The sequence below is a fragment of the Ranitomeya imitator genome, chromosome 4, assembly GCF_032444005.1.
Source record: "Ranitomeya imitator isolate aRanImi1 chromosome 4, aRanImi1.pri, whole genome shotgun sequence".
In the NCBI taxonomy this organism is placed as follows: Eukaryota; Metazoa; Chordata; class Amphibia; order Anura; family Dendrobatidae; genus Ranitomeya; species Ranitomeya imitator.
In genome coordinates, this window is record NC_091285.1 from 669,770,045 (window position 1) to 669,914,223 (window position 144,179).

General features: G+C 47.2%; 5 protein-coding genes and 2 non-coding genes across 7 annotated transcripts; 3 read left to right on the forward strand and 4 right to left on the reverse strand.

The window, feature by feature from the left end:
• The first annotated feature begins 5,535 nt into the window (after positions 1-5,535).
• HOOK2 (hook microtubule tethering protein 2) lies at positions 5,536-40,583 on the forward strand. The gene is made up of 22 exons (XM_069767239.1): positions 5,536-5,713; positions 11,198-11,283; positions 17,456-17,528; positions 17,739-17,789; positions 24,420-24,552; positions 27,490-27,557; positions 28,201-28,263; positions 28,633-28,713; positions 32,821-32,984; positions 33,164-33,304; positions 33,445-33,646; positions 33,719-33,829; positions 33,987-34,074; positions 35,037-35,103; positions 35,185-35,322; positions 35,415-35,502; positions 35,579-35,613; positions 36,048-36,130; positions 36,306-36,409; positions 38,500-38,604; positions 38,686-38,757; positions 38,836-40,583. The coding sequence occupies exons 1-22, from the start codon at positions 5,666-5,668 to the stop codon at positions 38,995-38,997; spliced, it is 2,163 nt and encodes a 720-aa protein (XP_069623340.1). The 5' UTR covers positions 5,536-5,665; the 3' UTR covers positions 38,998-40,583.
• TRNAS-GCU (transfer RNA serine (anticodon GCU)) lies at positions 21,629-21,710 on the reverse strand. Its single transcript has one exon. It is a non-coding gene; the product is annotated as a tRNA-Ser (tRNA).
• Positions 40,584-57,578: 16,995 nt separating the features above from the next.
• BEST2 (bestrophin 2) lies at positions 57,579-67,355 on the reverse strand. Its single transcript, XM_069767240.1, has 10 exons — positions 67,302-67,355; positions 63,503-63,677; positions 63,332-63,426; positions 62,892-63,125; positions 62,451-62,605; positions 60,693-60,770; positions 60,289-60,441; positions 60,117-60,197; positions 59,483-59,637; positions 57,579-58,381 (listed from the first exon to the last, which is right to left on the reverse strand). Exons 2-10 carry the CDS (start codon positions 63,652-63,654, stop codon positions 57,994-57,996), a joined length of 1,491 nt encoding a protein of 496 aa, XP_069623341.1. The 5' UTR covers positions 63,655-63,677; positions 67,302-67,355; the 3' UTR covers positions 57,579-57,993.
• Positions 67,356-84,213: 16,858 nt separating this feature from the next.
• On the reverse strand, positions 84,214-95,503 carry GET3 (guided entry of tail-anchored proteins factor 3, ATPase). Its single transcript, XM_069767241.1, has 7 exons — positions 95,320-95,503; positions 91,207-91,354; positions 90,974-91,122; positions 90,660-90,810; positions 90,456-90,563; positions 87,957-88,154; positions 84,214-84,728 (listed from the first exon to the last, which is right to left on the reverse strand). Exons 1-7 carry the CDS (start codon positions 95,460-95,462, stop codon positions 84,597-84,599), a joined length of 1,029 nt encoding a protein of 342 aa, XP_069623342.1. The 5' UTR covers positions 95,463-95,503; the 3' UTR covers positions 84,214-84,596.
• Positions 95,504-95,912: 409 nt separating this feature from the next.
• Positions 95,913-102,015, forward strand: TRIR (telomerase RNA component interacting RNase). The gene is made up of 3 exons (XM_069767242.1): positions 95,913-96,372; positions 100,959-101,039; positions 101,518-102,015. Exons 1-3 carry the CDS (start codon positions 96,091-96,093, stop codon positions 101,623-101,625), a joined length of 471 nt encoding a protein of 156 aa, XP_069623343.1. The 5' UTR covers positions 95,913-96,090; the 3' UTR covers positions 101,626-102,015.
• LOC138677756 (small nucleolar RNA SNORD41) lies at positions 101,123-101,193 on the forward strand. The gene has a single exon (XR_011321149.1). It is a non-coding gene; the product is annotated as a small nucleolar RNA SNORD41 (small nucleolar RNA).
• A 4,434-nt stretch (positions 102,016-106,449) lies between the features above and the next one.
• Positions 106,450-114,408, reverse strand: LOC138677244 (RING finger protein 11-like). The gene is made up of 3 exons (XM_069767243.1): positions 114,214-114,408; positions 113,131-113,300; positions 106,450-108,121 (listed from the first exon to the last, which is right to left on the reverse strand). The coding sequence occupies exons 1-3, from the start codon at positions 114,310-114,312 to the stop codon at positions 107,926-107,928; spliced, it is 465 nt and encodes a 154-aa protein (XP_069623344.1). The 5' UTR covers positions 114,313-114,408; the 3' UTR covers positions 106,450-107,925.
• Positions 114,409-144,179: the final 29,771 nt, after the last annotated feature.

Genomic DNA, 144,179 nt, shown 5'->3' on the forward strand with positions numbered 1-144,179 from the left:
GGTCATTGACCTACTTTACGTTCATTCTCCGGGGTTTTGCAGACATGAGCAGCTGCATTAGCGGAGCTCGTGGCTGCAAAATATTTTAACCCCTTCAGATGGATTTACATCGTTGGACGTGACAGATCCTCGGAAGGTATGTATATTGTTGGTTTATTATTTTTTTTTTAATTTACAGATCGAGGGTCTTCAGTGAGTGGATTGAGAGTAGAATAAATTATTAAAAACAAAGGTTGTTGTATTTCATTAAAATAATTTTTAATAATGTTTGTGTATTTTTTAACCCTTTACTAGTATTGGATTAATAATGGATAGGTGTCATAATTGACGCCTCTCCATTATTAATTAGGCTTAATGTCACCTTACAATAGCAAGGTGGCATTAACCCTTCATTACCCCATATCCCACCGCTACACGGGAATGGGAAGAGAGTGGCCAAGTGCCAGAATAGGCGCATCTTCCAGATGTGCCTTTTCTGGGGTGGCTGGGGGCAGATGGTTTTAGCCAGGGGGGGGTCCAATAACCGTGGACCCTCTCCAGGCTATTAATATCTGCCCTCAGTCACTGGCTTTACAACTCTGGCGGAGAAAATTGTGCGGGAGCCCACGCCAATTTTTTCCGCCATTTAACCCTTTAATTTACTAGCTAGAACGGCCAAATTTAGCATATACACACTACTAACAGTAGTGTGGAATCTGCAAAAAAAATGGTGATATGAGATGGTTTACTGTATGTAACCATGACTCATATCATGTCGGGTTTAGGAAGGAGAAAGCAAAAGCCGGTAATTGAATTACCAGCTTTCTGCTATATCGCGGCTGTATGAAGTAATAATATATATACATATATGTGTCTACTGACATATATATATATATATACCTATTCTATGTGTCCACATTTATTCTACCTATTCTAATGTCAGCTGTCAGTGTGATTTTACTGTACACCGCAATGAATTGCCGGCTTTTCTCTCTAACACCGCTGCGTATTTCTCGCAAGTCACACTGCTGGTCCGTGTGTAATCCGTATTTTTGGGGCTTCCATAGACTTTCATTGACGTTTTATTTGCGCAATACGGTGACAAACGCAGCATGCTGCAATTTTCTATGGCCGTAGAAAGCTGTATAATACTGATCAGTTTAATACGGCAGATAGGAGCAGGGGCATAGAGAATAATTGTGCCGCTTGTTTTGCGAGTTTTACGGACGTAGTTTCTGCGCTCTTACGTCCGTAAAACTCGCTAGTGTGAGGCCGGCCTAAGACTTTACACCAAATGACAACAACTCCCAATAGCCTGGGCTGGCAGAATATACTGAGGGTTGTAGTTTCCCGGCAGCCGGCTGGTCACAGGTGTCAGATGGCGGCTCTGTACTATGACTCACGGCGTGAACTTAGCTTTCAAGGAAACTGAAGTTCTGTGTAATTTGATGATCTCACATGTCGGCCATTCGTGTGCAGAGCAAAAAGGGAGACGATGTGAAAACTGCACCGACACACTGTGACAAACATCAGCACAAGAAAGATTTTTTTTTCTCTCCATTTCAATTTTTGGGGTTTTGTTTTCATTTCCTATATACAGGGGTAAACATGACTCCGAATTGTGACTCTCGGGGTCGGTACGATGACAGCGACACCAATCTTGTATAGATTGTAATATTTTTTTTACCGCGTTCCGGCACTTACTGATGGGGTAAATTCATTTTATATTTGGATAGTTCGGACTTTGATGAATGTGGCGATACCATATATATATATATTTTTAATCTTTATTTTTAATGGGGGGATTAAACTTTTATACTTAGAAAAAATATATCTATTTTTTTTACTTTATATTTTAGTCTTTTTTAACCTGCGATTGTCCGATCGTTTCTACTATATACTGCAGTATAGTATATAGTGTAAGTCCTGGTCTCCTAGGAAGCTCCGCATATAGCCAAGCTTCAGCGGAGGACCAAGATAGCGGCACCTTCAGGAGGGCCCCGGCGGTCATAGTAAAGCCAACAGTCCACGCGCAGGCCGCAGACGAGATATGGAAGCGCAAGCAGCTGCCACTAGGGGGAGATAAGGTTCTACTGACTTAAAGGGATATTCCAGGACTCACATATATGTGGGATAGGTCATCAATGTCAGATTGGTGGTGATCTATCTGCCCCCTCACTGATCAGCTCCCACAGATTCCGGATATCATATATCATATATATATATACATATATATATCATATATATATATATACATATATATACATATATCATATATCATAATAGCATGTTTAATGTATTTGTCTATATTTGCCCCGTATTCACATGTAAAGCGCCATGGAATAAATGGCGCTATAAAAATGTATAATAATAATAATAATATCAGTGCACAGAATCGGCACAGCGCCACACAGTGTAGTGGCCATTCCCAGGTACTGCACATCAGGCTCTATTCACTGCAATAGGAGCTGAGCTGCAGTACCCAAGAACGGCCACTACACAGTGAACGGCGCTGTGCTGCAAATAGTTGATAATTGAGGTTCTGAGTGTTGAAAAATGCAACTAGACCCCCCCAAAAAATGGCCCTCAGGAAAGAAGGGGGATAATAAATTTTTCTCCGGGGCCCTGTCTACACCTCTGCTGTTCCTGGCATGGACCCTGGCTTACAAATACTGATGTAAAATACTGAGCAATTACTGACCGTGTGAATGTGGCCTTAGGCCGGCCTCACACTAGCGTGTTTTACGGACATAAGAGAGGTGCTGAAAATACGGATTGCATACGGTACAATGATTCTCTATGCCCCTGCTCCTATCAGCCGTATTATACTGATCAGTATTATACGGCTTTCTACGACAGTAGAAAAACGCAGCATGCTGCGTTTGTCACCATATTGCGCAAAAAATACGTCAATGAATGTCTATGGGGGCCAGAAAAATACAGATTACACACGGACCAGCAGTGTGACTTGCGAGAAATACGCAGCGGTGTTCTATAGAAAAGCCGGCAATTCAGTGCGGTGTACAGTAAAATCACACTGACAGGTTAGAATAGAATAGGTAGAATAAATGTGGACACATAGAATAGGGGTATATACTGTATATATGTCAGTGAGACACATATATGTATATATATTAATATATCATCCAGCGCGAGATAGCTTTAAAGCCGGTAATTCAATTGCCGGCTTTTGCTATCTCCTTCCTAAACCCGACACGATATGTACATATGTACAGTATGTACATATGTACATACCCGACACGATATGTACATATGTACATATGTACAGTAAACCATCTCATATCACCTTTTTTTTGCATATTCCACACTACTAATGTTAGTAGTTGTGTATGTGCAAAATTTGGGCGCTCTAGCTATTAATTTAAAGGGTTAAATCGCGGAAAAAATTGGCATGGGCTCCCACGCAATTTTCTCCGCCAGAGTGGGAAAGCCAGTGACTGAGGGCAGATATTAATAGCCTGGAGAGGGTCCACGGTTATTGGCCCCCCCTGGCTAAAAACATCTGCCCCCAGCCACCCCAGAACAGGCACATCTGGAAGATGCGCCTATTCTGGCACTTGGCCACTCTCTTCCCATTCCCGTGTAGCGGTGGGATATGGGGTAATGAAGGGTTAATGTCACCTTGCTATTGTAAGGTGACATTAAGCCTAATTAATAACGGAGAGGCTTCAATTATGACACTTATCCATTATTAATCCAATTGTATGAAATGGTTAAAAAACACACACACACATTATTACAAAGTCTTTTAATGAAATAAATACACAGGTTTTTGTAATATTTTATTATACTCTTAATGCACCTGAAGACCCTTGTTCTGTAAAAAAGGTAAAATAAAAAAACAACAATATCCCATACCTTCCGTCGTTCTGTCACGTCCCACGATGTAAATCCATCTGAAGGGGTTAACTAATTTTACAAGCAGAAGCTCTGCTAATGCAGCTGTGCTCCTGCCTGTAAAACCCCAGGAAATGAATAGAATGTAGGTCAATGACTTGTAGTTACCTCGAGATGCGGTGATGCGCCGTCTGCTGGATGTCCTCATATGAACTCGAGTGTGGGAAAATATTCTTAAAAGTTCCCAGGCTCACTGATTACATACGGAGGATGCCATGCGCAAAATGCGCTGACACACCCTGCCTACGGATGACATACGGACCACTATTTTAGGGTTTTTCTGCGTATTACGGCCGTAAATTACGGACCGTATTTTTATACGCTGAGTGTGAGGCCGGCCTTAGGGGCATTAAAAAATTCAGTGTGATGGAACAAAATACAAAAAAAAGCAATAAAACACAGAAATGTGATTCATCCTTCTGTTCCCCATCCAAAAATAAAATTAAAAAAATCAGTATATTTGGTATCGTCATGTTTGTAAAGTCGGATCTATGAAAATGAGAGATGAGCGACTCGATTCACCAGTGTCGGTGCAACGACTACATTGGTGACTGCTCCTGTCCGGCCACGGATTACTGACCACAGTCCTATCATCCCTTCGACCCATAGGTAAAAACCAGACAGAAAAAATAAAATAAAAAAAGCCAAAATTGTGATTTTTCTGTCAAACTTCTGCTTTACATGCAAAAAAAAATGTCTATTTTTTAGAATTTAGAATCTTTTAAACCACTAAAACAATTAAAGAAGAAAAAAAAAGTTACACGTAGTTTCCCCGTAACTGTCCTGACGCGGAGAATCCTGGCCCCAGGGCATTTTTATCCGCAATAAACCGCATAAATCCAATTTTTTCCTAGTTTTCGGGTTCATTATACGGTAAAGTGAACGGCGTCATCCATAACTACGACTCGTCCTCACACGTCTATGTGGACGGAGAACTGACGCCGTCATATATGGAGGTAAAAAAACGGTAGCGCCAAAACTAAGCGTCTGCGGTGGGGAAGGGGTTAATGGACAGCGATTAACCCCTCGGCGACCTGATGCGTTCATTTACAGGGATGGTCCAGATTCAGGAGGTAAACCGTCCGGCAGTGGTCACCCCCTCAGATGCCGCAGCCAATAGTGACCTCAGAATCTAGGCGGTCAGAAAGTTCTATCACCGGCGGGGGCCTCACAAGGCGAAGCGGGGGCCAATGGCTCCCCCAATAGTATTTCATGAGGATAACGTTCATTTTTGTGTTTTTCTTTTATTATAACTGAGGAATATGGTCCTTGGGATGTAGAATAGCAAAAACAAAAAAAACTAAGAAAAAAGTTGTGTACTTAAAGGGTTAATCCAGCGAAAGTTTCTCTTTGTTGCATCTAGTACAAAGTTGTTAGCAAAAAAAAAAGGGTAAAATCAGAGGCAGCAACACGGGGTCAGAACGCGTCCTGTGCGGGTGTGTCCCACACGTCAGGTGTTCTCATTCTAGCCGCCCCCCAATAAAAATAAAATAAAACAGGCAAAACCCAGGATAGCCCTCATTTCATTAAGGAGTCCACGAAAGCCCCCTCACTAGGAAGTGTCGCCCTTAGCAACCTGAGAAAGCAGCCTGCCGATTGGACGATGTTTTAGAAGTGGGCGTTTACTTTACGGCTGACTGAGGTGTACGGCATACGTGAACGCTACGGTGGTCGGTGAGGGACAGAAGCGGCTGATATTCGCCTGGCGAGGCCTCTGCTGGCTGTAACGTATGGTCAGAAGGGAAAAGAGCCTGAGGATAAAGCGGAGATGAGCGGCCAGAGGAGAGGGGAGCAGGGCGACCCCCTGCTGACATGGGTATGCGTCCCCGGGGATGGCGGGGAGGGGAAGACTTCAGTCAGAGCTTCTGCTGTTACTCCCGTACCCATTACTAGTGTTACTCCAGTGTCTGCCGTCCCACTGCACGGGCTGTGATCATAGGGCCCCATAGCAATGATCGTCCCTGCACATGTAGTGCTGCAGGAGCTCATCAGCATGAAGTACAAACCTGACCGCGCATGTGCAGAGAGTTCACCACCGACCACTGCAGGCTCCGCATTATTCATGAGAAGAGTCCCTCTGGCTGTTATAACCTGCTGCACACATGATGTGCAGCAGGTTATAACAATAGTCAGCCTTAGCCCAGTCCTCATGGACCATGGCCTCCAGTGTTCTATGTGGCAGAAGTCTGGATGAAACTGTGACACCACTCCCCCTCCCCCCGCGGTCGCCATTGCCGAGCCCCCGCCGCGCAACCATCCCCACCGCTGTCGTCATCTCCGAGCCCCCACTGCGCTTCCTCCTGCGGTCGTCATCGCCGAGCCCCCACTGCGCTTCCTCCTGCGGTCGTCATCGCCGAGCCACCACTGCGCTCCCTCCCGTGGTCGTCATCGCCGAGCCCCCACTGCGCTCCCTCCCGTGGTCGTCATCGCCGAGCCCCCACTGCGCTCATTGCCGAGCTCCCACTGTGCTTCCTCCCGCGGTCGTCATCGCCGAACCCCCACTGCGCTTCCTCCCGCGGTCGTCATCGCCGAGCCCCCACTGCGCTCATTGCCGAGCTCCCACTGTGCTTCCTCCCGCGGTCGTCATCGCCGAGCCCCCACTGCGCTTCCTCCTGCGGTCGTCATCGCCGAGCCCCCACTGCGCTTCCTCCTGCGGTCGTCATCGCCGAGCCCCCACTGCGCTTCCTCCCGCGGTCGTCATCGCCGAGCCCCCACTGCGCTTCCTCCCGCGGTCGTCATTGCCGAGCCCCCACTGCGCTTCCTCCTGCGGTCGTCATCGCCGAGCCCCCACTGCGCTCCCTCCCGTGGTCGTCATCGCCGAGCCCCCACTGCGCTCATTGCCGAGCTCCCACTGTGCTTCCTCCTGCGGTCGTCATCGCCGAGCCCCCACTGCCCTTCCTCCCGCGGTCGTCATCGCCGAACCCCCACTGCGCTTCCTCCCGCGGTCGTCATCGCCGAGCCCCCACTGCGCTCATTGCCGAGCTCCCACTGTGCTTCCTCCCGCAGTCGTCATCGCCGAGCCCCCACTGTGCTTCCTCCTGCGGTCGTCATCGCCGAGCCCCCACTGCCCTTCCTCCCGCGGTCGTCATCGCCGAACCCCCACTGCGCTTCCTCCCGCGGTCGTCATCGCCGAGCCCCCACTGCGCTTCCTCCCGCGGTCGTCATTGCCGAGCCCCCACTGCGCTTCCTCCCGCGGTCGTCATTGCCGAGCCCCCACTGCGCTTCCTCCCGCGGTCGTCATTGCCGAGCCCCCACTGCGCTTCCTCCCGCGGTCGTCATTGCCGAGCCCCCACTGCGCTTCCTCCCGCGGTCGTCATCGCCGAGCCCCCACTGCGCTTCCTCCCGCGGTCGTCATCGCCGAGCCCCCACTGCGCTTCCTCCCGCGGTCGTCATCGCCGAGCCCCCACTGCGCTTCCTCCCGTGGTCGTCATCGCCGAGCCCCCACTGCGCTTCCTCCCGCGGTCGTCATCGCCGAGCCCCCACTGCCCTTCCTCCCGCGGTCGTCATCGCCGAGCCCCCAGTGCGCTTCCTCCTGCGGTCGTCATCGCCGAGCCCCCACCGCGCTTCCTCCTGCGGTCGTCATCGCCGAGCCCCCACTCCGCTTCCTCCCGCGGTCGTCATCGCCGAGCCCCCACTGCGCTCATTGCCGAGCTCCCACTGCCCTTCCTCCCGCGGTCGTCATCGCCGAGCCCCCAGTGCGCTTCCTCCTGTGGTCGTCATCGCCGAGCCCCCACCGCGCTTCCTCCTGCGGTCGTCATCGCCGAGCCCCCACTGCGCTCCCTCCCGTGGTCGTCATCGCCGAGCCCCCACTGCGCTCATTGCCGAGCTCCCACTGTGCTTCCTCCCGCGGTCGTCATCGCCGAGCCCCCACTGTGCTTCCTCCTGCGGTCGTCATCGCCGAGCCCCCACTGCCCTTCCTCCCGCGGTCGTCATCGCCGAACCCCCACTGCGCTTCCTCCCGCGGTCGTCATCGCCGAGCCCCCACTGCGCTTCCTCCCGCGGTCGTCATTGCCGAGCCCCCACTGCGCTTCCTCCCGCGGTCGTCATTGCCGAGCCCCCACTGCGCTTCCTCCCGCGGTCGTCATTGCCGAGCCCCCACTGCGCTTCCTCCCGCGGTCGTCATCGCCGAGCCCCCACTGCGCTTCCTCCCGCGGTCGTCATCGCCGAGCCCCCACTGCGCTTCCTCCCGCGGTCGTCATCGCCGAGCCCCCACTGCGCTTCCTCCCGCGGTCGTCATCGCCGAGCCCCCACTGCGCTTCCTCCCGCGGTCGTCATCGCCGAGCCCCCACTGCGCTTCCTCCCGCGGTCGTCATCGCCGAGCCCCCACTGCGCTTCCTCCCGCGGTCGTCATCGCCGAGCCCCCACTGCGCTTCCTCCCGCGGTCGTCATCGCCGAGCCCCCACTGCGCTTCCTCCCGCGGTCGTCATCGCCGAGCCCCCACTGCGCTTCCTCCCGCGGTCGTCATCGCCGAGCCCCCACTGCGCTTCCTCCCGCGGTCGTCATCGCCGAGCCCCCACTGCGCTTCCTCCCGCGGTCGTCATCGCCGAGCCCCCACTGCGCTTCCTCCCGCGGTCGTCATCGCCGAGCCCCCACTGCGCTTCCTCCCGCGGTCGTCATCGCCGAGCCCCCACTGCGCTTCCTCCCGCGGTCGTCATCGCCGAGCCCCCACTGCGCTTCCTCCCGCGGTCGTCATCGCCGAGCCCCCACTGCGCTTCCTCCCGCGGTCGTCATCGCCGAGCCCCCACTGCGCTTCCTCCCGCGGTCGTCATCGCCGAGCCCCCACTGCGCTTCCTCCCGCGGTCGTCATCGCCGAGCCCCCACTGCGCTTCCTCCCGCGGTCGTCATCGCCGAGCCCCCACTGCGCTTCCTCCCGCGGTCGTCATCGCCGAGCCCCCACTGCGCTTCCTCCCGCGGTCGTCATCGCCGAGCCCCCACTGCGCTTCCTCCCGCGGTCGTCATCGCCGAGCCCCCACTGCGCTTCCTCCCGCGGTCGTCATCGCCGAGCCCCCACTGCGCTTCCTCCCGCGGTCGTCATCGCCGAGCCCCCAGTGCGCTTCCTCCTGCGGTCGTCATCGCCGAGCCCCCACTGCGCTCCCTCCCGTGGTCGTCATCGCCGAGCCCCCACTGCGCTCATTGCCGAGCTCCCACTGTGCTTCCTCCTGCGGTCGTCATCGCCGAACCCCCACTGCGCTTCCTCCCGCGGTCGTCATCGCCGAGCCCCCACTGCGCTCATTGCCGAGCTCCCACTGTGCTTCCTCCCGCGGTCGTCATCGCCGAGCCCCCACTGTGCTTCCTCCTGCGGTCGTCATCGCCGAGCCCCCACTGCCCTTCCTCCCGCGGTCGTCATCGCCGAACCCCCACTGCGCTTCCTCCCGCGGTCGTCATTGCCGAGCCCCCACTGCGCTTCCTCCCGCGGTCGTCATTGCCGAGCCCCCACTGCGCTTCCTCCCGCGGTCGTCATTGCCGAGCCCCCACTGCGCTTCCTCCCGCGGTCGTCATTGCCGAGCCCCAACTGCGCTTCCTCCCGCGGTCGTCATTGCCGAGCCCCCACTGCGCTTCCTCCCGCGGTCGTCATTGCCGAGCCCCCACTGCGCTTCCTCCCGCGGTCGTCATCGCCGAGCCCCCACTGCGCTTCCTCCCGCGGTCGTCATCGCCGAGCCCCCACTGCGCTTCCTCCCGCGGTCGTCATCGCCGAGCCCCCACTGCGCTTCCTCCCGCGGTCGTCATCGCCGAGCCCCCACTGCGCTTCCTCCCGCGGTCGTCATCGCCGAGCCCCCACTGCGCTTCCTCCCGCGGTCGTCATCGCCGAGCCCCCACTGCGCTTCCTCCCGCGGTCGTCATCGCCGAGCCCCCAGTGCGCTTCCTCCTGCGGTCGTCATCGCCGAGCCCCCACCGCGCTTCCTCCTGCGGTCGTCATCGCCGAGCCCCCACTGCGCTTCCTCCTGCGGTCGTCATCGCCGAGCCCCCACCGCGCTTCCTCCTGCGGTCGTCATCGCCGAGCCCCCACCGCGCTTCCTCCTGCGGTCGTCATCGCCGAGCCCCCACCGCGCTTCCTCCTGCGGTCGTCATCGCCGAGCCCCCACCGCGCTTCCTCCTGCGGTCGTCATCGCCGAGCCCCCACTGCGCTCATTGCCGAGCTCCCACTGCCCTTCCTCCCGCAGTCGTCATCGCCGAGCCCCCAGTGCGCTTCCTCCTGCGGTCGTCATCGCCGAGCCCCCACCGCGCTTCCTCCTGCGGTCGTCATCGCCGAGCCCCCACTGCGCTCCCTCCCGTGGTCGTCATCGCCGAGCCCCCACTGCGCTCATTGCCGAGCTCCCACTGTGCTTCCTCCTGCGGTCGTCATCGCCGAGCCCCCACTGCCCTTCCTCCCGCGGTCGTCATCGCCGAACCCCCACTGCGCTTCCTCCCGCGGTCGTCATCGCCGAGCCCCCACTGCGCTTCCTCCCGCGGTCGTCATTGCCGAGCCCCCACTGCGCTTCCTCCCGCGGTCGTCATTGCCGAGCCCCCACTGCGCTTCCTCCCGCGGTCGTCATTGCCGAGCCCCCACTGCGCTTCCTCCCGCGGTCGTCATTGCCGAGCCCCCACTGCGCTTCCTCCCGCGGTCGTCATCGCCGAGCCCCCACTGCGCTTCCTCCCGCGGTCGTCATCGCCGAGCCCCCACTGCGCTTCCTCCCGCGGTCGTCATCGCCGAGCCCCCACTGCGCTTCCTCCCGCGGTCGTCATCGCCGAGCCCCCACTGCGCTTCCTCCTGCGGTCGTCATCGCCGAGCCCCCACTGCGCTTCCTCCCGCGGTCGTCATTACTGAGCTCCCGGTTTTGTGCATGTTGGAGCCGACTTCTCGGGTAATTAGAGGCGACGTCTTGGAGGTCGGACAGGAAGACCCTCAGAGTTTAGTAGAACCTCAGACCTCGGCGCTGCAGGACATCTGCAGCCACTCGAGGGGTTTGGTGGCAGCCGGTGACGGCTCCTCTCTCTGCCACGTCCAGGTAGTGCGGCCAGTGCTCCTCCATTACTGAGTGATGCAGGCGTATTCCTATAGTAGCACCACAATACCCAGCCTGCCCTCCATGTGCCTCTGAGGAGGACGCTCAGGTCGGGAGGCCCGGTGCTCTGGCCAGGTTTTGCAATCCGAGGAGAGTTCTACACCCTTATAGTACAGTGGGGTCCCGCTCTGTGGCTGCGTGCCCCTGAAGACCACCACCACGTGCAGGGACCAGTACTGACTGCTGGTGATTCCTCCATGTTACCGCAGACTCATCTGAGCTGGAGAATTAACCCGTCATGTATCTTTCCTCCATAGATGCAAACATTTCAGGTGTCTGGTCCGTGTGTGTCCTACCAGGACCTGGCGGGAGGACTGGCCATCGCCCAGGTGCTGAATCTCATGTGAGTACATAATGGGGGTTACAATCCTAACACCCCTGTGACCCCTTGTTGGTCTCGGCAGCTGCCTGTCATGGCTGCCGCGATCAATCAGCGACGGCCACAGTCCGATTAGTCCCTCCCCTACTCCCCTGCACTCACTGCCCGGCGCCCGCTCCGTAATCCCCTCCACTCACCGCTCACACAGGGTTAATGGCAGCGGTAACGGCCCGCGGTGTAACACACTCCATTACCGCTGCTATTAACCCTGTGTGTCCCCAACTATTTACTATTGATGCTGCCTATGCAGCATCAATAGTAAAAATATGTCATGTTAAAAATAATTAAAAAAACAAAAAAAAAACCTGCTATACTCACCCTCCGCCGCCTTTCCTGCTCCTCTGGACGCTCCCGGGATCGCTCCATTGCAAGCGGCAGCTTCCGCTCCCAGGGCTGCTGTGCAACAAGGACCTGCCGTGACGTCACGGTCATGTGACCGCGACGTCATCATAGGTCCTGCTCACACCAGCCCTGGGACCGCAAGCTGCCGCTTGCAATGGAGCGATCCCGGGAGCGTCCAGAGGAGCGGAAAAGGCGGCGGAGGGTGAGTATAGCAGGACTTCCAACGGGCCTTCGGAAGGTGAGTATATGTTTATTTATTTATTTTTTAAGTCTCTATACTACGTGGCTCTGTGCTGGGCAATATACTACGTGGCTGGCCAATATACTACGTGGCTGGGAAATATACTATGTGGCTGGCCAATATACTACGTGGCTGGGCAATATACTATGTGGCTGGCCAATATACTATGTGGCTGGCCAATATACTATGTGGCTGGCCAATATACTATGTGGCTGGCCAATATACTATGTGGCTGGCCAATATACTATGTGGCTGGCCAATATACTATGTGGCTGGCCAATATACTATGTGGCTGGCCAATATACTATGTGGCTGGCCAATATACTATGTGGCTGGCCAATATACTATGTGGCTGGCCAATATACTATGTGGCTGGCCAATATACTATGTGGCTGGCCAATATACTATGTGGCTGGCCAATATACTATGTGGCTGGCCAATATACTATGTGGCTGGCCAATATACTATGTGGCTGGCCAATATACTATGTGGCTGGCCAATATACTATGTGGCTGGCCAATATACTATGTGGCTGGCCAATATACTATGTGGCTGGCCAATATACTATGTGGCTGGCCAATATACTATGTGGCTGGCCAATATACTATGTGGCTGGCCAATATACTATGTGGCTGGCCAATATACTATGTGGCTGGCCAATATACTATGTGGCTGGCCAATATACTATGTGGCTGGCCAATATACTATGTGGCTGGCCAATATACTATGTGGCTGGCCAATATACTATGTGGCTGGCCAATATACTATGTGGCTGGCCAATATACTATGTGGCTGGCCAATATACTATGTGGCTGGCCAATATACTATGTGGCTGGCCAATATACTATGTGGCTGGCCAATATACTATGTGGCTGGCCAATATACTATGTGGCTGGCCAATATACTATGTGGCTGGCCAATATACTATGTGGCTGGCCAATATACTATGTGGCTGGCCAATATACTATGTGGCTGGCCAATATACTATGTGGCTGGCCAATATACTATGTGGCTGGCCAATATACTATGTGGCTGGCCAATATACTATGTGGCTGGCCAATATACTATGTGGCTGGCCAATATACTATGTGGCTGGCCAATATACTATGTGGCTGGCCAATATACTATGTGGCTGGCCAATATACTATGTGGCTGGCCAATATACTATGTGGCTGGCCAATATACTATGTGGCTGGCCAATATACTATGTGGCTGGCCAATATACTATGTGGCTGGCCAATATACTATGTGGCTGGCCAATATACTATGTGGCTGGCCAATATACTATGTGGCTGGCCAATATACTATGTGGCTGGCCAATATACTATGTGGCTGGCCAATATACTATGTGGCTGGCCAATATACTATGTGGCTGGCCAATATACTATGTGGCTGGCCAATATACTATGTGGCTGGCCAATATACTATGTGGCTGGCCAATATACTATGTGGCTGGCCAATATACTATGTGGCTGGCCAATATACTATGTGGCTGGCCAATATACTATGTGGCTGGCCAATATACTATGTGGCTGGCCAATATACTATGTGGCTGGCCAATATACTATGTGGCTGGCCAATATACTATGTGGCTGGCCAATATACTATGTGGCTGGCCAATATACTATGTGGCTGGCCAATATACTATGTGGCTGGCCAATATACTATGTGGCTGGCCAATATACTATGTGGCTGGCCAATATACTATGTGGCTGGCCAATATACTATGTGGCTGGCCAATATACTATGTGGCTGGCCAATATACTATGTGGCTGGCCAATATACTATGTGGCTGGCCAATATACTATGTGGCTGGCCAATATACTATGTGGCTGGCCAATATACTATGTGGCTGGCCAATATACTATGTGGCTGGCCAATATACTATGTGGCTGGCCAATATACTATGTGGCTGGCCAATATACTATGTGGCTGGCCAATATACTATGTGGCTGGCCAATATACTATGTGGCTGGCCAATATACTATGTGGCTGGCCAATATACTATGTGGCTGGCCAATATACTATGTGGCTGGCCAATATACTATGTGGCTGGCCAATATACTATGTGGCTGGCCAATATACTATGTGGCTGGCCAATATACTATGTGGCTGGCCAATATACTATGTGGCTGGCCAATATACTATGTGGCTGGCCAATATACTATGTGGCTGGCCAATATACTATGTGGCTGGCCAATATACTATGTGGCTGGCCAATATACTATGTGGCTGGCCAATATACTATGTGGCTGGCCAATATACTATGTGGCTGGCCAATATACTATGTGGCTGGCCAATATACTATGTGGCTGGCCAATATACTATGTGGCTGGCCAATATACTATGTGGCTGGCCAATATACTATGTGGCTGGCCAATATACTATGTGGCTGGCCAATATACTATGTGGCTGGCCAATATACTATGTGGCTGGCCAATATACTATGTGGCTGGCCAATATACTATGTGGCTGGCCAATATACTATGTGGCTGGCCAATATACTATGTGGCTGGCCAATATACTATGTGGCTGGCCAATATACTATGTGGCTGGCCAATATACTATGTGGCTGGCCAATATACTATGTGGCTGGCCAATATACTATGTGGCTGGCCAATATACTATGTGGCTGGCCAATATACTATGTGGCTGGCCAATATACTATGTGGCTGGCCAATATACTATGTGGCTGGCCAATATACTATGTGGCTGGCCAATATACTATGTGGCTGGCCAATATACTATGTGGCTGGCCAATATACTATGTGGCTGGCCAATATACTATGTGGCTGGCCAATATACTATGTGGCTGGCCAATATACTATGTGGCTGGCCAATATACTATGTGGCTGGCCAATATACTATGTGGCTGGCCAATATACTATGTGGCTGGCCAATATACTATGTGGCTGGCCAATATACTATGTGGCTGGCCAATATACTATGTGGCTGGCCAATATACTATGTGGCTGGCCAATATACTATGTGGCTGGCCAATATACTATGTGGCTGGCCAATATACTATGTGGCTGGCCAATATACTATGTGGCTGGCCAATATACTATGTGGCTGGCCAATATACTATGTGGCTGGCCAATATACTATGTGGCTGGCCAATATACTATGTGGCTGGCCAATATACTATGTGGCTGGCCAATATACTATGTGGCTGGCCAATATACTATGTGGCTGGCCAATATACTATGTGGCTGGCCAATATACTATGTGGCTGGCCAATATACTATGTGGCTGGCCAATATACTATGTGGCTGGCCAATATACTATGTGGCTGGCCAATATACTATGTGGCTGGCCAATATACTATGTGGCTGGCCAATATACTATGTGGCTGGCCAATATACTATGTGGCTGGCCAATATACTATGTGGCTGGCCAATATACTATGTGGCTGGCCAATATACTATGTGGCTGGCCAATATACTATGTGGCTGGCCAATATACTATGTGGCTGGCCAATATACTATGTGGCTGGCCAATATACTATGTGGCTGGCCAATATACTATGTGGCTGGCCAATATACTATGTGGCTGGCCAATATACTATGTGGCTGGCCAATATACTATGTGGCTGGCCAATATACTATGTGGCTGGCCAATATACTATGTGGCTGGCCAATATACTATGTGGCTGGCCAATATACTATGTGGCTGGCCAATATACTATGTGGCTGGCCAATATACTATGTGGCTGGCCAATATACTATGTGGCTGGCCAATATACTATGTGGCTGGCCAATATACTATGTGGCTGGCCAATATACTATGTGGCTGGCCAATATACTATGTGGCTGGCCAATATACTATGTGGCTGGCCAATATACTATGTGGCTGGCCAATATACTATGTGGCTGGCCAATATACTATGTGGCTGGCCAATATACTATGTGGCTGGCCAATATACTATGTGGCTGGCCAATATACTATGTGGCTGGCCAATATACTATGTGGCTGGCCAATATACTATGTGGCTGGCCAATATACTATGTGGCTGGCCAATATACTATGTGGCTGGCCAATATACTATGTGGCTGGCCAATATACTATGTGGCTGGCCAATATACTATGTGGCTGGCCAATATACTATGTGGCTGGCCAATATACTATGTGGCTGGCCAATATACTATGTGGCTGGCCAATATACTATGTGGCTGGCCAATATACTATGTGGCTGGCCAATATACTATGTGGCTGGCCAATATACTATGTGGCTGGCCAATATACTATGTGGCTGGCCAATATACTATGTGGCTGGCCAATATACTATGTGGCTGGCCAATATACTATGTGGCTGGCCAATATACTATGTGGCTGGCCAATATACTATGTGGCTGGCCAATATACTATGTGGCTGGCCAATATACTATGTGGCTGGCCAATATACTATGTGGCTGGCCAATATACTATGTGGCTGGCCAATATACTATGTGGCTGGCCAATATACTATGTGGCTGGCCAATATACTATGTGGCTGGCCAATATACTATGTGGCTGGCCAATATACTATGTGGCTGGCCAATATACTATGTGGCTGGCCAATATACTATGTGGCTGGCCAATATACTATGTGGCTGGCCAATATACTATGTGGCTGGCCAATATACTATGTGGCTGGCCAATATACTACGTGGACATGCATATTCTAGAATACCCGATGCGTTAGAATATATATATATATATATACGCGCATCGGGTATTCTAGAATATGCATGTCCACGTAGTATATTGCCCAGCGACGGAGTATACAGACTTAAAATCAAAAATAAACATATACTCGCCCTCCGTTGAAGTCCTGGCCCTGTGTGCGGTGCACCCGGCAGCTTCCGCTCCCAGGGTTGGTATGGGAGCAGGACCTGTGATGACGTCGCGGTCACATGATTGTGACGTTATGGCAGGTCCTTGTCGCATACCATCCTTGGAACCGGAAACTGCCGCTTGTATGGAGCGGTCATCGGAGCATCGCGAGGAGCGGGAAAGGCGGCGGAAGGGGAGTATATAATGATTTTTCTTTTTTTTTTTTTTAATTATTTTTAACATTAGATCTTTTTACTATTGAGGCTGCATACACAACATCAATAGTAAAAAAAAAAAAAAAAAAGTTGGTCGCACAGGTTTAATAGCTGCGTTAATGGAGTGCGTTACACTGCGGCATAACGCGGTCCATTAACGCTGCCATTAACCCTGTGTGAGCGCTGACTGGAGGGGAGTATGGAGCGGCCATATTGTCGCTGATTGGTCGTGGCAATGGACGTGGGCGTTTTGCCACGACCAATCAGTGACTTGGATTCCATGACAGACAGAGGCCGCGACCAATGAATATCCGTGACAGACAGAAGGACAGATAGAAAGACGGAAGTACCCCTTAGACAATTATATAGTAGATATCCAGGCTGTACCTTCACTGTGCTCGGGGAGGCGCTCCGCGCCAGTCAGGTGGGCCACGTTGCAACACTTGTCACTTTACTGCATCTGTGATGACTATTAATGGCTGCCACTGCTTTGGATCCTTCATTCTGTGTCTTGTGTCTGCAGAGACTCCTCGTGGTTTAATGAAGCCTGGCTGATGAGGATAAAGCCTGACTCTAGTGATAACTGGAGGCTGAAGGTAAGTGTGAGCTATAGGAAGGGGTGCAGAGGAGACCACAAGGACCCTGCCCCTACAGGGTGAGTGTTCCCCTATTGCGACACATACGGCTCATTGTCCGGGCAGTGAGAGGGGACTATGGCTTCTCCTGCCGAGAATGAATAAATATTACATACAGATAACCGCCAGAGCATACACTACTAACCTGCGCTATATCCTCTCCTCCATCAGGTCAGCAATATGAAGAGGATCCTGCAGAGCGTCCTCGAATATTATCAGGATGTGAGTATAAAGGATGGTCTGCCCGGTTACACACCTAGGAGGCAGTATTATAGTAGTTATATTCTTGTACATAGGGAGCAGTATTATAGTAGTTATATTCTTGTACATAGGAGCAGTATTATAGTAGTTATATTCTTGTTCCTAGGAGGCAGTATTATAGTAGTTATATTCCTGTACATAGGGGCAGTATTATAGTAGTTATATTCTTGTACATAGGAGCAGTATTATAGTAGTTATATTCTTGTACATAGGAGCAGTATTATAGTAGTTATATTCTTGTACATAGGAGCAGTATTATAGTAGTTATATTCTTGTTCCTAGGAGGCAGTATTATAGTAGTTATATTCCTGTACATAGGGGCAGTATTATAGTAGTTATATTCTTGTACATAGGAGCAGTATTATAGTAGTTATATTCTTGTATATTGGGGCAGTATTATAGTAGTTATATTCTTGTACATAGGAGTATTATAGTAGTTATATTCTTGTACATAGGGGGCAGTATTATAGTAGTTATATTCTTGTACATAGGGGGCAGTATTATAGTAGTTATATTCTTGTATATTGGGGCAGTATTATAGTAGTTATATTCTTGTACATAGGAGTATTATAGTAGTTATATTCTTGTACATAGGGGCAGTATTATAGTAGTTATATTCTTGTACATAGGGGGCAGTATTATAGTAGTTATATTCTTGTACATAGGGAGCAGTATTATAGTAGTTATATTCTTGTACATAGGGAGCAGTATTATAGTAGTTATATTCTTGTACATAGGGAGCAGTATTATAGTAGTTATATTCTTGTACATAGGGGGCAGTATTATAGTAGTTATATTCTTGTACATAGGGGCAGTATTATAGTAGTTATATTCTTGTACATAGGGGGCAGTATTATAGTAGTTATATTCTTGTACATAGGGGCAGTATTATAGTAGTTATATTCTTGTACATAGGGGGCAGTATTATAGTAGTTATATTCTTGTACATAGGGGGCAGTATTATAGTAGTTATATTCTTGTACATAGGGAGCAGTATTATAGTAGTTATATTCTTGTACATAGGGGCAGTATTATAGTAGTTATATTCTTGTACATAGGAGCAGTATTATAGTAGTTATATTCTTGTACATAGGAGCAGTATTAGTAGTTATATTCTTGTACATAGGAGCAGTATTATAGTAGTTATATTCTTGTACATAGGGAGCAGTATTATAGTAGTTATATTCTTGTACATAGGGAGCAGTATTATAGTAGTTATATTCTTGTACATAGGGAGCAGTATTATAGTAGTTATATTCTTGTACATAGGGGGCAGTATTATAGTAGTTATATTCTTGTACATAGGGGCAGTATTATAGTAGTTATATTCTTGTACATAGGGAGCAGTATTATAGTAGTTATATTCTTGTACATAGGGGCAGTATTATAGTAGTTATATTCTTGTACATAGGGGCAGTATTATAGTAGTTATATTCTTATACATAGGAGCAGTATTATAGTAGTTATATTCTTGTACATAGGAGCAGTATTATAGTAGTTATATTCTTGTACATAGGAGCAGTATTATAGTAGTTATATTCTTGTACATAGGAGCAGTATTATAGTAGTTATATTCTTGTACATAGGGAGCAGTATTATAGTAGTTATATTCTTGTACATAGGGGCAGTATTATAGTAGTTATATTCTTGTACATAGGAGCAGTATTATAGTAGTTATATTCTTGTACATAGGGAGCAGTATTATAGTAGTTATATTCTTGTACATAGGGGCAGTATTATAGTAGTTATATTCTTGTACATAGGAGCAGTATTATAGTAGTTATATTCCTGTATATAGGGACATTTATTTCCTTTGTTTTGTCAGTGGAACCATCCTAAATTTTGACTTCTTCTTTTTTTTTTTTTTTTTGTCCTTGTTTTGTAACATTTTGACCATACCTTTCCCTCTGTTCTGGAATGTACAGTGTGTAGGTGATGCTTTCTCCCCTCCCTCAGCTCCAGGGCTTACCTGTGATGGTCTTCCTGTACTTCCCCTATCATTACCTTGTTCCACTGCTTTGTACACAATGATACATTTGTCAGGTTGGGTTTTCCCTATCTGGAATTTCATTGCTCTTATCTATGTAAAGTTCTGTCCTCCGCCCACACTTCCTCCTCGCCAGCTTTACTGTCCTGTCCTAAGGAAACGTGCCCTGTGATCAGGATGAATCATTATCAAACCTGGCAGCAAAAAAAAAATATATATATTTTTTTTGTCCACAACTTATGACGCTGGGGCCGCACTACGGTCCACATACAATACCGCTCCAATCTTTGGACATGCTTGTTCTTGCGATGTTTTTTGATCCATGTTTTTTTGGGGGGGAATGTTCACATTGTAGATTCAGACTGAGCAAAACCACAAAGGAAAACGTAAAGGAACATGAGTGACGCAGGCCAGAATCTGTGGTGCACCATAGATTCCTCACAGTAACCCGCTTTTACTCTGATGACAGAATTACACCCTTCACTAGGTCAACTTAGAATGGTTCTCAATGAACTGATGTCAAAAGGTGTGTTTTTTTGTTTTTTGCTTTAATCAATGGCTTTCAGAAAGTGTCTGTGACCATCAGGGCCCATATAGTGCTCAGCCCTCCTCCACAACTGTTCTAAGCCAGAATATGGCGAGAACCACTCATCTAATTTTAAAGAAAAACCACCGGCCAGCATTAAAGACAAAAAGGTCAGTCAATTCAGAAAATTGCTAGAGCCTTGAAGGTATCCTCAAGTGCAATTATGAAAATTATCCAGTCATTGCGACGAAACTGTCTCTCATGATGACTGTCCCAGGAAAGGAAGGACCTAAGAATTACCTGTGCTGCAGAGGATAAGTTCATCAAAGTGTTTCCTAGCCTCAGAAAATGCGAACTGACAGCACCTCAAATGATGTACAGAAAGTAAATGGCAGCACCATTTCAACATCAACTGTCTAGAGGAGACTTCATCGTCGAATTGCTGGAAAGAAGAAAGTACCAAGAACTGCAGACAAGAAGAAGAGACTTGTTTGAGCCAAGAACCCCAATGACTGGACGTTACATCATAGGAAATCTGTGCTGTCAAAATTTGCAATTTTTGGTACAAACCTCCATGTCTGAGACTCAAAAATGGCGAGTGGATGGTTTTTGTGTGGTGCCCACTGTGGGGGAGGGTGTCATGGCGGCTTCCCAATTGGTTCACACTTAGTAGGACCATTATTTGTTCCTAAAGGACAATGACCCAAAACACCTCCAGACTATGTAAGAAGAAGGCGTGGAGGCTGCGTCAGGGGTCATAGTCTGGATCTTCAATGTGTACATTCCAAAAGGAGCAAGGAAACCCGATGAATGAACAGGGCCAAACATCTCACTGTATACATTATCAGTGTATTGGTCTATTGAGCTGATGGTTTGCTACAGTGTGTCGGCCAGGGGTTTAGAGGTTTAGGTCTCCTAAGGCGCCTACACATGTAAGAGAACCTGGCCCGATATCCATTGCCTGCTCCTCTAATCACTATTAAAGATTTATAGCCAGTTCTAGGATTACAGTGGTTATAGGAAGTCTACACACCCCTGTTACAATTTCAAGTTTCTGCCATATAATCCTACCAAGAATCGTTTCAGAACTTTTTCAAGCTCTAATGACGCCCATAATCTGTGGAAATCCATTGACAATCAAATTACATAGTAACATAGTAACATGGTTAGTATGGCCGAAAAAAGACATTTGTCCATCCAGTTCAGCCTATAACGTGATTTGAACACGCAACCTTCTGATCTGGAGTCAGACGCGCTACCGTTGCGCCACGAGGTCAGTTAAAATGACGACGAGGATGGGATTCGAACCCACGCGTGCAGAGCACAATGGATTAGCAGTCCATCGCCTTAACCACTCGGCCACCTCGTCTCCTTATATGGTGAGACCGCTGGTGCTATTGAAATCTTTTCCGGTAGAAAAAAAGTAATATGTGATTGCATAAGTCTGCACACCCTTACACTAATACTTTGTTGTCATCCCCTGTGAATCTCTGGCAGCAGTCGGTCTTTTGGGATCGGGGTCTGTCTTTGCGGCACATCTAGAATTTGCGATCTTTGTCCTCTCCTCCTTGCAGTAGCTCCACAGATTCCGGGGGCTTCTCCTGTGTACAGCGCCCTCATCAGGTCACCCACAGATTGTCCCTTGGGTTCAGGTCTGTACTCTGACTCGGCAATTCCACAAATGTGATCTCCTTCTGGTGAAGCCATTCCATAACTCTGATCTTCTTCTGGTGAGGTCATTCCACAACTGTGATCTCCTTCTGGTGAGGCCATTCCACAACTGTGATCTTCTTCTGGTGAGGCCACTCCACAACTCTGATCTTCTTCTGGTGGGCTATTCCACAACTCTGATCTTCTTCTGGTGAGGCTGTTCTTTTGGGGATTTGGAAGGCGCTTAGGGTCATTGTTCTGAAAGGTGAAATTTGTCTTCAGGTTTTTAGAAGAGGCCTGAAGGTTTTAATGCAAAAATTGACAGATATTTGGGACTGTTAATAATTCCCTCCACCTTGACTAAAGCCCCAGTTTCAGCTGCTGAAAAACAACTCCATAGCACAACGCTGCCTCCACCATGCTTCACTGTGGGGATGGTGATCTTCTGGTGACGCACAGTGTCGGCTTTGCACCCTTAGGAATTTTTTGAGCCATAAAGTTCCCCCTTGGTCTCATCAGAACATAACAGGTTTACTGCTTTTGTCAGAGTTAACGTAGGTTTTGGTAAAACATAGTTCTTTTTTGTAAGGAAAGTCTTCCATCTTGCCACCCTCACCCACAGGCCGGACATATAAAGAATACAGCAGACTGTTGTCACGTACAGGACACAACCCGCACTGACCAGAAGCTCCTGCAGCTCCTTTAATGTTACGGTCAGCTTCTTTCTGCCTATTGGGCTAATTTTCTTTTCTTACCAATTACTGAGGGACGTCCAGTTCTAGGTAATGTCGCTGTTGTGACAAATTTGAGCCACTTCTTTATGACGTTTTCACAACTTCTTTGATATATCCAGTGTCCTGGACATGTTTTCTACCCTTCTCCTAACTGATAACTTTTGCCTATGAGATCCCTTTGCTGTGTTGTCGGCTGTTGTGACTTTTACTGTAAAATCCAACTAAGAAAATGTCAGGAATCGGAATCCGTGTAAATGATGGTGGCCGAGCACGGACTATTGTGTAACATGAGGGCAAATGTGACTGGCTATTTCTGAACACAGCCACATCCCCAATTATAACTGGGTGCTCACAATTCTGCAACCACATTTTAGCTTTATTTCCACCTCCAAAATGATTTCAGACCTTGGGCGACATTAAAGGTGGAGAAAGATCTGAAATTATTTTTCTTAATTGGGTTTTTTTTTTTTTTTTTTTTTACAAGACAAAACCTGCTATTGTATCAGGGTTGTGTAGACTTTTTATATCCATTGCATACTGGTCTATACCCCTCACTGAAAAGGCAATAATGTATTTACATAGTAACATAGTAACATAGTTAGTAAGGCCGAAAAAAGACATTTGTCCATCCAGTTCAGCCTATATTCCATCATAATAAATCCCCAGATCTACGTCCTTCTACAGAACCTAATAATTGTATGATACAATATTGTTCTGCTCCAGGAAGACATCCAGGCCTCTCTTGAACCCCTCGACTGAGTTCGCCATCACCACCTCCTCAGGCAAGCAATTCCAGATTCTCACTGCCCTAACAGTAAAGAATCCTCTTCTATGTTGGTGGAAAAACCTTCTCTCCTCCATACGCAAAGAATGCCCCCTTGTGCCCGTCACCTTCCTTGGTATAAACAGATCCTCAGCGAGATATTTGTATTGTCCCCTTATATACTTATACATGGTTATTAGATCGCCCCTCAGTCGTCTTTTTTCTAGACTAAATAATCCTAATTTCGCTAATCTATCTGGGTATTGTAGTTCTCCCATCCCCTTTATTAATTTTGTTGCCCTCCTTTGTACTCTCTCTAGTTCCATTATATCCTTCCTGAGCACCGGTGCCCAAAACTGGACACAGTACTCCATGTGCGGTCTAACTAGGGATTTGTACAGAGGCAGTATAATGCTCTCATCATGTGTATCCAGACCTCTTTTATTTGCTCAGGATTTACAGTATAATGTTTCCACAGCCAAGCGGGCAGGAGACGGATGGTTTGGGCAGTCTGGGGACGTTCTGGAGGTTTGGTCAGATGTTTGTTTCTGGCGGTGTGACGTTCTCTTGTACAGGACAACACACCCATCAGGACGTCTGACTTGCCTTGTGCTATTTCTTGCTGCCACCTGGTGGTCACTGAGTGCCACTGCACATCAATCAGGTGTCTGTTCCTTTAACTTTCTAGAGTTATAATCTGCTTAGCAAGAAGGGCATTTTAGTAAACTCCTTTCATTTGTTTTGCACTGATCCTGGAAACCGTCAGCAAGCCTGCTGGGCTTGTAGTACAGTTCATTGGAGTAGTATGTTTCAGCACTGGGTGACTGACTCCAGACTTTAAATCACCAGCGTAAGTTCTGTGCAGACAATGATGAAGGAAGATTTCAGCTCTGAAGCCAACACCATTATGAGATGGGTTTTTCATGACCAGGTTCTTGGACACCCGGTTTCGGAGGATCACGTACCAGATGTTGCGATGATCGGGGAGTTTTCCAACACCACAGAACTGAAGAAAATGGTGCAGCTGGTGCTGGGGTGCGCCATCAGCTGTGACAAGAAGGAAGGTGAGCCATAGCTGAACATAGAAGGGAAGATTTGCCCCCAATTTTACCAGTCTAATTAGCGATCCCTGCAGTTTAACTACTTAGAGGCTGTGGTCTCTGAGAAGCTTGCACGAAAACGCTCCCAGTGTCAGCCCATCGTCCTCCATGTCTGCCGTATGCCATAGTCAGGATCTAATAATCACTGCATCAAATAAGTGGCATCTACTGTGTAGAGTAGAGAAGAGTCATTACCAACACTTCTTGCAGCTGTCATGTCCCAGCAGTCAGTGTGGAGGTGTTGGTAATGACGCACATCTCTGCTGAACTCTGCACAAGAAATGCCAGCAATGAGATCATGGAGGAAAGCAGAGACTGCATGTGTCACAGGAGAAAGCCAATCTGACCTTTCTGGGGTCGTATCTTTTTTTTTTTTCTTCTGGCATGTCACGTGTTAGTCATGATTGGTCAACATAATGCAGGAGAAAAAGTACACTCCCCTAGAGACAGATCTGTGGTAGCGCCCCCTATGGTCTAATTGTAAATGAGACTCTAGACTTTACAAGTGAATATCTCCGGAATCGAGACGAGAAATAAAGAAATTCTCCAAATAATCAGGAGTTACGGAGAGGGGCGCATAGCGCATCAGAGATTCTTCTCTATCCTTGCCCTGTGTTATGCCACCTTAGGGGCCTCTACAAATGTGACATCTGCCATATGTTACAGCAAAAATTGGGCCCCAAAAGTCAGATGGCATGTCTTCCCTTCCGAGCCCGGCCGTGCGCCCAAATACTAGATTCCCACCTCGCTCAGAAGAAACTGCACAACCAGTCGTGTGCTCCATTGCAAAATTCATAAAATGTTATCGATAAAGGCAAATCTTATAGCCCTAAAGTTACCGCTAACCTAAAAGACAGCGTGTCATGGGGAAAAAAAAAACCTTTCATCAGGTAATACGTTGTGTGTGATATATATACACACATATATATATATATATATACAGTTAGGGCCAGAAATATTTGGACAGTGACACAATTTTCGCGAGTTGGGCTCTGCATGCCACCACATTGGATTTGAAATGAAACCTCTACAACAGAATTCAAGTGCAGATTGTAACGTTTAATTTGAAGGGTTGAACAAAAATATCTGATAGAAAATGTAGGAATTGTACACATTTCTTTACAGACACTCCACATTTTAGGAGGTCAAAAGTAATTGGACAAATAAACATAACCCAAACAAAATATTTTTATTTTCAATATTTTGTTGCAAATCCTTTGGAGGCAATCACTGCCTTAAGTCTGGAACCCATGGACATCACCAAACGCTGGGTTTCCTCCTTCTTAATGCTTTGCCAGGCCTTTACAGCCGCAGCCTTCAGGTCTTGCTTGTTTGTGGGTCTTTCCGTCTTAAGTCTGGATTTGAGCAAGTGAAATGCATGCTCAATTGGGTTTAGATCTGGAGATTGACTTGGCCATTGCAGAATGTTCCACTTTTTGGCACTCATGAACTCCTGGGTAGCTTTGGCTGTATGCTTGGGGTCATTGTCCATCTGTACTATGAAGCGCCGTCCAATCAACTTTGCAGCATTTGGCTGAATCTGGGCTGAAAGTATATCCCGGTACACCTCAGAATTCATCCGGCTACTCTTGTCTGCTCTTATGTCATCAATAAACACAAGTGACCCAGTGCCATTGAAAGCCATGCATGCCCATGCCATCACGTTGCCTCCACCATGTTTTACAGAGAATGTGGTGTGCCTTGGATCATGTGCCGTTCCCTTTCTTCTCCAAACTTTTTTCTTCCCATCATTCTGGTACAGGTTGATCTTTGTCTCATCTGTCCATAGAATACTTTTCCAGAACTGAGCTGGCTTCTTGAGGTGTTTTTCTGCAAATTTAACTCTGGCCTGTCTATTTTTGGTATTGATGAATGGTTTGCATCTAGATGTGAACCCTTTGTATTTACTGTCATGGAGTCTTCTCTTTACTGTTGACTTAGAGACAGATACACCTACTTCACTGAGAGTGTTCTGGACTTCAGTTGATGTTGTGAACGGGTTCTTCTTCACCAAACTAAGTATGCGGCGATCATCCACCACTGTTGTCATCCGTGGACGCCCAGGCCTTTTTGAGTTCCCAAGCTCACCAGTCAATTCCTTTTTTCTCAGAATGTACCCAACTGTTGATTTTGCTACTCCAAGCATGTCTGCTATCTCTCTGATGGATTTTTTCTTTTTTTTCAGCCTCAGGATGTTCTGCTTCACCTCAATTGAGAGTTCCTTTGACCGCATGTTGTCTGCTCACAGCAACAGCTTCCAAATGCAAAACCACACACCTGGAATCCACCCCTGACCTTTTAACTACTTCATTGATTACAGGTTAACGAGGGAGACGCCTTCAAAGTTAATTGCAGCCCTTAGAGTCCATTGTCCAATTACTTTTGGTCCCTTGAAAAAGAGGACGCTATGCATTACAGAGCTATGATTCCTAAACCCTTTCTCCGATTTGGATGTGGAAACTATCATATTGCAGCTGGGAGTGTGCACTTTCAGCCCATATTATATATATAATTGTATTTCTGAACATGTTTTTGTAAACAGCTAAAATAACAAAACTTGTGCCACTGTCCAAATATTTCTGGCCCTAACTGTATATATATATATATTTTTATTATACCTGGTTATTTATGTGTCGACCCGCAGTTAACCTGTCAGTAGTGAAAGCTTTAAAAAATATATACCGTATAGATTTCCCTCCCCATTTCTAACCGTTAAAAAAAAAAAAAAAAAAGGTTAGGTAAAAGTTTACAGATCTTGTGACAAAATCATCCTGGCATTGTAGGGTTAAATGCCCCATGGCGGTGAGGATCCCGGAAGGCGTCTGCACGTTCGCCCCGCGCCTCCGGCATGTGACCGATATCCCGATCTGTGAACTTTTATTGCATTTTGTGTTTGCTCAGAGCACATCCAGCAGATCATGACCCTGGGAGAGGCGGTGCAGCAGGCCGTCATGGAGTCCATACAGGAGGTAGGTGCCGCCGTCTGGAGGATACCACCCAAAGATGGCCGCGCCTGACGGATTATCCTTATCGCTAATGCTGGGGGGATTAGCGCTCCTGTTCAGGGGATCAAGAGGGAAGGGGCCGTGCCCCCGGGTCACGGCATTGTGGTGTTTGGGGTCACCCGTGAGGTCCTGGATAATTTGGGGGAGGGGGAATCCGCTCGTGAGGTCCGGGGGGGAGGGGGGACCCACTCGTGAGGTCCGGGGGGGAGGGGGGACCCGCTCGTGAGGTGAGGTCCGGGGGGGAGGGGGGACCTGCTCGTGAGGTGAGGTCCGGGGGGGAGGGGGGATCCGCTCGTGAGGTGAGGTCCGGGGGGGAGGGGGGATCCGCTCATGAGGTCCGGGGGGGAGGGGGGACCCGCCCGAGAGGTCTGGGGGGAGAGGGGGGACATGCCCACGAGATTCTGGGGGGAAGACTAGCTCATGAGATTGGGGGAGGTGGCGGGGGGGCCTAGACTCGCCCGTGAGGTCCTGGGGGGGAAACACGCCCGCTAGATTCTGGGGGGGGAGGACTAGCCCGTGAGAACCAGGGGGGGGGGGTCTAGACTCGCCCGTGAGGTTCTGTACCGCATGGCGGCTGTACTTGCTGACTGTGTATTAACCCCTTCAGCTCCTGAGCAAGGAACCTACGGACACTGTGACACCCGACAGCTACGTCAACTACGACAGTCAGGTAAGTGGCCCCCGTGCGGCTCTGTGGCCCCGCGCTGCTTTATATCCCCTCTTTATTGGAAGCGTCCCCTCCATAATCCTCTCTATCTCCAGTGAGACTTGTAGTTCTGTAACCCGCGACTCTCTGGCTCTTTTGGAACCACAACTCCCAGTATGCTAGGGCATTCTGGAAGTTGTATTCCACAGGTGAGGGGCACGTTGCAGACCCCCGTGTTACCAGTGCAGCCCCACAATGCTTAGTGATGATACGGAACCAGCAGGGCAGCAGGAAGCTGCAAGAAGCCTGTGTTCTTGCAGCTTTGGCTGTGACTGGAATAGACCATGTGATAGATTTCTTCATCTTCTTCCATTTTGTCTTCTTTCCTCCCAGTCCCGTAAATATTACTTCATCAGTGAGGACACGGATGAGAAGACGGGCATCCTGCACCGCTGCCACGAGCTGGAGCAGCAGGTACTGCCCTGCGGGGCGATGGCGCCTTCGCTGCTCGTTGCACATGTTTGTGGTGATGGTGGCAGCGTAGTCTGCTTTTTTTTTTTTTTTTTTTGGGGGGGGTTATTATGGACCCCTGATGCTAAATATCCCGGGGGTGTCATGGGTGACGTCACCATCTACCTCTGCATCTAGCATTTGCTGACGGTCTGCTGGGAGACTCCACGCCGGGGCCGCCATTACTGTGAAATCCATTTTACACACCTTAGGGGTTGTCAGAGCCCCGTCCCTATGACAATCCTCATTGATCATCAAATTATAGTCTTTCAATACCTGCACCCGTCATGAACTCATGATATTTTAAAGGGGAAGTTCCCATTTTTTTCCTATCGTCTGATGTGGCCCGTCCCCCGGCGTGGTCCCTGACCTGCAGACTTGGGGGGTGGTGGTGGTGGGCCGGGCATCTTCTAAACGTGGCTCTTCACTGAGTGATTTCACCCTCTAAAAAGGTTTTAAGCTGAGTTTGGTTTGTGATCCGGAGATGTTGGGTGAGTGTACTGCCTGCCTCGTACCCGCCGCCTCTAATCCTGACCCTTTATTTTATTGCATGCCAGCAATGCCTAACCCGGGGCAATGCCCAGCGATCAGTGCCAGGGATCGGCCCTGTCCCTGATACGCTCTGCCTGGTCTCCGCGCGCTTGTCTGCTGCCTGTGCCCCGTGTCGTCTGTGCGTCACTTGTGTATGTAAGGTGGGAGGGCGTCAGCGGTTACTAGAGATTGTGCCCACCTGCACACAAACATGGGCACTGACCTCCAGTCTCAAAATGGCCGCACATATCCCCCCCATCCTTACTGTCCGTGCAGGGTGGCCGCACATATCCCTATGTCCTTACTGTCCGTGCAGGGTGGCCGCACATATCCCTCCCGTCCTTACTGTCCGAGCAGGGTGGCCGCACATATCCCTCCCGTCCTTACTGTCCGAGCAGGGTGACCGCATATATCCCTCCCGTCCTTACTGTCCGAGCAGGGTGGCCGCACATATCCCTCCCGTCCTTACTGTCCGTGCAGGGTGGCCGCACATATCCCTCCCGTCCCTACTGTCCGTGCAGGTTGGCCGCACATATCCCTCCCGTCCTTACTGTCCGTGCAGGGTGGCCGCACATATCCCTCCCGTCCCTACTGTCCGTGCAGGTTGGCCGCACATATCCCTCCCGTCCTTACTGTCCGTGCAGGGTGGCCGCACATATCCCTCCCGTCCCTACTGTCCGTGCAGGGTGGCCGCACATATCCCCCCCGTCCTTACTGTCTGTGCAGGGTGGCCGCACATATCCCTCCCGTCCTTACTGTCCGAGCAGGGTGGCCGCACATATCCCCTCCCCGTCCTTACTGTCCGTGCAGGGTGGCCGCACATATCCCCCCTGTCCTTACTGTCCGTGCAGGGTGGCCGCACATATCCCCCCTGTCCTTACTGTCCGTGCAGGGTGGCCGCACATATCCCCCCCGTCCTTACTGTCCGTGCAGGGTGGCCGCACATATCCCCCCCATCCTTACTGTCCGTGCAGGGTGGCCGCACATATCCCTCCTGTCCTTACTGTCTGTGCAGGGTGGCCGCACATATCCCCCCTGTCCTTACTGTCCGTGCAGGTTGGCCGCACATATCCCCCCTGTCCTTGCTGTCCGTGCAGGGTGGCCGCACATATCCCCTCCCCCGTCCTTGCTGTCCGTGCAGGGTGGCCGCACATATCCCCCCTGTCCTTACTGTCCGTGCAGGTTGGCCGCACATATCCCCTCCCCCGTCCTTGCTGTCCGTGCAGGTTGGCCGCACATATCCCCTCCCCCGTCCTTGCTGTCCGTGCAGGTTGGCCGCACATATCCCTCCTGTCCTTACTGTCCGTGCAGGGTGGCCGCACATATCCCCTCCCCCGTCCTTGCTGTCGGTGCAGGGTGGCCGCACATATCCCCCCTGTCCTTACTGTCCGTGCAGGTTGGCCGCACATATCCCTCCTGTCCTTGCTGTCCGTGCAGGTTGGCCGCACATATCCCTCCTGTCCTTACTGTCCGTGCAGGGTGGCCGCACATATCCCCTCCCCCGTCCTTGCTGTCCGTGCAGGTTGGCCGCACATATCCCCTCCCCCGTCCTTGCTGTCCGTGCAGGTTGGCCGCACATATCCCTCCTGTCCTTACTGTCCGTGCAGGGTGGCCGCACATATCCCCTCCCCCGTCCTTGCTGTCGGTGCAGGGTGGCCGCACATATCCCCCCTGTCCTTACTGTCCGTGCAGGTTGGCCGCACATATCCCTCCTGTCCTTGCTGTCCGTGCAGGTTGGCCGCACATATCCCCCCTGTCCTTGCTGTCCGTGCAGGGTGGCCGCACATATCCCCCCTGTCCTTACTGTCCGTGCAGGGTGGCCGCACATATCCCCCCTGTCCTTACTGTCCGTGCAGGGTGGCCGCACATATCCCCCCCGTCCTTACTGTCCGTGCAGGGTGGCCGCACATATCCCCCCCATCCTTACTGTCCGTGCAGGGTGGCCGCACATATCCCCCCCATCCTTACTGTCCGTGCAGGGTGGCCGCACATATCCCTCCCGTCCTTACTGTCTGTGCAGGGTGGCCGCACATATCCCCCCTGTCCTTACTGTCCGTGCAGGGTGGCCGCACATATCCCCCTGTCCTTACTGTCCGTGCAGGGTGGCCGCACATATCCCCCTGTCCTTACTGTCCGTGCAGGGTGGCCGCACATATCCCCCTGTCCTTACTGTCTGTGCAGGGTGGCCGCACATATCCATCCCGTCCTTACTGTCCGAGCAGGGTGGCCGCACATATCCCCCCTGTCCTTACTGTCCGTGCAGGTTGGCCGCACATATCCCCCCTGTCCTTGCTGTCCGTGCAGGGTGGCCGCACATATCCCCTCCCCTGTCCTTGCTGTCCGTGCAGGGTGGCCGCACATATCCCCCCTGTCCTTACTGTCCGTGCAGGTTGGCCGCACATATCCCCTCCCCCGTCCTTGCTGTCCGTGCAGGTTGGCCGCACATATCCCCTCCCCCGTCCTTGCTGTCCGTGCAGGTTGGCCGCACATATCCCTCCTGTCCTTACTGTCCGTGCAGGGTGGCCGCACATATCCCCTCCCCCGTCCTTGCTGTCGGTGCAGGGTGGCCGCACATATCCCCTCCCCCGTCCTTGCTGTCCGTGCAGGGTGGCCGCACATATCCCCCCTGTCCTTACTGTCCGTGCAGGTTGGCCGCACATATCCCTCCTGTCCTTGCTGTCCGTGCAGGTTGGCCGCACATATCCCCCCTGTCCTTGCTGTCCGTGCAGGTTGGCCGCACATATCCCCCCTGTCCTTACTGTCCGTGCAGGTTGGCCGCACATATCCCCCCTGTCCTTGCTGTCCGTGCAGGGTGGCCGCACATATCCCCTCCCCCGTCCTTGCTGTCGGTGCAGGGTGGCCGCACATATCCCCCCTGTCCTTACTGTCCGTGCAGGTTGGCCGCACATATCCCCCCAGTCCTTACTGTCCGTGCAGGGTGGAGAGAGGGAAGCATGGAGCAGCTGTCGCCCGTCAGCTGTCCCGCTTTCTTATTTCCCGGTTGTGCTATATATATGTCTGCCGGCAGCCTGTGTGGGCACAGACCAGAAGCCACGGTCTCCTCTGCCATAGGTGCCACACAAGACCACATCTCCCCACCCCAGGACGTACGGTGGGTCGCCAAGGGTGAGGGGGTTTGCAGAATGTTGCATGCGATCTCCATAATTTGCCCCCCGCCCCCTATGCATGGGATTGCCTGACAAACATTTTTACAAGTCATGAAAGGGTTGGGCTGGCGCCATCTGGGAGTTCTCAGCTGTGATGGCATGCTAGGTGTTGTAGTTCCACTGCGGCCTGCTCCTTAAGTCACTTTTGCCAATAGCTGTTGATCCTCACACAGTAACCTGCTGTGAATCTAAAACTCCCAAGTGCATGCTGAGAGTTGTAGTTGCACAGCAGGCGGTGCGCCGCTGACCCCCGTTCCCCTTAACTTGCCCTCCTCTTCCTCTTAACCCTTCTCACGCCGTGTTTGTGCACCTTGCTCCTTTCCTTCCCGTGTCGTGCCACCCTCCCCTCCCCCGACCTTTTACGCCTTTTAAGATCTCGTTGCTGATGGAAGAGAAGCGTAATCTGATGTCCGAGAACCGAGCCCTCCGAGAGCGGCAGGATTCACCCCACGGAGAAACTGGGACCCCCCAGATGTTCGGCAAGAAGATGCTCCTGCTGCAGAGTCAGATCGAGCAACTGCAGGAAGAGAACTACAGGTACAAGCCGAGCCGAGAGTAGAATGACAGCTCTGCAGTGTAGACTGACACCGTGATGATAGGGGAGGGACCTCTGCATAAATATGCTAATTACCGGGCTGTCTAATGCTTGGTAATGATCCCCATGGTCAAAGATGGCCGATCTTACCTGCCTTGGTGACCACATCTCCTTCTTCCAGGCTGGAGAGTGCGCGTGATGACTACCGGCAGCGGTGTGAGGAACTGGATCGGGAGGTGCAGGACCTACATCAGCGTAACCAGGACCTAACAGGTCTGGCCCACGAAGCCCAGTCTCTGCGGGACGAGATGGACATACTCCGGTAAGGGTGGGGACCCGATCATAAGGGGAGTGTTCTGGATTTCTGGGCAGGTATCCGGTGCCGCTCACTTTCACACACCTGCTGGAGCCCCTCGGGACAGATTTGACCGTGGCCCCTCGTTTCTGCCTTTCTCCCATCAGGCACTCTTCAGACCGTGTGGGGAAGTTGGAGTCTCTGGTTGAATCTTATAAGAAGAAGCTGGAAGATCTGGGCGATCTGCGCCGCCAGGTGAAGCTCCTAGAGGAGCGAAACACTCTGTACATGCAGCGCACGTGTCAGCTGGAGGATGAGCTGCACAAGGCGCACGCGTCCCGGGGACAGGTGGAGAGTCTGAGCCGACAGGTAGGGCGGACTACAACAACACGGAAGTGTGTGATGGGTGCAGCGTTACCTTGCCCTCTGTCACCATGGCAGGTCCAGGAGATGAACAGGAAACACTCCGCCGAGTCTCTGCGGGCCGAGAAGTGGCAATTCGAGTTCCAGACCTTAAAGGAAAAGTTTGAGGCTTTACAGAAGGAGCGAGAGGTGAGGATGCGTCCTACATTTATGGGGTCGTATCCAGAGATCGGGGGGGGGGGGCGCCTGCTGCTTATCCCAGGAGCGTCTGTCCACTGGCACGGCTGCTTCTTCACCAGCAGGGGGCACAGTCACCGACCAACCGCTGTCATGTGTTTCCTCTTAGCGGCTGCTGGCAGAGCGAGACTCTCTGCGCGAGACGAATGAAGAGCTGCGGTGCTCGCACCTCCAGCAGACGTGCCTGGTACAAGCAGGTGAGAGGACGCTGCCTCCATATTACATACATTAGTTGCTACTTAAAGGAACACTTTGGATCATTGTGATGGGGGTGGTGCATTGCGACATACAGCATGCAGCCGGCTAGCCAGAGTCTGTTCCTCCATATTATAGATAGTGTTTCACCCATGTGTGCTAATGGTACTTGAAAGGATGTGCTTTGCCCATGGCTGCTGATCATACATACAATAGGAGGTGTTTCACCCATGGATGTTGATGGTATGTGAGGAGTTTTACCCTTGAATGCTGATGGCACATATAGTAAGAGACCTTTCACCCATGGGTGTTGATGGTGAATATAATAGGAAGCATCCAACCCATGGGTGCTGATGGTATATATGATAGGAGGCATTTCACCCATGGGTGCTGATGATGGTATATAGGAGGCATTTCACCTATGGGTGCTGATGGTGTATATAATAGGACGTATTTCACCCATGGGTGCTAATGGTACATAGGATAGTCATTTCACCTATGGGTGCTGATGGTGCATGGGATAGCAGGCATTTCAGCCATGGGTGCTGATGGTGCATAGGAAGCATTTCACCTATGGGTCCTGATGGTACATATGGTATATAGGAGGCATTTCACCTCTAGGTTCTAATGGTGCATATAATAGGAGGCATTTCAGCCATGGGTCCTGATGGTACATATAATGGGTGTTTCATCCATGGGTGCTGATGGTGGATAGGAGGGATTTCACCCATGGGTGCTGATGGTATATAGGATAGGGGGCATTTCAGCCATGGGTCCTGATGGTACATATAATGGGTGTTTCACCCATGGGTGCTGATGGTGGATAGGAGGGATTTCACCCATGGGTGCTGATGGTGGATAGGAAGCACTTCACCCATGGGTGCTGATAGTACATACAATAGGAGGCATTTTGCCCATGGATACCGATGTTGGCCATACACTGTAGATATTCCTCTATTCCCAGATGCCCTCTCTGGACTGTCTTCTACGGTGGACAACCTCGCTGCAGAGATCCTTCCTGCAGAGCTGAAGTAAGCGTCCCCTGCCTGTATACAGCGCTGGGTAGGGGGCTGTATACAGCGGCTCTGTACTGACCCCTGTGCTTCCCGTAGGGAGACCGTGCTCCGTCTGCAGCAGGAGAATAAGATGCTTTGTGTGCAGGAGGCCTCGTACCAGGAGCGTCTGTCCGAGCTGCAGAATCTGCTGGAAGAATCGAACCGCGGCCGCAACAGACAGGAGAGCGAGAACCGGTGAGGAGGTGGCGGGGGTCCGAGTGCATCTGACCCCTCCAAGTGCGGCCCCTGTACAGACCTCCAGCGATGCTGACTGTTCCTCATTTTAGGCTGAATCAGCAGCAAATCCAGGAGCTGAGAGCTCAGATTGAGGATCTGCAGAGACAACTGAAGGAGCAGGGCAGCCGGGCAGAAGACGTGAGTGCCCCCTTATGTGTGACCATCGGTCTGCACTGTCCGAACAGGACCCTAATGTGTCGCTCCTCTGTTACAGTCTTCACAGCTGAAGAGGAAACTGGATGAACATCTGTAAGTACAGAGCTGGCACTCTAATGCCACAAAGCGGACAGTCCGAGCTAGAGAGCAGCCGAGGAGCCCTCTAATAGACAGACAGACGGAGCCGTGCCGATTACAGTGCCGTGCACGGATGGTGGATACATTGGAGAGCTTGATCGCTGGAAGTCCGACCACTGGGAACACCACCCATCCGGAGATCGGGGCTCCATTCATTGACTATGGGACTTCCAGAAATAGTGGAGGGCTGGTCTCTGCTTTGTCCAGCAGTCCCATAGACAATGAGAGGAGGCTGAGCGCATGTGCATCACTGCTTCAATCAAGGCAGATTTCAGCGCTCTGACCTCCAGCGATGTCCCTAATGGATAGGAGATTACTGGTGATTTTAGGAAATGTAATAAACATTGGTCGTAATATCCGGTGCACTGACCTCTCTGCTTTGTGTTTAGGGAGTTGCTGCACGATGCTCACTCAGAATTGCAGAAGAAGCGAGAATATATCGAAACCCTGCAACCCAAAGCTGACCTGAACAGTAACCTTTTTTTTTTTTTCCTATTTTTATATAATTTTAATATTTTTATTGATTACTACATACCTGCAGTCACCACTAGAGGGAGCTCCCTGTACATTAAAATTGGGGACAACTGTGGGATTCTCTCCTTCCTGTGTTAATCGCGGATTCCTTATCTGATAATGCTTCTCTTCAGTGTCTCGGAAAGTGGATGAGTTGCAGCAGATCTTGCACCAGAAAGACGAGGACATGCGAGCCATGGAGGAGAGATACAAGCGTTACGTGGAGAAAGCCCGAACGGTGAGTAACTAATAGCTGTGGGGGTCTCGGATCTTACACTTTATACATTTATGTCAGAGAATAGTTGGATCAGTCGGGCAGCAGAGTTTAGAATAGATTGGAGGGGTGCGAGAGTGTTAGAGGGGAGGCCACAGAGCAGGAGGTTGCAGTAGTTGAGGCGGGAGATGATGAGGGCATGCATGGTTTTTACAGATTCTTAAGGAATATGTGGATCCAGGAGATGTTTTTGAGTTGGAGTCGGTAGGCGGTGGAAAGGGATTGTATATGTGGTTTGAAGGAGAGATCAGCGTCAAGGATTACCCCGAGGCAGCGAGCTTGTGGGACTGGGGAGAGTGGGCAGCCATTTACTGTAATGGATAGGTTCGTTGGGGGGGTCGCGTGAGATGGGGGAAAGATTATGGATTCTGTTTTGTCCATGTTAAGTTTGAGAAATCTAGCGGAGAAGAAGGATGAAATAGTGGATAGACATTGAGGGATTCTGGCTAGTAGGGAGGTGATATCTGGTCCAGAGATGTAGATCTGTGTGTCGTCAGCATAGAGGTGATACTGAAAGCCATGAGATTCTATGAGCTGTCCCAGGCCAAAGGTGTAGATGGAGAAGAGCAGGGGCCCAAGGACTGAACCTTGCGGGACTCCGACAGATAGGGGGCGAGGTGAGGAGGTGGTGTGTGAGTGGGAGACGCTGAATGTCCGGTCTGTTAGGTATGATGAGATCCAGGATAGGGCCAAGTCTGTGATGCCAAGGGATGAGAGGGTCTGTAGTAATAGGGAATGGTCCACTGTGTCAAAGGCAGCCGACAGCTCGAGGAGGAGGAGGACAGAGTAGTGTCGCTTGCTCTTGGCGGTTAAGAGGTCATTGGTGACCTTAGGGCAGTTTCAGTGGAATGGTGTGACCGGAAGCCTGATTGTAAGCGGTCGAAGAGGGAGCAAGAAGATAGATGGGAGGACAATTCAAGGTAGACGTGATGTTCCAGTAGTTTGGAGGCATAGGGGAGAAGTGATATAGGGTGATAGCTAGATACAGAGGATGGGTCAAGAGAGGGCTTTTTGAGGATAGGTGTGATGGAGGCATGTTTAAAGCTTGAGGGGAAAACACCAGTTAGTGATGGGTTGAAGAGATGGGTTAGGGCTGGGATGAAGACTGTGGTGAGGTTTGGGATGAGGTGGGACGGGATTGGGTCGAGTTCACAAGTGATGAGTAATGATCTGGAGAGTAGAGAGGAGAGTTCATCTTCTGTAATGGTGGAGAAGTTGGTTTTAGAGGAGGAGGGCTGAGTAGTTATGAGGAAGGGCTCTGGGGACTGGAGGCCAAAGCTTTCTGTGACATCGATCGTCTGCTTGAAGAATGAGGCAAAGTCTTCAGCTGAGAGGAGAGGGAGGAGGTGCTGGGTTACGGAGGAGAGAATTGACGGTGTTGCATGGCTGTTTAGGGTTGTGAGACAGGAGATGACAGATGAGACGTATATTTGTTTAGCTGCAATGAATGTCTACTTGTAAGTAGTGAGGGACTGTATGAATGCGGTAAGTGCTCGTTGGAGTGGGATCTCTTCCATCTCTGCCCAGCAACCCTGAAAGCCTGCCTCAGTTCTTTGGTCAGGCTGGTGTGCCAGGGCTGTCTGTTGATTGTGTGAGGGGAGGCAACAGTTTGAGGGCTGTAGCTGTTGTGGTGTTATATAGTACGGCAGCATGTGCATTGTGTAGGGAACGTAGGTCTGTAAGATGAAGAGGAGGGATTCAGTGCGTGAGTGTAGATCGAGGTGTGTTGAGATGTATGGGAGGGTGTGCGAGTTTGTGGAGTGGAGATTGTGCACCTGGAGAGGGAAGAGGATGTAATAGGTTGTGGTCAGAGGGAGAGGTTAGATAGGTAACCGAGGTGGTTGAAGGTGAGGTCCGGTGTGTGGCCATCTTTGTGAGCGGCTGTTGAGGAGCATTGAGTGATGCCGAAGGAGGCAGTGAGAGAAGCTTAGAGACAGCGGAGGTGGAAGTATCAGTGGGGGTGTAGAAGTCACCCATGATGATAGATGTCCGCTGTGGGCGAGTCTCATCCCACGGATTTTGGATTTCCCTTGATCACTTTGAACCTTTCTCAGGTTATTAAGACCCTGGATCCCAAGCAGCAGAATTATAATCCTCCGGAGATCCAGGCCTTAAAGAACCAACTGCAGGAGAAGGACACCAGGATCCGGCACTTAGAGGTGAGGAGGACGAACACGATGGGGTCCTTATACTTATTATGGGGGGATGTAATAATCACCCACTTTCTCCTTATTCTCTAGAATGACTTTGAGAAGACCAAGACTCAGAGAGACCAGGAGGAGAAGCTGATAATAAGCGCCTGGTATAACATGGTGGGTGACGGTTCGGAGGGGCCGGGTATGGAGGGGTAGACTGTCAGACTATATGTATTGTCCACTCTCTTTTCCCAGGGAATGGCGCTGCAACAGAAGGTCACAGACGAGAGGACACAGGTCCCTAGCGGAGCGCAGTCCTTCCTGGCCCAGCAGAGGCTGGCTACCAATGCCCGACGTGGGCAACACTCCCGCTCATTGCTGCCCAGATACAGCGACAAGCGCCAGAGCATGGCATGACGTGTGACCGACGGAGCCGGGGATTGCTAGAAGGGGGTCAGGGTTATCTTCTGCTAGGGACTAACCCGTCACTGACAGTCACACTCCTATAGGGGGCGCTGATTGTCCTCTTTTAGAAAACCATTCCCCTTCTTTTGGGGGGTCCTGCCTGTTTTTTTTTTTTTTTTTTTTGTTTGTTTTTTAACTTTTGCTGCCTCCATTTACCCTGCGTATTACACTCCCTTGCTATCTCTTAGCAATCCTAATGAGTGGAGCACTCGCAGTGCCCCCTACAGGTGACCTGGGGGACTTCTAGGCCTGGATGAGCTATCGTTATAGAAGACCCCTTCCCTGCAAATCTGCTTATTAAGTATCGACTCCCTCCTATAGAAACATGGCTTTATTAGAGTCAGTGTGTCTTTAAATCCCCTCCATACACAAGTTCACACAGTAATTATCATCACATTAAAGGGGAGATGGAAACCCCTCCACGTCCTGCGGCCACCGCTACGGCCACCGCTGCAGCACCACCTAGTGGCTGCCTTTAGTTACTGCAGTGCAGATAAAATAAAAAACATTTTTTTCTTTTTAAAGTTTCCACGTATTGTCCCCGGGTTAATAACTTTTTTGCAATATTTCCCTTCCTGTCTTTTTGACAGGCGCACTTTAATTATATCGTAGCTGAGCACAAACCAAAGAACCTCCCCGTAGGCTGCACATTCACCTTTATCAATTCCCGGCACATAGGAATATGACAGCTTTTATAATGTCCCCCTTGTAGTGGAGCGGGGGGATGCAAGATCCTGCTAGATTGTACATGTTCCATTGCAAGGGGGGCTTACAGCACCATTTTTTTTCTTAATTTTTAAGTCTAACACTAATATTCTGGATACATCGACGTCAATGATATCACTACATATATTATACGTGTGCAATAGAGGGTCCTTACAGGTACGGACGTGGCCTCCTTACACCCAGAATGGTTGCCTTATTATCCCTTGTGAGAAGCACGGACCCCTTCTTAGGGGGGTATATATATAAATTAGTATTACACAAGCCCCTTTAACTCTCGCTGCTGCCATTTTTTCCTTTGGGTCGTCTTATTTTTTTTTAGGTGTTTTAGTCTCTTGTTTCCTGCCTGTATTTATATTCGTTCTAAGCTGTGAATCGCTTCCGTTTTCTGAATTTGTACATGGTTGTTTATTTTTTTTGTGTCTGGTTTGTGTCATTCTCCCTTTTCCCCAACTCTTTCAATTTCAGTAATATTTAGGGTGCTCTAAGGTAGAAACTTTTAAAAACTTCATAGGAAATGAGCTGCTTTTTAGAAAAGTTTTTTTGTTTGACGTTGGAAACAGAAAGTAACATCCATTTCGGACCATCTTGATGGGGGTGCAGTACGTCCCCGCGGGCTGTAGATGGCGCTGTGTACGGCTAATGTCTGTATGATTGGTACGAACACCTGATGACCTCCGGCTTTTCAGGAGGGCGAGGTTTATCTTGGGGAGGCCCCCAAATCACAGATGTCTGTTCTATCTGCTGTTAGTTACCATTCTTTATAAAGTTATCTAATTTTATACACTCCAAATAAACTTTTATCTCTTTTTACCAAAAAAAAAAAGTGTTTTTTTGTTTTTATATATCTGGTTCTATGTGCCGCCTGCACATTGTTATGGCGGTCCGAGCAGCAGTGAGTACTCCAGAGCTGCTCATCCAACTGGAAGCTGTGACTGGGACCAGTAGTAGGACTGTGCACTCTCCAAGGCCAGTCTCTTATATGGTGCCAGCTTTACTATAGACCAGGGGTGTCAAACTGCATTCCTCGAGGGCTGCAAACAGGTCATGTTTTCAGGATTTCCTTGTACTGCACAGGTGAGTTGGTGATTAAATTATCACCTGTGCAGTACAAGGAAATCCTGAAAACATGACCTGTTTGCAGCCCTCGAGGAATGCAGTTTGACACCCCTGCTATAGACGACAGAAGAAATGGACTCACTGCATCTAAACCTTTCCCACAACTCCTGGGACCAAACCCAATGCCATTGCTATCCACTAGTCCCTCAAGAATCTGCCATCTAATCAAAAACATCTGTCTCTCCCCCTGTCCTTCCAACGTACAAGAATATAACTACTATAATACTGCCCCTATGTACAAGAATATAACTACTATAATACTGCCCCCTATGTACAAGAATATAACTACTATAATACTACTCCTATGTACAAGAATATAACTACTATAATACTGCTCCTATGTACAAGAATATAACTACTATAATACTACTCCTATGTACAAGAATATAACTACTATAATACTGCTCCTATGTACAAGAATATAACTACTATAATACTGCTCCTATGTACAAGAATATAACTACTATAATACTGCCCCTATGTACAAGAATATAACTACTATAATACTACTCCTATGTACAAGAATATAACTACTATAATACTGCTCCTATGTACAAGAATAGAACTACTATAATACTGCTCCTATGTACAAGAATATAACTACTATAATACTGCTCCTATGTACAAGAATATAACTACTATAATACTGCCCCCTATGTACAAGAATATAACTACTATAATACTACTCCTATGTACAAGAATATAACTACTATAATACTGCTCCTATGTACAAGAATAGAACTACTATAATACTGCTCCTATGTACAAGAATATAACTACTATAATACTGCCACTATGTACAAGAATATAGCTACTATAATACTGCTCCTATGTACAAGAATATAACTACTATAATACTGCTCCTATGTACAAGAATACAACTACTATAATACTGCCACTATGTACAAGAATATAGCTACTATAATACTGCTCCTATGTACAAGAATATAACTACTATAATACTACTCCTATGTACAAGAATATAACTACTATAATACTGCTCCTATGTACAAGAATATAACTACTATAATACTACTCCTATGTACAAGAATATAACTACTATAATACTGCCCCTTGTACAAGAATATAACTACTATAATACTGCCCCTTGTACAAGAATATAGCTACTATAATACTGCTCCTATGTACAAGAATATAACTACTATAATACTGCCCCTTGTACAAGAATATAACTACTATAATACTGCCCCTTGTACAAGAATATAGCTACTATAATACTGCCCCTATGTACAAGAATATAACTACTATAATACTGCCCCTATGTACAAGAATATAACTACTATAATACTGCCCCTATGTACAAGAATATAACTACTATAATACTGCCCCTATGTACAAGAATATAACTACTATAATACTGCTCCCTATGTACAAGAATATAACTACTATAATACTGCTCCTATGTACAAGAATATAACTACTATAATACTGCTCCCTATGTACAAGAATATAACTACTATAATACTGCTCATATGTACAAGAATATAACTACTATAATACTGCTCATATGTACAAGAATATAACTACTATAATACTGCTTCTATGTACAAGAATATAACTACTATAATACTGCCCCTATGTACAAGAATATAACTACTATAATACTGCTCCCTATGTACAAGAATATAACTACTATAATACTGCTCCTATGTACAAGAATATAACTACTATAATACTGCCCCTTGTACAAGAATATAGCTACTATAATACTGCCCCCTATGTACAAGAATATAACTACTATAATACTGCTCCTATGTACAAGAATATAACTACTATAATACTGCCCCTTGTACAAGAATATAACTACTATAATACTGCTCCCTATGTACAAGAATATAACTACTATAATACTGCTCCCTATGTACAAGAATATAACTACTATAATACTGCCCCTATGTACAAGAATATAACTACTATAATACTGCTCCCTATGTACAAGAATATAACTACTATAATACTGCTCCTATGTACAAGAATATAACTACTATAATACTGCCCCCTATGTACAAGAATATAACTACTATAATACTGCTCCTATGTACAAGAATATAACTACTATAATACTGCTTCTATGTACAAGAATATAACTACTATAATACTGCCCCTATGTACAAGAATATAACTACTATAATACTGCTCCTATGTACAAGAATATAACTACTATAATACTGCCCCCTATGTACAAGAATATAACTACTATAATACTGCCCCCATGTACAAGAATATAACTACTATAATACTGCCCCCATGTACAAGAATATAACTACTATAATACTGCCCCCATGTACAAGAATATAACTACTATAATACTGCCCCCATGTACAAGAATATAACTACTATAATACTGCCCCCATGTACAAGAATATAACTACTATAATACTGCCCCCATGTACAAGAATATAACTACTATAATACTGCCCCTATGTACAGGAATATAACTACTATAATACTGCCCCTATGTACAAGAATATAACTACTATAATACTGCTCCCTATGTACAAGAATATAACTACTATAATACTGCTCCCTATGTACAAGAATATAACTACTATAATACTGCCCCTATGTACAAGAATATAACTACTATAATACTGCTCCTATGTACAAGAATATAACTACTATAATACTGCTCCCTATGTGCAAGAATATAACTACACAAATTTAACTAGTGGAACACAGCTCCATATGTCCAGTGTCTCCTTGCCCACATGATTACTTCTGTATATTCAGACTTATTGGGAATACCCCGATATTCATCATACTGAAGTTATGTATTGAATCTTTCTCTATATGTGTCCTGGGCTGCTATTTGTTTGATCCAGAGAGCAGGAACTAAGTAACAAAAGTCTCGGCCTCCAGTTTTTATCTGGCTCCTGGGTATACAGTCATGGCCAAAATTCTTGAGAATGACACCAAAATTATATTTTCACATGATCTGCTGCCCTCTGGTTTTTATTAGTGTTTGTCTGATGTTTATATCACATACAGAAATATAATTGCAATCATATTATGAGTACCAATCGGTTATATTGACAGTTAGAATGAGTTAATGCAGCAAGTCAATATTTGCAGTGTTGACCCTTCTTCTTCAGGACCTCTGCAATTCTCCCCGGCATGCTCTCAATCAACTTCTGGACCAAATCCTGACTGATAGCAGTCCATTCTTGCATAATCAATGCTTGCATTTTGCCAGAATTTGTTGGTTTTTGTTTGTCCACCCGTCTCTTGATGATTGACCACAAGTTCTCAATGGGATTAAGATCTGGGGAGTTTCCAGGCCATGGACCCAAAATCTCTATGTTTTGTTCCATGAGCCATTTAGTTATCACCTTTGCTTTATGGCAAGGTGCTCCATCATGCTGGAAAAGGCATTGTTGGGCGCCAAACTGCTCTTGGACTGTTGGGAGAAGTTGCTCTTGGAGGACATTCTGGTACCATTCTTTATTCATGGCTGTGTTTTTAGGCAAGACTGTGAGTGACCCGATTCCCTTGGCTGAGAAGCAACCCCACACATGAATGGTTTCAGGATGCTTTACAGTTGGCATGAGACAAGACTGGTGGTAGCGCTCACCTCTTCTTCTCCGAATAAGCTGTTTTCCAGATGTCCCAAACAATCGAAAAGGGGATTCATCAGAGAAAATGACTTTGCCCCAGTCCTCAGCAGTCCACTCCCTGTACCTTTTGCAGAATATCAGTCGGTCCCTGATGTTTTTTCTGGAGAGAAGTGGCTTCTTTGCTGCCCTCCTTGAAACCAGGCCTTGCTCAAAGAGTCTCGGCCTCACAGTGCGTGCAGAAGCACTCACACCAGCCTGCTGCCATTCCTGAGCAAGCTCGGCACTGCTGGTAGTCCGATCCCGCAGCTGAAACAGTTTTAAGATACGGTCCTGGCGCTTGCTGGTCTTTCTTGGGCGCCCTGGAGCCTTTTTGACAACAGTGGAAGCTCTCTCCTTGAAGTTCTTGATGATGCGATAGATTGTTGACTGAGGTGCAATCTTTGTAGCTGCGATACTCTTCCCTGTTAGGCCATTTTTGTGCAGTGCAATGATGGCTGCACGTGTTTCTTTAGAGATAACCATGGTTAACTGAAGAGAAACAATGATACCAAGCACCAGCCTCCTTTTACAGTGTCCAGTGATGTCATTCTTACTTAATCATGACTGATTGATCGCCAGCCCTGTCCTCATCAACACCCACACCTGTGTTAATGGATCAATCACTAAAACGATGTTAGCTGCTCCTTTTAAGGCAGGACTGCAATGATGTTGAAATGTGTTTTGGGGGTTAAAGTTCATTTTCTGGGCAAATATTGACTTTGCAAGTACAGTAATTGCTGTTAAGCTGATCACTCTGACATTCAGTAGTATATGCAAATTGCCATTAGAAAAAATGAAGCAGTAGACTTTGGAAAAATTAATATGTCTCATTCTCAAAATGTTTGTCCATGACTGTAGATGAGTTGCTCAGATTTGTTGATCTGAGGATTCAGAAAAGAGTGCGGGGATTCAGTAGATTCTTCTAGGAGCTGGGACTATTTTTTTTTTTTTTTTTTGTAATAGTTGGGAAAATGACATGAATAATGTATGTACCCAATTTCTGACCGCAACATTTAATACACACCAACAGGGAGCACATCATTCCATGCGCCCGTGTTGTGATCGTGGGGCGCCAATGGGTTGTCTTGACAGCCGGAGATCTGCTGATGTCCCCTGGTGCTTGTCACAAAGATTCTTCTGTGAAAGTCAATCTGTAGTTGGTGTTCATAGGAGACCATGATTTATGCTATACATAGCGGTGCACAAGCGATCAGACAATTGCAGCTTCAAGTGCCCTAAGGGAATTAAATGCTATAAGCAGTAAAAGAAAAAAAAAAGTTCAAATTACGCCAGTGAGAGAGAGCTGACACTTCCATCTCCATTGAAGTTGGGGCCTCCTGCAGTGTCCAGTTACTTACATCTGACATCGGACGTAATGTACCTTCCATGTGTTCTTGGCCTATTTGACCATGGGCGGAATATTACTTGTTGTTGCTTCATCTCCATGCTGCAGAAGCGATCAGCATGCAAAAGATAACTGTCCAATAGTGGGACAAAGTAAAAAAAAAAAAAGTTAACTTTTTTTAAATTGCAAAAATATATTTTAAAAAATCAACAATAATAAAAAAATAATCAAGATATTGTATCTCCAAATAAATATTTGAATTAAAAAAACAATAAAAGTACACATTTGGTATCACTGAGTCGCCAACGACCCGACCTTTAAAACTGTCCCACTAGTTAACCCCTTTAGTGAACACCATTAAAAAAGAAAAAAAACAATGTTTTATCATCGTATCGCCAAACAAAAAGTGGAATATAGCGTTATCAAAAAGATGGATATAAATAAACATGGTACCGCTGAAAACGTCATTGTGGCCCGCAAAAAAAAAACAAGCCACCATACAGCTCCATCAGTGGAAAAATAAAAGTTATAGCTGTAATTGTACTGACCCGAAAAAAATAAAACTGCCTTATAAATTTTACCACACGCGGAATGGCATAAACCCCCACCCCACCCCTAAAAAAGTAAATTCCTGAATTGGCGGGGTTTTTGTTCATTCTGTCTCACAAAAATCAGAATGGAAAGTGATAAAAAAAATGTCATGTGCCCCAAAATGGTACCAATAAAAATGTCAACTTGTCCCGCAAAAAACAAGACCTCACATGACTCTGTGGGCCAAAATATGAAATTATAGCTCTCAAAATATGGTGATGCAAAAATTATGTTTTGTAATAAAAAGCGTCTTTCAGTGTGTGACAGCAGCCAAACATAAAAACCCGATATAAATCTGGTATCTCTGTAATCGCACCGACCTGAAGAATAAAGTCGCCTAATCACTTTTACCGTGTGAAGGAACGGCAACAAAAAAATAAATCCAATTCTTCACAGGCTGTTGATTTGTCATTCTGCCTCCCAAAGATCGCAGTAAGGCTCGGCGCACATTTATCCTGCGCTCTGCACTGAGCGCTTACCCCGAGGTTTCCCTGTAAATCTCTGAAATACGTGATTCAGAAGGAACCTCTGGCAGAAAATTCCCTATAATGAGGCACTGTGGATGCTGTCTAACCTGTGATCCGGCAGTGTCCGTCTTTTTAGAATTGCATAAAAGTGCCGTCGGCCGCAGTTTTGGGCACTTCTGGAAAGGACACTGCTGAACAAGGCCAGACGGAGTCTGGAGTAACTCTGCTGCCTCATTATTGTGAATGGATTCCTCAGGGGTTTCATCTGTCACGTCACTCAGAGATATAGATAGAAACCCCAAAGTAAGTGCTCAACGTAGAGCGCCGGATAAATGTGATCCCAAACGTTATGTAAAATGTTCCCAATAAAAGCTTCAACTCAATCCACAAAAAGAGCAAGTCTTCACTCAGGTCCGTCATCTGGTAACTGAAATATAGGGGCTTCCACGTTACTGGTAGCACAAAGGCTCTGGAAAAGCGAAATGGCGCCTCACCCGGCAAAAGAAATTCAGCAAATTCTGTGCTCCGAAATCCAAATGCCCCCCTCCCTTCTGAGCCCCACAGTGAACCTAAACCACAGATGGCGACCACGTTTGGCATTTCTGTAACTGAGAGCCCGCCTAACTTACAGGTGCGTGTCTCCAGAAGCGTGGGCTGGGCATAATATACTGGTGATTACAACGTACTGCTCACTACAACGTACTGATCACTACAACGGCAGTTTGCAATTTTCACTTGGCAACATCCACTGCTGCTTGTTTCCGGAAAACACCATGGAGTCAAAATCGTCTCTACACCTGTAGATAAATTTCCCAAGGTGTATAGTTTCCCAAATGGGGTCACTTGAGGGGGGGTTCTTCACTTCTAGCAATTAGGGGCTCTGTATATGGAGTCCGCAAACTGTTCTAGGAATATCTGCGATCCAGGAGGCAAATAGCGCTCCGTCCCTCCCGAGTCTCGCCCTGTGGCTAAGCAGTACTGTACAGCCACATATGGGGTATTGCCACGTTCAGTAGAAATTGTGGGACAAATTTTTGTGCCATTTTTACCCACTTCTTGTTTGAAAATGTAAAATCTGGGGCTAAAACTAAATCTTGGTGGTAAAAATGTAGTTATTTTGTCGTCACTGCCCAATGGTATAAATTTCTGTGACACAGCCGTGGTGTCAGTATGATCACTGCCCCCTAGATGAATTCATTGAGAGGTGTAGTTTGTAAAATGGAGTCACTTATGGGGGTTCTGCTGTTCTGGCAGCTCAGGGGCTCTCCAAACGCGACATTACGTCCGCCAATTGTTCCAGCAAATTTTGCACTCAAAAAGTCAAATTGCGCTCCTTCCCTTAAGAGCTCGCTGTGCGACCAAACAGTGGTTTTCGCCCTCATATGGGGTACCCGTGTGCTCAGGAGAAACTACACAACAAATTTTGGGGTCTTTTTTTCCTGTTGCCCATGTAAAAATTTAAAAAAAAATGGATCTGAATTCAATTTTTTGTGAAAAAAAATATTAAAAAAAAAAATTCCTGTGAAGCACCTGAAGGGTTAATAAACTTCTCAAATGTGGTTTTAAGCACCATGAGGGGTGCAGTTTTAGAATGGTGTCAATTTGGGGCATCTTCTTTCATATAGACCCCTCAAATGTGATGTGGTCCCTACACAAAAAAAATAGTTTTGTGCATTTTGTTGGAAAAAATGAGAAATCGCTCGTTAACTTTTATCCCTTATAAATTCCTAACAAAGAAAATTTTGGTTCCAAAATTCTGTTTTCCTAAGGCATGCCATCCCCCGCTAAGTTTTGAGCCATTTCCGTTACATCAGGTAACGTAATTCTCCATTATTTGTTTTTATGTTATGTAATTGTATATACTATATTATTTGTTAACATTTTGTATGATCTTTGTATATTTTTATAAACACTGCCTACCTTTTCGGATGAAATATCTAAATGCAATATCTTTGTTCCTCTTGTTCTGTAAACCGCACCCCTGAAGCTATGTGTTATCTGTAACGGGTGTCCAATCGGCCTGTATAAATGACTGGTGGTGGTAGCTAGTGTCCTAGTAATGGAAGCAGCTGCAGTGTCGTCCATCTCTCGTCAGTCAATTGTGTAATTGCACTGATCATTGGAGGCAGCGGAGTTGCATTCCCTGAAAAACTGGTGGCAGCGGTGAGATTTGTATGATTCCCCACCAGTATCTTCTGTGATATATTGGTGGCAGCGGTGGGATCTATGTGACTCCTGCCCCCACTGTTATCCTAGACAACGCTCCTGTTGCCCTACTAAAAATAATTTTTTTAAAAATACACATTTGGTATCATTGAATTAGTAAAAGTGCGATCTATCAAAATATAGAGTAAGTTAATCCGATCAGTAAATGACATAAGGAGAAAAAAAAACACAACTCCAAATATAAGGTGTTTTGGTCTCCACAACATTGCAATAAAATGTAGTATGAGGTGATCAAAACAACGTACCTACTCCAAAATGGTATCCATAAAAACATCAGCTCCATATCCAGAAAAATAAAAGGGTTAAATATCTTGGAAAATGGCGACACAAGCAAAGGTTGTTTTTTTTTTTAAATTTAAATAAACAAAAGTTATGGCTCTTGGAAGAAGAGAAGAAAGAAAAAGCTGAAAATTGCCTGTGCTTGAAGGGGTTAAATTTGGCTTATTACCAAATAAACACATGGTGGCAAGGGTGGGATCAAAGTAAAAGACACATACAGGAAGACATAGATCGAAAAGACATCCCTGATGCGAGAGGCAAAATAAAACCAAAACCCTACCTTTGCTTTTTGGTACTAATCCCATACAAATAAATCATAAGAAAGTCCTGAATAAACATGCAAACAGTGAATGATACATATACCTTGAGACATAGTTTACCAGTGAAAGACCAAAGAGAGGAGCAGGAGGGAGCACACAGGCACCATGACGCACGTTTCGCCAACACTGGGCTTCATCAGGAGGATGTTTATATGAAATATTCAACTTTAGATAGCACGTCGACGTTCACGTCCCTCTGGCGGCCACCTCAGCATGATGCCCGACTCCCCATGACCATGCAACAGACATACGCCGAGCATGATGGGAGGGATGGCAAATCTCATCAGCCCGTAATGCGCAAATAAACATGATCAATTCCACGTGCAGAAAAACCTTTAGGCCATGTTCACACAGTGCGTTTTTTACTGTGGAACCGCAGCGGTTTTGCCGCTGCGGTTCCGCAGCTATTTTCCATGCAGGGTACATAACAATGTAACCCTATGGAAAACAGTCACTGCTGTGCACATGATCCGGAATTTCGTTTAAAAAGCCGCGCAGAATAGCTGCGGCAAAAAAGAAGGAGCATGTCACTTCTTTTTCCTGAACCGCAGCGGTTCTGCACCCATAGACCTCCATTGTGAGGTTAAAACCGCAGTAAAACCCGCAGATCAAAAATATATCTGCGGGTTTTACTGCGATTTGATGTGCAGAACCGCTGCAGCAGGAAGTGCGGGGGAGCGGGCGGAAGTGCGTGGGCGGAGTGTGGCTGCCCCCCCGTGCTCCGATCCCGCCCCCCGTGCTCCGATGCCCCCCCCCCCCCCCGTGCTCCGATGCCCCCCCCGTGCTCCGATGCCCCCCCCCAGTCCTAATCTCCCCCCCTTATACTTACCCGGTGTCCGTCCGGCCGTCTTCTCCCTGGGCGCCGCCATCTTGCAAAATGGCGGGCACATGCGCAGTGCGCCCGCCGAATCTGCCGGCCGGCAGATTCGCTCCAAAGTGCATTTTGATCACTGAGATATAACCTATCTCAGTGATCAAAATAAAAAAATAGTAAATGACACCCCCCCCCCACTTTGTCACCCCCATTGGTAGGGACAATAAAAAAATTAAGAATTTTTTTTTTTTTTTTTTCACTAAGGTTAGAATAGGGGTAGGGTTAGGGTTAGAAAACTGCATTAAAAAAAAAGGATCAAAAAACGACAAAAAAGGACCAAAAAAAGGACCTGCATTTTCTGCCAAGAGCTGCAGTTTTTTAAAAAAACAGTCCTGAAAAAAAAAGGATGGAAATCCTGAACGTGTGAACATACCCTTAGGCTATGTGCACACGTAGGAAATGTGGTGCAGAATTTTCTGCACTAAATCTGCATCTGCAGATTTGATGCAGTTTCTGTGCAGTTTCTATGCAGTTTCTGGGCAGTTTCTGGGCAGTTTCTGGGCAGTTTCTGGGCAGTTTCTATGCAGTTTCTGTGCAGTACAATGTAAGTCAATGTGAAAAAAAAGCTGTGCAGAAAAATCTGTGCAGAAACGCTGCAGAACTGCACAAAAGAAGCGACATGCACTTCTTTGAAATCTGCAGCTTTTCTGCGCAGATTTTTCTGCACCATGTGCACAGCTTTTTTTCCCACATTGATTTACATTGTACTGTAAATCACAGTGCAGTTCTGCAGCGTTTCTGCACTAAATCTGCATCGTGTGCACAGGCCCTAAGGATTCCAGTTTTGAAAATATTTAATGTTTTAGGAATAGTTTTTAACATTTTCATAGTTTTGACTGTTTGCTCCATTTTTAGTATCCCTCACGGGTTCCTGAACACGCACCCTAAGGGATCTGGTATTCAGGTCTATGCAAATTAAGCTGCACGTGGCGCAGTATACAAAAGCCTCTGCATCAGATATAATGTGGGGAACAATCTGAAATGTCACCTCCTGAATTAGAAACTTCAGTGGTCTGTAAAAATTACACCCACAGCAGGAGAAGGGACCCTTTACTAAAAGAAGATGTACAGTCATGGCCAAAAGTATTGACACCCCTGCAATTCTGTCAGATAATACTCAGTTTCTTCCTGAAAATGATTGCAATCACAAATTCTTTGTTATTATTATCTTCATTTAATTTGTCTTAAATGAAAAAACACAAAAGAGAATGAAGCAAAAACCAAAACATTGATCATTTCACACAAAACTCCAAAAATGGGCCAGACAAAAGTATTGGCACCCTCAGCCTAATACTTGGTTGCACAACCTTTAGCCAAAATAACTGCAACCAACCGCTTCCGGTAACCATCAATGAGTTTCTACAATGCTCTGCTGGAATTTTAGACCATTCTTCTTTTGCAAACTGCTCCAGGTCCCGGATATTTGAAGGGCGCCTTCTCCAAACTGCCATTTTTAGATCTCTGCACAGGTGTTCTATGGGATTCAGGTCTGGACTCATTGCTGGCCACCTTAGAAGTCTCCAGTGCTTTCTCTCAAACCATTTTCTGGTGCTTTTTGAAGTGTGTTTTGGGACATTGTCCAGCTGGAAGACCCATGACCTCTGAGGGAGACCCAGCTTTCTCACACTGGGCCCTACATTATGCTGCAAAATTTGTTGGTAGTCTTCAGACTTCATAATGCCATGCACACGGTCAAGCAGTCCAGTGCCAGAGGCAGCAAAGCAACCCCAAAACATCAGGGAACCTCCACCATGTTTGACTGTAGGGACCGTGTTTTTTTCTTTGAATGCCTCTTTTTTTCTCCTGTAAACTCTATGTTGATGCCTTTGCCCAAAAAGCTCTACTTTTGTCTCATCTGACCAGAGAACATTCTTCCAAAGCGATTTAGGCTTTTTCAGGTAAGTTTTTTGGCAAACTCCAGCCTGGCTTTTTTATGTCTCGGGGTAAGAAGTGGGGTCTTCCTGGGTCTCCTACCATACAGTCCCTTTTCATTCAGACGCCGACGGATAGTACGGGTTGACACTGTTGTACCCTCGGACTCCAGGGCAGCTTGAACTTGTTTGGATGTTAGTCGAGGTTCATTATCCAACATCCGCACAATCTTGCGTTGAAATCTCTTGTCAATTTTTCTTTTCCGTCCACATCTAGGGAAGTTAGCCACAGTGCCATGGGCTTTACACTTCTTGATGACACCGCGCACGGTAGACACAGGAACATTCAGGTCTTTGGAGATGGACTTGTAGCCTTGAGATTGCTCATGCTTCCTCACAATTTGGTTTCTCAAGTCCTCAGACAGTTCTTTGGTCTTCTTTCTTTTCTCCATGCTCAATGTGGTACACAAGGACGCAGGACAGAGGTTGAGTCAACTTTAATCCATGTCAACTGGCTGCAAGTGTGATTTAGTTATTGCCAACACCTGTTAGGTGCCACAGGTAAGTTACAGGTGCTGTTAATTACACTAATTAGAGAAGCATCACATGATTTTTCGAACAGTGCCAATACTTTTGTCCACCCCCTTTTTTATGTTTGGTGTGGAATTATATCCAATTTGGCTTTAGGACAATTCTTTTTGTGTTTTTTTCATTTAAGACAAATTAAATGAAGATAATAATAACAAAGAATTTGTGTTTGCAATCATTTTCAGGAAGAAAATGAGTTATCTGACAGAATTGCAGGGGTGTCAATACTTTTGGCCATGACTGTAAGTCAACATGTCACTAAGGTTTGATGACCTCTTCCAGGTGACGCATAGTCAATAGTTTTTTTTTTAGATTGGGCCAGGGTTTGGAGAGGATTTTTTTTCTTCGATATCCAATTTGAATTAAAACTAGTATTAAATCTAGATTGTATATCGATTTTAACCCTCCTATTAATCTGTCGGTTGGCCAAAGGGGCATGTCTATCAGATCTTTTAGCTGTAATAAAACCTCTCGATGTCTACATGGTTATATCCACTATTTTGAAATCTTCGTCTAAGGTCCTCGGCTTGTTTCATAAAGGTCCAATCATCAAAAATTTGGCTATGGAGATAGTTCATAATTCAAACAATTTATGTAGTGTGTTACAAGGCATTCATGGCCATCGCTTTCCAGAACACATCAGTGGTGAGAGCACCATCATCTGTCCTGATCATCAGCAGATCGAGGAAATCAACATGTGGCCGATTATATTTCCAGGTTAGTTTAATGTTAAAATGACCAAGAAAATCATCCGGCTGCAATGGGGAGTTCTGCTATATGAACAGCACATAGTCTATATACCACAAGGCAACAGAATCATGACCCTGTGTATTAAGGACCCTCCCACAGACCCAGGAAAAGGTTGACAAGGCGCGCAGGTTGCCCCCATAGCTGTAGCTGTTGGAGGATTGTCCTAAAAAATATATATATATATGGGTTAGAGCAAAATGCAACAAAGACAAAATAAAATCAATCTTAAATTAGTCATTAATATATATAAAAACATTTTTTGTATCCACATGTATCTCAGGGTCATGGCATATAGAGGTGTTCCTTGACTCCACATTGTAAGTAACATGCCACGTCCTCTAATTGTATACCACCCAATCTCCTCAGATCATCTGTGATGTCCCTAACAAATGAAGGCAAGATATCAACGCATCTCTGCAGATAAAACTCAACAAACCTATATATAAGTTCAAAACGGACCTCCACTACCCGAGATAGGTCTGCATGGGAGGTGGAGGGGATCCTTGTGAATAGATCAGGACCACCGGATGCTCCAAAATCAAGGATTCCTACTTCTTGATGATAATGATGGATGACTTCGCCCTCTGTTGATTATTCCAAAAGTTCCATTTTAAAAGTCTGTAATGGATTATTGGCCAACCACCTACGACACAAAGAAACCCCAAACTGTTGTAATGCCTCAGCCTTATACATCTGTATCGGCCATAAAACCACATTTCCACACCTGTCCTCCGGTTTAATCATCCATATCCTTAAAATCTTGATTGGCCTGTCTTTGTAGCCAGGTTAGGTTACCATGAACAATCCCACCATTAAGGCGAGAGAATTTATCCTTGACCAATCCAACCAAAGATCTCAACCTGTGGGGAGGTGGTCAAGGGCGGAAAATGCTGGGAATGCAGATGCACGGGTTGGAAGATGCAGTTGATCCTTCACGCTCAATAAGCATGGATTCCAAATCCATAAGGGCCGGTAATTCCACCCCAGTAGTAAATGGAGTGGAATTAAGACGAAAATGTTTCACGAAAAGGAATTTACAAGCAAAAAGTTAAGTCTTTAACTGCAGTGAAGTAATCAAATCCCCCAACGAGGGAGGGCAAGCCTCTAGATGAGACCTCCCTTTGTGAAATAGGGAGAACTTGATGAGATCAGTCCTTTAGAATTTCTTTAATCTCTTGTCCCCGACGTTGGACATGGGGGTTCTGGAATGCTGTGTCAATCTTCTCCTGCGCCTAACCCTAGAAGTACCGTATGTTTGCCTAAAAAACGTCCTCCATGTTCTTCCTTGGACACTGTAGATGTGATAAAGATGGAGGACAATTCCTGAAGTTCTCAGTTTTACAACGCCAACAGAATATGGGATTAGATTGATCATCACCTAAATCTCACTGGAACTTTTCCCTCTTAATATTTTGGACACCAGCCTCCTACTTGGTACGATTATCTCCTGTGCACTCATCCACAATGAGAGAATGCTGGATTTTCTCATGTATAATCTCAATATCTGAGGTTCTTTTGTCAGAACCCATAAGAAACTGCAATAAAGTGAGCGGATAGTCCATGTTCATTATATAGCGCTTCTTTCACATTTTTCCTATTTCCTATGGCAGCAATGCAGTTTCAATGTTCTAGAGTAATCCTCCTTTGTATATTATGGTGCAACCTCACTATTTGTTGCTTATATGATTGGTGAATGTCATGCAGGGGAAGAAGAACACACCCCAAAAAAAAGAATCTCTGGTAACGCCCCCTTGGGCTCAGCACAAATTATACATTAAACTCTACAAGGGAATCTCTTCACAGTCTGGATTACTGTAGCCCAGCCGGGAGGTCATGAGGGCATAGACAGGGGTGAAAGGTCTCCTGCTGGAATAAGATCTTATCATTGTGGCAAAATTAAGGCTTCATGACAGTTTGTAAAGTAAAGACCAGTTGTAATGGTGCAGCTATCCAGACTACATTGATCAACATTTGAAGTTTTTTGCCAATTACATTTCGGTGCACAGGGGCCGGACTCTACCCTGGGGGGTCTATGTATATCTAGTGATGAGCGAACGTGCTCCGATCAGGTTTTATCCGAGCATGCTCGGGTGCTGAGTGTCTTCGGCGTGCTCAAAAAATATGTTCAAGTCCCCAGCTGTTTGACAGCAGCAACACATTCATGGATTGCCAAACAAACAGGAAATCCCGGCATGCGTTACGGCTATCGAACAGCCATGAGATATGCAGCCGTGCGGACTCAACATATTCAAGCACACCAAAGACATTCGGTTAGCATCAGAGCATGCTCAGATAACACCTAATCCCAGCACGCTCGCTCATCACTATCTATAACTACTATAATACTGCCCCTATGTACAAGAATATAACCACTATAATACTGCTCCTATGTACAAGAATATAACTACTATAATACTACTCCTATGTACAAGAATATAACTACTATAATACTGCCCCATGTACAAGAATATAACTACTATAATACTGCCCCTGTGTACAAGAATATAACTACTATAATACTGCTCCTATGTACAAGAATATAACTACTATAATACTGCCCCTTTGTACAAGAATATAACCACTATAATACTGCTCCTATGTACAAGAATATAACTACTATAATACTGCCTCTATGTACAAGAATACAACTACTATAATACTGCCCCTTATGTACAAGAATATAACTACTATAATACTGCTCCTATGTACAAGAATATAACTACTATAATACTGCTCCTATGTACAAGAATATAACTACTATAATACTGCCTTTATGTACAAGAATATAACTACTATAATACTGCCCCCTGTGTACAAGAATATAACTACTATAATACTGCTCCTATGTACAAGAATATAACTACTATAATACTGCCCCCTGTGTACAAGAATATAACTACTATAATACTGCCCCTATGTACAAGAATATAACTACTATAATACTGCTCCTATGTACAAGAATATAACTACTATAATACTGCCCCTATGTACAAGAATATAACTACTATATGCTGCCCCTATGTACAAGAATATAACTACTATAATACTGCCTCTATGTATAAGAATATAACTACTATAATACTGCTCCTATGTACAAGAATATAACCACTATAATACTGCTCCTATGTACAAGAATATAACCACTATAATACTGCTCCTATGTACAAGAATATAACCACTATAATACTGCTCCTATGTACAAGAATATAACCACTATAATACTGCCCCTTATGTACAAGAATATAACCACTATAATACTGCCCCTGTGTACAAGACTATAACTACTATAATACTGCCCCTTTGTACAAGAATATAACCACTATAATACTGCCCCTATGTACAAGAATATAACCACTATAATACTGCTCCTATGTACAAGAATATAACTACTATAATACTGCCCCTTATGTACAAGAATATAACCACTATAATACTGCTCCTATGTACAAGAATATAACTACTATAATACTGCCCCTATGTACAAGAATATAACTACTATAATACTGCTCCTATGTACAAGAATATAACTACTATAATACTGCCCCTTTGTACAAGAATATAACCACTATAATACTGCTCCTATGTACAAGAATATAACTACTATAATACTGCCTCTATGTACAAGAATACAACTACTATAATACTGCCCCTTATGTACAAGAATATAACTACTATAATACTGCTCCTAGTATTCTAGTAGTTATTTGTGGTGTGTTATTAATGTTCAGGCACTAAGCTGAGTAATAACTTTATAGTGATAATTTATAATGGTAATAAAACCGTTTTATTAGTAAAAGGGATGCATCATCTGAAAATTATGGTACATTGTTTAGATCGGGTTTTTGTGTTATTAGCATTTTTTACGACGTACAATAAAATAATAAAGACGATATTGTTAATACTGTGTTTAGCCAACAAACCCGGTGTAAATACTTTTATGCCACAAACAGACAGAGGTATTCTAGGAATTATTTTACCACAAAATCCGATTTAAACAATTAGTCGTTTTCTGAGGAGCGTGGAGAATAGAGAAGCCGCTCATCTACAATCGCTGGTCTATGGCAGCAGATAAGAATGCAGCACGTGGACGACGTATTTGGCGCAGGGGAGCGATAATCTGCAGTGATGAAGCGCGTTCTCTTCTGCATTGTCCATGGACATCACAGTCCACCTCTCGGGGCCTATTGGGCAGAAGCAATGGTGTCCGCTATGGGGGCACCCCGCTCACTGCAGGGCGGGGGGGATTCAGCCTGGAATATGGACTGGACTGGGACATCAGGAGGTCGCGTCTCGGGATGAGGGAGGGTCTCTGCTTGTGCGGGGTCTTCAGGACCCTCCTGATACAGACTGTCAGAAGACCTGAAGGAAGAGCTGGTCGATCTTCTTAGTAAAGTCATTTGGCTCTCGGGGGCCACTAATGGGGCAGTGAGAGCAGCAGATGATGATATCGGAGAGGATCCCACTCCCGTGAAGAGACGGCTGAAGAGCGGGACCGGCCCAGTGTAGGTCTCCTCATTCATCTCCTCAATGTCAGAGAGGGGCTTGAACAGCATGTCCTCCTTGGTCAGACTGAGTGGAAAAGAAACAGTTTATTCCTCTCAAAACCTGAAACGACTTCATGGAGCTGCAATTATCCCCTTGCCCCATGTCACACCCATGGCGGTCCCACAAGCCGAGATATGAGGAGCTGTAGGACAGGGTTCCCACACTGTAGAATTAATTACCCAAAAAATCTAAACCGAAAAATGAACAGGTTTTATTTCTCCTATGTAAGGGTCCCATCAGACAGCTCCTCAGATCTCAGCTCCCTGGACCTTTCTAGGGGTGACCCAGAGACAGTCACAGCCTGAATTTTGGAGTCGTTAAGTAAAGTTGACTGTAAATACCAATACCATCCTCACATCTCGCCCCAAAATATCTAGGAAGCTGAGATATAAGGAGCTGTTTGATGGGGTCCTCACACTATAGAGTTAAAGGGGTATTCCCAGCTCCAAGATCTTATCGCAATAGGTAGCAAAGGTAATAATAATAGAAAATAATAACAAATAACTCCAATAAGAAATGTAGTATAGTTTTTCTGATTATCCATGTCTCTTTCTTCAGGTGTAGGGCATTGCAGGACCTTAGGTATCCATGGTTACAACCACTGATATAGTGACAGTTAGCTAGTTGCTATTGGTCATAACCATAGATACCAAAGGTTACCTGCATACCCAAGGTCCTGCACATGAGTTAAGAGACATAGTGAATCAGAAGGACTATACTGCATTTCTAATTGGAGGTATTTGCTGATATTGGGATGGGAATACCAATTTAAATATTAAGAAGCCCATCAAACAGCTGCTTCTATCTCAGTTTCCTGGACATTTGTGGGTGTGCCATGAACACAAATTCAGGGGTTGACTATCCACAGGTCACACCCAGAAGAGTCCAGGCAGCTGAGATATGAGGTGAGTAATGTTAAAAGTCCCCAGAACTGACCACTGGAGGTCCAGGAAGCTGAGCTTTGAGGAGCTGTTTGATGAGATCCTTAAACATGTAAGGAGCACGGTAGTCTTATTGTTGCAGCGCTACCCCCATCTCTCCCAGAACAGTGGTGTAAAGACCCTCCAACAAACAGCCCCTATAATATCTCCGCTTCCTGCAAGTAAGAAAGTTCTTAATACTTACGCCATGTCAAATGTGGATCCTTGGAAGGAAGGCTGATGCTTCTGGAACAAAGTGGCAGCAGTGTATGGAGGCCGAGGGTCCGAGTCGTTCCAGTATCTATCCTTCACCAGATGGGGAACATCCCCGTACATCTCATCGACAGCCAGCATGGACACCTACACATGGAGCGAGGATAGTACAGCGTAATGCAGGAGATTGGGTAGGTATAAAGTGGGTAAACTACATTCCCCTATTCCAGGGGTACAGTTAAGATGGTGGTTGGGGGTCTTAGTATCTGGAAATGTCATTTTGACCATTTGGTCAGAAGCAGAATTGAATGATGAAACCTTTTGCTGCCACCAGGGGGAGCTCACCACATAGGATTTTCTTGTATCCATCCCCATGTAGTGAGCTCCCCCTAGTGGCGGCAGCAGGTACAGAATGTGATCATAAATCTATAGCTTTGTAAGGGAAAATGGGGTCTTAGGAGCCAATGAAGGGGGCTGGTATCCTTCATATTACCCACTAATCCTCCAATAAGATCAGAAATGACCATAAATAATATAACTAACCTTTAAGTTTGGTTTATTAAAAAAAAATTGTGTAGAGCATCAACAATGAACAGCAGAGAAGTCGCTAGTGAAACTTTCATTACCTGGAAATTCCTGTCAATCAAAAAGTTGGTTTCAAAGTCATCGTCGTCCTCCCCGAAAGGGTTGATGAGCTGCTCCGCCACCTAGAAAGTGCGGGGGAGGGGGTACCATATGATCCATACAGACACAGTGCAATGCTATGTAGATACCCGCCACTAGGACTAATGGCAATACCTTCAGCCAGCCGGCATAGAAGAAGAACTGCAAGAGGGTGAAGACAGGGACGTAGAGATCCAAGTCATGGCCGCTGTATCCCTGGGAGGGTTCCAAGAACTGCCGTCCTATCAGACACGTCAGAAAGTAGCTGTATACAGCGATGGTCACCACCTAACACCACGAAACGTTTGTCCGGAATTTAAAAAGGTTTTAAAACGTTTATTTCAGAAACAGCGCCACTCTCGTCCGTAGTCTGACTGTGGTATTGCAGCTCTCCACATTCTCCTACATAAAAATTAGCTGCAATACTACAAACAGCCAAGCGTGGCGCTATTCCTGGGGAAATTTATTTTATGTGGTCCAGCATAATAGCGTTAAAGGGCCGGTGTCGCTGTTAGGAAAACTAAACGGCTCGTCCTCACCTGAGTGTACACGAGAGGAACGCTGATCCAGTCGTAGTGAAAGAGCATGCTGCAATTCCCACGGAAAGCGTTTAGTTCCTGCAAATGTAGAAGGGTGGAGAAAAGAAGAACATAGGATCGTGTCCTAATTCTATCGCAAGGGTATGGAACTGGTGCAGCAGAGATGGACTTTCAAGAGCTGCTATTCTCCCATCAGCCACAAGAGGCACCCTAGACCCATTTAGGGGCAAATGATGATAACTGCGCCACCTGGCGTCTGCTCCATTACAACCGCGCCACCTGGCGTCCGCTCCATTACAACCGCGCCACCTGGCGTCCGCTCCATTACAACCGCGCCACCTGGCGTCCGCTCCATTACAACCGCGCCACCTGGCGTCCGCTCCATTACAACCGCGCCACCTGGCGTCCGCTCCATTACAACCGCGCCACCTGGCGTCCGCTCCATTACAACCGCGCCACCTGGCGTCCGCTCCATTACAACCGCGCCACCTGGCGTCCGCTCCATTACAACCGCGCCACCTGGCGTCCGCTCCATTACAACCGCGCCACCTGGCGTCCGCTCCATTACAACCGCGCCACCTGGCGTCCGCTCCATTACAACTGCGCCACCTGGCGTCCGCTCCACTACAACCGCGCCACCTGGCATCCGCTCCACTACAACCGCGCCACCTGGCGTCCGCTACATTATAACTGCGCTACCTAGCGTTTACTATGAAAAAAATATGTATAGGATCAGGCCAGCACACCGATAGTATCAAATTAATGCACAGCTGCAAGTGGCTGACAGATATATAAAAAAAAATCTGAGGTTCCTTGTGTTCTTCACAGTGTAACAGCGCCACCTAGTGTTCATCACAGTAACAATGCCACCTAGTATACATCACATGCTAACAGCGCCACCTAGTGTTCTTCACAGTGTAACAGCGCCACCTAGTGTTCTTCACAGTGTAACAGCGCCACCTAGTGTTCTTCACAGTGTAACAGCGCCACCTAGTGTTCTTCACAGTGTAACAGCGCCACCTAGTGTTCTTCACAGTAACAATGCCACCTAGTATACATCACATGCTAACAGCGCCACCTAGTGTTCTTCACAGTGTAACAGCGCCACCTAGTGTTCTTCACAGTGTAACAGCGCCACCTAGTGTTCTTCACAGTGTAACAGCGCCACCTAGTATTCTTCACATGCTAACAGCGCCATCTAGTGTCCAGAACGTGACAGCTGTGCCACTTAGTGTTCGGCATACGCCAACACTGCCACACTAGTGTTAAGCACAAACTAAAAGCCATCTAGTGATCAGAACATGTAACAGCACTACCTAGCGTTCACTTCATGATAGTGTGACCCGTTGAAGCACCCTAGCGCGAACACCTAGTGTTCACCACATGGCAGCATCACCACCTAACATTCAGTACATCATTGCTCCACCACCTAGTGGTCACAGCATGATAGTGGCGCCACCTTGTGGTGGACACTTGATTGCATCACCATCTACAGTAGATAAACTGCATGGCCTACACCTACCACTAGGGGGAGCTCACATAATATGGATTTCTGCAGCTTCTTGTGCTCTCTATAGTAAATAGTATGCAGTGAGCTCCCCCTAGTGGTCTTGAAAAGAATTTAAAAAAAAAATATAAAGGAATATTCTCCCTTATATAGTGTATAACATTCTGGATAATTCTGGAGATGATGGGGGTCCATTACTGTAATAAGATCCTGCAGAGCATCACCCCTTAATACCAGACCCCCGTGCCCACCTCTATCAGCATTTTATATGCGTGGTCATCCCGGATTCTGCCCTCGCTCCGCGCCTGGGCGGCCAGACTACAGAACCAGACGCACGGGACCCAGTACTTATTATAGGAGGAGTGCAGATTCTCAAACTTCTTCCTCTCGTGACGAGTCATAAACCCTGCGGGAAAATAAAGTTGTTACCGGACTCGCACAATCACCCTCATCCTCCCAGTATAATGTACAGACCCCGCCCATTACTAGATAATTAATGGACTCTATGCAAATTAGGGCAAATTACAACTTCACGAGAAGTTGTGCAATTTTCCGATGTACATTTTGTTCCAGTATTTCTGCTTGCAGTCAGTGAGCATCCAATAGCTGACTGCCTGCTCTGGCCCAATACTTCTCACAGCTGGGCTTCTGTTACAATTACATGCAGAGCAGCGCAGGGGATAAAGCCTCACCTGCTTCCACCACATGATCTACGGTTGGGAACCTCTTGAACGCGGCCGTGCTGACGGAGCGCAGGATGAGGAGACCGGACATGCTGCAGTAACGCATCAGTGTCCGGCGGTACATTCTCCCCCGCTCATCTGAGCCATGGACAGTGGCAGAGATGGCACACATCACCCTGTCCGGCATTGGCATGCAGAGGTACTGGTTCCACCAGCGGTTCACTACCAGCGTGACATAGAAACCTGAGAGAAGGAAACGTGGCAAGTGTCAAGAGCGCCCCCTAGGAATGATTTTTCACAAAATGCAATCGATCATTACACTGAAAACTATGGTTCTAATGGAGGCACGGTGTGTCCCACGCCTCGGTCACATCCACGCTCTGTGGCTAAATGTTACTCGACCGTCTATCAGTGACGCGTGGGGTCAGCGGTGGTCTCGGGGTCCTCACCGAGCACGAAGGACACGGGGATGAGATTGGCGTAGTTATTGCAGTAAAGTGACACTTTCTCGAAGCAGCGTCTCTGATGGTCAGTGAGGAAAAACCTGAGGAAACAGAAAAAAAGTAACTAAAAACCAAGAGATTCCAGTCAGTGAATGACGCCCACAGCGGCCATCTTACCTGTATGTGACACTGAGGCCCGCGTACATCACGAAGAACACCAGGAACTCCTTGTACAGCAGCTTGTATATACTGCCCCGCCACAGCAGCAGCAGCTTATAGAAGCCCCCGAACCGGGCATTAGCCACACGGGCCGTGTACGTCACCGTCATAATGCCCAGCTGGGCTTGGGTACCTGCAACATAGCAAGAAATGGCGGCCATTACATGTCAGTATACTGCTGAGCCCGGTGTATCTCATCCCATCGTGTGTGTGCGATACTGTCTGCTGAGCCGAGTGTATCTCATCCCATTGTATGCGATACTGTCTGCTGAGCCCGGTGTATCTCATCCCATCATGTGTGCGATACTGTCTGCTGAGCCCGGTGTATCTCATCCCATCGTGTGTGTGCGATACTGTCTGCTGAGCCCGGTGTATCTCATCCCATCGTGTGTGTGCGATACTGTCTGCTGAGCCCGGTGTATCTCATCCCATCGTGTGTGTGCGATACTGTCTGCTGAGCCCGGTATATCTCATCCCATCGTGTGTGTGCGATACTGTCTGCTGAGCCCGGTGTATCTCATCCCATCATGTGTGCGATACTGTCTGCTGAGCCTAGTGTATCTCATCCCATCATGTGTGCGATACTGTCTGCTGAGCCCGGTGTATCTAATCTCATCATGTGTGCGATACTGTCTGCTGAGCCCGGTGTATCTAATCTCATCATGTGTTCGATACTGTCTGCTGAGCCCGGTGTATCTAATCTCATCATGTGTGCGATACTGTCTGCTGAGCCCGGTGTATCTAATCTCATCATGTGTGCGATACTGTCGGCTGAGCCCGGTGTATCTAATCTCATCATGTGTGCGATACTGTCTGCTGAGCCCGGTGTATCTAATCTCATCATGTGTGCGATACTGTCTGCTGAGTCCGGTGTATCTAATCTCAGGTGTTCGATACTCTGCTGAGCCCGGTGTATCAGGTTATAACAGCCGGAAGGGCAGTATGGAGATTAGGATACAGCCATTTATGGCCTTCTATGCAATGTGAATGGGAACACGGCAAGTTGAGAATAGATCATAAGTCTGGTATTTATTTGAATGGGGATGTGCCGCAATACCAGACAAGACCTGTGCACTGGGGGGCGCCATTTCTGGTGGAAGCAGCCATGTTCTTCTCATCTCACGGCCTATAGGTGACAGATGACATCCTGTAGTGATTGTGTCGGTAATGGCGGCCTATAGGTGACAGATGACATCCTGTAGTGATTGTGTCGGTAATGGCGGCACACAGTCCCTCGCTGTACATTTCCTGTGGTTGGAGACTTTTCTGAGAACAATGGACGAGTACAAACTCCTGTCACCTCAGTGTCAAGGACAATATGTCTAAGGAACCGACATGACAGGATGGCGGGAGCTTCCAATAAAACGTGGCTCACGCCTTATGGCCGTGGTGAGGGGTGACGATCGGAAGAGCGGCCATCTTAACAACGCACCACTACAGGCCCTCGTAACTGACATGTTTGCACAATGTGTTCTCACCCAGCTTTACCAGAGTCCTGATCTGCAGTGAAACAGGAGCAAGGACCATAGCAACTAAAGTAGGCCGGACCCGCACTAACCCCAGGAGCCATGATTAGGACGTTACCTATTGATTTTTATATGTGCGATTTACTAAACAAAAAGCCCCTAAAGTCATCGGTCAATTGGGGAATTGGAAGAGTAGGAACCCAATCTCTGGGGGAGGCAGAATGGCGGCCATTAATGTGGTGGTCACCGAGCGACCCTAGATACAGGCACAACCACGATAATCCAGAATCGAGGAGACGGCCATCATGGCTGCCAGGGCCGGACCCTTATGGCCACTGAGCCCCACAGTATTAGGCTAGCGCCCCTTTCTGGCCATTTTTATAACTCCTTTTAAAATCAATGGAAAAAGCAGCGTATGTGCCGCCACTTCTCCATTCTGGACAGAACCGCCAGATTCCCTTAGTGGAGACGTCCCCCTATACTGCATAATGCGTATGGGGCTGGGGGTCTCCACTTTACTCCTATGGAAGAAATGGATTTCATCACCCCCAATTATCTGTCTGTTCACAGAGGAGATAAGCGGCTGCCAGGGGGTCCGAGGGACGAGTTGTCTGGCAAAAGCGGTCTACGGCCATGTTCCACCATGCGTTTTTTGCGCTATGTATTATTTTTTTTTTTAAATGCACGTAACCTATAACGGGTGCAGAATATCTGACGCATCAAGAGCTCATTGTGGGAACGTAGTCTAAGACGGCGTTCACATGTAGCATTTTTGCAGCCAAAATCTGGCAGTAAAAACGCTGCATTCAAAACGCCCGTTTTGCAGCTTTTTTGGGTGCGGATTACATCACTTTGTCTACAATACATTTTTATTTGCCAAAACATTTGCTGCATTTTCTTGTAAACTCATATTGCTTTCTATATGTGAAAAAAAACAAACAGCTAAATAATAAGAATCAGCAGAATTTAAAAAAAAAAAAAAAAAGCACAAAAAAAAACACAGCCGTGTGTACGATAGTCTATATGTAATACAATGTAAGGCTATGTGCACACGTTGCAGATTCTCTGCGGATCCGCAGCGTTTTTTGAGGTGCAGAAACGCTGCAGATCTGCATTTACAGTACACTGTAAATCAATGAGAAAATAAAATGCTGTGCACACTTTGCGGAAAATCCACTGCGGAAACGCTGCAGTTTAAAAGAAGTAGCATGTCCCTTCTTTTTTGTGAATCTGCAGCGTTTTTGTACCAATTCCATTATAGAAAACCGCAGGGGTAAAAAAAACGCAGCAAATCAGCAAGAAAACCGCAGCAAAAACGCACAAAAAATGCGACAAATCCGCAGGTGCGTTTTCTGCCAGGAGAGGCAGAATCCGCACCAGAAATTCCTAAGCCTAATCCGCAACGTGTGCACATGGCCTGAGGTTATGTGCACACGTATTCTGGAGGACTGCGGACTTTCCGCAGCGGATTTGGAAAAACTGCAGTGCAAAACCGCTGCGGTTTTCCTGCGGATTTATCACGGTTTCTACTACGGATTCCGCTGCGGCTTTACACCTTCAGTTTTCTATTGGAGCAGGTGTAAAACCGTAGCGGAATCCACACAAAGAATTGACATGCTGCGGAAAATAAACCGCTGCGTTTCCGTGCGTTTTTTTCCGCAGCATGTGCACTGCGGATTTCGTTTCCCATAGGTTAACGTGGTACTGTAAACTCATGGGAAACCGCTGCGGATCCGCAGCTGCGGAAATGCTGCAGATCCGCAGCGTGTGCACATACCTTAAGGCTGCGTTCCCACAATGAGTTTTTTGTACATTTTTGATGTTGCAGGTTTTGATTAAGTAAAATAGGTGACTTGCATTTTTTGAACATAAGCAGCGTTAAAAAAAAAACTCATGATGGGAACGTAGCCTAAAAAGCAGCTTTTAATCTGCATTAAAAAAAAAAAAAAAAAAACACTGCAAAAAAAAAAAAAAACAGCAACGTGTGAACACAGCCTTAGATGTACACCCATGGTGGTCAAAAAATGCCATACAGTTCCACAATATCACACCGTGCTCATATAATACCATACAGTACTAAGAAAAGTACCGCCATACAGCGATCTCTAAGATGTGTGGTTTCTGGCATAGCCCCTTTCAGCATGGCAGCGGATTAGTCCTGGGTGACTGCACAGATTGCCCTACAATGCCAGGGCCACTATTGTGCTCAGGGCTCATGCACATCACCCCCTGTCCTGGGTCACATGACAGTAAATTATAAGGGCCCCCCTATAATATAAGGTAACACTCACCAGCCCAGGTCCCCTCCTCTCTCTCTGCCTCTTGCACAGAAGGAAAACTTTCTCCCAACTAACCCAGCATGTCCTGTCTCTCCCCTAAACCTCACCCCTCCCCACCCAGACACCTCTGCCCTCCTCCTCCCACCCCAGCTTGTAATTGTCCAGGTGTGGGGGGAAGGGTGAATCAATGGACCCCACAGTCATACACTTGGTCTCAGCTGCACCTGCCCTGCACACTCCTCCTGACATTGTCCTGTGGGTCTCTGTTCCAATATTATCTCCCTTTGGATCAGGGGGTCCCCAAAAGTTCGGCGATAGTTTAGGACCCTGTTGGATATTTTGCATTGGGTCCAAAGAGCTTCATTTTATGCCTCTGTTTAGGATTAAATTCTTGCCACATAATACATGATGCGAACTATAAGTCCCAGCATGCTTACTGATTGCAAGCACTGAAGAAAAAAAAAACAGCCTGAGGTCCCGTAGATCTTCTACAAAGTCCTCATCCAGCCCGAGTAAACCTGAACCGACCTTCACGTGCAGCTCCCACAGCCACACGGGTGCAGAAATATGTCATACCGTATAGCATAAAAAATACCGCACAGGTGCACTAATATATCTATATATCAGTAGAGGTCAACACCACGAGTAATATAAAAAATACCCCACAGGTGCACTAATATATATCAGACACGCTCAACACCACCCGTATAGCATAAAAAATACCGCACAGGTGCACTAATATATCTATATATCAGTAGAGGTCAACACCACGAGTAATATAAAAAATACCGCACAGGTGCACTAATATATCTATATATCAGTAGAGGTCAACACGACGAGTAATATAAAAAATACCGCAGAGGTGCACTAATATATTATATCTATATATCAGTAGAGGTCAATACGACGAGTAATATAAAAAATACCGCACAGGTGCACTATATTATATCTATATATCAGTAGAGGTCAACACCACGAGTAATATAACAAATACCGCAGAAGTGCACTAATATATATCAGACATGCTCAACAGCACCTGTGTAGTATAAAAAATACCGCACAGGTGCACTATATTATATCTATTTATCAGTAGAGGTCAACACCACGAGTAATATAAAAAATACCGCACAGGTGCAATAATATATATCACACACGCTCAACACCACCCAAGTAGCATAAAAATACCGCACAGGTGCACTAATATATCTATATATCAGTAGAGGTCAACACCACGAGTAATATAAAAAATACCCCACAGGTGCACTAATATATATCAGACACGCTCAACACCACCCGTATAGCATAAAAAATACCGCACAGGTGCACTAATATATTATATCTATATATCAGTAGAGGTCAACACCACGAGTAATATAAAAAATACCGCACAGGTGCACTAATATATCTATATATCAGTAGAGGTCAACACGACGAGTAATATAAAAAATACCGCAGAGGTGCACTAATATATTATATCTATATATCAGTAGAGGTCAATACGACGAGTAATATAAAAAATACCGCACAGGTGCACTATATTATATCTATATATCAGTAGAGGTCAACACCACGAGTAATATAACAAATACCGCAGAAGTGCACTAATATATATCAGACATGCTCAACAGCACCTGTGTAGTATAAAAAATACCGCACAGGTGCACTATATTATATCTATTTATCAGTAGAGGTCAACACCACGAGTAATATAAAAAATACCGCACAGGTGCAATAATATATATCACACACGCTCAACACCACCCAAGTAGCATAAAAATACCGCACAGGTGCACTAATATATCTATATATCAGTAGAGGTCAACACCACGAGTAATATAAAAAAATACCGTACAGGTGCACTAATATGTATCAGACATGCTCAACACCACCAGTGTAGCATAAAAAATACCGCACAGGTGCACGAATATATTATATCTATATATCAGAAGAGGTCAACACGACGAGTAATATAACAAATACCGTAGAGGTGCACTAATATATATCAGACACGCTCAACACCACCCGTGTAGCATACAAAATACCGCACAGGTGCACTAATATATCCTTATAGAAAACAAGGTCAACACCATCTGTGTAACATAAAAAATACCGCACAGGTGCACGAATATAGTATTTCCATGTAGCAGATAAGGTCAACACCGCCGGTGTGTAACATACAAAATACAACACAGACTCACTAATATATTATATCCATATATAAAAAGAGGTCAACGCCATCTATAACATAAAAAATACCGCAGAGGTGCACTGATATTACAGCTACAGTGGTATGTAAAAGTTTGGGCACCCCTGGTCAAACGTACTGTGATTGTGAACAGTTAAGCAAGTTGAAGATGACACGATCTCTATAGGGCCTACAGTTACAGATGACATTTTCATTCGTATTTTAGGCAAAAAAAAAATACATATATATTTTCATCTTTTACATTTTAAAAATTACAAAAAGGAATTTTGCATCACCCGTCCTTTCCTAACAATGATATTGAACCGACCAGTACCCTAACAGGCTAATTAAGGTCTGAACCTTGGTCAAAGTTATCTGAGCACACAAATCTCCAAGGGTGCCCAAACTTTTGCAACAGTCCATTTTTCTTTTTGCAATTCTTAAAATGTAAAAGATGAAGATATATACATATGTTTGCCTAAAATGCAAATGTGTCATCTGTAACTTTAGGCCTTTTACAGATCATTTCATCTTCTACTTGCTGAACTGTTCACAATGACAGTAAGTTTGACCAGGGGTGTCCAAACTTTTACACGCCACTATATATCAGACACAGTCAACGCCACCTGTGGGGCATAAAAACCACCGCTACAAGAAGGCCGCGTTACTCTGCTCTACCAGGAGGGCAGAATTGTTTATAGTTGTAATTGCTATGCAGGAGTCTGGGAAAGCTGGGTGGCAAGCGTTCCGGAGCCATATTGTTTCCCACCCATCTGCCAGCCGGTGGTCTCACGGACTTCTTCATTTTCCCATACATTTTTTCTACGGGGCGGGCTGCTTCCATCAGGGCCACAGAGTTGTAGTGGGACCCCCATTTCCAGTTATTAGTGGTGGTCCCAACCTTCAGGTCACCGCATGTCCATATAGAGGCGGCTCTACCAGTATTAGCCTAAAACAGACTCATTAAGTGAGCTGCAAAATTTACCTGCAGCTTCCAGGACTTCTTTATTGGTGTGAGTCGGGCAGAGCATTCCTCCAGCACTACTAGTACCGGGACATGATTATATCGTTAGTATAGTGCCATATATAATACTAATGCCAGTGACCACACTCCGGTACCAGGACCAGGTGCTACACTCCAGTGCAGTAATCATAGTGGTAAAAATGGTGACTCCGTTCCCTTACGAGGGAGGTCAAGCTCGGTAATCCACTGAGTAAATATTATATAAACCCGCCACCTCCTAATAGTCTGGGATATTCTGTAAGTAAGAACATGGAGATCATCAGGTAAAGAACTTTGGACCTGGAGCAGAAGGAAAATACACATTTACCAATGTGAAGCCGGTGTCTCCAAGACTGTAAGGTGTTATACAAAGCATGGAAATCACTAGGTAGTGTCTGTGCAAGCAGAGAATGCTGGGAAATATCAGCTCTGAAGGATGCAGAATTGTGAGTGCAGCTCTGGAGTATAATACAGGATGTAACTCAGGATCAGTAATGTAATGTATGTACACAGTGACTGCACCAGCAGAATAGTGAGTGCAGCTCTGGGGTATAATACAGGATGTAACTCAGGATCAGTAATGTAATGTATGTACACGGTGACTGCACCAGCAGAATAGTGAGTGCAGCTCTGGAGTATAATACAGGATGTAACTCGGGATCAGTAATGTAATGTATGTACACAGTGACTGCACCAGCAGAATAGTGAGTGCGGCTCTGGGGTATAATACAAAATGTAACTCAGGATCAGTAATGTAATGTATGTACACAGTGACTGCACCAGCAGAATAGTGAGTGCAGCTCTGGGGTATAATACAAGATGTAACTCAGGATCAGTAATGTAATGTATGTACACAGTGACTGCACCAGCAGAATAGTGAGTGCAGCTCTGGGGTATAATACAGGATGTAACTCAGGATCAGTAATGTAATGTATGTACACAGTGACTGCACCAGCAGAATAGTGAGTGCCGCTCTGGGGTATAATACAGGATGTAACTCAGGATCAGTAATGTAATGTATGTACACAGTAACTGCACCAGCAGAATAGTGAGTGCAGTTCTGGGGTATAATACAGGATGTAACTCAGTTTCAGTAATGTAATGTATGTACACAGTGACTGCACCAGCAGAATAGTGAGTGCTGCTCTGGGGTATAATACAGGATGTAACTCAGGATCAGTAATGCATGTACACAGTGACTGCACCAGCAGAATAGTGAGTGCAGCTCTGGGGTATAATACAGGATGTAACTCAGGATCAGTAATGTAATGTATGTACACAGTGACTGCACCAGCAGAATAGTGAGTGCGGCTCTGGGGTATAATACAGGATGTAACTCAGGATCAGTAATGTATGTACACAGTGACTGCACCAGCAGAATAGTGAATGCAGCTCTGGAGTATAATACAGGAGGTAACTCAGGATCAGTAATGTAATGTATGTACACAGTGACTGCACCAGCAGAATAGTGAGTGCAGCTCTGGAGTATAATACAGGAGGTAACTCAGGATCAGTAATGTAATGTATGTACACAGTGACTGCACCAGCAGAATAGTGAGTGCAGCTCTGGAGTATAATACAGGAGGTAACTCAGGATCAGTAATGTAATGTATGTACACAGTGACTGCACCAGCAGAATAGTGAGTGCAGTTCTGGAGTATAATACAGGATGTAACTCAGGATCAGTAATGTAATGTATCTACACTGTGACTGCACCAGCAGAATAGTGAGTGCAGCTCTGGAGTATAATACAGGATGTAACTCAGGATCAGTAATGTAATGTATGTACACTGTGACTGCACCAGCAGAATAGTGAGTGCAGCTCTGGAGTATAATACAGGATGTAACTCAGGATCAGTAATGTAATGTATGTACACTGTGACTGCACCAGCAGAATAGTGAGTGCAGCTCTGGAGTATAATACAGGATGTAACTCAGGATCAGTAATGTAATGTATGTACACAGTGACTGCACCAGCAGAATAGTGAGTGCAGCTCTGGGGTATAATACAGGATGTAACTCAGGATCAGTAATGTAATGTATGTACACAGTGACTGCACCAGCAGAATAGTGAGTGCAGCTCTGGGGTATAATACAGGATGTAACTCAGGATCAGTAATGTAATGTATGTACACAGTGACTGCACCAGCAGAATAGTGAGTGCAGCTCTGGGGTATAATACAGGATGTAACTCAGGATCAGTAATGTAATGTATGTACACAGTGACTGCACCAGCAGAATAGTGAGTGCAGCTCTGGGGTATAATACAGGATGTAACTCAGGATCAGTAATGTAATGTATGTACACCGTGACTGAACCAGCAGAATAGTGAGTGCAGCTCTGGGGTATAATACAGGATGTAACTCAGGATCAGTAATGTAATGTATGTACACAGTGACTGCACCAGCAGAATAGTGAGTGCAGCTCTGGGGTATAATACAGGATGTAACTCAGGATCAGTAATGTAATGTATGTACACAGTGACTGCAACAGCAGAATAGTGAGTGCAGCTCTGGAGTATAATACAGGATGTAACTCAGGATCAGTAATGTAATGTATGTGCACAGTGACTGCACCAGCAGAATAGTGAGTGCAGCTCTGGGGTATAATACAGGATGTAACTCAGAATCAGTAATGTAATGTATGTACACAGTGACTGCACCAGCAGAATAGTGAGTGCAGCTCTGGGGTATAATACAGGATGTAACTCAGGATCAGTAATGTAATGTATGTACACAGTGACTGCACCAGCAGAATAGTGAGTGCAGCTCTGGAGTATAATACAGGATGTAACTCAGGATCAGTAATGTAATGTATGTGCACAGTGACTGCACCAGCAGAATAGTGAGTGCAGCTCTGGAGTATAATACAGGATGTAACTCAGGATCAGTAATGTAATGTATGTGCACAGTGACTGCACCAGCAGAATAGTGAGTGCAGCTCTGGGGTATAATACAGGATGTAACTCAGGATCAGTAATGTAATGTATGTACACTGTGACTGCACCAGCAGAATAGTGAGTGCAGCTCTGGAGTATAATACAGGATGTAACTCAGGATCAGTAATGTAATGTATGTACACAGTGACTGCACCAGCAGAATAGTGAGTGCAGCTCTGGAGTATAATACAGGATGTAACTCAGGATCAGTAATGTAATGTATGTGCACAGTGACTGCACCAGCAGAATAGTGAGTGCAGCTCTGGGGTATAATACAGGATGTAACTCAGGATCAGTAATGTAATGTATGTACACAGTGACTGCACCAGCAGAATAGTGAGTGCGGCTCTGGGGTATAATACAGGATGTAACTCAGGATCAGTAATGTATGTACACAGTGACTGCACCAGCAGAATAGTGAATGCAGCTCTGGAGTATAATACAGGAGGTAACTCAGGATCAGTAATGTAATGTATGTACACAGTGACTGCACCAGCAGAATAGTGAGTGCAGCTCTGGAGTATAATACAGGAGGTAACTCAGGATCAGTAATGTAATGTATGTACACAGTGACTGCACCAGCAGAATAGTGAGTGCAGCTCTGGAGTATAATACAGGAGGTAACTCAGGATCAGTAATGTAATGTATGTACACAGTGACTGCACCAGCAGAATAGTGAGTGCAGTTCTGGAGTATAATACAGGATGTAACTCAGGATCAGTAATGTAATGTATGTACACAGTGACTGCACCAGCAGAATAGTGAGTGCAGTTCTGGAGTATAATACAGGATGTAACTCAGGATCAGTAATGTAATGTATCTACACTGTGACTGCACCAGCAGAATAGTGAGTGCAGCTCTGGAGTATAATACAGGATGTAACTCAGGATCAGTAATGTAATGTATGTACACTGTGACTGCACCAGCAGAATAGTGAGTGCAGCTCTGGAGTATAATACAGGATGTAACTCAGGATCAGTAATGTAATGTATGTACACTGTGACTGCACCAGCAGAATAGTGAGTGCAGCTCTGGAGTATAATACAGGATGTAACTCAGGATCAGTAATGTAATGTATGTACACTGTGACTGCACCAGCAGAATAGTGAGTGCAGCTCTGGAGTATAATACAGGATGTAACTCAGGATCAGTAATGTAATGTATGTACACAGTGACTGCACCAGCAGAATAGTGAGTGCAGCTCTGGGGTATAATACAGGATGTAACTCAGGATCAGTGTTGTGAATTCTGTGGCTGAGTTCACTTCTGTGGTCACAAGTGGTATTGCAGTCTCTGGGCTTCCTCCCTCAGGTGTTTTGGTGAGCTCGTTGGCTGCCTTGCTATTTAGCTCCACCTGAGTCTGTCTTCCTTGCTCCTTGTCAATGTTCCAGTGTTGGATCTGAGCTACTGCATCTTTCCTTGGGCCTGCTGCTCTGCTAGATAAGTGCTTCTAGTTTGTTTTCTGTTTTTTCTGTCCAGCTTGCTATTAACTTTTGCTGGAAGCTCTGAGAAGCAAAGGGGTGCACCGCCGTGCTGTTAGTTCGGCACGGTGGGTCTTTTTGCCCCTTTGCGTGGTTTTCGTTTTAGGGTTTTTTGTAGACTGCATAGTTCTCTTTGCTATCCTCGCTCTGTCTAGAATATCGGGCCTCACTTTGCTGAATCTATTTCATTCCTACGTTTGTCTTTTCATCTTGCTAACAGTTATTATATGTGGGGGCTGCCTATTCCTTTGGGGTATTTCTCTGAGGTAAGTCAGGCTTGTATTTCTATCTTCAGGCTAGTCAGCTCCTCAGGCAGTGTCGAGTTGCATAGGTAGTTATAGGCGCAATCCACTGCTGCTTATAGTTGTGTGAGGATAGATCAGGTACTGCAGTCTACAGAGATTCCACGTCTCAGAGCTCGTCCTATTGTTTTTGGTTATTGCCAGATCTCTGTATGTGCGCTGATTACTGCACGCTGTGTTGCCTGATTGCCAGCCATAACAGTACAAGGAGCCACACCAATGATTCCCAATAGAGGGAAAAAAGAAGTCCTGACATCATTTTTTTTTCTTAGCTCTGTCTTCAGTCTTTTTTTTCCCCTAGACATTAGAGTGCTTCAGGACACAGCTGTGGACATGGATATTCAGGCTCTGTGCTCCTCAATGGATAATCTCGTTGTAAATGTACAAAAGATTCAAGATACTATTGATCAGAAATCGATGCTAGAACCAAGAATTCCGATTCCTGATTTGTTTTTTGGTGACAGAACTAAGTTCCTGAGCTTCAGAAATAATTGTAAGCTATTTTTGGCCTTGAAACCTCATTCTTCTGGTAATCCTATTCAACAGGTTTTGATTATTATTTCTTTTTTGCGCGGCGACCCACAGGACTGGGCGTTTTCTCTTGCACCAGGAGATTCTGCATTGAGTAATGTTGATGCATTTTTCCAGGCGCTGGGATTGCTTTACGATGAGCCTAATTCAGTGGATCAGGCTGAAAAAAATCTGCTGGCTTTATGCCAGGGTCAGGATGATGTAGAAGTATATTGTCAGAAATTTAGGAGGTGGTCAGTACTCACTCTGTGGAATGAATCTGCACTAGCGGCCTTGTTCAGAAAGGGTCTCTCTGAAGCTCTTAAGGATGTCATGGTGGGATTTCCTATGCCTGCTGGTTTGAATGAGTCTATGTCCTTGGCCATTCAGATCGGTCGTCGCTTGCGCGAGCGTAAATCTGTGCACCATCTGGCGGTATTGTCTGAGAGTAAACCTGAGCCTATGCAGTGCGACAGGACTATGACTAAAGTAGAACGGCAAGAACACAGACGTCTGAACAGACTGTGTTTCTATTGTGGTGATTCTACTCATGCTATTTCTAATTGTCCTAAACGCACTAGGCGGTTCGATAGCTCTGCCGTTATTGGTACTGTACAGTCCAAATTCCTTTTGTCCATTACCTTAATGTGCTCTTTGTCATCGTATTCTGTCATGGCGTTTGTGGATTCAGGCGCTGCCCTGAATCTGATGGATTTGGATTATGCTAAACGTTGTGGATTTTTCTTGGAGCCTTTGCGGTGTCCTATTCCGTTGAGAGGAATTGATGCTACACCTTTGGCCAAGAATAAGCCTCAGTACTGGGCCCAGCTGACCATGTGCATGGCTCCTGCACATCAGGAAGTTATTCGCTTTCTGGTACTGCATAATTTGCATGATGTGGTCGTGTTGGGGTTGCCATGGCTACAAACCCATAATCCAGTATTGGATTGGAACTCTATGTCGGTAACCAGCTGGGGTTGTCAGGGAGTACATGGTGATGTTCCATTTTTGTCAATTTCGTCATCCATTCCTTCTGACATCCCATAGTTCTTGTCGGACTTTCAGGATGTATTTGAAGAGTCCAAGTCTGATGCCCTACCTCCGCATAGGAATTGTGATTGTGCTATCGATTTGATTCCTGGTAGTAAATTCCCTAAGGGTCGTTTATTTAATTTGTCCGTACCTGAACACACCGCTATGCGCAGTTATGTGAAGGAGTCCCTGGAGAAGGGACATATTCGCCCATCGTCGTCACCATTGGGAGCAGGGTTCTTTTTTTGTAGCCAAGAAGGATGGTTCGCTAAGACCGTGTATTGATTACCGCCTTCTTAATAAGATCACTGTTAAGTTTCAGTATCCCTTGCCATTGATTTCTGACTTGTTTGCTCGGATTAAGGGGGCTAGTTGGTTTACTAAGATTGATCTTCGTGGTGCGTATAATCTGGTGAGAATCAGGCAGGGAGATGAATGGAAAACGGCATTTAATACGCCCGAGGGTCATTTTGAGTATCTGGTGATGCCGTTCGGACTTGCCAATGCTCCATCTGTTTTTCAGTCTTTTATGCATGACATTTTCCGTGAGTATCTGGATAAATTCTTGATTGTTTACTTGGATGACATTTTGATCTTCTCAGATGATTGGGAGTCTCATGTGAAGCAGGTCAGAATGGTTTTCCAGATACTGCGTGCTAATTCCTTGTTCGTGAAGGGATCAAAGTGTCTCTTCGGTGTGCAGAAAGTTTCATTTTTGGGGTTCATCTTTTCCCCTTCTACTATCGAGATGGATCCGGTTAAGGTTCAGGCCATCCAGGATTGGACTCAGCCGACATCTCTAAAAAGTCTGCAGAAATTCCTGGGCTTTGCTAATTTTTATCGTCGCTTCATCTGTAATTTTTCTAGCATTGCCAGACCATTGACCGATTTGACCAAGAAGGGTGCTGATTTGGTTAATTGGTCTTCTGCTGCCGTGGAAGCTTTTCAGGAGTTGAAGCGTCGTTTTTGCTGTGCCCCTGTGTTGTGTCAACCTGATGTTTCTCTTCCGTTCCAGGTCGAGGTTGATGCTTCTGAGATTGGTGCAGGGGCGGTTTTGTCACAGAGAGGTTCTGGTTGCTCAGTGTTCAAACCATGTGCTTTCTTTTCCAGGAAATTTTCTGCTGCTGAGCGTAATTATGATGTGGGCAACCGAGAGTTGCTGGCCATGAAGTGGGCATTCGAGGAGTGGCGTCATTGGCTTGAGGGTGCTAAGCATCGCGTGGTGGTTTTGACTGATCATAAGAACCTTACTTATCTTGAGTCTGCCAAGCGCTTGAATCCTAGACAGGCCCGTTGGTCGTTATTTTTTGCTCGTTTTGATTTTGTGATTTCATACCTTCCGGGCTCTAAAAATGTGAAGGCGGATGCTCTGTCTAGGAGTTTTGTGCCCGACTCTCCGGGGTTATCTGAGCCGGCGAGTATCCTCAAGGAAGGAGTCATTGTGTCTGCCATCTCCCCTGATTTGCGGAGAGTGTTGCAGAAATTTCAGGCTAATAAACCTGATCGTTGTCCGGCCGAGAAACTGTTCGTCCCTGATAGGTGGACTAGTAAAGTGATCTCTGAACTTCATTGTTCGGTGCTGGCCGGTCATCCAGGAATCTTTGGTACCAGGGAGTTGGTTGCTAGATCCTTCTGGTGGCCATCTCTGTCACGGGATGTGCGTGCTTTTGTGCAGTCCTGTGGAATTTGTGCTAGGGCTAAGCCCTGCTGTTCACGTGCCAGTGGGTTGCTTTTGCCCTTGCCGGTCCCGAAGAGGCCTTGGACACATATTTCGATGGATTTCATTTCTGACCTTCCCGTTTCTCAAAAAATGTCGGTCATTTGGGTGGTCTGTGATCGCTTTTCTAAAATGGTCTATCTGGTGCCCTTGGTTAAATTGCCTTCCTCCTCTGATTTGGTGCCTTTGTTCTTCCAGCATGTGGTTCGTTTACATGGCATTCCTGAGAATATTGTTTCTGACAGAGGTTCCCAGTTTGTCTCGAGGTACTGGCGAGCCTTTTGTGGTAGGATGGGCATTGACCTATCTTTCTCCTCGGCCTTCCATCCTCAGACTAATGGCCAGACCGAACGAACCAATCAGACCTTGGAAACATATCTGAGATGTTTTGTTTCCGCTGACCAGGATGATTGGGTGTCATTTTTGCCGTTGGCTGAGTTCGCCCTTAATAATCGGGCCAGCTCGGCTACCTTGGTCTCTCCATTTTTCTGCAATTCTGGGTTCCATCCTCGTTTCTCTTCAGGACAGGTTGAGTCTTCGGACTGTCCTGGTGTGGATTCTGTGGTGGACAGGTTGCAGCAGATCTGGACTCAGGTAGTGGACAATTTGACCTTGTCCCAGGAGAAGGCTCAGCTTTTCGCTAATCGCAGACGCCGTGTGGGACCCCGACTTCGTGTTGGGGATCTGGTTTGGTTATCTTCTCGTCATATTCCTATGAAGGTTTCCTCTCCTAAATTTAAACCTCGTTTTATTGGTCCGTATAGGATTTCTGAGATTCTCAATCCGGTGTCTTTTCGTCTGACCCTCCCAGACTCCTTTTCCATACATAATGTATTCCATAGGTCGTTGTTGAGGAGATACGTGGCACCTATGGTTCCATCTGTGGAGCCTCCTGCCCCTGTTTTGGTGGAGGGGGAATTGGAGTATATTGTGGAGAAGATTTTGGATTCTCGTGTCTCTAGACGGAAACTCCAGTATCTGGTCAAATGGAAGGGTTATGCTCAGGAAGATAATTCCTGGGTTTTTGCCTCTGATGTCCATGCCCCAGATCTTGTTCGTGCCTTTCATGTGGCTCATCCTGGTCGGCCTGGGGGTTCTGGTGAGGGTTCGGTGACCCCTCCTCAAGGGGGGGGTACTGTTGTGAATTCTGTGGCTGAGTTCACTTCTGTGGTCACAAGTGGTATTGCAGTCTCTGGGCTTCCTCCCTCAGGTGTTTTGGTGAGCTCGTTGGCTGCCTTGCTATTTAGCTCCACCTGAGTCTGTCTTCCTTGCTCCTTGTCAATGTTCCAGTGTTGGATCTGAGCTACTGCATCTTTCCTTGGGCCTGCTGCTCTGCTAGATAAGTGCTTCTAGTTTGTTTTCTGTTTTTTCTGTCCAGCTTGCTATTAACTTTTGCTGAAAGCTCTGAGAAGCAAAGGGGTGCACCGCCGTGCTGTTAGTTCGGCACGGTGGGTCTTTTTGCCCCTTTGCGTGGTTTTCGTTTTAGGGTTTTTTGTAGACTGCATAGTTCTCTTTGCTATCCTCGCTCTGTCTAGAATATCGGGCCTCACTTTGCTGAATCTATTTCATTCCTACGTTTGTCTTTTCATCTTGCTAACAGTTATTATATGTGGGGGCTGCCTATTCCTTTGGGGTATTTCTCTGAGGTAAGTCAGGCTTGTATTTCTATCTTCAGGCTAGTCAGCTCCTCAGGCAGTGTCGAGTTGCATAGGTAGTTATAGGCGCAATCCACTGCTGCTTATAGTTGTGTGAGGATAGATCAGGTACTGCAGTCTACAGAGATTCCACATCTCAGAGCTCGTCCTATTGTTTTTGGTTATTGCCAGATCTCTGTATGTGCGCTGATTACTGCACGCTGTGTTGCCTGATTGCCAGCCATAACAGATCAGTAATGTATGTACACAGTGACTGCACCAGCAGAATAGTGAGTGCAGCTCTGGGGTATAATACAGGATGTAACTCAGGATCAGTAATGTAATGTATGTACACAGTGACTGCACCAGCAGAATAGTGAGTGCAGCTCTGGGGTATAATACAGGATGTAACTCAGGATCAGTAATGTAATGTATGTACACAGTGACTGCACCAGCAGAATAGTGAGTGCAGCTCTGGGGTATAATACAGGATGTAACTCAGGATCAGTAATGTAATGTATGTACACCGTGACTGAACCAGCAGAATAGTGAGTGCAGCTCTGGGGTATAATACAGGATGTAACTCAGGATCAGTAATGTAATGTATGTACACAGTGACTGCACCAGCAGAATAGTGAGTGCAGCTCTGGGGTATAATACAGGATGTAACTCAGGATCAGTAATGTAATGTATGTGCACAGTGACTGCACCAGCAGAATAGTGAGTGCAGCTCTGGGGTATAATACAGGATGTAACTCAGAATCAGTAATGTAATGTATGTACACAGTGACTGCACCAGCAGAATAGTGAGTGCAGCTCTGGGGTATAATACAGGATGTAACTCAGGATCAGTAATGTAATGTATGTACACAGTGACTGCACCAGCAGAATAGTGAGTGCAGCTCTGGAGTATAATACAGGATGTAACTCAGGATCAGTAATGTAATGTATGTGCACAGTGACTGCACCAGCAGAATAGTGAGTGCAGCTCTGGAGTATAATACAGGATGTAACTCAGGATCAGTAATGTAATGTATGTGCACAGTGACTGCACCAGCAGAATAGTGAGTGCAGCTCTGGGGTATAATACAGGATGTAACTCAGGATCAGTAATGTAATGTATGTACACTGTGACTGCACCAGCAGAATAGTGAGTGCAGCTCTGGAGTATAATACAGGATGTAACTCAGGATCAGTAATGTAATGTATGTACACAGTGACTGCACCAGCAGAATAGTGAGTGCAGCTCTGGAGTATAATACAGGATGTAACTCAGGATCAGTAATGTAATGTATGTGCACAGTGACTGCACCAGCAGAATAGTGAGTGCAGCTCTGGGGTATAATACAGGATGTAACTCAGAATCAGTAATGTAATGTATGTGCACAGTGACTGCACCAGCAGAATAGTGAGTGCAGCTCTGGGGTATAATACAGGATGTAATGCACAGCCTCCTTATTGCGTCTTCCTTTCTACAGGTGTTGGAATGTTACTAATGTGGGTACACTGTTCCATTCCATCTTGGCAGCGGTCTCCGGGGTCCTCATCTCTCTATATACACGGAATCCACATCCTATTCTACATATAATGAGGAACTGAACAATGACTGTAACAGGCGCTGACCCCATTACTTCTCCGGAGGGTTTTGCCCCTGGGCCATTGTCTTCTCGTCTGGTTTCTCGGTTATTAGCATAGAATAGTAGGAGATGCAGAGCGCAGAGCTCGGGGGTAATGACAGCACTTCATGTGCACAGCCATAATATCACCAGCAATAATGACTAAGGCTATGTGCACACATTGCGGATTCTCTGCAGAGCCGCAGCGTTTTTTGAGGTGCAGAAAAGCTGCAGATCCGCAATTGATTTACAGTACAATGTAAATCACTGAGAAAAAAAAATGCTATGCTCACGTTGCGGAAAATCTGCTGCGGAAACGCTGCGGTTTAAAAGAAGTAGCATGTCACTTCTTTTTTGTAAATCTGCAGCATTTTTGTACCCATTCCATTATAGAAAACCGCAGGGGTAAAAAATGCAGCAAATCCGCAAGAAAACCGCAGAAAAAACGCTGCGGAACCGCACAAAAACCGCGACAAAACTGCAGGTGCGTTTTCTGCCAGGAGAGGCAGAATCCGCACCAGAAATTCCTAAGCCTAATCCGCAACATGTGCACATAGCCTTATAGCTGACAATTAATGTGTGATCGGGGAGGTTCCTCTTCTAGGCCGTGGCGCTGAGACAGTGACATACATCCCAGTGTGGCTGTGTGTGGTACTGCAGCTCGAATGCAAACAATAGATTGGCCTGCTGGACGGACAGTGTCCGCTGTCTGCATTATGGACGCCTGCCATATATGATGGGAATAGTCGTGCTGCTGTATCTAAGCATCAGGACTAGGATTTCGGCCTAATGATATACTCAAACCTGCCATGTGTGATACCATGTGCCTGGAGCATCCCAGCCTGTCCCGCTGATCGTTTCTGCCAAGTTGATCGATTTAGGTCCTAGTTGAGCTCAATTAGATCATCACATAGGTCTGCTGAGCTGCCGTATCTAAGCCTGCCTTGTGTGATACTGTCAGACACAGTGCATCTATGTCTATCATATATGATGACATCTGAGCTGCTGGGTGATCCTGTCATGTGTGATACAATCTAATGAGCCTCTGTGTCTCAGCTTATGATGTATTATTACCAAGCTTGTGTAGCTAAGTCTATCATATGATACTGTCTGCACGCCCCGTGCATCTCAGCCTCTGCAGTGTGATACTGTCTGCACGCCCCGTGCATCTCAGCCTCTGCAGTGTGATACCGTCTGCACGCCCCGTGCATCTCAGCCTCTGCAGTGTGATACCGTCTGCACGCCCCGTGCATCTCAGCCTCTGCAGTGTGATACCGTCTGCACGCCCAGTGTATCTCAGCCTCTGCAGTGTGATACCGTCTGCACGCCCCGTGCATCTCAGCCTCTGCAGTGTGATACCGTCTGCACGCCCAGTGCATCTCAGCCTCTGCAGTGTGATACCGTCTGCACGCCCCGTGCATCTCAGCCTCTGCAGTGTGATACCGTCTGCACACCCCGTGTATCTCAGCCTCTGCAGTGTGATACTGTCTGCACGCCCCGTGTATCTCAGCCTCTGCAGTGTGATACCGTCTGCACGCCCCGTGCATCTCAGCCTCTGCAGTGTGATACTGTCTGCGCACCCCAGGTATCTCAGCCTCTCATGCTGGCTGCATGCCCAGGTCCGTCTGTTGCAGTGATTGGAGCCCTGGTAATGAGCTGAGGCTCTGCAGTGGGGGTCCGGGGCTCTGCAGTGAGGGTCCAAGGCTCTGCAATGAGGGTTGGAGGCTCGGGAGTGAGGGTTGGGGGGCTCTGCAGTGAGCGTTGGGGGGCTCTGCAGTGAGCGTTGGGGGGCTCTGCAGTGAGGGTTGGGGGCTCTGGAGTGAGGGTTGGGGGGCTCTGCAGTGAGGGTTGGGGGGCTCTGCAGTGTGGGTTGGGGGGCTCTGCAGTGAGGGTTGGGGGGCTCTGCAGTGAGGGTCCGGGGCTCTGCAGTGGGGGTCCGGGGCTCTGCAGTGAGGGTTGGGGGCTCTGGAGTGAGGGTTGGGGGGCTCTGCAGTGAGGGTTGGGGGGCTCTGCAGTGAGGGTTGGGGGGCTCTGCAGTGGGGGTCCGGGGCTCTGCAGTGGGGGTCCGGGGCTCTGCAGTGAGGGTTGGGGGCTCTGGAGTGAGGGTCCAGGTCTCTGCAGTGAGGGGCGGCACTGGTTATGTAAGGGGCTCAGATGCTGGCGGACTCTGCCCGCTCGGTCTCCTCGGCGCCCCCCACTGCTGCTTTGTTTAACTCAAATTAAGCAGAAAAATGAAAACACAGGAGGGGCGGAGGCCGGAGACGCCGGGTGCTGGCAGTACACAGCGCACAGAGGGGGCACCCGGACCATGGGGGAGGGGAAGCAGAGCCGGAGCAGTCACACTCATATGTAGGGGTAAGACCCCCTAACCTCCGCCGGCTCGTCTGGAGATGACGGGCAGCCATTACCTATCACCAATACAGAGGGGCACTGAGCCACTGGACAGGAGCAGGGGGCCGTGCCCACCGCTGATCTCTACCCCCGTAATCACGACACAACGCTGGAGTATTATATATAAACCGAGTTTATTTCTCCTCCTGCCCCCGGGCTCTACAGGGTGATATTTAGGGGAGAGACAGGGGCCCGGGTGGTCCCGGCTCCGTCACTACAGGCAGGCGGCAGCCATGCTCCATACGGACCATCGGGGCAGCTGTCTTATGGTGATGGGAGATGAAGAGACGGAGGGGGGCACGATGATCAAACGCACGGGGCCCCAAAATCTGAAAATAAATATATACCCCTCCCAAAATAATAAAAAAAGTGACGGGGTGGGAGAAGGGACAAAAGACAGGAGGATCTGGGAAGGATGGACCCTGATCTGTCAGTCACAGGGGTGTAATGTGTCTTGTGCCTCAAGGAGGATTGTAACCCAGCATCACCCCCCAAATCTCATTTCCCGCTGGGGGGCTTGTACGGCTCGAGGAGAAGGTTAGAGAAGGTGTTGACGTTTTCCACCCCTCGGACCTCGTGAGGGAGAAGAGGAAGCTTCACAATATGGAAATCTTCATACAGATCCTCCATCTATGGGAAAAGAGACAGCGGTCAGTAACGGGAGAGTCAGATATAGAGTGACGCCCAGTGGCAGAGAGCGGTATTACACAAATTAACCCCAGATATGAGGCTACACCTCATATAGGAAGTCAGCACCCCAGATAAGAAGGCTGCACCCAGGATAGGAGGCCGCACCCAGGATAGGAAGGCTGAACCCCAGATAGGAGACTGAACCCCGGATAAGAAGGCTGCACCCCGGATAGGAGGCTGCACCCCGGATAGGAAGGCCGCACCCAGGATAGGAAGGCTGGACCCCGGATAGGAGGCTGCACCCCGGATAGGAAAGCTGCACCCCGGATAGGAGGCTGCACCCCGGATAGGAGGCTGCACCCAGGATAGGAGGCTGAACCCAGGATAGGAGGCTGAACCCCGGATAGGAGGCTGAACCCCGGATAGGAGGCTGAACCCCAGATAGGAGACTGCACCCCTGATAGGAGACTGCACCCCGGATAGAGGACTGAACCCCAGATAAGAAGGCTGCACCCCGGATAGGAGGCTGCACCCAGGATAGGAGGCTGCACCCAGGATAGGAGGCTGAACCCAGGATAGGAGGCTGAACCCAGGATAGGAGGCTGAACCCCGGATAGGAGGCTGAACCTCAGATAGGAGACTGCACCCCGGATAGAAGACTGCACCCTGGATAGAAGACTGAACCCCAGATAAGAAGGTTGAACCCCGGATAGGAAGGCTGAACCCAGGATAGGAAGGCTGCACCCAGGATAGGAGACTGCACCCCGGATAGGAGACTGCACCCCGGATAGGAAGGCTGAACCTCGGATAGGAAGGCTGAACCTCGGATAGGAAGGCTGCACCCCGGATAGGAGGCTGCACCCCGGATAGGAAGGCTGCACCCCGGATAGGAGGCTGCACCCCGGATAGGAAGGCTGTACCCCGGATAGGAAGGCTGCACCCCGGATAGGAAGGCTGCACCCAGGATAGGAGACTGCACCCCGGATAGGAGACTGCACCCAGGATAGGAGACTGCACCCCGGATAGGAGGCTGCACCCAGGATAGGAGACTGCACCCCGGATAGGAGACTGCACCCAGGATAGGAGACTGCACCCCGGATAGGAGACTGCACCCAGGATAGGAGGCTGCACCCAGGATAGGAAAGGTGCACCCCGGATAGGAAGGCTGCACCCCGGATAGGAAAGGTGCACCCCGGATAGGAAGGCTGCACCCCGGATAGGAAGGCTGCACCCCGGATAGGAAGGCTGCACCCCAGATAGGAGACTGCACCCTGGATAGGAGACTGCACCCAGGATAGGAGGCTGCACCCAGGATAGGAGACTGCACCCAGGATAGGAGGCCGCACCCAGGATAAGAGACTGCACCCCGGATAGGAGGCTGCACCCAGGATAGGAGACTGAACCCCGGATAGGAAGGCTGCACCCCAGATAGGAAAGCTGCACCCAGGATAGGAGACTGCACCCAGTATAGGAGGCCGCACCCAGGATAAGAGACTGCACCCAGGATAGTAGGCCGCACCCAGGATAAGAGACCGCACCCCGGATAGGAAGGCTGCACCCCGGATAGGAGGCTGCACCCCGGATAGGAGGCTGCACCCCGGATAAGAGGCTGCACCCAGGATAGGAGACTGCACCCAGGATAGGAGGCCGCACCCAGGATAAGAGGCTGCACCCAGGATAGGAGGCCGCACCCAGGATAAGAGACTGCACCCCGGATAGGAAGGCTGCACCCCGGATAGGAGGCTGCACCCCGGATAGGAAGGCTGCACCCCGGATAAGAGACTGCACCCCGGATAGGAAGGCTGCACCCCGGATAGGAGGCTGCACCCCGGATAGGAAGGCTGCACCCCGGATAGGAAGGCTGCACCCCGGATAGGAGGCTGCACCCAGGATAGGAGGCTGCACCCAGGATAGGAGACTGCACCCTGGATAGGAAGGCTGCACCCAGGATAGGAGGCTGCACCCAGGATAGGAGACTGCACCCCGGATAGGAGGATGCACCCAGGATAGGAGGCCGCACCCAGGATAGGAGACTGCACCCAGGATAGGAGGCTGCACCCAGGATAGGAAGGCTGCACCCCGGATAGGAAGGCTGCACCCCGGATAGGAGACTGCACCCAGGATAGGAAGGCTGCACCCCGGATAGGAAGGCTGCACCCCGGATAGGAGGCCGCACCCAGGATACGAGGCCGCACCCAGGATACGAGGCCGCACCCAGGATAGGAGGCCGCACCCAGGATAGGAGGCCGCACCCAGGATAGGAGGCCGCACCCAGGATAGGAGGCCGCACCCAGGATAGGAGGCCGCACCCAGGATAGGAGGCCGCACCCAGGATAGGAGGCCGCACCCTGGATAGGAGGCTGCACCCAGGATAGGAGGCTGCACCCAGGATAGGAGGCTGCACCCAGGATAGGAGACTGCACCCAGGATAGGAGACTGCACCCAGGATAGGAGACTGCACCCAGGATAGGAGACTGCACCCAGGATAGGAGGCCGCACCCAGGATAGGAGGCCGCACCCAGGATAGGAGACTGCACCCAGGATAGGAGGCTGCACCCAGGATAGGAGACTGCACCCAGGATAGGAGGCAGCACCCAGGATAGGAGGCTGCACCCAGGATAGGAGACTGCACCCAGGATAGGAGGCAGCACCCAGGATAGGAGGCTGCACCCAGGATAGGAGACTGCACCCAGGATAGGAGGCTGCACCCAGGATAGGAGGCTGCACCCAGGATAGGAGACTGCACCCAGGATAGGAGGCTGCACCCAGGATAGGAGACTGCACCCAGGATAGGAGGCAGCACCCAGGATAGGAGGCTGCACCCAGGATAGGAGACTGCACCCAGGATAGGAGACTGCACCCAGGATAGGAGGCAGCACCCAGGATAGGAGGCTGCACCCAGGATAGGAGACTGCACCCAGGATAGGAGGCTGCACCCAGGATAGGAGGCTGCACCCAGGATAGGAGACTGCACCCAGGATAGGAGGCTGCACCCAGGATAGGAGGCTGCACCCAGGATAGGAGACTGCACCCAGGATAGGAGGCTGCACCCAGGATAGGAGGCTGCACCCAGGATAGGAGACTGCACCCAGGATAGGAGGCTGCACCCAGGATAGGAGGCTGCACCCACACATTTTCCAGGTCTTCATATTTCCAGGAAAAACAAAATTTAACTGCTTGAACTGAAAACAAAAAATGGAGATCGTCCACTCCTCATGTGTCACCTACCTGGTCCAAGTATTTGGACTGAATCTTGTGCCGGGCCTCACACATACGACAGGGCTTCTCGGGGTCGGGAAACACCAACTGGTTAACGATGATATTGTGTGTGTCTATTTTACACTTGGCCAATTCCTGGATCAGCCGCTCAGTCTCATAGAGAGACAGGAACTCCGCAATACACACACAGATGAAGGTGGTCTGCTCCTGTGTACGAGAAAGCGGCATCAGCAAGCACCAACCCGCTCTGTAGGGGGCAGTATTATAGTAGTTATATTCTTGTACATAGTGGACGGTATTATAGTAGTTATATTCTTGTACATAGGGGGCAGTATTATAGTAGTTATATTCTTGTACATAGGGGCAGTATTATAGTAGTTATATTCCTGTACATAGGGGGCAGTATTATAGTAGTTATATTCCTGTACATAGGAGCAGTATTATAGTAGTTATATTGTTGTACATAGGAGCAGTATTATAGTAGTTATATTCTTGTACATAGGGGGCAGTATTATAGTAGTTATATTCCTGTACATAGGGGCAGTATTATAGTAGTTATATTGTTGTGCATAGGAGCAGTATTATAGTAGTTATATTCTTGTACATAGGGGGCAGTATTATAGTAGTTATATTCTTGTATATAGGGGCAGTATTATAGTAGTTATATTGTTGTGCATAGGAGCAGTATTATAGTAGTTATATTCCTGTACATTGGGGCAGTATTATAGTAGTTATATTCTTGTACATAGGAGCAGTATTATAGTAGTTATATTCTTGTACATAGGGGCAGTATTATAGTAGTTATATTCTTGTACATAGGGGCAGTATTATAGTAGTTATATTCTTGTACATAGGGGCAGTATTATAGTAGTTATATTCTTGTACATAGGGGCAGTATTATAGTAGTTATATTGTTGTGCATAGGAGCAGTATTATAGTAGTTATATTCTTGTACATAGGGGGCAGTATTATAGTAGTTATATTCTTGTATATAGGGGACAGTATTATAGTAGTTATATTCTTGTACATAGGAGCAGTATTATAGTAGTTATATTCTTGTACATAGGGGCAGTATTATAGTAGTTATATTCTTGTACATAGGAGCAGTATTATAGTAGTTATATTCTTGTACATAGGGGCAGTATTATAGTAGTTATATTCTTGTACATAGGAGCAGTATTATAGTAGTTATATTCTTGTACATAGGGGCAGTATTATAGTAGTTATATTCTTGTGCATAGGGGGCAGTATTATAGTAGTTATATTCTTGTACATGGGGCAGTATTATAGTAGTTATATTCTTGTACATAGGGGCAGTATTATAGTAGTTATATTCTTGTACATAGGGGGCAGTATTATAGTAGTTATATTCTTGTACATAGGGGCAGTATTATAGTAGTTATATTCTTGTACATAGGGGGCAGTATTATAGTAGTTATATTCTTGTACATAGGGGCAGTATTATAGTAGTTATATTCTTGTACATAGGGGCAGTATTATAGTAGTTATATTCTTGTACATAGGGGCAGTATTATAGTAGTTATATTCTTGTACATAGGAGCAGTATTATAGTAGTTATATTCTTGTACATAGGGGCAGTATTATAGTAGTTATACTCTTGTACATAGGGGGCAGTATTATAGTAGTTATATCCCTGTACATAGGAGCAGTATTATAGTAGTTATATTCTTGTACATAGGGGCAGTATTATGGTAGTTATATTCTTGTACATAGGAGCAGTATTATAGTAGTTATATTCTTGTACATAGGAGCAGTATTATAGTAGTTATATTCCTGTACATAGGGGGCAATATTATAGTAGTTATATTCTTGTACATAGGGGCAGTATTATAGTAGTTATATTCTTGTACATAGGGGGCAGTATTATAGTAGTTATATTCTTGTACATAGGGAGCAGTATTATAGTAGTTATATTCTTGTACACAGGGGCAGTATTATAGTAGTTATATCCCTGTACATAGGAGCAGTAGTATAGTAGTTATATTCTTGTACATAGGGGCAGTATTATAGTAGTTATATTCTTGTACATAGGGGCAGTATTATAGTAGTTACATTCTTGTACATAGGAGCAGTATTATAGTAGTTATATTCTTGCACATAGGAGCAGTATTATAGTAGTTATATTCTTGTACATAGGGGGAAGTATTATAGTAGTTATAGGGGGCAGTATTATAGTAGTTATATTCTTGTACATAGGGGCAGTATTATAGTAGTTATATTCCTGTACATATGAGCAGTATTATAGTAGTTATATTCTTGTATGTAGGGGGCAGTATTATAGTAGGTATATTCTTGTATGTAGGGGGCAGTATTATAGTAGGTATATTCTTGTATGTAGGGGGCAGTATTATAGTAGTTATATTCTTGTATGTAGGGGGCAGTATTATAGTAGTTATATTCTTGTACGTAGGGGGCAGTATTAGAGTAGTTATATTCTTAGGATTAGATTTCAGGCTGATATTCTGTCCCATGAGTTGCACATCTCACCGGATCCTTGAATTGCTCGCTGACTGATCGGATGACCGGCAGAGTCTCTTCTAGCTTGGAAGCCAGTTGATCGGCATTCATGTCCCCAAGTCCCAACATGTTGCACATCTGAGGGCAGGAGAAGTAACATCAGGGTGTGACTATTCTTAGTTCTCACAGCAGGTACCAGACTGACACCAGCTGATGGATGAGGAGCGGCTTTACCTGGGATATGAACGGGCTGATCTGATTCTTGATCTGCATGAGTCTTCCCAGGCCACGTTCCACAATAGTCGGGAAATTGAGGAGTCGCAGTGTGTGGCCAGTAGGGGCCGTATCAAAGACCACCACTGAGAAATTCATCCCTTTTACCAACCTGAAAGAGAGAGGCATAATCAGCTATGGTATGTTTCCATGTTAAATGGAAGACACAAGGTTAAAGACATGGAAAATGTCCAGGGAGGAAACCGCCCAGATCACTTTATCACTTTCTGCTTCGGAACGGCCGGTGTGTGTGGACACGTGTGCCGACGCCTCACCTCATCACCTCCGCATAGCTCATGGCTTCGTCTATCCCGGGGAAGGCGCTCATGGCTTCCTGCATCATCTTCTTGCCCATACTCAGCATATTGTCCTCCTCAAAGATCTCGTCAGGTAGCTCGGCCACCCCCAGACTGGGGTCTATCTCCTGCACATGAGACGCGGGGAGGGGGAATTATCAGGATAGATATTAGACCGCTCGATAAACACTGGACGAAGAGAGACCACTCACCATGGCAAAGAGGTTGTCATAGCCGCGCACTTTGGTGGGGACCTTGGAGAACTTCTGGTCGAAGGCGTCTGAGATGTTATGAGCGGGGTCCGTGGAAATTATCAATACGCTCTCCCGAATCCGAGACAGCTGGACGGCCAGACTGCAACTGTGGAGACAGACACTGCTCAGCCGCCACAAAGGGAGCGCAGACCACCGGATGTCTAACTATGGCTCCTGCCGGGGGATAGGCAGCAATGTGGAAAAATGAGCCAGAGTAAGGATGTGGGCGACAAGGGTCAAACTATCGTCCTAGGAGTCACAGCATCTACAAAACAAGTCTTGTGGGCCCTTCCAGGCATGTGGCCGGTCTCGCGGGGCCGTTCCCGGCAGGGTGGTTAAAAATCAATGTTTTTTATTAAAAAAAAAAAAATCGAATTTTTTTTATTTAAATCGGATTTTTTTCAATAAACTGCTTTTTGAGGAAAATATTTTACCATCCAAAGGTTCTTCCATCATGAGATAAAGCGGAGTTGTTTAACTCAGTAGAATAAAGGCTGTATATGTGTAACATTCACAATGCCATGCTCTTCCTGAGGTTTCTGTAGGATTAGTGGGCAGTTTCTCTCCTATATTATCACAGACGCTCGCTTTACTTACGCAGTTCTCAAAACTGAATTTGACTCCACAGAGGTCCCAGCCTCTTCTTCACGGCAAAAATGTTACAACATGAACAGAGTTGAGAAAAAGACCTTAGGGTATGTTCACACTATGCGGTTTTTACCGCGGAACCGCCGCGATTTTGCCGCTGCGGGTCCGCAGCAGTTTTCCATGCAAGGTACAGTACAATGTTACCCTATGGAAAAAAAAACTGATGTGCCCACATTACGGAAAATCACGGAAAAAAACGCGCGGAATTGCTGCGGAAAAAAAGGAGCATGTCACTTCTTTGTGCAGAATCGCAGCGATTCTGCACCCATAGAAATGCATTGATCCGCTTACTTCCCGCATGGGGCTGTGCCCACCATGCGGTAAGTAAGCGGATAATGTGCGGGTTATACCCGGGGTGCAGGAGAGGAGACTCTCCTCCAGGCCCCGGGAACCATATTTGAGTAAAAAAAAAAAGAATTAAAATAAAAAATCATGATATACTCACCTCTGAAGTCTCAGCGCTGCACGCGGCCGTCCGGTCTCAGGTTTGCTATGCGACCAGGACCTGCGGGGACGTCGCGGTCACATGACCGTGACATCACGAAGGTCCTGGTCGCACAGCATCTTTGGAACCGGACCGCCGCCTGCAGTGCCGAGGAGATCGGGACGTCAGAGGGTGAGTATATCATCATGATTTTATTATTTTTAACATTACTATTGATGCTGCATATTGCTGCATATGCAGCATCAATAGTAGGGGTAAAATCCCGCAGCGGAACCCGCAGGACAAACTGCGATAAACCTGCAGGGATAACTGCAGCGGGTTTGCCCTGCAGATTTATCAAATCCACTGCGGGAGAACCCGCAGGGACAGAACGCAACGTGTGAATGTGGCCTTAATCCTATTGTTCTACAAACCTATGAATACAGAATCAACCCCTTCAGTGCCAAGTCCAAGAAGTTAGACAATATGTTTCTGATTGTTTGGAGTGGAATAGATCTGCACAACACAAGAAGAATGTGAATCTAAGTGTGAGGAGGAGGAAGGGCAAGCAGACAAGAAAATGAAAGTGAAACTTTGAGCACAATACTGCAGCATAGCCACAGACAGACAAGTCTGGATCTGTTTGTGTGTACGATCTGAGGTTTATTACATTCTTTCCTTATAATGGCAGCAGGCTGTAAAAGAGACCCAGTTTGGGAATATTTTAATGAAGCTCCTTCGCCTATCGGTAAGGCAGGCATGCGTACTAGGCTGACAGTCTAAGTTTCTTATAATATATATATATATATTTTGTTTAGCCAAATTAGTTAACAAACATGGATGTTTGTTTAAGCAAATAACTTATGCTGTAATGTTATTATTTCAGTTGAATAAATCTATTTAAATTGTTATTAAGGTCAGGATTATTTTTCTCCTTCCTAAGTAGAACAGAACAGTGGTGTCCAAATATGAATGATTAACCCATTAAACTGGGGAGAAAAAGTAATATAAAAAGTGATTCTAAAAATCTTCATCTACTTGCATGTTAAAGTAGCAAGAACTAGTTTAGGTAGAAACTTTGATTTAAATCACTGATTTAAATCAAGCCTTACTGACTAGTGATTTAAATCGTGATTTAAATCGTGATTTAAATCAGTTAGATTTAAATCAAATCCACCCTGGTTCCCGGTATGCGGCTGGTCTTACTGGCCGTTCCCGGGAAGCGGCAGGCCATGAGTGGTGTTCCTGGGAAGCGACGGGCCTTGAGAGGCATTCCCGGGAAGCGGCAGGCCTTGTGGGGCGTTCCTGAGAAGCGGCGTGCCTTGTGGGGCGTTCCTTGGAAGCGGCGGGCCTTGAGGGGCATTCCTGAGAAGCGGCGGGCCTTGTAGGGCATTACTTGAAAGCGGCGGGCCTTGAGGGGCATTCCTGAGAAGCGGCGGGCCCTGAGTGGCGTTCCTTGGAAGCGGCGGGCCTTGTGGGGCGTTCCTTGGAAGCGGCGGGCCTTGAGGGGCATTTCCGAGAAGCGGCGGGCCTTGCGGGGCATTCCCGGGAAGCGGCGGGCTTTGTGAGGCATTCCTGGGAAGCAGGAGGCCTTGAGGGGCGTTCCTGGGAAGTGGCGGGCCTTGAGGAGCGTTCCCGGGAAGCGGCGTTCCTATCACGAGTCGGGACTTGAGGATCGTTCCTGGTTTGCAGCTGGGTTTGGGGTAAGCGATGGGCCTGCGGGGTGCTCTTCATATATGGGGGGTCTTGTCGGGTGCTCTTCATATATAAAGGGACTTGTCGGGTGCTCTTCATATATGGGGGGTCTTGTCGGGTGCTCTTCATATATGGGGGGGTCTTGTCGGGTGCTCTTCATATATAAAGGGACTTGTCGGGTGCTCTTCATATATGGGGGGTCTTGTCGGGTGCTCTTCATATATGGGGGATCTTGTCGGGTGCTCTTCATATATAAAGGGACTTGTCGGGTGCTCTTCATATATGGGGGGTCTTGTCGGGTGCTCTTCATATATAGAGGGACTTGTCGGGTGCTCTTCATATATGGGGGTCTTGTCGGGTGTTCTTCATATATGGGGGTCTTGTCGGGTGCTCTTTATATATGGGGGGTCTTGTCGGGTGCTCTTCATATATAGGGGGCCTTGCTGGGTGTTGTTCATATATGGGGGGGGGGGGGGGTCTTGTCGGGTGCTCTTCATATATGGGGGTCTTGTCGGGTGTTCTTCATATATGGGGGTCTTGTCGGGTGCTCTTCATATATGGGGGGTCTTGTCGGGTGCTCTTCATATATGGGGGGGGTCTTGTCGGATGCTCTTCATATATGGGGGTCTTGTCGGGTGCTCTTCATATATGGGGGTCTTGTCGGGTGTTCTTCATATATGGGGGTCTTGTCGGGTGCTCTTCATATATGGGGGGTCTTATTGGGTGCTATTCATATATAGGGGGTCTTGCCGAATGCTCTAAGCATGCTGTAATGACAAACCAGTGCCCGGTGATGGCGCCTCAGGCTCATGGATATATCTGGAGAATAAAGGTGTCAGGTCTGATCCCACACACTAGCCCCCTACAGTCGCCCCCATACTTTACACTGCCATGCAGTTCTGTGTGGGAGGGCCCACCAATCAGCAATGGCTGGTGTGGGTGTGTCTCATAAATGGGCGGGGCCAGATCCAACACACCGCAGCCACCCATGGCGGACCCTCAAATAACGGGACCCCTCGGGGTTACAGCGGGAGGATAAGAGCTGCCCCCCTCCTGGGGTGATCGGCGGGAATGTGTCGTCATTAGGGCGCTATCTGACCTGCTTATTCACTGAAAGGGTGCATATACTTTTGCAATCATGTTTCACAGCACCAAAGCGACTGACTCATTACCATGGAAACAGACTACAGAACGTGTAGTCAGATCCTGCTGTCACGTGACAGTGAGCGTCCAATAGGCTCCCGTTCTCCAAAACACCCCCCATCTCCACCCCACACTTGGTTCAGTCCACCCCTAGTCCCTACCTGCAGGTGGTCTTGCCGACTCCGCCCTTTCCTCCTACAAAGATCCACCTGAGTGAGCGCTGCTCTATCACATTGAGTAAGGTGGGCTCTAGCGGCTCCACATCTGGCGCATCTTCAAACTCATCATCCACCGGCGCAGCCATCTTCTCCAGGTATCACGTGACGGCGACAGTTCCTCCCTCCGCGCATGACCCTACACAATTACGCAGCTATCTGCTCTGACCAATCCGAGCGAGCCTTGTGGGCAGATCGCTTCCGCTATTGGTTAGCTGACATGTCAATCAATGACGACCAGAAACATCTTTGTTTATGATTGGTTCCTTCTAATGCCTATCACTGTCAAACTACTGACGCTAAACTATGATTGGATAACCCCTTTCACTCCAAGCGTTGATTGGTTGATTTTTACGTCAATCTCAAACAGGAAAGCGTAGAGCAAGAGACAGCCAATAGCCTTCAAGTTCATCCCAGCAGCCGAGTCATTGGATAATCGAACTGTCTATCCCGATGAGATCATCTCTGATTGGACAACGTCACATCTCTTGTGTCATATTATTGGCTTTCGTGTTTCTAAGCAATTTTTTTTCTATTCCCGCCTCCAGGAGCGCCGAGTTATTTTACCTTAAGTAAAAGCGCGCCGCCATTTTTATTTTCGTTCTCCCGGTTCCGCCTTGTTTTTTTTTAAGGGGGGGGGCGGGATACGGGATAACGGGAGGCTTTATGCTGCCGCTCCGCGCTCTCTGACGGGGCCACGCCACTCATCGTGTGAAAATGGCGGAAAGAAGTCCGCGGCCTGGTTCGGAGGAAGACGCCGCGGGAGAAGCGGAGGTAGAACAGGAAGAAGAGGCCGCGGACTCTCCTCCTCCCCCGCCGCCCGGGGCCGAGGCCCCCTCCTCCGCCGGCCTCCCCTCAGGCTCCGGGTTGAACCTCTTCGCTAATGACGGCAGCTTCCTGGAGCTTTTCAAGAAGAAGATGGAGGCGTCCGGGAGCCAGGAGGAAGGCCGGGAGCCGGAGGAGAGGAAGAAGCCGGACAAGCGGACGCCCACCAGCTTTGTAAGACCCCAAACACGGCGCAGAACTACAGGTCCCAGCATGTCCTGCAGGAGCGCTGCCCTGGGGATGCTGGAACTTGTGGTCCTTCTCTGCAGGAAGGCTGGGTGACCAGAGCGGCCATGGTGGGCGGCCGCGTACCCTGCTGGATACTGACCCTAATGATCCTGCGGCTGCCGGCCCCGGTACACATTGTGCGGAGGGCTGCGGACATGTAGGGGCACGGACCCGGGGGGCTGCGGACATGTAGGGGCACGGACCCGGGGGGCTGCGGACATGTAGGGGCACGGACCCGGGGGGCTGCAGACATGTAGGGGCACGGACCCGGGGGGCTGCAGACATGTAGGGGCACGGACCCGGGGGGCTGCGGACATGTAGGGGCACGGACCCGGGGGGCTGCGGACATGTAGGGGCACGGACCCGGGGGGCTGCAGACATGTAGGGGCACGGACCCGGGGGGCTGCAGACATGTAGGGGCACGGACCCGGGGGGCTGCAGACATGTAGGGGCACGGAGCCGGCACCTGGGGGGCTGCGGACATGTAGGGGCACGGAGCCGGGGGGCTGCGGACATGTAGGGGCACGGACCCGGGGGGCTGCGGACATGTAGGGGCACGGAGCCGGGGGGCTGCAGACATGTAGGGGGCACGGAGCCGGGGGGCTGCGGACATGTAGGGGCACGGACCCGGGGGGCTGCAGACATGTAGGGGCACGGAGCCGGGGGGCTGCGGACATGTAGGGGCACGGACCCGGGGGGCTGCAGACATGTAGGGGCACGGAGCCGGGGGGCTGCGGACATGTAGGGGCACGGACCCGGGGGGCTGCAGACATGTAGGGGCACGGAGCCGGGGGGCTGCGGACATGTAGGGGCACGGACCCGGGGGGCTGCGGACATGTATGGGCACGGAGCCGGGGGGCTGCGGACATGTAGGGGCACGGACCCGGGGGGCTGCGGACACGTATGGGCACGGAGCCGGGGGGCTGCGGACATGTAGGGGCACGGACCCGGAGGGCTGCGGACATGTAGGGGCACGGACCCGGAGGGCTGCGGACATGTATGGGGCACGGACCCGGGGGGCTACGGACATGTAGGGGCACGGACCCGGGGGGCTGCGGACATGTATGGGGCACGGACCCGGGGGGCTGCGGACATGTATGGGGCACGGACCCGGGGGGCTGCGGACATGTATGGGGCACGGACCCGGGGGGCTGCGGACATGTATGGGGCACGGAGCCGGGGGGCTGCGGACATGTAGGGGCACGGAGCCGGGGGGCTGCGGACATGTAGGGGCGCGGAGCCGGCACCCGGGGGGCTGCGGACATGTAGGGGCGCGGACCTGGCACCCGGGGGGCTGCGGACATGTAGGGGCACGGAGCCGGCACCCGGGGGGCTGCGGACATGTAGGGGCACGGAGCCGGCACCCGGGGGGCTGCGGACATGTAGGGGCGCGGAGCCGGCACCCGGGGGGCTGCTGACATGTAGGGGCGTGGAGCCGGCACCCAGGGGAGCTGCTCACCGCTGGGTCTGCACTTTTCAAGCAGCCCCACAGACAATGAATTATTAATTAGGCTTAATGTCACCTTACAATAGCAAGGTGGCATTAACCCTTCATTACCCCATATCCCACCGCTACACGGGAATGGGAAGAGAGTGGCCAAGTGCCAGAATAGGCGGATCTTCCAGATGTGCCTTTTCTGGGGTGGCTGGGGGCAGATATTTTTAGCCAGGGGGGGGCCAATAACCGTGGACCCTCTCCAGGCTATTAATATCTGCCCTCAGTCACTGGCTTTACTACTCTGGTGGAGAAAATTGCGCGGGAGCCCACGCCAATTTTTTCCGCCATTTAACCCTTTATTTTAAGAGCTAGAACGGCCAAATTTTGCAGATACACACTACTGACATTAGTAGTGTGGAATCTGCAAAAAAAATGGAGAGAAGACATGGTTTACTGTATGTAAACCATGTCTCAAATCATGTCGGGTTTTAGGAAGGAGAAGGAAAAAGCCGGTAATTGAATTACCGGCTTTCAAGCTGTATAGCGCTGGAATAAATATTAATATATATACATATATGTGTCTCACTGACATATATATATATATACATACCTATTCTATGTGTACACATTTATTCTACCTATTGGACTGTAAGCTGTCAGTGTGATTTTACTGTACACCGCACTGAATTACCGGCTTTTCTCTCTAACAGCGCTGCGTATTTCTCGCAAGTCACACTGCTTGTCCGTGTGTAATCCGTATTTTTCACGCTTCCATAGACTTTCATTGGCGTATTTCTTGCGCAGTACGGTGACAAACGCAGCATGCTGCGATTTTGTACGGCCGTAGAAAGCCGTATAATACTGATCAGTAAAATACGGCAAATAGGAGCAGGGGCATAGAGAATAATTGTGCCGTATTTTTTGCGAGTTTTACGGACGTAGATTCTGCGCTCTTACGTCCGTAAAACTCGCAAGTGTGACGCCGGCCTTACAGATGCTGATGAAATGCTGACTGTGGCCTAACAATGGATGGTTTATACTCCGGTCATCAGGCGGAATATTTACACCAGTAGATCATTAGCACGAATGGCTCACTCACCAATTATGTGCTGATGTAGATGCACCACCTCTGATGGGACGGTGTCGGTGTGCAGGGACCATCGCAGTCTATAGAGATGAGCAGATCAGCTCCGGCAGCCACATCAGTATTTGGGGAACCCCTACTTGCTGGAATCCCTGGCATGTGTTCTGATCAGTGAGTGCATCACTCCAGATCTACAAATCAGGAGGGGTCTGGGATTCCGGTAGGTAGAGGGGGATTTACTGGGCTTCCACTGACTTGGCTGCTGGACCAGGATCCTGCATATGGATTAGCTCATCCCTACAACGATCGGGTTGGTAAATCACCTCTAAGTTTCCAGGAATAACAGAGGAACAGATCCCAACAATAAGTGATCACTGGGTCAGTGATAAGATTGTGATCAGTACAGGGTCCAACTACTGGGACGGTCACCCCCCTGTTGGGATGTAGCAGAGGTGATCTTGTGGCCCCTGTCTGTTCATTAGCTGCCTAAGAAGATGTCAGTGTAAACGCAGCAGCTCCATAAATAATCGAGCATTTCCAAGCCCAGATATCAGTAGGGGTCTCGGCGTCCCTGGGGGTAGACGATAGCCGCTAATGGCAGGAATACATTTGCATCTCCTGATTAAAGCAATGGCAGCCCCGTGTAGTGGAGCATTGAATATGGAAATGTAAGGGTATGTTCCCACGGTCAGGAACCGGCAGCACATGTCCGCTCCATCCAAAGCGTTGCCAGCTTTTGAACGCAGGTGATTCCGCATGTGTTCATTGAACCGTGCAGAGTCGCCGCATCCTATACATTGGATGGGAAATTTATCTTGTGGAGACTGAGCTTTTCCGCAAGATAAATTGACGTGCTGCGGTCTCGAAAGACGCGCCACATGTCCGTCTCCACAGGGAAGCCGGAGGCGTCCCTGCACGCATAGTGGGGATGAGATTTCTTCAGATCCCATCCACTATGCTGTAACATCTGGACGCTGCGGATGTACGCAGAGTCCAACCCGCAGCGTTTCCTGACCGTGGGAACATACCCTAACTGGTTGGTAGGGATCTAAGACAGAACCTTTACCTAATATGCAACTATCATGTCGAGTGCTCAGTCGCTAGTCAGTAACTCCTCCCCCTTGTCTTGATTGACAGCTGAATGTCCTACATTAGTGTTCTGCTGAGATTTCACGCTGTACCGGGACCAAGCATATGCAGCGCTCAGCCACGTCGTCTGTGACCTGTGTACGTGAGAAGATGATAGTGATATAAAGCAATGTTTGAGTTGTCAATCAAGACCTAATGGGAGGCACAGGACAATTGAGACCTCATTTGCATTTTTGCTGTATTTTTCAATTGAGACAAGTCAGGATTGAAGATAGGCGGGGGAGGGGATTGTAGCTCCTGACAAAGACTGGACTGGTCCTTTTCTCCAGGTTTAGTGTTCCTACTAGTGATGAGCGCGCGTGTTCGAATATTGTTATCTCAGTATCTTCAGCCTGCGCGAATAATATGTCTGAGTCCCCGCGGCTGCTTGTATCGCGGCTGTAACACATGCAGAAATTGCCTGAGAGCCGCGGGGACTCTGACACATTATTCGAGCAGGAGGAAGATACTGGGATAACACCACATCGGAGCTCGCTCATCACTAGTTCCAACTTACTGCTTGTGTAACTTCTGGTGTCAGGAGTTTATTGGGGGCTACTCTCCGGCTCTGGTGCCCCCTGGGCAGGCGGCTGGGGACCATCACAGCAATGCGGTTAGTTTAGTGTCAGCCATTTCCCTACGTTCTGCGCTCCTTCTGAATGTTTCTCATGAGTACGTGTCTGGATCTGTACATAGTGTGGAGGATGCCACCATAATCCTGCGGATTTCCCCGTGTGGAGGAAGGGTGGCGTTGTCTTGAGGTAGGGACTGTCTTGTGCCTGTCTAACCCAGGCCTCCCTTATATTCTGTCATATAGAGGGACTCAGAGAGGCTGCCAGGGCTCGTATAACGGTTGCAGTCTTCTGTCCCTTCCACCCCCAGGTGGGCAAGCGTAGAGGAGGGGCAAAGCTGGCTCTGAAGACGGGCATGGTCACCAAGAAGCCAAAGATGGAGGAAGAGGAGGTGAGAAACGTTAGGAATGGAATGCTAAGATGTAAAGATGGAGTGACGAGCCGTGCGGTGTATGTGGGTCATGTCTGAGCCTCCTGGAAGTGATGCACAAAGCCGTGGCCTGACGTCTCCTGGAGGTGTATGGTATTCATACTGTCTGATCCAGCGAGGCTCGGACCTACAATGTGTATACATAATGGACTCTGACTATAGCCATCTACTGCGGTGGGCTAGGACGGGTCTACCAGTGGCTAGTGCAAGTAGCCATCTGGAGCACCATAGAAAGGAAAACCAGTCCTGCCTCGCTCCTTTATGTGTTCTATCCCTGGGGGGCTTCTTTCCATTTCTTACAGTAAAGCAGTGCACCCCCACTGGTACTCGCCACCCACCTGTGTCCTTATAGTCGGGGGCCCTCATCTAGTAAAGAATGAGTATTCCTTGTGTTGGGGGTTGTAGCCTTCGCATGGTAACCTTTTTCTTCATCTTCCAGATCCTGACACATAAGGGTGGCGCGTGGGCACAGTACATGGCAGAGGTGAAGAAATACAAAGCTCATCAGTGCAGTGATGACGACAAAACACGGCCGCTGGTGAAATAACACGGAGCCCCATGGACTTGTGCTGGCTGCAGCCTCTGGGAGCGGCTCAGCCTCGAAGAATATATATTACCAGACCCTACACCTTACTACAAGCTCATGTCCTATGGACCATGGAATGCTAAGCCCTGTATGGACTCCTTATAAAGAGAAAAGACTTTCCTTATGGAGAGTGAACCTGCCCTCTGAGGCTAAAGGGGGCAGCGCTGACCCCCAACATGTCTGCTGCTGCCACCGCAAGAAGGAATTCACTTTGTCATATGTATGCTTTTTTTGTTTTGTTTTTTTCCCCTGTGCGGGGCACCGTTCAGTTTCCACATCAGTTTTGTAAGAATCTTTGTGTTATATCCTTGCATAGATTATTGTTTTATTAAACTAAACGTTGGCTCCGAACACATCCCCCTGCTAAAGTCTGCAGAGGTCCCGACACGCTGCCAAACTGGTATGGTCTGTACCCTGCCTACCACATATTATACATTATCTGTATGGCCTACCACATATTAACAGGGTCTGTATCTGTAAGGCCCGGCACTGATTATACGGGGTCTGTATCTGTATGGTCGGGCACTGATTATACGGGGTCTGTATCTGTATGGCCGGGCACTGATTATACAGGGTCTGTATCTGTATGGCCGGGCACTGATTATACAGGGTCTGTATCTGTATAGCCGGGCACTGATTATACAGGGTCTGTATCTGTATGGCCGGGCACTGATTATACAGGGTCTGTGTGTGTATGGCCGGGCACTGATTATACAGGGTCTGTGTCTGTATGGTCGGGCACTGATTATACAGGGTCTGTATCTGTATGGCCGGGCACTGATTATACAGGGTCTGTATCTGTATGGCCGGGCACTGATTATACAGGGTCTGTATCTGTATGGCCTACCACATATTAACAGGGTCTGTATCTGTAAGGCCCGGCACTGATTATACGGGATCTGTATGGTCGGGCACTGATTATACAGGGTCTGTGTCTGTATGGCCGGGCACTGATTATACAGGGTCTGTATCTGTATGGCCGGGCACTGATTATACAGGGTCTGTATGGCCGGGCACTGATTATACAGGGTCTGTGTTTGTATGGCCGGGCACTGATTATACAGGGTCTGTATCTGTATGGCCGGGCACTGATTATACGGGGTCTGTATCTGTATGGTCGGGCACTGATTATACGGGGTCTGTGTCTGTATGGCCGGGCACTGATTATACAGGGTCTGTATGGCCGGGCACTGATTATACAGGGTCTGTGTCTGTATGGCCGGGCACTGATTATACAGGGTCTGTATCTGTATGGCCGGGCACTGATTATACAGGGTCTGTATGGCCGGGCACTGATTATACAGGGTCTGTATCTGTATGGCCGGGCACTGATTATACAGGGTCTGTGTCTGTATGGCCGGGCACTGATTATACAGGGTCTGTGTCTGTATGGCCGGGCACTGATTATACAGGGTCTGTGTCTGTATGGCCGGGCACTGATTATACAGGGTCTGTGTCTGTATGGCCGGGCACTGATTATACAGGGTCTGTATCTGTATGGCCCGGCACTGATTATACAGGGTCTGTATCTGTATGGCCGGGCACTGATTATACAGGGTCTGTATCTGTATGGCCGGGCACTGATTATACAGGGTCTGTATCTGTATGGTCGGGCACTGATTATACAGGGTCTGTGTCTGTAGGGCCGGGCACTGATTATACAGGGTCTGTGTCTGTATGGCCGGGCACTGATTATACAGGGTCTGTGTCTGTATGGCCGGGCACTGATTATACAGGGTCTGTGTCTGTAGGGCCGGGCACTGATTATACAGGGTCTGTATGGCCGGGCACTGATTATACAGGGTCTGTGTCTGTATGGCCGGGCACTGATTATACAGGGTCTGTATGGCCGGGCACTGATTATACAGGGTCTGTGTCTGTATGGCCGGGCACTGATTATACAGGGTCTGTGTCTGTATGGCCGGGCACTGATTATACAGGGTCTGTATCTGTATGGTCGGGCACTGATTATACAGGGTCTGTATCTGTATAGCCGGGCACTGATTATACAGGGTCTGTATCTGTATGGCCGGGCACTGATTATACAGGGTCTGTGTCTGTATGGCCGGGCACTGATTATACAGGGTCTGTGTCTGTATGGCCGGGCACTGATTATACAGGGTCTGTGTCTGTATGGCCGGGCACTGATTATACAGGGTCTGTATCTGTATGGCCGGGCACTGATTATACAGGGTCTGTATCTGTATGGCCGGGCACTGATTATACAGGGTCTGTATCTGTATGGCCGGGCACTGATTATACAGGGTCTGTGTCTGTATGGCCGGGCACTGATTATACAGGGTCTGTGTCTGTATGGCCGGGCACTGATTATACAGGGTCTGTGTCTGTATGGCCGGGCACTGATTATACAGGGTCTGTATCTGTATGGCCGGGCACTGATTATACAGGGTCTGTATCTGTATGGCCGGGCACTGATTATACAGGGTCTGTATGGCCGGGCACTGATTATACAGGGTCTGTATCTGTATGGCCGGGCACTGATTATACAGGGTCTGTTTCTGTATGGTCGGGCACTGATTATACAGGGTCTGTATCTGTATGGCCCGGCACTGATTATACAGGGTCTGTGTCTGTATGGCCGGGCACTGATTATACAGGGTCTGTATCTGTATGGCCGGGCACTGATTATACAGGGTCTGTATCTGTATGGCCGGGCACTGATTATACAGGGTCTGTATGGCCGGGCACTGATTATACAGGGTCCGTATCTGTATGGCCCGGCACTGATTATACAGGGTCTGTGTCTGTATAGCCGGGCACTGATTATACAGGGTCTGTATCTGTATGGCCGGGCACTGATTATACAGGGTCCGTATCTGTATGGCCGGGCACTGATTATACAGGGTCTGTATCTGTGTGTGTGCCCGGCACTGATTATACAGGGTCTGTATCTGTATGGCCCGGCACTGATTATACAGGGTCTGTGTCTGTATAGCCGGGCACTGATTATACAGGGTCTGTATCTGTATGGCCGGGCACTGATTATACAGGGTCCGTATCTGTATGGCCGGGCACTGATTATACAGGGTCTGTATCTGTGTGTGTGCCCGGCACTGATTATACAGGGTCTGTATCTGTATGGCCGGGCACTGATTATACAGGGTCTGTGTCTGTATGGCCGGGCACTGATTATACAGGGTCTGTGTCTGTATGGCCGGGCACTGATTATACAGGGTCTGTATCTGTATGGCCGGGCACTGATTATACAGGGTCTGTGTCTGTATGGCCCGGCACTGATTATACAGGGTCTGTATCTGTATAGCCGGGCACTGATTATACAGGGTCTGTATCTGTGTGTGTGCCCGGCACTGATTATACAGGGTCTGTATCTGTATGGCCGGGCACTGATTATACAGGGTCTGTGTCTGTATGGCCGGGCACTGATTATACAGGGTCTGTATCTGTATGGCCCGGCACTGATTATACAGGGTCTGTGTCTGTATGGCCCGGCACTGATTATACAGGGTCTGTGTCTGTATGGCCGGGCACTGATTATACAGGGTCTGTATGGCCGGGCACTGATTATACAGGGTCTGTGTCTGTATGGCCGGGCACTGATTATACAGGGTCTGTATGGCCGGGCACTGATTATACAGGGTCTGTATCTGTATGGCCGGGCACTGATTATACAGGGTCTGTATCTGTATGGCCGGGCACTGATTATGCATGGTCTGTATCTGTATAGCCGGGCACTGATTATACAGGGTCTGTATCTGTATGGCCGGGCACTGATTATACAGGGTCTGTATGGCCGGGCACTGATTATACAGGGTCCGTATCTGTATGGCCCGGCACTGATTATACAGGGTCTGTGTCTGTATAGCCGGGCACTGATTATACAGGGTCTGTATCTGTATGGCCGGGCACTGATTATACAGGGTCCGTATCTGTATGGCCGGGCACTGATTATACAGGGTCTGTGTCTGTATAGCCGGGCACTGATTATACAGGGTCTGTATCTGTATGGCCGGGCACTGATTATACAGGGTCCGTATCTGTATGGCCGGGCACTGATTATACAGGGTCTGTATCTGTATAGCCGGGCACTGATTATACAGGGTCTGTGTGTGTGCCCGGCACTGATTATGCAGGGTCTGTGTCTGTATGGCCGGGCACTGATTACACAGGATGGATGTCATCGCTACAGATCTACTTGCGTGGTCTTTTCGCCCCTTTACTCGCAGCTTGGTGGGCCAGTTGGATATGGGCAGCTTTGCTTTACTGTAAAATGCGATGATGTTTCAGGAAAAGCCTAACGGTGTGAGCAGTGATGGGCGAGTCCTCTCCTGGTCTTCAGGTCCTTATGACCCCTGGATGTCGGTGTATATAGCGCTCAGCAGGCCATGCAGTGTGCCCACTAACACCGGTAGTAACCTGGAGATGGAGGGGCACATGCAGGGCAGACATTTGCTTCTAGGTTTCTTGCGCTGTTGATTGTGGGGTGTGATCTCCTCTACTCGGCCTACACCCCATGTCCGGACGCCCGTGGGAAGTCTGTTGCTGGCCCATGGCCTCACGTGTGTAGTGATAGTGAAGGTGTTTTGATTGTCGGCCTCCATCACTGACAGGTGATGGATGGGTTTTGGGGACTCACATTTGCAGCAAGGGGCTTTGGACCGTCGGCCACTCATTATGGGACCCCTCTATAGCAGTCTAATCATAGAACGGCCGCAGCGGCCCCGCACAGTGACACGTGGAAACGCACCGCTGGATTGTGCGTGACCGGAACCAGCGCTCGCCGTGTGCAGCACTGAGCACCACCTCTGCTCTTTATAGAAGCTTTATTTAGTAAGACACGTCCACCCGTCATGGTACATTCATGTATGGGGCGGTCACAGAAATAAAGGAGCTTGTGTGCACGGACTGCATACTTCCAGGGAGCACCAGCTGCCCATACGGTCACATTCATCTTTGGTGAAACCGGCTACAATCCAGCCCCTCCGGCCACTGCAGGATGTTACTGATCCGGAGATACCGCCAGTATTAAGGGGAAGATCACACAGGGCGGCGTTTCTTTTTTTTTTTTGCAGCAAAACCTGATCATCTTGGCAGGAAAGAAGCTGCACCAAAACCGCAGGTTTAGGTGCGTTTTTTTTTTTGCCTCATTTTTGGTGTTTTTTTTTTTCTCTTTGTGCATACCAATAAAGTTGAGTGCACACAGAGGAAAAAAAAAAAAACAACTTCCTGTAGATAGAATGACTAGATCGCGCAGGTAATGTATCTCTTCCCACAGGCTGTGAGCGGGTGCAGGTGAAATCCATGTAAGGCTACTTTCACACATCAGGTGTTAGCCGTCAGGCTCAATCCGGCTAAATTTAAAAAAAAACGGATCAGGCAAATGCTGCTGCCGGATCCAGTTGTTTTCCCATAGACTTGTATTAGTGCCGGATGACATTGCGTTTCGTCCGATTTTCGCTGGATCCGGCAAATCTGCCTTTTCCAATTTCTGGAAAAAAACAGCCATAGCAACGTTTTTTTTTCCTCCGGCGAAAAAGCCGGATTCGGCGCTTCCGGCTGTTTGCTAGAATGGGAGCCGGATCCGGAAAATGACAGATCCTGGCACTGGATTCCTTTTTTTTTTTTTTTTTAAACTTAGAATGCTACAATTTTTTTTTTATTTTTTATCAAATAATCTAGATATGCTAGCCGGATCCGTCGCATCAGTTTTTCACAATCTGCGCCGGATCCGGTTTTTCCAACTTTCGCCGGATTGTGCCTGATGTGTGAAAGTAGCATTAGTCTCCATCCATACTTTGGGAATATTGAATATTCTTGTAGGGGTAAATGCTTTAGAAGGGGCTTACTTGGTGACAGGCACCCCTATAAATCGCTGACTATACGCCTCGCGTCACTCCAGCTCACACACCACCCCTGCAGGCACACAGACACTCACACAAGTGCATTTGGTAGCATGAGAAACACAATTTCCCTCTGCGATTGGCAGAAGATTTGATCACCTGAGATGCAGCCATGATCCCCAACGCTGTGAGATGAAGCGGCTCCAACCAGATACACAGCCACTCCCCACCGGAGGGCTATATAGAGAGGCTCCATTAAAAAAGGGGGCTGGCTCCTCTGCTCAGTCCTATGTAATACAGACCAGTCACACATGCGGGAAACTCCGAATCCATGATCCTGGATGCATCAAGCAGAGGGTCAGTCATCTCATGACTCAGGAAGAAGCCTAGTCACGAGACAGACTTTATGCCAGAGCGCTAAACGTTACCGGCTGCCATGATATCACCGATCTGTGACACCGTCCGTCCGGCTTGTCTCATAAGAGGAGAGCAGAGCAGCGTCCACCGGCTCCATGCAGGACGGACACGTGAACGATCGCATGAGCCAGGTATCTATACACTCCATGTGGTAGACGTGCATACAAGGCAGGAAGCGGAGCGGATCCCCACCGACGAAATCCAGCATACAGATCACACACCTGCGGAGAAACAGCACCGACCTGGTGACCACATGTACGACGCAAACGGCACGGCCCTGCACTGCTGTATTATAGTAGCTATATTCTTATACATAGGAGCAGTATTATAGTAGTTATATTCTTGTACATAGGGGCAGTATTATAGTAGTTATATTCTTGTACATAGGGGGCAGTATTATAGTAGTTATATTCTTGTACATAGGAGCAGTATTATAGTAGCTATATTCTTATACATAGGAGCAGTATTATAGTAGTTATATTCTTGTACATAGGGGCAGTATTATAGTAGCTATATTCTTATACATAGGTGCAGTATTATAGTAGTTATATTCTTATACATAGGAGCAGTATTATAGTAGCTATATTCTTATACATAGGAGCAGTATTATAGTAGTTATATTCTTGTACATAGGGGCAGTATTATAGTAGCTATATTCTTATACATAGGTGCAGTATTATAGTAGTTATATTCTTGTACATAGGGGGCAGTATTATAGTAGTTATATTCTTGTACATAGGGGCAGTATTATAGTAGTTATATTCTTATACATAGGGGGCAGTATTATAGTAGTTATATTCTTGTACATAGGGAGCAGTATTATAGTAGTTATATTCTTGTACATAGGGAGCAGTATTATAGTAGTTATATTCTTGTACATAGGAGGCAGTATTATAGTAGCTATATTGTACATAGGGGCAGTATTATAGTAGTTATATTCTTGTACATAGGGGCAGTATTATAGTAGTTATATTCTTGTACATAGGGGCAGTATTATAGTAGTTATATTCTTGTACATAGGGGCAGTATTATAGTAGTTATATTCTTGTACATAGGGGCAGTATTATAGGAGTTATATTCTTGTACATAGGAGCAGTATTATAGTAGTTATATTCTTGTACATAGGAGCAGTATTATAGTAGCTATATTCTTATACATAGGAGCAGTATTATAGTAGTTATATTCTTGTACATAGGGGCAGTATTATAGTAGCTATATTCTTATACATAGGTGCAGTATTATAGTAGTTATATTCTTGTACATAGGGAGCAGTATTATAGTAGTTATATTCTTGTACATAGGAGGCAGTATTATAGTAGCTATATTCTTATACATAGGAGCAGTATTATAGTAGTTATATTCTTGTACATAGGAGCAGTATTATAGTAGCTATATTCTTATACATAGGAGCAGTATTATAGTAGTTATATTCTTGTACATAGGGGCAGTATTATAGTAGCTATATTCTTATACATAGGAGCAGTATTATAGTAGTTATATTCTTGTACATAGGAGGCAGTATTATAGTAGCTATATTCTTGTATATAGGGGCAGTATTATAGTAGCTATATTCTTATACATAGGGGCAGTATTATAGTAGTTATATTCTTATACATAGGGGCAGTATTATAGTAGTTATATTCTTGTACATAGGGGACAGTATTATAGTAGGTATATTCTTGTACATAGGGGAAGTATTATAGTAGTTATATTCTTGTATATAGGAGCAGTATTATAGTAGTTATATTCTTGTACATAGAGGCAGTATTATAGTAGCTATATTCTTGTACATAGGAGCAGTATTATAGTAGTTATATTCTTGTACATAGGGGCAGTATTATAGTAGTTATATTCTTGTACATAGGGGCAGTATTATAGTAGTTATATTCTTGTACATAGGGGCAGTATTATAGTAGTTATATTCTTGTACATAGGGGCAGTATTATAGTAGTTATATTCTTGTACATAGGGGGCAGTATTATAGTAGTTATATTCTTGTACATAGGGAAAGTATTATAGTAGTTATATTCCTGTACATAGGAGCAGTATTATAGTAGTTATATTCTTGTACATAGGGGAAGTATTCTAGTAGGTATATTCCTATACATAGGAGCAGTATTATAGTAGTTATATTCTTATACATAGGGGCAGTATTATAGTAGTTATATTCTTATACATAGGCGCAGTATTATAGTAGTTATATTCTTGTACATAGGGAACAGTATTATAGTAGGTATATTCTTGTACATAGCGGAAGTATTATAGTAGGTATATTCCTATACATAGGAGCAGTATTATAGTAGTATATTCTTGTACATAGGAGCAGTATTATAGTAGTTATATTCTTGTATATAGGAGCAGTATTATAGTAGTTATATTCTTGTACATAGAGGCAGTATTATAGTAGCTATATTCTTGTACATAGGAGCAGTATTATAGTAGTTATATTCTTGTACATAGGGGCAGTATTATAGTAGTTATATTCTTGTACATAGGGGCAGTATTATAGTAGTTATATTCTTGTACATAGGGGCAGTATTATAGTAGTTATATTCTTATACATAGGAGCAGTATTATAGTAGTTATATTCTTGTACATAGGGGCAGTATTATAGTAGTTATATTCTTGTACATAGGGGCAGTATTATAGTAGTTATATTCTTGTACATAGGAGCAGCATTATAGTAGTTATATTCCGGTACATAGGGGCAGTATTATAGTAGTTATATTCTTATATATAGGGGGCAGTATTATAGTAGTTATATTCTTGTACATAGGAGCAGTATTATAGTAGTTATATTCTTGTACATAGGGGGCAGTATTATAGTAGTTATATTCTTATATATAGGGGGCAGTATTATAGTAGTTATATTCTTGTACATAGGGGCAGTATTATAGTAGTTATATTCTTGTACATAGGGACAGTATTATAGTAGTTATATTCTTGTACATGGGGCAGTATTATAGTAGATATATTCTTGTACATAGGGGCAGTATTATAGTAGTTATATTCTTGTACATAGGAGCAGCATTATAGTAGTTATATTCCTGTACATAGGGGCAGTATTATAGTAGTTATATTCTTATATATAGGGGGCAGTATTATAGTAGTTATATTCTTGTACATAGGGGGCAGTATTATAGTAGTTATATTCTTATACATGGGGGCAGTATTATAGTAGTTATATTCTTGTACATAGGGGGCAGTATTATAGTAGTTATATTCTTGTACATAGGGGGCAGTATTATAGTAGTTATATTCTTGTACATAGGGGGCAGTATTATAGTAGTTATATTCTTGTACATAGGAGCAGTATTATAGTAGTTATATTCTTGTACATAGGAGCAGTATTATAGTAGTTATATTCTTGTACATAGGAGCAGTATTATAGTAGTTATATTCTTGTACATAGGAGCAGTATTATAGTAGTTATATTCTTGTACATAGGGGCAGTATTATAGTAGTTATATTCTTGTACATAGGAGCAGTATTATAGTAGTTATATTCTTGTACATAGGGGGCAGTATTATAGTAGTTATATTCTTATATATAGGGGGCAGTATTATAGTAGTTATATTCTTGTACATAGGGGCAGTATTATAGTAGTTATATTCTTGTACATAGGGACAGTATTATAGTAGTTATATTCTTGTACATAGGGGCAGTATTATAGTAGATATATTCTTGTACATAGGGGCAGTATTATAGTAGTTATATTCTTGTACATAGGGGCAGTATTATAGTAGTTATATTCCTGTACATAGGGGCAGTATTATAGTAGTTATATTCTTATATATAGGGGGCAGTATTATAGTAGTTATATTCTTGTACATAGGGGGCAGTATTATAGTAGTTATATTCTTATACATAGGGGGCAGTATTATAGTAGTTATATTCTTGTACATAGGGGGCAGTATTATAGTAGTTATATTCTTGTACATAGGGGGCAGTATTATAGTAGTTATATTCTTGTACATAGGGGGCAGTATTATAGTAGTTATATTCTTGTACATAGGGGGCAGTATTATAGTAGTTATATTCTTATACATAGGGGGCAGTATTATAGTAGTTATATTCTTGTACATAGGGGGCAGTATTATAGTAGTTATATTCTTGTACATAGGGGGCAGTATTATAGTAGTTATATTCTTATACATAGGAGCAGTATTATAGTAGTTATATTCTTGTACATAGGAGCAGTATTATAGTAGTTATATTCTTGTACATAGAGGCAGTATTATAGTAGTTATATTCTTGTACATAGGAGCAGTATTATAGTAGTTATATTCTTGTACATATGAGCAGTATTATAGTAGTTATATTCTTATACATAGGGGGCAGTATTATAGTAGTTATATTCTTGTACATAGGAGCAGTATTATAGTAGTTATATTCTTATACATAGGAGCAGTATTATAGTAGTTATATTCTTGTACATAGGGGGCAGTATTATAGTAGTTATAGTCTTGTACATAGGCGCAGCATTATAGTAGTTATATTCCTGTACATAGGGGCAGTATTATAGTAGTTATATTCTTATACATAGGAGCAGTATTATAGTAGTTATATTCTTGTACATAGGGGCAGTATTATAGTAGTTATAGTCTTGTACATAGGCGCAGCATTATAGTAGTTATATTCCTGTACATAGGGGCAGTATTATAGTAGTTATATTCTTGTACATAGGAGCAGTATTATAGTAGTTATATTCTTGTACATAGGGGGCAGTATTATAGTAGTTATATTCTTGTACATAGGAGCAGTATTATAGTAGTTATATTCTTGTACATAGGGGCAGTATTATAGTAGTTATATTCTTGTACATAGGGGCAGTATTATAGTAGTTATATTCTTGTATATAGGGGGCAGTATTATAGTAGTTATATTCTTGTACATAGGAGCAGCATTATAGTAATTATATTCCTGTACATAGGGGCAGTATTATAGTAGTTATATTCTTATATATAGGGGGCAGTATTATAGTAGTTATATTCTTGTACATAGGGGGCAGTATTATAGTAGTTATATTCTTATACATAGGAGCAGTATTATAGTAGTTATATTCTTGTACATAGGGGCAGTATTATAGTAGTTATATTCTTGTACATAGGAGCAGTATTATAGTAGTTATATTCCTGTACATAGGGGCAGTATTATACTAGTTATATTCTTGCACATAGAGCGGCATTATACATCACATTGTCATGACATTTGCCATAACATCACTCACTCTTTTGGTTTCTTCTCGGGTGGTCCGGACCCGGGGTCATATCTGCCTTTAGGCAAGTGCTGTATAAGGCCGAGTCTTTGAGCAATCCGCACCTGTTCTTCTTCGGTCAGCTGAGTAGCGAGCCGGGTCTGGCTGGGTGTGGGGTGATAGACGGGGACCGGCTCTCGGTCCTAAAATAAAGTAAAAAATGTAAAGGTAACAACCCAAAATGTAATAGGGTATTACATCTGATAAGTGCTGGGGGGGGTTCTGGAAACTGGGATTATTGTGCGACACCCTCGGACCAGTCAAGGTTAATTTTACCTGAAATCTCCACTTCATATCTCAAGATGTAATACACGGGGAGGATGCTGAGGCTATATATGATGTGTCTCCATACTGCCCACATATGCACAGCTTACAAGTTAGCAAATGTCTTTAGGGGCCCCTACGTATCACATACCATTTAAACCACTGATGTGGCAGAGTTTCCTCGATTCCCCCTTTAACGGCTTCACACGTCCATCACATATCTGTTATCCGTCCATCACATATCTGTTCTCTAGCCTCTAACAGCAGCGATCAGAGTTACCGCCAATCACTGCTGTTTACACACACTGTGGATAGGCAGAAAGCAGCCAGCGGTGTGGGTGGACTATACAGAGATCAGCATTTGAGCACTGCTAGATCTGTGGCAGAAAAATCACTTTTTTTTAGTTGAATGACACCGCTGTAATCAGGGTCTCTGCCCCTACATTAAATAGAGTAGCAAAAACTTGCGGACAGATTCTCCTCATATGATGCTGTAACTCTCAGATTGGCGCAGCAGCCAGGCGTGTAATGAAAGGCCCCATCTTATTATATTGTAGTTTTATTCTCCCAAGGGACCAAAAAAGTAAAAAATTAATAAATATATATTTTAAAGGGGTTGTCACATGAATTAAAGTGCTGCTTGTACTGACCCCGTAGAAGGAGGGAGGGCAATAAGTGACAACACTGCATTTTCTATGATCTGTTGCATTTTTGATCCAGGGACGACCCCTTTAAATGCCCCCCGGACACTTCTATCCATATTATGATGATGGTGGTGGAGGGGGCGATCACCTGGTATGGCGGCGGCGGATCCCCGGGCAGGCTCACACCGTCGGAATCGTTGAGCAGGGACTGATCATCAGCAGTCTGCGAGGACAGACAGTTCCCCATCCCCCGGTCCCGGGGCTCCGGCTGTTTACACCGGAGTCAGGGAAGTCTGTGAGACAGCGGAAAGGAGAAACTACAACTCCCGACAGGCTCCTGGGCCGAGCACTCTGTTACGTCATCACTGTGCGCCGCACTGAGCACGTGATCGGGACGGTCAATGTACATAGATTTCTCCTAGATTCACATACCTGGCGCCGATCTGCGTCGGTATTTGCCCTCTGATCTGTGGCAACTCCAACGGTTGTGGAACTACAACTCCCAGCATGCCTTAAGAGCCATAGGGTGTCAGAGCATGCCGGGACTTGTAGTTCTCGCTGCTGATTTGCCATTTCATTTTTTTTCTAATTAAAGGAATAAAACTGATTCTTTATTACATTTCTGTCCTTTTTTTTGTGGTTTCGGTGTTTTACATTTGCACTTTAGTCTTTAATTTGCCCCTTTTTTTTTTTCGAAATCTATTTTTTATGTTTTCGTCTGGTTCCCGTTGGGGTCTTCAGACGTTTTCGGCTGATTCATCAATATAAACTTTTTAATAAGTCACAATCTAATCTTTCCCACTTTTTCCTCTTCCCGGGGTTATTTTCTGCGCGCCATTTTGGAGAATTTGATGCCAATATATATAAAAACGTCAGAAGACAAAATAATAGCGACGTTAAATCAATAAATGCTGAATCCGTCCCATCGGGTGTATTGGGATTGGTCCACTGGGCTTCATAGGTGTACAAACATGGCAGCGCCCTGCGGCCCGGCTCCGAATGTCGGAGGGGATGCCTTCTCTCAGGTCCAACCTCATAAAACTCTGGTGCCGGCTGTATAACGCGGCCTCTGGATCCATATAGACATACGGCCGGTGTCGCCCGCTGACACCGCCATGTTCTGTGGGTCCCCAGTACTTGCCCTGGTTCACTGGGTGCTGGTACCGGCCTGACAGCAGAGCTAGGATCAGGGGGCGCCCCCGGGACTTCTCATAGACCCTAAATATCAGGCCTCTCCGACCAATGACGGGCACATGTAGCGGAAGTAGAGTGCCCACTAGATGTGGCAAGGAGACTGGTACCTCTGTATTTAGGAACTGTGACGCTGTAACTAAGAAGGGTAGACTGTGGGCAAAGTGCCAGACGAGCTAGTGCCGCATAGTGCTGTGAATGCCACAGAGATGGAAGTGCTGCTGAGGAAAATGCAAGCAAATTGTCAATATGTTGGCTCATACCATCTCCTTGTTGCCTCGCCGGCAGCTTCCTCTTCCCTCTTTGCTGGTAGATGGACACTACAGCCTAATTAAGTGTAAACGGGCACACTATCCCGCATCCCAAAGTGTTCATGTCCCAGCACTATATGGCGGTACTTGCCTGATTGGCATTGATACTTAGTGTACTGTACAATATATTATTTTGTAGTGTAAGGTGCAGCACCCCATTGCCATACACCACATGGTCAGGGGTCCCCCACAGGAGGGATCACACAGGGTATCGTCCAATATAAGCCTCCCCTTAGAACAGATCATCTGAGAGCACCAGGCACTGGGCCTGGATTGTCAGGAGTGAAGCTAAAAGCCGAGAGTCACTGGGCAGGACCACCGAAACCTGGAGACAGTCCTGGTGAATGGTCACTGCGTCCTTTTGAACAAACTTTGTATGAATCAAAAGTACAAGCGAATATAAGAAACTTATCATTCTCACGAACGCTTCAATCATTCTGAAAAACTGCTAATATCCATCATGGTCTCAACCAGATTACAGCTGCCCATTGAAGTCTATGGATGGGGGCGGCACCGAGACAGTAGTGGGAGACACACTATTATGGCTCACCTGGTGAGGTGAGTCCTCGAAGCCCCCCGTCTGGAAAATCAGCTCTTAAAGGGAATCTGTCAATCCATACTGTATTGTCACGTATCCAGGGGCAAAATGGTCGCGGTCCACCATCCTGGTATATATCTTCCCCATACTGGTATATATGTTTCCCATCCTGGTATACATGTCCCCCTTCCTGGTATACATGTCCCCTATCCTGGTATGCATGTCCCCCATCCTGGTATACATGTCCCCTATCCTGGTATGCATGTCCCCTATCCTGGTATACATGTCCCTTATCCTGGTATGCATGTCCCCTATCCTGGTATACATGTCCCCTATCCTGGTATGCATGTCCCCCATCCTGGTATACATGTCCCCTATCCTGGTATACATGTCCCCTATCCTGGTATACATGTCCCCTATCCTGGTATGCATGTCCCCCATCCTGGTATACATTTCCCCCACCCTGGTATACATGTCCCCTATCCTGGTATGCATGTCCCCCATCCTGGTATATATGTTCACTATCCTGTTAGTCATGTCCCCTATCCTGGTATGCATGTCCCCCATCCTGGTATACATGTCCCCACCCTGGTATGCATGTCCCCCACCCTGGTATACATGTCCCCCATCCTGGTATATATGTTCACTATCCTGGTATTCATGTCCCCTTTCCTGGTATACATATTCCTCATCATGGTATATATGTTCCCTATCTTGCTATATATGTTCTCCACCCTAATATGCATGTTCCCAGTTCTGCATATTAATAAAAAAATACATTCTTCTTCCTCCGCTCCCTCGACGTATGACAACCTGTTAAGGGCTCGTGCAGGGAGAGGTGGGGTGGGCCGGCCCCAGCGTTTACTTTAGCTGGATATGCGTCCTTGGACCAGGATGGGGGGCATATATACCAGGAAGGGCCCTAGGATAAGGGACATAAATACCAGGAAGGGCCCTAGGATAAGGGATATACCAGGATGGGGGACATATATATCAAGAAGGGAACATGTATATCAGGAAGAGGACCAGGATGGGAGACATATATACCAGGAAGGGGCCAGGATAAGGGACATATATACCAGGATGGGGGACATACCCTGCTCAAAAAAATAAAGGGAACACTTAAACAACAGAATATAACTCCAAGTAAATCAAACTTCTGTGAAATCAAACTGTCCACTTAGGAAGCAACACTGATTGACAATCAATTTCACATACTGTTGTGCAAATGGAATAGACAACAGATGGAAATTATTGGCAATTATCAAATTCCCTCAATAAAGGAGTGGTTCTGCAGGTGGGGACCACAGACCACATCTCAGTACCAATGCTTTCTGGCTGATGTGTTGGTCACTTTGGAATGTTGGTTGTGCTTTCACACTCGTGGTAGAATGAGACGGACTCTACAACCCACACAAGTGGGTTGATGGCACATCAATGCAGGATGTGGCAAGAAGGTTTGCTGTCTGTCAGCCTAGTGTCCAGAGGCTGGAGGCGCTACCAGGAGACAGGACAGTTTACCAGGAGATGTGGAGGGGGCCGTAGGAGGGCAACAACCCAGCCGCAGGACCGCTACCTCAGGCTTTTGCAAGGAGGAACAGGAGGAGCACTGCCAGAGCCCTGCAAAATGACCTCCAGTAGGCCACAAATGTGCATGTGTCTGCACAAACGGTTAGAAACCGACTCCATGAGGATAGACTGAGGGAAAGTGGGAGAAAGTTCCAGACCAGAGACTGAGGAGGACAGAAGGTTAACGGAGCTATGCATGCCCTCAGAGCTGCAGCTCCCAGAAAGAGACATTGAAAGGCAGAATTGTATTGCAGCGAGCGTGAAGGAAGTCAAAGCAAGGAGAGGATACCAGAAGGGGACCAGCCCTGAACAGGCTGCCTCCTTCTGTGGTGCCGACTCCCGGTAGCCGGAACACAGAGGGAGTAAGGACCTCCACGCCTTATTTCAGAGACCGGCAGGACAGCTAATTGCAGGTTACCTGTCCGCACCTACACCCAGGAGGCACGGTGACACCCACAGAGCTGGGTTATCTAGGAGACCCTATAAACAGGCTCAAGTCACCAGCCATATGGGTATTGTCCTATCCTATACGGGGGACAGAGAGCGCGAAACACCGCATCTGTGAGACCCTTATGTGAATCCATAGGAAGTAAGGGAATACACCACTGCAGCGCAAGGGAAGGCTACTGATTTCTACCTGGACAAGGGGACTCTGGACTTGCCTCCAAACCGGCCGGACTCTGCCTGCCCTGTGATCTGGTGCTCTGGACTGTGGATGCTGAAGTCTTCAGTAAAGGTAAAGAGACTGCAACCTTGTGTCCTCGTTCTTCATTGCGCCATTCACCATCTACACACTGGGAAACCCTAGGGATATACTTCACTTGTGGGAAGGTATACCATCTAGCTGCCCTAATATCATCCCAGCGGACCCCTTAAAGCAGCGTCGGTCACCCTGACCGAATACCATAGGTGGTGTCACGAACATAAACTTTATCCCTTTAAAGACCTTTCCCCTTTAATACGGACGTCCCAGGGCCATGGACCGGGTCAGCCACCGTGACATCCCCCTTTGAGCCGACCGGACCCAGTACCGAGTACCCCACGGCCCCTGGGGGCGCTCCAAACTTTGGCGTCACGAACAGGATCTACTAAATCCTGTAAATCGGGTCATGTGAGCCTAAAGACTGTGCCAGAACTGTGCCTGAACCGTACTTTACTGTGGGACTGTTCACTGTAAAAGACTGCCAAAATTGCCGCCAAAACCGCCGCCATTACAGCGCCATGTGGCGTGCAGGAGGAGTGGGGCATGTCATCGTGGGAGTAGCCTGGAAAAATGGCGCGAAAATGGAAGCCGTTCCTCACAGATACTACTATGTGTAAGAGGGTGGTGCTGCTATGGACAGTAAGGAACACGCTGTCACTTTAAGAGGCTGCACCCCCTTGTCTGGCGTGATGGAATGTTCTGCTTCTCCCCTGCAATAATCGTTGTAATGAACTAGTCTGTGCAGAGTGCAGGTGTGGAGCTGGAGCAGCGTGTGTGAGCTGAGGCTGCTGCAGAGAGGACTTTTTGTGCTGATAGCTGAAAGAGAGAAGAACTGTGTCCTGTTATAGCTGCAAGAGAGCCACGAAGATACAGAGAAAGGGATTTACAGTTTCCAGGAGCATCCGTAGGATCCAGAAGCAAGGAGAAGACCACGTTTCACAGAGCTGACAGAAAGCCGTGCGCACCACCGTATTGGACTGCTGGGGTCCCCCTGGGACTGGACCTGATTCTCCAACATCACCGTGAGTCTGTTCCTGTTTGGTGCACCTGTTAGGGCCTAGTGTAGGCTTCAATATCAGTACACGGGAGCCGTGTGGCCTGCTTAGTAAAGGCCAGGGAGGTTATACGCAGAGTAGCATCATCACTTGTTTGTTGTTTACATTTGCTTGTTAGACATATTTTGAGTCTGAAATAGCTGGATCACCGTGCAATTTTACGGAAAAGATAAAGTTTATTACTCTTGTAAATTGTCTTTTGCCATTGTATACCCCTGTTTGCATCTTCCTCATTCCCTTCCTTCCTTGCCTTCCAATAAATATACCCTTTGTTGTTTGCACCTCATCTTGTGTACAGTAGTCTTCCTGCACCGTGGTGATCCCCCGGCCATCGCTTCATATGTATGAAAGATATGCCCATCAACAAAAGGGATCCGCCACCTAGTCTGGGATGGTGGAGGGAGAAGAAGGAACCGCTCTCCAGGAGAGGAGGAGCAGGAACAACAGGAAGACGCCGACACAGACCTGGTTGGCAAGATGGCGAGCGGAAGTCACCCGGAAGAGGGGGAGAAAGTCTGAGGCGCTCGGCACCAATCGGAGGAAGAGAAGGCCCCGTCGTTACTCTTGAACCCGGAGGTTCTTGGTGCGGAAGTCGAGGAGCTGTGTCGTCAGCTCCGGAGCTCTTGGTACTGTGCGGCTGCCAGCATCCAGGAACGGCAGCGCAACCAGCCATCGGAGCCTCAGCCTGCAGCGGAAGAGACCGGCGCCGGAGACGCCGTGGAAGCGGGTAAGCCTACTGACCCTGCCCCGGTAGCCGAAGACACCACTCTGCTAGTGCCCGTCGACTCACCACCACCACCCAGACGGGTGTGTAGCCGCTTGGAGTGGGAACGGCCCTGGAAGACCCTAAAGACCTCAGATGCCACGCTGCAGCCCACCAAAAAGACTGCGGACATCCAAGGGGAGTGGGTGACTTTCTGGTGGACTCACACGAACAACAACCTGATCCAGTTCCCTGGGGAGGCCCAGCGAGAAGGGGAGCGAATCGAGGTCATCAGCCAAGAGGAGTACCACCAACAGCAGGCACTCCGGCGTGAGCAGAAAGAAAGGGAAGAGGAGCTCAAGTGCCAGGCTGCGCATGAAAAAGATCTGCAGGCCAAAGCTCGGGCCCGGAAGGTGGGCCATGGAGACTGAGGCCCGTGGAGGTGCGAGACTGTTGTGATGTTCCACCTCAATGCTGGCTGGGGTTTCATCAAGGAACCAGACCTTTACCCCGAGGTCTTCATGAATAGATGGGATGTGGAGGCACACTTGATGGAGGGACACCCTGGCAGGGACCTCTACCCTGGTGACCGCGTCACCTACACCAGACAGAGTGAAGGGAGATCACCATCTTGTGGCCTGGAGCCCTTACCATCAGCAGTACCATGTTGCCCCGCATCACCTCCACCTGAACAGGTGACCCCTGCACCGGTCACCATGTGTTCAAAGTGCAAGTGGCGTATCTAGGGGGGGCAGCCGGGGCATGTGCCCAGGGCGCAGCCAGCAGGGGGTGCAGTCGGGCCGCCTAATGTGGCAGTCCGCAGTGTCTCCCCCAGCGGCTGCATTCTGCCGCCCCCCGTCTGGGAGTCAGCTGTTCTCTGTTCCGACTATCAAGCTGACAGCCGGCACAGAGAAGCTGCAGAGCGCCGGCTCCCAACATGTGCGGAGCTGGAGGGGGCCCCTGCAGGGTAGCTCCCTGCAGCTCCACTGTGCTGCCTACAAGAGAAAATAGCAGCGGAGCTGCAGCGATCTGTCTTCCTGCTTCCTGCCCGCGCTTCCTTTCACACAGATGTGCCGCTGGATGATGTCATCATTCAGCGGCCGGCTGTGTCAGAGGAAGGCTATGGAGATGCTGCGACAGAGCGCGAGGAGAGGTGAGAGGGGTGTGTGTGCGCGTGTGTGTGTGTGCATGTGTGTGGCGCGCTGCAGGGTATGTGCAGAGAAGTAAATGGTGTGTGTGTAAGGGAGGGAGGGCTAACAGGGAGAGGGCAATGATGGAGATGGTGAGGGAGGAGAGGGCAATGATGGGGCTGACAGGGAGAAGGCAATGATGGGGATGGTGGTGGAGGAGAGGGCAATGATGGGGATGGTGGGGGAGAGCAATAATGGGGCTGACGGGGAGAGGGCAATGATGGGGATGGTGGGGGAGGAGAGGGCAATGATGGGGCTGACAGGGAGAGGGCAATGATGGGGATGGTGGTGGAGGATGAAATGATGGAAGTGGTGAAATGGGCAAGGATGGGGATGGTGGGGGAGGAGGAAATTATGGAAGTGGTGGAATGGGCAAGGATGAGGATGGTGGGGAGAAGGAAATGATGGATGTGGTGGAATGGGCAAGGATGGGGATGGTGGGAGAGGAGAGGGCAATGATGGGGCTGACGGGGAAAGGGCAATGATGGGGATGGTGGGGAAGGAGAGGGCAATGATGGGGATGGTGGGGGAGGAGAGGGCAATGATGGGGAGAGGGTAATGATGGGGATGGTGGTGGAGGAGGAAATGATGAAAGTGGTGGAATGAGCAAGGATGGGGATGTGGGGGAGGAGGAAATGATGGAAGTGGTGGAATGGGCAAGGATGGGGATGGTGGGGGAGGAAACGATGGATGTGGTGGAATGGGCAAGGATGGGGATGGTGGGGGAGGAGGAAATGATGGAAGTGGTGGAATGGACAAGGATGGGGATGGTGGGGGAGGAGGAAACAATGGATGTGGTGGAAAGAGCAATGATGGGATTGGGGGGAGGAAATGCTGGAGGTAGTTAAATGGGCAATGATGGGCGTGACGGAGAAGGCAATGATGGAGGTGGTGACGAGAGCAATGATGGGGTGGGGTACAGGACAATAATATGTGTGTGGACAATTTGAGTGGGGATAGGGGGATTTATTATGTGTGGGGAGAATTTGGGGATGGGGGAATTTATTATGTGTGGAGTGAGATCTGGAGTGGGGATGGGGGATTTAATGTGTGGGGGAGATTGGAGGACACAAAATGAAGAGGGCATGTACGAGGAAACAGTATTGGGGAATGGGGGGCATGTATGAGGAAACAGTATGGGAGAATGGGGGGCATGTATGAGGAAACAGTATGGGGGAATTGTGGGCATGTATGAGGAAACAGTATGGGGGAATGAGGGGCATGTATGAAGAAACAGTATGGTGGAATGGGGGGCATGTATGAGGAAACAATATGGGAGAATTGGGGGCATGTTTGAGGAAACAGTATGGGGGAATTGGGGACATGTATGAGGAAACAGTTTGAGGGAATGGGGGGCGTGTATGAGGAAACAATATGGGAGAATGAGGGCACAGTATGAGGAACGATGTGAAAAATGTATGTGGACAGAGTACGGGGAATGAGGGTGATGGGATGTGTGTAGACAGTATGGGGAGATAGGTGAGCAGGTAGTATAGAAAGTGGGGGTAAATATATGAGGAGACAGTATGGTGAACAGGGGGATGTGAGAGGAGACAGTATGAGGAGGGAGGGGAATATTGTGAGGAGACAGTATGGGGGACAAAAGTGAGTGGGCACAGAATAGAAACTGAATAGTGGGGGTGTAGCATGGAGGGACAGTGTGAGGGCACAGCCAGGAGAGGATAGTATACCAAGGAGGGGGAGTGTGATGATAGAGTACAGTATAAATACTGGGCCCTATAGGGGGACACAGTGTGAGAGGACAGTGTGAAGAGGGGGCCGATATGGCAGCACGGTGGCGCAGTGGATAGCACAGCAGCCTTGCAGCGCTGGAGTCCTGGGTTCAAGCCCCACTAAGGACATCTGCAAAGAGTTTGTATGTTCTCTCCGTGTTTGCGTGGGTTTCCTCCGGGTACTCCGGTTTCCTCCCACATTCCAAAGACATACTGATAGGGAATTTAGATTGTGAGCCCCAACGGGGACAGCAACGATAATGTATGCAAACTGTATAGCGCTGCGGAATATGTTAGCGCTATATAAAAATAAAGATTATTATAAGGAGAGGTCAGTTTGAAGAGCAGTGCTGCCACTAGGAATTTCGGGGCCCCATACTAGTACATTTTTCAGGGCCCCTTGACACTCCGCCCAGGCTCCACCCTAGCTCCGCCTCCACCTCTTGAACCATCCACAGTCCCACTGCCCACTCTTGGAAAGACACCACGTCCTCACCAATCACACATTAACAGTTCCCATCACCAGATCACACACATATACAGCAGCTTTTGTTTTGGACAAAAGATTTTTTAACCCACCACCACCAAGGAAGACTCGTGTGTCCGGGCCCTATTCTACTGTAACTTATTATTAATTTAGTAAAATATCCAATACTCTTTAGGTATATTTTTATTCATTTTTCAATTTTTAAAATGAACAATAATATCACACACAATGAACAAATACCGCAGCACCATGACCAAACCACATATTACCACCACATAGTGGCCAAATAATAGCACATACAAGGGACAAATACCACCACACCATGACCAGACCACATATTACCACCATATAGTGAACGAATAATACCACATACAGGGAACAAATACCGCCATACCATGGCCAGACCACATTATACCACCATAGTGACCAAATACTACAATACTGATCATTAATAGAAAAACACAATACTTATATCACCGTAAGTGACATTATACACAGGAGATCTGCACCTTCTGCATAGTTCCAGTGTACAGGTAATACAGAGATCACCAGTCACATTATACACACGAGCGCTGTATATAGTGTACAGGTAATACAGTGATCACCAGTGGCATTATACACAAGAACTCTGTACACAATGTACAGGTAATACAGCGATCACCGATGACATTATACATAGGAGCTCTGTATATAGTGTATAGTGTCAGTGTACAGGTAATACAGTGATTATCAGTGACATTATACACAGGATCTCTGTTTATAGTGTCAGTGTACTTGTAATGCAGTAATCACCAGTAACACTATACACAGGAGCTCTGTATATGGTGCACAGGTAATACAGTGATCACCAGTGACACTATACAGAAGAGCTCTGTATATAGTATATAGCTAATACAGCGATCACCAGTGACATGCACAGGAGCTCTGTATATAGTGTCAGTGTACAGGTAATACAGTGATCACCAGTGACATTATACACAGGAGCTCTGTATGTAATATACAGTGTATAGTGTGCGTGTACATGTAATACACTGACTCACCAGTGATGTCTCTAGGTGAAGTCCTTCATCTTCACTTTTTATCTTGATCCTGCACAGATCATCATTTCTTTCAGCCAGGACTCCTCTCTGCAGGAAATAACACAGTTATCTAGAGCACACTACTTAATATTTTCCGAACTTCTACACTACACCATATGAAGAAAAAAAGGCGACATATTGTTGCTCTGCACAATATCAGAACCCCCCCATTGAAAACGGTATCCTTAAAAAATAAAATACATCACTGCAGTAATAATATCCCTCACTTAGCCCCTACAGTAATAATATCGTCCATCCTAGCCCCCTTGTGTCTCATTCCTGGCTCCAGCCATATGTTCTCCCAACCTGGCTCCATAGGTTCTTCCATGCTGCCCTCATGAATATCCATTCTGCCTCAATGTGATGTCCCATCCTGCCCCGTATGATCTACCCATGCTGCACCATCTATCTCAATGCTGCCCCGTCTCCATGCTGCCCCATCTATCTCCATCCTGCCCATCTGTCCCATGATCTTGTCCCATCTATCTGCATCTTGTCCCATCAGTCTCCATCCCGTCTCTATTGTGCCCCATGATCCTGCACCATGTGTCTCCATCCCGCCCCGCCAGTCTCCATCCCGCCCCGTCAGTCTTCATCCCGCCCCGTCAGTCTTCATCCTGCCCCGTCAGTCTCCATCCCGCCCCGTCTGTCTCCATCCTGCCCCATCTGTCTCCATCCCGCCCCATCTGTCTCCATCCTGCACCATGTGTCTCCATCCTGCACCATCTGTCTCCATCGTGCCCATGATCTTGCCCCATCTGTCGCTAGCCTGCACCATGATCCTGCACCACATGTCTAAATCCTGCCCGCCCCATGTTACTGATCCATGATCCTGCACCATGTGTCTCCATCATGCCCCATGTTACTGATCCATGATCCTGCAGCATCAGTCTCCATCCTGTCCCATCTGTCTCCATTGTGCCCCATGATCCTGCACCATGTGTATCCATTCTGCTCCATCTGTCTCCATCCTGCCCCATGTGTCTCGATCCTGCCCCATGTTCCTGCCTCATCTGGTCGTCAAAACATATTGGGGTTTTCAGCTTTCAATAAAAAAAACAAACACTTTCTCCTAACCTGGCCGTGGTCCAGCGGCGACGTCCCCGCCAGTCACGTCAAGCGCAGACTCGCCGGCTAATGACAAATGACAATGACGTCATACGCCGGCAACGTGCGTGCTGACGTCAGCTGCTAGTCTCTGATTGGCTGGCGCTTTTAACTATTGTCGTGCGGGCCCGCATGGCAGTACAGTTTAACTGAACCTGCGTCTCGGACTTCTGGCTACCGGTATCTACGCTTTGTCAGGGATGTAGCCCAATCGCAGCTATTCCCCCTTGTTGTCACTCTCCTGTGCTTCGCTCTCCGGCACGTTCGCTAAAAGCTGTTCATCCTTCTGTATATCGCTATCCAGGAGCTACAGCACTTCAGGCTGTACGGTCCCTCACTCGTCCTTCTGCATCAGACTGCTCCGGTCTGCTGTCTGGCACCAACTCTCTAACTCTTCCTAACTGCCCAGCAACTGCCTAACAACTAACTCCTCCTCCCGACCAGAGAGCAACTCCCCTAAAGTCGGGTGTAGAGCTCCCCCTTCTGGCCTGGAGTCAGAACGGTGTTGCATGTGCTAATTACCTGTTAAGAGGAATCCTCCATCGCTTCCAAGCATGACATCACTCTCCCAGTGAGGAAAGCAATGCTACTGTGACAACCAGGTCCCTGGGGCGTCACACTTGTGACAGATGTGAGAGTCTGGAGACGCCGTGGAGAGAGATCTGCTGCCTGCAGCATCCTTCAACATGCCCGGTTTGGCAGTGGGTCAGTAATGGTGTGGGGTGGCATTTCTTTGGAGGGCAGCACAGACCTCCATATGCTCGCCAGAGGAAGCCTGACTGCCATTAGGTACCGAGATGAGATCCTCAGATCCCTTGTGAGACCATATGCTGGTGCGGTTGGCCCTGGGTTCCTCCTAATGCAGGACAATGCCATGTGGCTGGAGTGTGTCAGCAGTTCCTGCAAGATGAAGGCATTGAAGCTATGGACTGGCCCGCCTGTTCCCCAGACCTGAATCCGATTGAACACATCTGGGACATCATGTCTCGCTCCATCCACCAACACCACAGTGTGTCCAGGAGTTGACGGATGCTTTAGTCCAGGTCTGGGAGGAGATCCCTCTGGAGACCATCCGACGCCTCATCAGAAGCATGCCCAGTCATTGTAGGGAGGTCATACAGGTACGTGGAGGCCATACACACTACTGAGCATCATTTCCTTGTCTTGAGGCATTTCCACTGAAGTTGGATCAGCCTGTAACTTCATTTTCCACTTTGATTTTGAGCATCATTCCAACTCCAGACCTCCGTGGGATGTTAGTTGTGATTTACATTGATTATTTTTAGGTTTTATTGTTATCAACACATTCCACTATGTAATGAATAATGATTTACAACTGGAATATTTCATTCAGTGATATCTAGGATGTGGGATTTTAGTGTTCCGTTTATATTTTAGAGCAGTGTATGTACCAAGAAGGGGCAAGGATCGGGGACATATATAATACCAGGATGGGGGACATACAGTATATACTAGGAAGTGGCCCAGGATGGAGGACATATACCAGGAAGGACCCTAGGATGGGGGACATATATACCAGGAAGGGCCCCAGGATGGGGGACATATATACCAGGATGGGGGACATATATATACTAGGAAGGGCCCCAGGATGGGGGACATATATACCAGGATGGGGGACATATATATACTAGGAAGGGCCCCAGGATGGGGAACATATATACCAGGATGGGGCCTTGTATGGGGGACATATATACCAGGATGGAGCCTAGGATGGGGGACATATATACCAGGATGGGGCCTAGGATGGGGGACACATATACCAGAAAGAAACCCAGGATGGCGGACATATAAATCAGGATGGCGGACTTTATATACCAGGATGGGAGACATGATCGGGGACATATATACTATACTATACATCCCCACAGGATGGGGGACATTAGTACAGGATGGGGGACATTGCTACATAATGAAAGAGGGGCATGGGGGAAACACGTATGTCTTTATAGGATTTAGAATGCTACAAGGGCCCATACATCTGACCACCTACATGCAGGGGTGCCCAGGTCCAAAGTTTGCACCAGGGCCCATCGGACAGACTAGTTACACCACTGTATGCAGCTAAATGAAAGATAAGCAAGGATGTAGCAGAGTTATAAAAGCGGACACTGATTGCAGTATTGGAACAAGGATGTAGCAGAGTTATAACAGCGGAGGCTGATAGCAGTGCTGGAACAAGGATGTGGCATAGTTATAACAGTGGAGGCTGATAGCAGTGCTGGAACAAGGATGTAGCAGAGTTATAACAGCGGAGGCTGATAGCAGTGCTGGCGTAAGGATGTAGCAGAGTTATAACAGCGGAGGCTGATAGCAGTGCTGGAGTAAGGATGTAGCAGAGTTATAACAGCGGAGGCTGATAGCAGTGCTGGAGTAAGGATGTAGCAGAGTTATAACAGTGTAGGCTGATAGCCATGCTGGAATTAGGATGTAGCAAAGTTACAACAGCGGAGGCTGATAGCAGTGCTGGAACAGGGATGTAGCAGAGTTATAACAGTGGAGGTTGATAGCAGTGCTGGAATAAAGATGTAGCAGAGTTATAACAGCGGAGGCTGATAGCAGTGCTGGAATAAGAATGTAGCAGAGTGAAAACAGCGGAGGCTGAGTGCAGTGCTGGAACGAGGATGTAGCAGAGTTATAACAGGGGAGGCTGATAGCAGTGCTGGAACAAGGATGTAGCAGAGTTATAACAGGGGAGGCAGATAGCAGTGCTAGAACAAGGATGTAGCAGAGTTATAATAGCGGAGGCTGATAGCAGTGCTGGAACAGGGATATAGCAGAGTTATAACAGTGGAGGCTGATAGCCATGCTGGAATAAGGATGTAGCAGAGTTACAACAGCGGAGGCTGATAGCAGTGCTGGAACAGGGATGTAGAAGAGTTATAACAGTGGAGGCTGATAGCAGTGCTGGAATAAGAATGTAGCAGAGCTATAATAGCGGAGGCTGATAGCAGTGCTGGAACAAGGATGTAGCAGAGTTATAACGGGATGCTGATAGCACTGCTGGAACAAGGATGTAGCAGAGTTATAATAGCGGAGGCTGATAGCAGTGCTGGAACAGGGATATAGCAGAGTTATAACAGTGGAGGCTGATAGCCATGCTGGAATAAGGATGTAGCAGAGTTACAACAGCGGAGGCTGATAGCAGTGCTGGAACAGGGATGTAGAAGAGTTATAACAGTGGAGGCTGATAGCAGTGCTGGAATAAGAATGTAGCAGAGCTATAATAGCGGAGGCTGATAGCAGTGCTGGAACAAGGATGTAGCAGAGTTATAACGGGATGCTGATAGCACTGCTGGAACAAGGATGTAGCAGAGTTATAACAGCGGAGGCTGATAGCAGTGCTGGAGTAAGGATGTAGCAGAGTTATAACAGCGGAGGCTGATAGCAGTGCTGGAGTAAGGATGTAGCAGAGTTATAACAGCGGAGGCTGATAGCAGTGCTGGAGTAAGGATGTAGCAGAGTTATAACAGCGGACGCTGATAGCAGTGCTGGAGTAAGGATGTAGCAGAGTTATAACAGTGGAGGCTGATAGCAGTGCTGGAATAAGGATGTAGCAGAGTTATAACAGTGTAGGCTGATAGCCATGCTGGAATTAGGATGTAGCAGAGTTACAACAGCGGAGGCTGATAGCAGTGCTGGAACAGGGATGTAGCAGAGTTATAACAGTGGAGGTTGATAGCAGTGCTGGAATAAAGATGTAGCAGAGTTATAACAGCGGAGGCTGATAGCAGTGCTGGAATAAGGGTGTAGCAGAGTTATAACAGTGGAGGCTGATAGCAGTGCTGGAATAAGAATGTAGCAGAGTGAAAACAGCGGAGGCTGAGTGCAGTGCTGGAACGAGGATGTAGCAGAGTTATAACAGGGGAGGCTGATAGCAGTGCTGGAACAAGGATGTAGCAGAGTTATAACAGGGGAGGCAGATAGCAGTGCTAGAACAAGGATGTAGCAGAGTTATAATAGCGGAGGCTGATAGCAGTGCTGGAACAGGGATATAGCAGAGTTATAACAGTGGAGGCTGATAGCCATGCTGGAATAAGGATGTAGCAGAGTTACAACAGCGGAGGCTGATAGCAGTGCTGGAACAGGGATGTAGAAGAGTTATAACAGTGGAGGCTGATAGCAGTGCTGGAATAAGAATGTAGCAGAGCTATAATAGCGGAGGCTGATAGCAGTGCTGGAACAAGGATGTAGCAGAGTTATAACGGGATGCTGATAGCACTGCTGGAACAAGGATGTAGCAGAGTTATAATAGCGGAGGCTGATAGCAGTGCTGGAACAGGGATATAGCAGAGTTATAACAGTGGAGGCTGATAGCCATGCTGGAATAAGGATGTAGCAGAGTTACAACAGCGGAGGCTGATAGCAGTGCTGGAACAGGGATGTAGAAGAGTTATAACAGTGGAGGCTGATAGCAGTGCTGGAATAAGAATGTAGCAGAGCTATAATAGCGGAGGCTGATAGCAGTGCTGGAACAAGGATGTAGCAGAGTTATAACAGTGGAGGCTGATAGCAGTGCTGGAATAAGAATGTAGCAGAGTTATAATAGCGGAGGCTGATAGCTGTGCTGGAACAAGGATGTAGCAGAGTTATAACGGGATGCTGATAGCACTGCTGGAACAAGGATGTAGCAGAGTTATAATAGCAGAGGCTGATAGCACTGCTGGAACAAGGATGTAGAAAACATAACAGGGGACGCTGATAGCAGTGCTGGTGTCAGGACCCCACAGGGGACGGTCAGCAGATGGCACACGACACACTCAACAGGATGGTAAAGGGGAGAAGAAGCCCTAAAAATAGGGAATGAGGGATGGGACACCTCCTTAGCTCCAACCTGAGCCTGTCCATGCACTCCTCTAATGCCCTAAGCGGGTCCTTTCCCCCACAGCTGTCAGTAATCCTGTACCTCGCTGTCACCTCACACTGCCCTGGCTAGTGCACTGTCTGGCAAGGGCGCAAGCCTCCCCACTGCAGATGGTGCAAACACGGGGTAGTGACAAGCACAAGACAGACAAGGTAAAAACACAAAACTTAGCTCCAGGCACCACTGCCAAGCTCCACACCCCAGAGGACGGAAACAGGACCCTGAACTCCAGAAGTAGCTGATACAGCGCTGACGCCAGAGAGCTGCACACTCCAGGGCTGGTCTGCATAGAAATACTCTATCACCAACAGTCAGCTGATGCATCAGGTGACCATTTAAAGGATGGTGGGAGTGGTCACCACCCACATCAGCTGACCTAGCAACTCAGCAGCTGCCAGCAAGGAAAACTGACATTAACCTCTGCTGGCCTGAAAGGGAAAAATATACATTTAAATTATAGTGGACCCAGAGCTGCTACGAATCCAAAAATGGATGGTGACAGCTGGGACTATGATGTAGCAAAGTTGTACTAATTTAGTCTAAGAGGATGAGGAATTCCAGCACTATGTAGTGGCAGAACTCCAACTACCAAAATATTCCTCAAGCAGTCTCCTGCCGCCTGATCCGAGTTGTGTGGCCTGACTAGAGGCATCACAGGAGTGTGTCAGGTTGCCACAGCAAATCGACTCACAGAAGCAAACAAAACAGGATGATGTAGAAAAGCAACAAGGATCTCACCACTGGCACCAGGAAAAGGTGAGTAACATGCACAATAACACTGTAGGTTTATAGTGAGTGTTTATCTCGCCCCAGGGCTGGATGCACAGCTACATTGCCCAGTACTGATGTATAATATCCTGCATAGAATCAGGAGAGCAGAAATTCCTCAGGTCTGGGTGTGCCGTATATGGGAGACATCATAATACCTAGTCTCCACCCAGTAGCTTAAAGACTAATGAAAACCGATGAAAAGGCAGTGCTGACTGGTTTAGGTGCTAATTACAAAAATATGAGACTACGTAGCTTGTAGTGTGAATTACAGCATACCGACAGATCTATAACAGTATCTATGCTGTATATGAAGTGTCCTGCCAGTCTCGGCGGTGGCCCAGTTTCGGCACCAGCGGCCCGTCCCGTTGGGTCATGGTGGAGCAGCCTCTCCCACGTACATTTGGGTGATGTTTCCGCTTGAACCGCATTTAATTAGAGAAATGTCTCATCGTTAGACAAAGAAGCCTGTAACCCCTTGTGTCCATCTGTCAGATCTGTCACACAGCATTAGGATGAGGCATAAGCAGATGGCGCAGGGGGACGACACCTCCTGTTTCATCGGGGATTTGGAAAGCTTAAGTGCTGCCATCCAGCACCGAGACACGACGTTACCCCGCCGAAGCCTCTTCTCTCATTTTATAGGATTTTGGGGCTCACAAAACAATATTCACACCCAGACACAATTCAACCTCAGCAAATAAATGTTATTTTAGTATACACTCAGGATAAATGAGTACACCCTCTTTGAAAAGTACAATTTTAATCAATTTCGCGCTTCAACACGATAAAAATCTCCAAATTGTTGACAACTCTGAGTTTCATAGAACATTTTTTACCTGATAACTTGAGAGTAAGGTGAATAATATAACTTTCATTATGGAATCTTCCGCAGAGGCTTCCCTCGTAGACGCTCCCATGCTGCCGTTCCTCTGCAGTGTACGCCGGACCCTGTCACCCCGGTTTGGCTTTCTGCTTCTTTATCTAACAGCAGTGATCTTACAGGTCGATTTTCTTCATCCCTTCTCATGAGACGCTCCTGTCTAGGTGGTGACTTCCATGCTCGGCCCGGACGTCTCTGTGAGATGGTCGCAGTTTCATCTTCCATTGCTCCAGTATCTGACCCATAAGTAAAACTTTGTTGATCTTCTTGTAGCTTTCACCTTTCTTGTGTAAAGAAATGATTTTCTTTCTCAGGTCTGGTGACATTTCTCTTCCATGTGGTGCCATTGCCGTCAACATGAAATGTGATGTAATAACCTGGACTCTTGTCAATTAGAGTTTTTTAGTCTAAACTTCAGCTTTGCTACTAATACTTTCATTAGGGTGTACTTCTTTTTGCAACATGGACTTGAATGAATTTGCTAGCAAAATTCCTTTTTTGGGTGTGCAAAGTAACAAATCTGATTACATTTGTAGGAGTATTTTGTAGTATCGTGTCCCACAAAAAATGCTGAATCTGAAAGGAAGTTAAAGGTTTTCTGACGTATCTGTTGGGGTGTGCTCATTTATGCAGAACACTGTATATATATTCTGTATCATTCCCAACAGTTTTCAAGATCTCTGATTGATTACATAGGAATTCCATAATATTCAATTTGCAGGGGCTACAAAGCAGTGGTGGTCACAAGTTATTGCTCTGATAACTCTGGCCGGCTGGGACGTCATGGTCCATAATGTCAGAAGTACAACCCCTGGCAAAAATTATGGAATCACCGGCCTTGGAGGATGTTCATTCAATTGTTTAATTTTGTAGAAAAAAGCAGATCACAGACATGGAACAAAACTAAAGTAATTTCAAATGACAACTTTCTGGCTTTAAGAAACACTAAAAGAAATCAAGAACAAAAAATGTGGTAGTCAGTAATGGTTACTTTTTTTAACCAAGCATAGGGGAAAAATTATGGAATCACTCAATTCTGAGGAAAAAAATATGGAATCACCCTGTAAATTTTCATACCCAAAATAACACCTACATCAAATTAGATCTGCTCGTTAGTCTGCATCTAAAAGGGAGTGATCACACTTTGGAGAGATGTTGCACCAAGTGGACTGACATGAATCATGGCTCCAACAGGAGAGATGTCAATTGAAACAAAGGAGAGGATTATCAAACTCTTAAAAGAGGGTAAATCATCACGCAATGTTACAAAAGATGTTGGTTGTTCACAGTCAGCTGTGTCTAAAATCTGGGCCAAATACAAACAACATGGGAAGGTTGTTAAAGGCAAACATACTGGTAGACCAAGGAAAACATCAAAGCGTCAAGACCGGAAACTTAAAGCAATATGTCTCCAAAACAGGAAATGCACAACAAAACAAATGAGGAACAAATGGGTGGAAACTGGAGTCAATGTCTGTGACCGAACTGTAAGAAACCGCCTAAAGGAAAAGGGATTTACATACAGAAAAGCTAAACGACAGCCATCATTAACACCTAAACAGAAAAAAACAAGGTTACAATGGGCTAAGGAAAAGCAATCGTTGACTGTGGATGACTGGATGAAAGTCATATTCAGTGATGAATCGCGAATCTGCATTGGGCAAGGTGATGATGCTGGAACTTTTGTTTGGTGCCGTTCCAATTAGATTTATAAAGATGACTGCCTGAAGAGAACATGCAAATTTCCACAGTCATAGATAATATGGGGCTGCATGTCAGGTAAAGGCACTGGGGAGATGGCTGTCATTACATCTTCAATAAATGCGCAAGTTTATGTTGATATTTTGGACACTTTTCTTATCCCATCAAATGAAAGGGCGCATGGGAACCGCGGCTGCACTTTCCCTCCTGCACTAGATACCTTCGCATTTAATTACAGGTAATGTACTCCCTGGCTACTTTACCCTATTTTGGCAGGTTTTCATTGTTGCACCCTATTAAGGTAGTATTCGCCTTTACATTAGCAGGTCCTTTCTTGCCTTGTATTTGGGATAGATTGATACTTACCTGTTACCTGGTGCCTGGTTATTTCTATCCATTTATAGGATATTTCTATGCCTTAGGGGGTTGCACCTTGTACTACATCCAGATAACTTTGCATGAGGTCATCTAGTTTGCTCTAATTTTCATACTTTATTACCATCCTATAGTATTGTTAGTGATCTAAACATTTGTCTAGTCCCCTTTGGGTCAGTGCAGTCTCGTTCTCTCTAGTCTGGTGGTTTAAACCCCCTCCTTCCCTTTGCGTTTTCTCCCCATGTCTAATGTTTTATATTACTGTTTAAATTGTGTTTCAATAAAATTACTACTTTTTTTAAAAATATCATCCCCTTTCATTTCACTTCGGTTTCTGTTGTGGTATTACACGATAGAATATGTGATTTACTTTTCTTATCCCATCAAATGAAAGGATGTTTGGGGATGATGAAATCATTTTTCAGGATGAGAATGCATCCAGCCATAGAGCAAAAACTGTGCAAACATTCCCTGAAAAAAGACACATAAGGTCAATGTCATGGCCGGCAAATAGTCCGGATCTCAATCCAATTGGAAATCTTTGGTGGAAGTTGCAGAAAATGGTCCATGACAAGAATCCAACCTGCAAAGCTGATCTGGCAACAGCAATCAGAGAAAGTTGGAGCCAGATTGATGAAGAGTCCTGTGTGACCCTCATTAGTCCAGGCCTCAGAGACCGCAAACTGTAATAAACGCCAGAGGTGGAGCAACAAAATACTAGTGATGTTTTTTTGTCTGTTTGGTTTTCATGATTCCATAATTTTGTCCTCAGAATTGAGTGATTCCATAATTTTTCCCCTATGCTTGGTTACAAAAAGTAACCGTTACTGACTACCACATTGTTTGTTCTTGATTTCTTTCTTAAAGCCAGAAAGTTGCCATTTGAAATGACTTTAGTTTTGTCCCATGTCTGTGAGCTGCTTTTTTTTCTACAAAATTAAACAACTGAATGAACATCCTCCAAGGCCGGTGATTCCATCATTTTTGCCAGGGGTTGTATGAAACTGGCCTTACTGTATGAACCATGCAGCTGTGTGCAATGAGGTCCAGAAAATGAGCCGTAAGGAAGCTCATGGAGCCTAATCAGGGATGCAGGCCATGTTTGGTAGCATCTGTGGATTTAACATGTGTCTCCTTGTACCCCTAATCAAACCACTGCCAAATTTATGTCAAAAGACATGCCCATTCGGAAATGACTGATGGCTTCCACTTTATTTGGGCTCCGTAACGCGACAATCGGGCGACTCCAGACGAAGTTACCTTCATATCTTATTTACTCTTCCTAAGACTTTCGAAGCGGATAATATCCAGCCTCCCATTGCTTTTCTCCTCCCTCTATCACCCGCCTTATTTTCCTTTCCCACATCCCTTGGTTAATTATTACCTCTATTCTTATGCTGATACCATTCTGATTTAGAGGTAATGCCAATTTGTCAGCTCTAAGCTGAACTTCCACAGTCAGACTCCTCCCAAGACTCTCCACTTAGCAGGGTTCAGAGGTGCTGTGGTTCTTACCCTTTAACGCCTATATATCGGAATCTGCAGGGGTCCCCATGTTGTATCTGAGGAGTATCTGCCGACCGGGAACAGAACCAGAAAGACAGGGACAAGGACAAACATGTACCCAAATGTGAGCTCAGGGAAAGTCGAGTCAGGGTCCAAGAAGTCAATCAGAATAAATAGGAAGAAAGGAGTCAGGGAGTCCAAAAGCGAAACCAGTTAGGGCATGCAAAGGTTAATAATGAGAGCGCAGCAATTAAAAAACACCATGGTGTTATTCAAAAGGTATCTACGCTGGTGACAGGACATAGGGGAGAGGCTACTGGTCACCAAACCCTTGAGCAAGCTGCTGTGAACACAGGTCACCAACTAATTGGCCTTTAAAAGTTTCTATCATTCTGGAATGATCAGTGCTAGAACAGAGGCAGGTAAAGTTGTGGCCAATGGTTTTTCACCAGGACCCCTCATAACACTTTTAGTCAACTTTTTACTGTGGAATTACCTTTAACCACAAGCTGAAAACCTGAAGACACCCTCTCAGAGTACACTAGGTTTATAACACCTGAGAACACCCCCTGTAAGTACATTAGGGTTATAACACCTGAGGACACCCCTGTAAGTACATTAGGGTTATAACACCTGAGGACGCCCTCTCAGAGTACACTAGGTTTATAACACCTGAGGACACCCCCTGTAAGTACATTAGGGTTATAACACCTGAGGACACCCCCTGTAAGTACATTAGGGTTATAACACCTGAGGACGCCCTCTCAGAGTACACTAGGTTTATAACACCTGAGAACACCCCCTGTAAGTACATTAGGGTTATAACACCTGAGAACACGCCTGTAAGTACATTAGGGTTATAACACCTGAGGACACCCCCTGTAAGTACATTAGGGTTATAACACCTGAGGACACCCCCTGTAAGTACATTAGGGTTATAACACCTGAGGACACCCCCTGTAAGTACATTAGGGTTATAACACCTGAGGACACCCCCTGTAAGTACATTAGGGTTATAACACCTGAGGACACCCCCTGTAAGTACATTAGGGTTATAACACCTGAGAACACGCCTGTAAGTACATTAGGGTTATAACACCTGAGGACACCCCCTGTAAGTACATTAGGGTTATAACTCCTGAGGACAGCCCCTGTAAGTACATTAGGGTTATAACTCCTGAGGACACCCCCTGTAAGTACATTAAGGTTATAACACCTGAAGACACCCTCTCAGAGTACACTAGGTTTATAACACCTGAGAACACCCCCTGTAAGTACATTAGGGTTATAACACCTGAGGACACCCCCTGTAAGTACATTAGGGTTATAACTCCTGAGGACACCCCCTGTAAGTATATTAGGGTTATAACACCTGAGGACGCCTCCTGTAAGTACATTAGGGTTATAACACCTGAGAACACCCCTGTAAGTACATTAGGGTTATAACACCTGAGGACACCCCCTGTAAGTACATTAGGGTTATAACACCTGAGGACACCCCTGTAAGTACATTAGGGTTATAACACCTGAGAACACCCCTGTAAGTACATTAGGGTTATAACACCTGAGAACACCCCCTGTAAGTACATTAGGGTTATAACTCCTGAGGACAGCCCCTGTAAGTACATTAGGGTTATAACTCCTGAGGACACCCCCTGTAAGTACATTAAGGTTATAACACCTGAAGACACCCTCTCAGAGTACACTAGGTTTATAACACCTGAGAACACCCCCTGTAAGTACATTAGGGTTATAACACCTGAGAACACCCCTGTAAGTACATTAGGGTTATAACTCCTGAGGACACCCCCTGTAAGTACATTAAGGTTATAACACCTGAAGACACCCTCTCAGAGTACACTAGGTCTAAAACACCTGAGAACACCCCCTGTAAGTACATTAGGGTTATAACACCTGAGGACACCCCCTGTAAGTACATTAGGGTTATAACTCCTGAGGACACCCTCTGTAAGTATATTAGGGTTATAACACCTGAGGACGCCTCCTGTAAGTACATTAGCGTTATAACACCTGAGAACACGCCTGTAAGTGCATTAGGGTTATAACACCTGAGGACACCCCCTGTAAGTACATTAGGGTTATAACACCTGAGAACACCCCTGTAAGTACATTAGGGTTATAACACCTGAGGACACCCCCTGTAAGTACATTAGGGTTATAACACCTGAGGACACCCCCTGTAATTACATTAGGGTTATAACACCTGAGGATACCCCCTGTAAGTACATTAGGGTTATAAAACCTGAGAACACCCCTGTAAGTACATTAGGGTTATAACACTTGAGGACACCCCCTGTAAGTACATTAGGGTTATAACTCCTGAGGACGCCTCCTGTAAGTACATTAGGGTTATAACACCTGAGGACACCCCCTGTAAGTACATTAGGGTTATAACACCTGAGAACACCCCTGTGAGTACATTAGGGTTATAACACCTGAGAACACCCCTGTAAGTACATTAGGGTTATAACTCCTGAGGACGCCTCCTGTAAGTACATTAGGGTTATAACACCTGAGGACACCCCCTGTATGTACATTAGGGTTATAACACCTGAGAACACCCCCTGTATGTACATTAGGGTTATAACGCCTGAGAACACCCCCTGTATGTACATTAGGGTTATAACACCTGAGAACACCCCCTGTAAGTACATTAGGGTTATAACGCCTGAGAACACCCCCTGTATGTACATTAGGGTTATAACTCCTGAGGACACCCCCTGTAAGTACATTAGGGTTATAACACCTGAGAACACCCCCTGTAAGTACATTAGGGTTATAACACCTGAGGACACCCCCTGTAAGTACATTAGGGTTATAACACCTGAGAACACCCCCTGTAGGTACATTAGGGTTATAACACCTGAGGACACCCCCTGTAAGTACATTAGGGTTATAACACCTGAGGACGCCTCCTGTAAGTACACTAGCCTTATTATAACCCCAGTGTACTTAGATGGGTGTCTTCAGGTGACATAACCCTAGTGTACTTAGCTGGGGTGTCCTCAAGTGTTATAAGCCTTACTCTTTGCTGGTAGACCTGGAGAAACTTTCAATATGAGGAATCTGCTGCTGCTACCCCAGAGGAAGCATACATAGAAGAGGGCAATTGATGACGCTGAGTGTATCCAACAAAAAATGGAGATACTCCGGAATACTCCCCAATGTGGTTGTTGTAGGAAAACTCTGCCCAACATACTGACTGGCAGATACAAAGTGGCGTAGGTAGTTCTTAAGAACCTTGTTGACCTGTTCCACTCGCACTTTTGTCTGAACGTGGTACATGGAGTGCAAATCCAGCTGAATATTCAGCACCTTGAAAAAAGCTCTAGAAAACATAGAGCTTTAATGTCTATTGTCTGTACAAGTCCTCTTTAAAATGTACAGTGCTGCGGAATATATCGGCGTTATAGAAATAAAATTATTATTATTAGATGTAAACTGAACTCGATCAGAGGCAATATGGAGATGAAGATCATGGAGACGAAACACATGCTAAACGAACTGCGTGTCGAGCGTAGGAAAGACCAACCAGAAGAATGAAGTAAACCATCTTGGAGAACTTGTCTACTACAACTCAGGTGGGGTTGTAACCCTCAGAGAGTGGCAGGTTCGTGATGAAATCCATGGCTATGATTTTCCAGGGGGCGGAAGGAGCCAGCGTAGGCTGAAGGAGACCAGCAGGCTTCTTCCTGGGAGACTAGTTTTTGGAGCATAGTGGACAAGCGATTACAAAATCCCAAACATCCTCTTGTTCGGTGAAGGCCACCAGAAGCAGCAAGCAATCAGCTTAGTGGACTTTCATATGCCCACATGTCCGTCCAGCTTGGATTTGTTTCCCCAGGAGAGAATTCTGCTCTTCCTAACAGTAGGCACAAATGTATTAAATGGAGGGATGTCTTTTAACTGACCAGGAGCTGCTTCAACTATCCTAGCTGGGTTAATGATGTGCTGTGCTTCCTCTTCTGAATCAGATACATCAAAGCATCAAGATAAGGCATCCGTTTTAATATTTTTCTCAACAGGAAAGAAGTGCAATTCAAAGTCAAAGCGGGGGTGGGGGTAAGAAGAGAGCTCACCATGTCTGACAGGAATTTAACCATTGTGTGGTCTGCAGAAAAGTTATAATCTTATGGTGCATGTATATTATTACACAGATTCTGTCAAATAGTTCAGAAAACATAGGCAGGGGTTACTTGGTCTGTATCGTGATCTTGTTAAGACCACAATAGTCAATACAGGGATGTAGGAAACCATCCTGCTTTGTCACAAAGAAGAAGCCAGCACAGGCAGGAGAAGAGGACTCACGGATGAATCCCTTGGCTAAGTTCTCTTGGATGTACTCTGACATGGCCTGAGTATCTGATATAGATAAAGGATACACCCGACCCAAGGGTGGAGAGATGCCATACTGAATATCAATGGGACAATCGTAAGGACTATGAGATGGTAAGGCCTCTACCTTCTCACAAAAGACATCTGCAAAGGCTCGATTATTGGTGCACAGAGAAGAAAGGTTCAAAGGCACAGAAGGCAGAGACTTGGTCAAGACCTTGACAAGGCAGTTGGAATCACACAACGATCCCCACTGAAGCACTTGACCAGTGGACCAGTCAACAACTGGCATGTGTAAATAAAATCCTTTCAGAATGCAGAACTCCAATCTTCAACTGGCAGGGTGGTAGGTTCCACCAAGAGTTGTCCATCAACTGGAGCAATAGAGAGGGGATGATCTAGCTGTTGTGTAGGAAGCTGAAGTTGATGAACCAGATCCTGATGGATGAAGTTGGCAGCGGAACCGGAGTCCAAATGAGCTGCCGCAGAGAGAAGCCTCTTTCACCAGACCATGGTTACCTTGGTCAATAGTTTTGGAGAGCAAAAGTTCTCACCTAGGGTCATCTCTCTAGCCAATCCTAGGTGCTGGAGTTTCCCAGCCTCATTAATGCCCTTTGTCTCCACAGTAGATGCACTTGCTATCTCAATGTTATCTCAATCTCAATCTGCATCGGTTCTATAGCAGGAGGTGTGGCTTGCAGCTACAAAGGATACTGGAAGGTTGGTGCCAGCCTGGTTGGTCTTTTGATACCATGGATAATTGAACTTGTTAGGCTAGTTTCACACTTTTGCTGAGTTGCGGAGGGCTGCGGACTTCCTCCGTGAAGCCCCACCCACGGCCGCACCTCCGCCGCACAGCTCCGCCTACATCCGCATGCGGCCTGCGTACCTATCTTTAACATTAGGTATGCAGGTCGTGGGGATCTATGCGGAAGCCTCCACATGCATCGTTTTGACGATGCGGCGACCCGCGTCGAACACAGCTGGTTGTAATTTCTTTTTTTCTCTGCATCATCAAAACGACGCATGCGGAGACATCCGCATACATCCGTACGAACTGCGTACCTAATGTTAAAGATAGGTACGCAGGCCGCATGCGGAGCTGAGCGGTGGAGGTGCGGCTGTGGGCGGAGCTTCACGGAGGAAGTCCGCAGCCCTCTGCAGCTCAGCAAAACGCTAGTGTGAAACTAGCCTAAGATATACATCTCATGGAAACGGATATCATACTTTTTAGCTAGGTGTATAAGGGCATCCAGATAACATGGTAGATTTCTTCCAACCAATTCATCCTCAATATGATGAGCCAGAGCCAGCTAGTGGTTCGCTACTAGGGTTTCTTCATTCCAAGCCATCTCTGCAGACAGGGTCCAGAAGCATAAAGCAAACTGAGCCATGATGTCCGTGCCCTGTATCAGAGTCAAAAGGGACGAGGCGGCTGAGGAGGTGCGGCCTGGTACATCAAATATCTCCAGGAACTTTCCTAAATCGCGGGTCTCAGGACGTCAATGTTCCCAAATGGGGTTTGCTTGTCCAGATCTTGTATAGGCCAAAGAGAAAAGATGGGCATGGGGCGTGACGTGGCACAGGTTTATAAAATCAGGGCTCTTCATGGGGTCTCCATAGTAGCGGGACGGTAGTGAAAGCTGGAGCTTAGCTGCACCACCTGAAACTGGATTATTTGACTGTTTCCCTGGAGAGGCTGCCAATCCTGAGGAAGGATGGCCAGACATGGTGAGGAGCAGAGTGAAAACTGAGGTGGACAAATCCTGCAGCTGGGTTGCAAACACATTAATTGCCTCCATCAGCTGGTCTTGAAGCACACATTGATCACGAACTTCTGCATACAGTACTTGAACATGAGTCTTGGGGTCTCTGGGACACAATTTGTCAATGGGGTTCATGGCCTGAACTTACTGTGGCAAAGGTGGATGTGGAGCCACTGCGCCACTGGTCGGGCTTACCCGGGAAGGGCATGAACAAGTGGCTACCTGGTCTTCATTAAAGAATCTGATGGTGAGGACAGGCTTGGGCCATGAGGGTAGACACCAGGTGTCACTCCAGAACAGTGCCTGGACTGGTCAAAGCAGGGTTACGAGGCACCGAGGGCATAAGCAGAGACGTGGTAAGGAAGTTTGAGGTGGGGAAGGCAGCACAGGTTCAGAATACAAAGCCGAGATCAGGAGTGGTGAAATCATTCAGAATGGGTATACAAGCCGGGTCAGTATCAGGGGAATCAATACAAACATGCACTTAGACCGCATATTAGGAGACAAACTGCACAAGAAACTTAAGTTCAGACAGGGTGTGGAGGGCGGAGCTGCCTAATATATCCCTTGCTGGCAAGGGATGGGCTAGAGAAGTTAAACTCGGCATGACACACAGGGGTTAAATTCCTGCACAGTCTGTCCGCAGCTCTCTCTTGCCATGTCGTAATTCTCAGAAAAAAACCAAAATAATTTCCACTAGGGTATATTAAAGAACTAACCATAAGGAAAAAAAACTTTAAAAATTCCTTTATTTAATCTTTTTGAAAAATTAGAAAAAAGTACAAGAAAAATATTCAATACATAAAAGCTTTTTTTGTATTGAATATTTTTCTTGTACTTTTTCTAATTTTTTTTTAAAAGATTAAATAAAGGAATTTTTAAAGGGTTTTCTCCATATGGTTAGTTCATGTGGTGATTCTCAGCAAGAGGAGGACGTAGTAGTGCTGGAAGTGTTGCACAAGGCAGTTCAGCGAGATAGCCTGAGACTGAGAGGATCAGAGCGGTGAGCACAGTGAGCAGAATGCATTCAAGTTACCGGGGTGACATAGGTTCACTAGGGTTAGATCACCTGAGGATGCCCCCTCTAAGTACACTAAGGGTAGATCACCTGAGGACGCTCCCCTATAAGCACACTAGGGTTAGAACACCTGAAGACGCCCTTTCTAGGTACACTAGGGTTAAATCACGTGAGGATGACCCCTCTAAATGCACTAGGGTTAGATCACTTGAAGACTTCTGCTGTAAGTACACTAGGGTTAGATCACCTGAGGACTGAACTCATGCTGACTAAGCATAAATCATTATAGTGCTGCTATAATTAGATTATAGATTAAAGTTAATTATATTGTGTAATGTGACTAAGTATTTTAATGTGGCATTATGTCCTAACTGGATCTTATATGAGCTGTGATATTGCCAGTTTGCAGCAGTACATAATTGAGTTGCAGCAACACAGATACATCTGAATGTTGTTAAAAAGTGGATTAACCATATAACACCCAGATTTAAATAGTGCAGCCTGTATGAATACTTCAAGTCCTAATGTCGGGCGGGTTTGCGGTTAGCAAAGTAATCAACTGATATCAGCAACTACGCTGCTGGGAATTGATACCGCTCGTGTGGGTAGAAAAGAAATATTGCTTTAATGCAGGTTGTACTACTTAAATCTAGATATTATATGGTCAATCCACTTTTTACCAACATTCAGATATATGTGTGTTGCTGCAACTCAGTTATATAATCCTGAAAGTGACAGTATCATGGTTTGTATAAGATCCAGTTAGGATATACAGTATGTCGCATATTTTTCCTAATGAATTATCCACATACATATACTGTACGTGAGTATTCGCAACCAGTGGCGTAACTAAAGTTCCATGGGCCCTGGTGCAAACGTTGAACCTTGGCCCCCACCTATAAAGGCACACTAACACCCAATGGTGGCGCCCGTGGATGTGTGGACCCAGTGTGCCACAGGACCGGGCCTACCTAGTGCCACATGACTGGGCCTACCTAGTGCCATAGGACCGTGGCCTACTTAGGAAGGTATCTGGGGTTCACAGGAGCTTCTGATGGTGGAGACAGACTGGGCAGCAGATAGCCGCCAGGAACACACCTAGGCAGATCCTGGTACTGCAGCTGCTGACCCCAGGGGTTAGGTTAGCTGACACGGACTAGGGCTATGTTCAGACACACAGGTCTAGGATGCTG

Excerpts from the sequence above, each read along its gene's own strand:
- HOOK2 (XM_069767239.1), top strand. The coding sequence starts at position 5,666 with ATGAGCGGCCAGAGGAGAGGGGAGCAGGGCGACCCCCTGCTGACATGG. Across the intron at positions 17,529-17,738 it reads GTGATAACTGGAGGCTGAAG|GTCAGCAATATGAAGAGGAT; the intron begins GTAAGTGTGAGC and ends CTCCTCCATCAG. Across the intron at positions 24,553-27,489 it reads CAGCTGTGACAAGAAGGAAG|AGCACATCCAGCAGATCATG; the intron begins GTGAGCCATAGC and ends GTGTTTGCTCAG.
- BEST2 (XM_069767240.1), bottom strand. The coding sequence starts at position 63,654 with ATGACGGTGACGTACACGGCCCGTGTGGCTAATGCCCGGTTCGGGGGC. Across the intron at positions 62,606-62,891 it reads AGATCATGTGGTGGAAGCAG|GGTTTATGACTCGTCACGAG; the intron begins GTGAGGCTTTAT and ends ATTTTCCCGCAG. Across the intron at positions 58,382-59,482 it reads GGATCCACATTTGACATGGC|TCTGACCAAGGAGGACATGC; the intron begins GTAAGTATTAAG and ends TTTTCCACTCAG.
- GET3 (XM_069767241.1), bottom strand. The coding sequence starts at position 95,462 with ATGGCTGCGCCGGTGGATGATGAGTTTGAAGATGCGCCAGATGTGGAG. Across the intron at positions 90,564-90,659 it reads TCAGCCCGTTCATATCCCAG|ATGTGCAACATGTTGGGACT; the intron begins GTAAAGCCGCTC and ends TCCTGCCCTCAG. Across the intron at positions 84,729-87,956 it reads AGTCCAAATACTTGGACCAG|ATGGAGGATCTGTATGAAGA; the intron begins GTAGGTGACACA and ends CTTTTCCCATAG.
- TRIR (XM_069767242.1), top strand. The coding sequence starts at position 96,091 with ATGGCGGAAAGAAGTCCGCGGCCTGGTTCGGAGGAAGACGCCGCGGGA. Across the intron at positions 96,373-100,958 it reads AGCGGACGCCCACCAGCTTT|GTGGGCAAGCGTAGAGGAGG; the intron begins GTAAGACCCCAA and ends TTCCACCCCCAG. Across the intron at positions 101,040-101,517 it reads CAAAGATGGAGGAAGAGGAG|ATCCTGACACATAAGGGTGG; the intron begins GTGAGAAACGTT and ends TTCATCTTCCAG.
- LOC138677244 (XM_069767243.1), bottom strand. The coding sequence starts at position 114,312 with ATGGGGAACTGTCTGTCCTCGCAGACTGCTGATGATCAGTCCCTGCTC. Across the intron at positions 113,301-114,213 it reads ATCCGCCGCCGCCATACCAG|GACCGAGAGCCGGTCCCCGT; the intron begins GTGATCGCCCCC and ends ACTTTATTTTAG. Across the intron at positions 108,122-113,130 it reads CCCGAGAAGAAACCAAAAGA|GTGTGTGATCTGTATGCTGG; the intron begins GTGAGTGATGTT and ends GTTTCTCCGCAG.